This window comes from Hippopotamus amphibius, chromosome 11, assembly GCF_030028045.1.
Source record: "Hippopotamus amphibius kiboko isolate mHipAmp2 chromosome 11, mHipAmp2.hap2, whole genome shotgun sequence".
Taxonomy (NCBI): Eukaryota; Metazoa; Chordata; class Mammalia; order Artiodactyla; family Hippopotamidae; genus Hippopotamus; species Hippopotamus amphibius.
Genome location: NC_080196.1, coordinates 100,191,645 through 100,335,823, shown reverse-complemented (window position 1 = coordinate 100,335,823; position 144,179 = coordinate 100,191,645). Strand labels below are relative to the sequence as shown.

At 35.6% G+C, this 144,179-nt stretch overlaps 2 pseudogenes; both read right to left on the bottom strand.

Moving 5' to 3' along the window:
* Positions 1 to 5,337: 5,337 nt before the first annotated feature.
* Positions 5,338 to 9,796, bottom strand: LOC130830939 (dolichol-phosphate mannosyltransferase subunit 3-like; annotated as a pseudogene).
* A 67,574-nt stretch (positions 9,797 to 77,370) lies between these two features.
* LOC130830938 (glutamate decarboxylase 1-like) lies at positions 77,371 to 105,511 on the bottom strand (annotated as a pseudogene).
* Positions 105,512 to 144,179: the final 38,668 nt, after the last annotated feature.

Sequence of the window (144,179 nt, the reverse complement as noted above, 5' to 3'; positions counted from 1 at the left end):
AGACAATGCTGTGATTAGAATGATATTCAAGTCCCAGTTTTCCCAGTTTCTGTGTAATAGCAAATCATTTATTTCACTTCCTCAAACTTTGGTCTCCTCCTCTATCTAGAAAAAAAAAAAGAATGAAAGCGCTGCACGTAAATAAGGGTGTTATAATAGCACGTAAATAATACATGCTTCTGACCACAGTACCTACTCAATATTAGTCCTTTCCTGCTATTCTTATATGCTGCCCAGAATCCCTCTGATTTCCACTTTCTGGCTTCTAGCAAATACCATCAAGAATTTTAAATAAGCCAGGATTAATTATTTTTGTTTTCTGTTTATCCTAAGAGTCAGGAAACACATTTTTCTGGAATATTATTGGATATTTTTGCTTAAAATAGAAGTTAAATTTGATGACTTACCATATTTTTGTTGGGTGACTATAAAGAAAATGCCTCCAAGCATAAGTTAGGTCGTGGGCAGAACTCACTGTCTAGTAGTCCTGAGAGCTTCTTGATGTCAAGAAGACTGGTCAAAAGGAGATATCCCAACAGGATGGCCATCAGTTTAAAGATATGGTTACCAGTTTAGTAAGGTCCTTTTCAATTTATGCATTTTTTCAAATGTGACGAAGATATTAAGTAAATACCACTAGAAGACATGACAATATACTGTATATCTGATTTTTCAAAAGTAACTAAAAAGCTGTGGCTATTATAAAGTTTATTTTGTTTCTTTTATTAAAGACTCAATTATATGGCATGTTAATAGCAAATAATTATACCATCTATCTTTTAAAAAACCAAATAACTTTTAAAATACAGTCTTTAAAAAAAAATCGTGTCATTCAATTCCATGAGAAAAGCAATTCCCAGTTTCACATGAATATTTTTTCTCATATGTGTACTTTCATGCGTCTCTACTCACCATTATAAATCACTAGCTCCACTGCATTAAAATATGGGAAATATCAGTGTTTTCAGTGGACAATGATACATATTTCCCTTTGTCATGTTTCTGCTTTGCAAACCGTTTACATTTATAGATTGCAATCTTTGACATTTTAATTAAAAAATGACATGACGTCTCTATAAAACAGCATAATGTAGATGTTTAGAATTCAGTATACTGACACTACTGTTAAAATGGCTTATGTTTTAATGAATTTAAATTCAATAGAATTATGCAACATGATAGCTACGTAATGTTTTTTCACCATCTGCTAGTCTATTCAATTATACTCTTTATAAATGTGTAATGGAATAAGGAAATTCACAAAACATTTGTAAAGTTGTTTTTGTGTCAAATTAACTTAAATTTAAAAAGCTACGATTTTCATGTATATTCACGATCTGAGATAAATAAAATAATCTGACATGATAAAAGCCAAAATATTTTAAGATGCCATGTGTGTTAATGTTTATGTGCACTTGGAATGTTTAAATGAACATGAGTGACACTGTATCATCATGTCCCTAAACAAAGGTACAAATATATTGTTTGACTCTCTCACTGTCTAGCACTTTAAAATATTCTCCAACACTTAATTTCTTTTAATATTATAAAAATTGATAAAGACTCATTTTAGGGGAAAAGGGAGTGGCAATAACTATTTAAGATACTAAATAACCTTAGGAAAGTGAAAGTAAACATAATCAAAAGAAACTTGGTAATTTGATATTTTGCAATATATATCCTATTTTCATAAAGGTCATTAAGTTACAACTGAAGCTTTCAAAGCATAAGAGAGGGGCTTTCATGTTATTCACATGTCATTTCACATGTTGTTCATGTGATATTGGGACATATCTTTCAGGTCAAATGTCAGGATATTAGACTTAGCTGGGCTCTTTAGGGGCCAAGTGATGTAATTATTTGCTATTAAAAATAGGGTGAGTTAACTATAAAAGAAACAAAACAGAAAAAAATACTCACTTTATCGTTCTCTTGATGTTCAGTTCAGGAATACAAATGGACAAAAGTCAGAGGAAACAGGACAACACAAAGACTGACTGTATTAGATTCACAGCCAAGTATGTGTCCATATTAACTGAAGATTCATTAAAAACTTTATACCATATGCCAGTTGGAAAACAGAATTTGGAGTTTCACCTAGCATCTTATGAATCTATCAGTACCTACCAAGGAAATGCATGGTATCTGAATAGTGGCTTTTATTGAGATTGTTTTTGAGAATACTTCATAAACGTAGATAGGCTACATTCACTAAAGATCTCTGGAGTAGTGATACTTGGCTTTCAGTCCTATTTGCAAATGACTGTGAAGCAAAAACTGATAGAACTGAAAAGAGAAATAGACTAATATACAATAATAATTGAAGATTTCAACACCCATCTCTCAGAAATTGACAGAATATATAGCCATAAAATCAGTAAGAATACAGAAAACCTAAAAACTTGAGCTGTCAAAAATTCATATGTTGAAGTTCTAACCCCTTGTACCTCAGAATATTACCAAATTTGAAGATAGGGTCTCTAGAGCTCTGCATTCACAGTCTTTCTCACTGAAGTTCAAATGAAGTAATCAGGGTAGAGCCTAGTCTAATATGACTGATGTCCTTATAAGGAGAGGCGATTTGAACAAAGACGTGTACAGAGGAAAGATGATTAGAAGACATAGAGAAGAGATGGCCATCTTTAATCCAGGAAGAGAGGCCTGGACATATCCTTCCTCCGCAGCCCTCAGAAGGAACCAATGCTGCTGACACCTTGATCTTGAACTTCTATCCTCCAGAACTCTGAGAAAATAAATTTTTATTGTTTTATTTATTTATTTATTTATTTATGCCACATTGCACAGCTTGAGGGATATTAGTTCCCCAACCAGGGGTTGAACCCGGGCCACGGCAGTGAAAGCACCGAGTCCTAACTACTGGACCACCAGGAAATCCCCTAAATTTTTATTGTTTAAGCTACCCAGTCTGTGGTACTTTGTTACAATAGTCTTAGAAAACTAATACTGTGTCAAAACCATTAGGTGCATCTATTGTGTCTTTCTGTTCTCAATTATGCAGTTAACAGGCTGTCATGGAGTTGCTTATTCAAATTGTCCATATCTTCTATTAGGCTAAGTTCCATTAAGACAGGAAACACATTTTTTTTGTTTATAGTTGTATCCTCAGGCTCTAACTCAGCACCTGCTATCAATAGGTTTTTTAAAAAATGTACTTATAGAATAAGTGGCATAATTACATAATATTTAGTAATCGATGAGGCAAAATCTGAATAGTGCCAAATAAGCAGAAAAAAAAATCCACGGAGAATGTATAAGCAAATACTCCCTTAAGAATAATTTGAATGCCTAATATGCACCAGGAACTTTATAAACATTAGGTCATTTAATTCCCATTTTGTTCATTAGAAAAATGAAACTAATAGAAGTTAATAAACTATTCAAGAACATACAGTATATCACAGAATGGAGTCTGAATTCATCTAAAGCAGGAGTCAGCAAAATTTTCCTATAAAAGACCAGGTTGTAATTACTTTAGGCTTTCCAGTGCATATAATCTCTGTCACAACTACTCAACTCTGGCCTTAGAGTGTAAAAGCAGCCACAGACTGAGCAAAGAGATGGGTGTGGAAGTGTTCCAATAAAACTTTATTTACAAAAACAGGTTGTGGCCTGGATATGGTGGTGGTTTGTCCAACCCTGACTGAAAGTGTTTGTCCAACCCTGATTGAAAGACAACACTTTCTAACTTTCTAACACTGAACTATTAGAACACATGCCTTGACAAAACAATTTAAAATTAAAATGCAATCTTCGTTCCCCTTTTTAAAGCCTGTATAAAAATTCCAATTAAGAACTGTGTATTTTTAACACATGATGATGTGTCCCTCACTGTGCTGGTTTAATTAAGTATACAATCCATGCCTAGTTAAATGTAAATGAAGTGCTTACTTCATTATCATTTAAAACACTGTTGTATCATGAGCAGTTATTAAAAGCCTCATTGACATGATTGCTTATTTTGTTCTAAAATTTATTGTCAAGATGCAGTTTGGCAGGTTTTATCATTTCTTTTCTAGATACTAAACAATTCTATGGCATGGAATAAAAATGTCAACTAGAATATTTTCTTTGGAGCTTATAAAAATGGGCACAATATTATTAAAACAATAGATTATGTATCCATTCAACAATACATAGTTGACCCTTGAACAAGAAGGTTTGAACCCCAAGGGTCCACTTATATATGGATTTTTTTCAATAGTAAATACTATGGAACTACGCAATCCGAGGTTGGTTGAATCCGAGGATAAAGAGAAACTGCAGATACTGAGGAACCAAATATAAGAAAGACCAACTATTAGTTACAAGTAGATTTTCTACTGCAAGGAGAGTTGGCAGTCCTGCCGCCCATGCTGTTCTAAGGTCAAGTGTACCTGATATACTAGAAACCCAGAAAACTGCTACACAATCCCAGCCCTATGGTTACTTAATATTTACAGTAGGGTTAAGAGCACACTCAATATTTCTATTATATCATTTTCACCTTGCATGGTAATTTTGTTGTTTTTGAAGATCATGATGGAGAAAGTGATGGTCTTTGTATGGGCAAGAGGATTCTAGAATTTTCAGAACAATTTCTTTCATTGAATAATTTTGGCAAATACACATAGATGGGCTTTATTAGACAAGACTTCTATTATAAAAACATCCCATCTGAAAAAATGCTTTCAACCTGTCTTGTACTCAAGAGTAATGTGGAATTTATTTTTAGAGGCGGATTCCTTGTGGCCATACATGGATATGGTGATTTAGTAGGTTTGAGGTAAGGCCAGGGATCTGCAATGATCTGAATCTGCATTTTGAATTCAAATGAGTTATTTGAGGATCACAATGTAGGAAAAATCACCTAACTTATTAGATCTGTTTCCAGGTAACTGGGTTTACACATGATGTAAAAGTCAACAGAAATAGGATATAACAACATCATACAATAGTTTCCTAGAGCCCTGAAGGAATTTCTGTGGTTTATAGCACAGAAGAAAATAGATTGGGAGGCTCTAAGTGGAGTTCATGCATGTTGACCTCTTACAATAGAGCAGCGGGAACCGATGGAAGCAGCGCGAAAAGAGGACTTATTCCCACAAAAGATAGGAAGTTTTACTAACACCTCATAGTATAGGAAAATTATATTCTAGGGAAGTCTGGGTCATCTCCCATTTCTAACCTTTCTATTTTCCAGCTGTTTCCTCTCTTAAGCATATTAGAAATAAGTGGGCAGTTTCTTCCTTTCTTTTTCTTTTTTTTTTTGGAAAATAAACTGGCGCTTTAACGGAGGATGAGAGAACAGGCTATCCGGGCGAGACTGGGGTTAGGGTGTCAGAAGTCCATCCCCCTTCAGGCCAAGTCGGTTCTGGCCTCCTGTATCTGGCTCTGCAGCTCGTGGGCGGTGTCCTCGCAGTCGTGAAAAGTGGCCACGCAATAGCCCACAGAGCCCAGGGCATAGCAGCTGGCAGACACCAGCAAGTAAGCAGGCAGTGGCCACAGGACCTCCTGGCAAGATGAGGGCAGCTGCAGCCCCAGGGCTCCTGTGGTCAGGGCCACCCAGGTGGAGCCCAGGAGCGCCAGGCCCCACAGGCACTGCGTTAATTTCGTCACGGTCACTCCCTGAAGTGGGCAGTTTCTTAACGTGGCAAACAATATAAACCAAAAGCCCACATCATGCTTAATAAGAAGGCTAGATATACTCCCATTAAAATCAGGAACGAGACAAGGGCTTTATTCTCACCCTAACACCACTTTTTCTGTTTTGTTTTGTTTGTTTTAACATTGCTCTGTGAATACGAGCCAATGACATAGCTGAAGATCATACAATTGTTGGCTTGCAACCTCCTCTGGGGCTTCCTGGTTGTAATCTGAAGCCAACCAATAACCCCACCACCCACTCAGAGGGCAGGGAGAGACTGAAGAAAGAGGCACCGCTCCAGATTGGTAGGTGGCAGGTTTAATAAGCACAGGAACTTACGTACAGGGTTTGTGTTGGATAGCCCTGAGTAGATCTCCATACCCACCTGCTAGAATCTTAAAAGTTTATATAATCCTTAATCGGGCTCAGTAACATGAATAGTCCAGATGGTCTCAACATATTAGTATCTCAAGGATGTGTCTGGCATGGGGAAAACAAGGGAGGGATGCACATTTCAAGCACAGAGAAGGGGGTGAGGCCCCTCTGATTGCCAAGGTCCTGTTCACAGGTCAGCCAGCAGTCTTGTCCTCTCCATGATCTTTCCTAAGAATAATGTGTTTATAATTCTGGAAACCCAGGGGAGGTCCTTATTTGTGTGGAGAGGGAATTTAGAATCAACAGGACCATCACGGGGCAGGGAATTGTAACCCAGGGGCTGAGTTTGAGGGTGTATGACTAAGCCAGTCAAGACAAAGTAGGGTTCAGAGGTCTACAGCCTGTGGAAGAATTTAGTAATGGAGGGCAAAGACACACTTCTTAAGTCCCAAGGAAACTGACCCCCAGTTATTCCAGCTTGAGGAATAAATGCTGGTAGCACAGTAGAAATTAGGTGGACTGGAAATATTTCTCAGCAGCCATGATGGGTACTGGGTTTTCTTTTGGGGTGATGAAACTGTTTTAGAAATAGAGATACCACCAAATTGTTCACTTTGAAATGATTAATTTTATGTTATGTAAATTCCATCTAAAAGAATTCAGCTACTCAGGCAAATAGTACAATGAATTATAATTTTAATTATAACATTTAGGAGAAAATTAAAATAGCCCCAATATCACAGAGTTATGTGGAAAAAATGTTCTTTCAGAAATTGAAATTAGATCTACTACTCTCTCATTCATGGGGCTAAAACACTCTCAGTACAGTAGAGACATGTGTGGGTGCCAGGATTTTTTTTAGCCCAAAATGCAAATATTGAAAAAGGGAAATTATCTATGTACTCTGATTTCAGAAATACCAGAGTTATTCCGTTTTTGTTTCTTTTTATCAAACGATTTCTCTCACAGATAAAAGTTTAAGATTGCTCCACCCACCAAAGGCTTTCAGGAATCAGAAATAAAAGAATGTATAATGCAAATATCCATGACCAAATGTCCTAATTTCACATCAAATGAAATGACAAACACAAATAGTTATTTTTCTAAAAATAAGACAAACAAATACTAGAGGGAACAAATCATGTCTGTAATAAGGTTGGGAGAAAGGCACAAACTTGATGACAAAGTAATCTAAAGGAAGTCGGGATTTTTGTGGATATACCTAGCACTTGCTGGCCTAAAGGTACCTCTGCAAAACACTTTTAAGAAAGGGCTATGAAAAGGGAGGCACTGACAGACTGAACAAGATAAGCAATTAACAGAAATAAAGTAGGAACCACATTCTTGGATGGTCACACATACATTCAGTTGTTCATCTAAATGAAAGATTAGTGAAGGAAGGTATGTCCAGGAGTCTTCTGGGAACATTCATCTTGGTGATTTATATAATTAATTATCTAATGTGAGAGTTTGAATCCACTTTTGCATACATACTATGGATTTCCTTTTTGCCCTGAGATTAGTAAAAACAATATTTATGAATCTCTAATTACATGGAGAATTTTTTTTTAAGAACCAACAGGAAAAAAATCAAAGAAATTGTTTCCTCTCAAAAAACATTTTCCATGCTTCCACTCAAATATTTAGAAATAAATGTTAGAAAATAATGGACTGGATAGTTTAGTAAATTTTAGGAAGTCAATTCACTTTAAACATTAAATAATAATCATGTACAATATTTTTCTTGAATAGATCTGTATTTTTTAAATGGTGAATAAAGATGAAAAACTGAATACATTTAAAATGTGTATATATATTACAGTTTTAAAATATACTGTAAATAAAATTTTTATTTAAAATTCAAAATGGCTTTTTTGGAGATATTTTATTAAAGTGATTAATTTGGTTATTTTACTTGTGCATTGAGTGTTTTGCAATTAAGTAGTTACTATAATTATGTCATTACAATAATTATGTAATTACTCTCTAATTATATCATTTAATTATATAAGTATGCTTACAGGAATTAGTTGTATAATTAGAACATGTAATTACATAGTAAAATAGAAAACTGTATTTTAAAACACACTAACATGGATATATTGGCCTATTTCAAATTACAATATTCAACATATTGGTTGTTTTATCCTGTACGAAATTTCTCAAAATTAAAAAAAAAAACTTTTTATTTTGAAAGAATCATAAGTTTTCAGAAAATCCAAATTCCCTCCATCCATATACCCCACTCAAACTTTGCCAAATGTCAATTATGTCCAGGATCATGCATTGCACTTAGTTGTCATGTCTATTTTGACTCTTTCAATACGTGTATAGGTATATATGCATGTATGTACTTGTGTCTGTTTATCTGTCATCTTTCTATTTCACTATTTATCCATTTAATCTATTAAAAAAAAAAGGCTTCACACTGACACCACCCATTCCAATAAAAAGCTCAAGGTTCATTCTAGCTTTCCTCATTTTCATATTTATAAATACCTTCCCTACTTGAGAGCTTGGCTTTCTCACTATCCTCAATATATTTACTTATTTACTCACCTTTGGAACAGTCCCTCAGTCCTGTCTGGGTCTCAGTGATCTTATTATTTTGAAGGTTACAGATCAGTTATTCTGTGGAATGACCCTCAGTTTGGGTTTGTCTGATGTTTCCTCAGGATTAGATTCAGGCTTTACACTTTTGGCAGGAATATCCTGGAGAGATTCTGTATATTCTTCTCATGCCCCTTTGGAGCTTTAGGATTTCATTGTGTTCCATTACTACTGATGTTAACTTTAATTAAATAAGGTGGTAGCTGTTTCTTTACTATAAAATTTCTCTTTTTACATATGTAATAAAAAGTATATGGAGATACTTTGGTACTATGTAAATATCTCACCCCATATTCTAATTTCACCTATTAGCTGATGAAAATTCACTTAGCAGTTCATAGGAGAATGTTGCCTTAAAATTGTATAATTATGACGGATACCAAATGGTGATTTTTATAATTATCTCTTTCTTTGTATATTTATTAGTATTTGTAGAAAGAGCTTTCTCTTATTCACCCATTCCATTATCTATTTATCAATATGATTTTATAGGTTACTAAGTATCACTAAACATTTATTGTGGTAAAGTTTATCATCATTATTGTTTAGTTTGATGCTCAAATTATGTCAGATGTTGGCAAGCGTGGGCCCATTCAAGCTGAGTTCCATCCTTTTTGTCAGTATTCCATCAGTTTTTGCATGTTTCCCTAGTTGCTTCCACAATAACATGTTACAGGCTCATCTTGTACTTTGCCTATCTGCCCCTAGACTTAGTCATTTCTCTAAAGGAGGCTTGTTCCTTTTCTTTGGAGAATAGAATTTAGAAATGGAGATGATCTTGGTGCTAAGTGTGCTCATTTTTACAAGAGTGTTGCTATTCTCAAACTTTCTCAATAAACAAAGCCAAGAAAAAATACACACACGTGCGCACACACGTATACACACACACAAACACACACAAATATATTTTACAATCGAGATAGATGATCATTAGTTTATCGATTCTTTTGATTCAAATCCAAACTTCAAAGTTTATTACACTTTCTTCAGCTTCAGAAACCTGGCTCTCACTGTCCTCAGTATGTTTACTAATTTACTCAACTGCCTGCATGTAACCAATCTCTGACGCCTCCTAGACACTGCCTGCTCAGCTGTCATTGACCGTTGTTTGACGGCCACCTGCTCAGATTCCCTGAATTCCTCTTGGAAGTTTCTCTCCTTAGCCATCTTTCTCCCTCAATTCTGACTGGTTATGTAATCTATCCAAAGTTGTACATTGCTCTCCTGAACCCCATAATATACAGCCCCATCGTGCCTTGAGTAGTGGTATAAATATCCATGTTATCCAAGGGTCATAAAGTCCCCCCTTCTTAGCAACTAGTAGCTGTATAATAAATTTTTATTGCATATAAATTTTTATTGCATATATTGTTCAATATGTTTTACCTAACAATGAATAAAAGGATTTGAAAAATTCCAAGAACTTTTATAATATTTTTATCTTTATTCTGATACACTGAGCAGAGTTAGCAGCAGTTTAAATTATTCTGATATGCCCAGAAGAATTAATAAAAAGGAAAATGAAAGATTTGGGGAGTGAAGGTATGGAAGAATATAAGAAATTAACGGTTGTGAGTTTATTTGTTTGGAGATATCACCAAAATATATGACTCTCAATTGTAAGTGGTATCATCAGTTAAATGATAAGGTATTGGAGAACTAGGAAGAAGTTGTGTATACCCGAATTTACATAATACACCTGTGCTATGAAAAGATATTCCATGTATGTAATTCATCCTATAAATGTGTCCCATAGATTAAAATAAAACTTTTTGACACTTTGGAATCATTATTTGATATCTAGTAAACTTTCTTTGTTATACAACTATATCTTATTCCAACAATCTACGTGTCATAAAAGTTTGTAAGTCTCTGATTTTCCCCTTTATTTTTAACTACGAAACACAAACACAAACATAACGAGTCTGTGCTCTTTTCCACCAGTTTATTCTGCCTTTTCCTGCTAAATAACTTTGAGACTTGCCTTTATTTAAAGACATTTAAATTGTTTTTAAGTCCTGTGTATATAGTTATTTATAAAATACAAAACATATTACATATGCTGACTTTACAAAGCCCTTGTGATATAGGTTAGAAAATTATTATGTCTCTTTTGCATAATAAGTATTTCCATTTATATGCTATTTGGTGCATGTATGCATCTGTTTAAAAATATATAGATTATGTTCTCTTAGACAAGCTTCTTTTTTTCACCAAAAAAAGAAAGGCAATATGGCATAAAGGAAAGAGCACAGGGCCCAGATTCAGACTGAACTAGATGCAATTTCTAGCTCTGACTCACATAGCTGTATGATATATAGAAAGTTTTTTAATTTTTTAGATAAAAAGGGGGTAATAACACCTAATTTGCTTAATTGTTATGAGGGCTTATGAAATTTTATGTGTAGTGACAAAAGAATAACATTTAACATTTATGTTAAAATGCTCAATAAATACTTCTTTTATAATTAACACATCTTATGACTGGTTGTAATCAGGGTTATGAAAACATGATTTTAGGTAAATAAAAGGTGAAAATGATTAAACAAGTGGAATTGAGATGTTGAAATTAGTGCCCACTTTATCAGGATTCAGAAGACATGTTATTGACACCAAATTGATTCCATAAAACAGCATCATCAGTAGTTAGAAATATCAAAAATATTTGTTTATCACCTTCAAATGGATAATTTAAATTAAAATGTTTGTTGTAATCTTGGGAAATAACTCATTAACATTTCATCATCTATTAGACTGTGAATGGGGAAAAATGGTAGTCGCTTGAGGAGAATGAAATAAGATGTAAGAAATCAAACGCTAAATAGGAAGCTATTTCTTATAGTGTTTTGTCAATGCTATCATTGAAATTTGTTCCAAATAGCTCTCTTTTAATGATTAGTGATAAAAGGATTTGGAATTGTTATAGATAATGACAGAAACCACGACAGTAAAATCACTAGTGACGTTTTATGTAATTATACATAAATTCTACCTACATAAATAAACTAATTCCTAACTTATTATTCTAGAGGTAATTTATCTGGTAGGGTAAAATCTTCAGAACACAAAAAGAGAAAACAAATTAAGTAAAATACATACCTGAGCAATACAGATAGAAGTGACAGAGTCCATCATAAAAAAAAGTCCTTTGCATTGTCATTAAGGGTGTATTAATAAGCCTAGTTAATTTTCCTCCAAATTGTAGTAATTAAATTTCCCTGCCTACAGAAGATTTACACTGAAGGTAACTAAGGGAGACGCTATAGAAGCAGACTTATCGACTGTAGCAAATATTGTAGATGACTATTCACCACTGATGGAATGAAAAGAAAATAACAAAAGTAGAACTGAGATCATTAAAATGCATATTAAGAAAGCAATCTGCGATGTATGATAAAATTATAAATTTAATAAGATGAGCACAGTTCTTGTTTTCAGATGTTCATTTTTGTTTTATTTCTTCATGTAATGTGGAAAAGCAGAGGTGAGCAAATGTGCCATTTTCTAATACATTAAAACTACTTCTCGGCCAGCTTAGGTAATACTTATTTGCTGTGCTTCTTTCCAATGAGTTTCTAAGTAGCTAGTATAGAAATAATTTTTAATTGAATAATTTCACCCACTTTGACTTTGCTTCAGAAGTACTTTATCACTATTGATAGGTAAGGGAAAATGACCATATGATCTCTTAGGGGCATCAATGACCACAGCAGAGAACTGACCACTAAAATAATAACACCGTCATTAAGCAAAGATTAGCTTTTATGAGTTTAATGGGGTAACCTCGATATATCTGGATTGGTTTCTTATGCGGAACATCTCCTTTTCTATGGCTCAGTTTAAACAAAGTCCTCTTACTATTTGCAGAGCTCTTGGTCATGTTGTTATAGAAAATATGCAGATTAGAACACATAAACCTTGTTTTCTCAAAGTGCTTAGGTTTCTGATACTTTCTTTGACATTTAAAATTTGAAAGTTTTTTGACAACTATAGGATAAAATAGAGGAAAATCAAATGTAAATGCTTATAAGGAAGATGTTGGGAATCCCCAGAGGTAGACATTATGGTGGATTTGTATGTGTCCAATTAGCTAAGTTAAAACTCCTTTTCATAGTATTCCCTTTCTTTTATGATTTTGGGTTAAGGTTGGCCACAAAGGGAATTTGTGCAGTAGCTGGAAGGCAGAGGTAAGAGAGCTCCGATGTGTACACGCTGAAGGCTGGTATAGGGCAGGTGCTGCTGCCTTTCTTCACATCATTTCTGATGCTCTGGTTCACCTTGTGGGTGTGGGGCAGCAGCCAGACCCTAAGTTCTTCCAGCTCCCACCTGATTTCTTCTTTTAGATTCAAGGAGTCCTGGGTCAGGTGCATGTACTGCTCTGTGGTGCAGGCTGCTAGATTATCCATCACCCACGGTATCAGGATTGAAATCAGCAAGTGATAGATGTGGGTTATGAGTAGACTTCATGATTCCAGTTTTTCTCTGTGGGTTTCAGTTTTGCCCTGTGTTACACCAGTTTGTAACCATCTTTCCTTCCTGACTGCCAGCTTTGCTGACTTCAGGCCAAACACTAGATTTAGAAACAACTAGCTCCCACCATCGTGTAAAGTCTCATCTTTATAATGAATGGCTTACTCTATACATTAATAGGGACTGTGCTTCTCTGACCATCAGTGATACAGAAGTAGTGATGTACCAGCAGAATATAATCATTATGATGGTAGAGAACTTTTTAGTATTATTTTTGTTTGTTTTTTTCTTCAGTAACTAGAACACTGTCTGGCATATAGTAGATGCTCAATAAATATTGTGGAGTGACTAATGACCTCAGTGGTCAGGACTGGAAAGAGAAAAGAGAAGAAATATGGGAATACCAGGAAGGATAGAAGTGGTCCTTAAGGACCACATTGGTACATTGCTCTTGCTATAGGACAAAGCAATACTAATGCTTCTCAATGTCTATGTCTGCACTTTCCATTATTAGCTACTAGTCACATATGGCTATTGAGAATATGAAACGTGGCCAATGTGAATTAAAATGTTAAGTAAGCATAAAATATACACCAGGTTTCAAAACTTAGTTTAAAAAAAACACTAGAATGTCAGTATCAAATTAATAACTTGAATGTTGATTCCAACTTGAACTGAAAATATTTTGGATATATTGAGCTAACTAAAATATACTGCTAAAATTAGTTTCTCCGTGTTCTTTTTTATTTTTTTTAATATGGCTACTAGAAAATTTAAATTAAATATTTGGCTGACATTATATGCTATCAGACAGTACCTGTCTAAGTGGTTCTTTTGCAGAGATTTTTAAAATCATTGTAAATCATAGCAGCCTCATTTTATTGATAAGTAAAATGACATCTCACAAACATGTTCCAATTTAATCTTCTCAAGGGTCTTTGGGTTTAGCTACTGTTTCCTGATGAGGAATTGTATCTATAATGGGTGAGGCACATTGGAAGGTACATACATGGTAACAGAAAAACTCTTTAAAAGTCCAGAGCCAGGTCATTTAACACCTTTTGTAGCTGATTTTGCCAATGAAAGTAGTATCCCTTTTGTATCAACCAAAAAGTAGACTTCATTTTATAATTTCAAAATATTCACACATTATTCTGAAGACTCTATGGGTGACTTTAGAATTATGTTTTGAATATAAGTTGATCATATGCACAAGAGTGAAATGAAAATTTTAAAAATTCTACTTTGCATGTTGGTCAGAAATTGTATCTAAAGGTAATCAATAATTTCTCCTAGATACAACTGCAACTTCCTCTGTATATGACTTTTCTTAGATCTTGTTTGATTCTACAAACAAGGTGAATATGTTCAATATGTTTTTTGAGAAAAATTCATAGATATTTGTATTACATTTGGAAGCTTGGTCCTCAGATCTAAATATGTCACTCTCTGAAGTAGTTATTGCAGTAGACATTTTTCTAAATCTAATCCGTCCGTGAAATATACAAATACATGAACTTAAATAATGGATTCTTCTTGAAATAACATTTTTATGTGCTTGCTAAACTACAGGTTAAAGGTGCATAAAATTAAACTCCTCTTTCAGATGTTCAGATCATCTGATGAGGTTATTCAAAAAAGTAGAATTTCCTAAATAAATGAAGGTTTGGAAAATATTTTACCCAAATAATACATAAATTATTTTATGTACATTATTACAATGTTAGAATGAAAATGAGTGCTCTTAATGATATGGCTTTTGCAAGTAAGGTTGCCCTTGGTGTGTTATTTTAGAGAATATTTATTAGCAGTTATTTTATGTTCCAGTACCTGATAGTATGAAAAAATGATTTGGAAAAAAAAGTACTACAAATTAAACAAATGAGTTTCTTTTCCTAACTTGTCTCATATTAGTCTGAATTTGAACATACTTTTTAAAATTACATAATCTAATAATTATAATAATCTCATTCTCCTGGCTCCTTCAATTCTTCTCCGTTAGATAAACCCCCAGATAAAATCCTGTATATAAGTCCTTGTATAGGTTGTATTGGCTCTCCAATAGGAGAACAAATAGCAGAACTACAAATTTCAAGTTTTCCCATGTTAAAAAAAAAAGGATTGAAATAAGATATATTCAAGAGGATGTCATAAGATTGGGGGTAGTTATCTTTTTTTTTTTTTAAGAACTTTTATTGAGATACAGTTAACAGACAATAAACTGCATATATTTAGAGTGTACAATTTGGTATCTCAATCTCCTAATTCATTCTCCCCCAATTCTCCTGGCTTTCCCCACTTGGTGTCCATAGGTTTGTTCTCTACATCTGTGTCTCTATTTCTGCCTTGCATTTCCTCTTTCATAGTTGTTAGCATTTGCCTTATGTATTGAGGTGCTCCTATATTGGGTGCATATATATGTATAATTGTTATCTCCTCTTCTTGGATTGATCCCTTGATCTTTATGTAATGTCCTTTCTTCTCTCTTGTAACATCTTTTATTTTAAAGTCTATTTTATCTGATATGAGTATTGCTACTCCAGCTTTCTTTTGATTTTCATTTGCATGGAATATCTCTTTCCATCCCCTCACTTTCAGTCTGTATGTGTCCCTAGGTCTGAAGTGGGTCTCTTGGAATAGAATATACACGGGTCTTGTTTTTGTATCCATTCAGCCAGTCTGTGTCTTTTGGTTGGGGCATTTCGTCCATTTACATTCAAAGTAATTATTGATATGTATGTTCCTATTACCATGTTCTTAATTGTTTTGGTTTTGTTTTGTTTTTGTAGGTTCTTTTCCTCTCTTATGTTTCCTGCTTAGAGAAGTTCCCTTAGCATTTGTTGTAGGGCTGGTTGGTGGTGCTGAATTATCTTAGCTGTTGCTTGTCTGTAAAGCTTTTGATTTCTCCGTCGAATCTGAATGGGATCCTTCCTGGGTAGAGTCTTCTTGGTTGTAGGTTCTTCCCTTTCATCACTTGAAATATATCATGCCTCTCCCTTCTGGCTTGCAGAGTTTCTGCTGATAAATCAGCTGCTAACCTTATGGGAGTTCCTTTATATGTTGTCATTTTTCTCTTGTTGCTTTTAATAACTTTTCTCTATCTTTCATTTTTGTCCATTTGACTACTATATGTCTTGGTGTGTTTCTCCTTGGGTTTATCCTGCCTGGGACTCTCTGTGCTTCCTGCACTTGGGTAGCTATTTCCTTTCCCATGTTAGGGAAGTTTTCAACTATAATCTCTTCCAATATTTTCTCTGGTCCTTTCTCTCTCTCTTCTCCTTCTGGGACCCCTATAATGCAAATGTTGGTGCATTTAACGTTGTTCCAGAGGTCTCTTAGGCTGTCTTCAGTTCTTTTCATTCTTTTCTTTTTTATTCTTTTCTGAATCAGTGATTATCACCATTTTGTCTTCCTGCTCACTTATTCACCCTTCTGCCTCAGTTAATCTGCTATTGGTTCCTTCTAGTGTATTTTTCATTTCAGTTATTGTGTTGCATATCTCTGTTTGTTTGCTCTTTAATTCTTCTAGGTGTTTGGTAAACTTTTCTTGAAACTTTTCAATCTTTGCATCCAGTCTTTTTTCAAAGTCCTGGATCATCTTCACCATCATTATCCTGAATTCTTTTTCTGTAAGGGTGCCTATCTCCTCTTCATTTAGTTGTTTTTCTGGGGTTTTATCTTGTCCCTTCATCTGGTACAAAGACCTCTGCACTTTCATTTTCTCTATGTTTGTGTGGCTGTGGTTTTCAGTTCCGTAAGATGAAATACTGCTGATAGTGCCTGATTCTGCTGTCTGCCCTCTTGTGGAGGAAGCTGTCTAGGAGGCTCATGTGTTCTTCCTGATTGGAGGGACCGATGGTGGCTAGCGCTGGGTGGGCGGAGCTCAGTAAGACTTTAATCTGATTTGGTGGGCAGAGCTCAGTAAAACTTTAATCTGCTTGTCTGCCAATGGGTGGGGCTGTGTTCCCACCTTGTTGGTTGTTTGGCCTGAGGCTACCCAGCACTGGTGACTACAGGCTCTTTGAAGGGCTAATGGTGGACTCTTGGAGGGCTCATGCCAATGAGCACTTCCCAGAACCCCTGCTGCCAGTGCCCCCATGTCCTTGGTGAGCCACAGCTGCCCCCCACCTCTGCAGGTAACCCTCCAACACCAGCAGACAGGTATGGTTCAGTCTCCTATGGGGTCACTGCTTCTTCCCCCTGGGTCCTGGTGAGCACACTTTTTTTTGTGCCCTCCAAGAGTGGAGTCTCCATTTTCCCCAGTCCTGTGGAGATCCTGCAATCAAATCCCACTGGGATTCAAAGTCTGATTCTCTGGGGATTCCTCCTCCCGTTGCTGGATTCCCAGGTTGGGAAGCCTGAATGTGGGGCTCAGAACCCTCACTTTAGTGGGTGGACTTCTGCAGTATAACTTGTTCTCCAGTTTGTGAGTCACACACCCAGCATTTATGGGATTTGATTTTAACGCGATTGTGCCCCTCCTACCATTTCATTGCAGCTTCTCCTTTGTCTCTGGATATGCGTGTCTTTTTTGGTGAGTTCCAGTGTCTTTCTGTTGATGATTGTTCAGCATTTAGTTGTAATTCTGGTGCTCCTGCAAGAGGGAGTGAGCGCACCTCCTCCTACTCCGCCATCTTGATCCTATCTCTGGGGGTAGTTATCTTAATGTTGAAGAAATCTGAGCATTTTCAGACCAAAGGAAAAAAAGAGTTACAATTTCTTATTTAAAAAATCTTGTGGATTAACTATTCTTAAGTGTATCACTTATGTAAATTAGTATATCTTAAATATTATGTTCCTTCATTGTTTAGTTTATAGCCTTAGTTGTGTGAAGAAAAAATGTATTCATCAAAAGTAAACATTAATGCGTTATATTCAGATATTGATAAATTCTAAACGGTATGACCAAGTTAACGAGGTTTTAGTGGTATTTTATGTTTGCTTATGTTCAGGTAATCTTTTCCACATCTGTTAATGTTAGAATTACTAATCTCAGACTACTACCTACCAGAAGACTCAGAGCTATTATGTCATCAAAAACATCACCCTCTGCATACAGGAACTTAACTAATGCAAATCAAAATCAATAGCGATAAGTATCATTACAATGAGAATTGTGCAACAGCAAAAACTCTTACAAATGCTAGATTATGGTTTCTTTTATTCAACCAGTAGTTAGGATATTCATGTTTTGATAAGGAAGATGTGTTGGTACTTCTTTTAAACAGAACTGGATTCTGTGTGATTAATCATGTGTACCAGATTTTGTGCCATGGATTTTGTGCCGTGGAGAGAGTCCCATAAACCCAATATATAAGGCTTTTACCCAACCAATCTTGCACTGATAATATGTCCATTTGTGTTGTTTAAAAATAAGAATTTTTAAATTTTGTAATATTTAGATAATAGAGTTTATTTTCCAAAACATTATTTCATTGGATTATTCATCCAAAGGGAATTAATTTCTGCTTCATTGCTAATACTTTTAAATACCTGCTAGTTCTGAGTTTATACCAGTGCACTTCAGGGGATGAAGGCTGTTCTTACAAGAAGGGGCTCAGTCTAGAGTATTTACAAATTAAATCATAAAAGTAGGTTGAAACAGCTCAGAATGCTTATCAAATTAACTTGCAAATTGGCTTCAGCCTCTAGTCCAGAAAAGCATTCTAAGAATAATCTTCTTCTCTATTTCCAGTTCTGGATCCATTAGGATGAGTTTCTCTTCCAAAATAATGATCTGCCTAAATGTACTTCTTGTCCTTTACTGACTTTCCCCCAGGTCCCCTAACCTTTTCAGCTGTTTGTAATTTGTTGTCCTTTAGATTAGGTTTACCATCCAGGGTAGGAAGAAGTATCTATTAAGCATCTCATAAACTGAAGAAACTCTTACTCTTAGAAGGCAAAGAATAACTCAACAATTCTTATGTAGTGAAACTATATGCTGAAAATCGTTCATTAATTCTGTGATACTATACCCAAATGAGACATTATACATTTATGCTCATAGAGTACATTAGTAAATTTGGAAGAAAACTAAACTGGAAATGTTTTGTCAGATATCCTAACAACGTGTCCTTATTTTTGATATAGACTTTTATCTGCTTATCTGGTTATTTCTCATTTCAAATTTCAAATTTCTTTTCACAAAGTATACAAAGTACAAAGCAAACAATACAAAAATGCTCACAGTTGAGAAAATGTGCTTCGTGACTAATAAATTAGATACCTAATTCCACAATAACTACTAATAACGTTGGCTATAACTGAATTAGGGGATATAAGTGATAATGACACCAATATAAAAGATTTTATTATATTTTCTACCATATATACACATTTAAAATGCATTATCTTCTAACTGCCATAAATAATAGTTCTAATGCAAATTGGAAAAGCGGTAAAAAATAATAGATTTCTTTTCTTGACTCTTCAGATAAAAGCCTATGTCCAGAGAAGTGGTGAAGTAGGAGGATGTGGAATGCATCCCTCTCCACAGATGCATCAGGAATACACCAAAAGATGCAATAATTCCCACAGAGAACCAGCTGAACACCAGCAAACGACCTCAGACACCAGAAAGGACTGCAAAGATCCTGACATAACTGGGTAGGACAGAGGGAAAAGAAAAAGGAGAAAGAGGAGGAGGAGAAAGAAAAGGGATGGGTCTCACACCCTGGGGCAGGGGGATCTGAAACAGAGGGGAGACTGCCGAATTCGAGGAAACACCCCTTATCTGGTGGGAAAACCCATTCTCCAATGGGAAATTTCCTTGGGTCAGAAGGGAGGTATTTGGGACTGTTCAAAGAGGGTGAAGGGGCTGAGCTGTGACAGATGGGAAAGAGTGAGAAACACATGGAGGGTCTGCACCACAGCTCAGCATGACCAGACTGAGACATCAGTTCACAGCTGAAAAGGGGGTCTGGGAGCTGGAGCGTGGGAACCGGAGAATTGGTTCAGGGTGAGAAACATTGTTGGCAGTGGGGAGATGGACTGAGAGGACAGGAGGGAAGAAATCCGCAGCAGAGAGAACCTACCATAGAAAGCTGCATGGCCATGGCGGAGGCTTGATACTGCTGACTCACAAGCAGGGGGGAGGAGCCACAGGTGTAGCCTCTCTCTCGGTGCCTGCAACGGACAAAGGAAGGACCCCTGTGGGCCTGGCTAACTCACTCAGGGATAACAAAGGCCCCCGGGCAGGGCTGGCCTAGAGTGCCTGCAGCCGAGAGCCAAAAGTTCTCAGAGTGGCCCAGCTCTGGAAACTTTCTGTTTACACCTGAGCCACCAGCATCCCTCTGCAACAAGCACCGCCACGGCCGACTGAGGCGCCATGACCCGGGGAAGGGTGCCTGGGTGCAGTTGTAGCAGGGGGGAGGAGATGTGGTAGTAGTCACTCTCTCGACCTGAGCCAACCAACCCACCATGACCCAGGCAGGATGCCACTGCTCACTCACTCCCAGAGGAAGGAGCCACTACTGTACCCTCTCTCTCCCCACACACCAGCACTTACAGACAAACAATAAAGGAAGCTCTGCTGGTCACAGAGTAAGACAAAAAGCTCAATGCCGGTAGAAGGACACTTAGAGCTGAGATCCCAAGGAAACAGAAATATTATTATTAATTCTATTGATCTGGTCCATTCTGGGGTCAGTTCTACTTTTGTTTTTGTTTTTGTTTTTTTTTGGTTTTGGTTTTTTAATTTTATTAATTACAGTCTTAGTCATAAGGGATCTGCAGGTTTTATAACATATTTTTTATTCTATTTTTATTTTTAGCCTTTTTACATATTTCTGTTTCTAGCTAAGTTTTTTGTAGTGCTGACTGTATCTCTCCTACCTTCTTTTCATCTCTATCTTTTATACATTTCTGTTTCTTTCTTTTTCTTTTCTTATTTCCAGTCACACTATGCTCTTCTGTTGCCCTGTATTCTGTTCTTTTTTAGTTTCTTTTATCTAAATATACTTATAACCAATATTATCACTCAGCTCTGTTTCCTTGTTTTATTCTGCAGATGACACACTGCTTTGGTTTTTATTATTAGGTTTGGTCTTTAACGTAGTTCAGATTATACTTATCTGATTTTGTTTTACAAATCTTCAGTCTGTCTGATTGTACTCTCACTCTTTATTATATTTGATCCTAGCTTTCAAAATCTCCCTGGATTTGTGTTTGTGTGTGTGTGTGGGGGGGGGGGTTGTTTGTTTGGTTTTTTTGGGGGGGTTTTGAATTTCTGTTGGTTTTCTCTTTGATTGTCTGATGGCATACTGGGATTCTTCTGTCAGGTCTTTCTAGTGCCTTATGTTCTATTGGATTCAGTATTTGTGTGTCTTATACATGTATGTGTTTCCTTGACTTAGTATTTGTTTGACTCAACACTCTGCCATTAGTTTGGGGTTTGGACAATCTTCTTTAAACCCCTTTATTGCCGGGGCAAGCAACCTTTGAAGTCTGGACTACACCATCAGAAGTCAAGTAGGTGGCTCTGGGGAGAGAGCGCTGAATCCAGGATGCTAGACTACTAGGCAGTCCTCAGACACAGGGAAGATTAACTGCAGAGAACTCTCACAGAGCCCTGTATCAGAGTCTAAGACTCAGTTTCATCTGACTGTCTGCAGCTGCCAGTGCTGGACACCTCACACCAAACTACAAACAAGACAGGAACACAAACCTACCCATCAGCACACAGACTACCTAAAGCCATATTAACCTCACAGATACCCTAAAACACACCACCTGACATGGCCCAGCTCATCAGAGAGAAAAGACACAGAGCCACACACTGGAAAGCAGACACCAGACCCCCATACCAGGAAGCCTACTCAAGACACTGGACAAACCCCATCACAGGGGGCAGAGGGCAGAAACAAGAGGAATTACTACTAGGCAGCACAGGGAAAGGGGACAGCAAATCCTATAAATGAGACAAAATGAGAAAACAAAGAAACACCATGCAGGTAAAGGAGCAGGAAAAAAACCCACAAGACCAAACAAATGAAGAGGAAATAGGAAAACTGCCTGAAAAAGAACTCAGAGTAATGATAGTAAAGATGATCCAAAATCTTGACAACAAAATGCAGAAAATATAAGAAACAGTTAATAAGGACTCAGAAGAACTAAAGAGCAAACAAACAGTAATGGACAACAAAATAACCAAAATTAAAAACACTCTAGATGCTATAAACAGCAGAATAACTGAGGCAGGAGAATGAATAAGTGAGTTGGAAGGTAGAATTGGGGAAATAACTGCCACAGAGCAGGAAAGAGCAAAAAGAATAAAAAGAATGGAAGACAGTCTCAGAGACCTTGGTGACAACATTAAGCACAGCAACATTCAAATCACAGGCATCCCAGAAGAAGAAGAAAAAAAGAAAGGGTCTGAGAAAATATTTCAAGAGATTACAGTAGAAAACTTCCCCAACATGGGAAAGGAAATAATTAACCAAGTCCAAGAAGCACAGAGAGTCCCATACAGAAGACACCCAAGGAGAAATACACTGAGGCACATATTAATCAAACTAACAACAATTAAACACAAAGAAAAAATATTAAAAACAGCAAGAGAAAAGCAACAAATAACATATAAGGGAAAACCTATAAGGATAACAGCTGATCTTTCTGCAGAAACTCTGCAGGCCAGAAAGGAATGGCAGGATATACTGAAAGTCCTGAAAGAGAAAAACCTACAGCCAAGAATACTCCACCCAGCAAGAATCTCATTCAGATTCAATGGAGAAATCAAAAGCTTTACAGACAAGCAAAAGTTAAGAGAATTCAGCACCACCAAACCAGCCTTACAACAATCGCTAAAGGAACTTTTCTAAGTAGGAAACACAAGAGAAGGAAAAGACATACATAAACAAACCCAAAACAATTAAGAAAATGGCAATAGGAACACACATGTGTTAATAAACATCTTAAATGTAAACAGATTGAATGCTCCAACCAAAAGACACAGACTGGCTGAATGGATACAAAAACAAGATCCTTCTGTATGCTGCCCACAAGAAACCCACTTCAGACCAAGGGACACATATAGACTAAAAGTAAGGGGATGAAAAAAGGTATTTGATGCAAATGGAAATCAAAAGAAAGCTGGAGTAGCAAAACTCATATCAGACAAATTAGACTTTAAAGACTATTACAAGAGACAAGGAAGAACACTACACAATGATCAAGGGATAATCCAAGAAGAAGATATGACAATTGTAAATATCTATGCACCCAACATAGGAGCACCTCAATACATAAGGCAACTGCTAACAGCCATAAAAGGGGAAACTGACAGCAACACAATAATAGTAGGAGACTTTAACATCCACTTGCATCAATGGACAGATCATCCAAACAGAAAATAAATACAGACACACAAGCTTTAAATGACACATTAGACCCTCCTGACTTAATTGATATTTATAGGACATTCCATCTAAAAACTACAGAATACACTTTCTTCTCAAGTGCACATGGAACATTTTCCAGGATAGATCACATCTTGGACCACAAATCAAGCCTCAGTAAATTCAAGAAAATTGAAATCATATCAAGCATCTTCTCTGACCACAACACCATAGACTAGATATCAATTACAGGAAAAAAAACTGTAAAAAATACAAACACATGGAGGCTAAACAATACACTAGTGATTTCACTAAAGAAATCAAAGAGGAAATCAAAAAATATCTAGAAGCAAATGACAATGAAAACCCAACAACCCAAAATCTATGGGATGCAGCAAAAGAAGTTCTAAGAGGGAATTTTATACCAATACAATCCTACCTCAAGAAACAAGAAAAATCTCAAATAAACAACCTAACTTTACACCTAAAACAATTAGAGAAAGAAGAACAAAGAAAACCCAAAGTGAGCAGAAGGAAAGAAATCATAAAGATAAGATCAGAAATAAATGAAAATAAAATGAAGGAAACAATAGCAAAGATCAATGAAACTAAAAGCTGGTTCGTTGAGAAGATAAATAAAATTGATAAACCATTTGCCAGACTCATCAGGAAAAAAAGGGAGAAGATGCAAATCGACAGAGTTAGAAATGAAAAAGGAGAAGTAACAACGGACACCACAGAAATACAAAAGATCATGAGAGACTACTACAAGCAACTATATGCCAATCAATTGGATAACCTGGAAGAAATGGATAAATTCTTAGAAAAATACAATCTTCCAAAACTGAACAAGGAAGAAATAGAAACTATGAACAGACCAATCACAAGTATGGAAATTGAGGCTGTAATTAAAAATCTCCCAACAAACAAAAGCCCAGGGCCAGATGGAAGCACAGGTGAATTCTATCAAACATTTAGAGAAGAGCTAACACCTATCCTTCTCAAACTCTTCCAAATTACAGCAGAAGGAGGAACACTCCCAAACCCATTCTACAAGGCCACCATCACCCTGATACCAAAACCAGGCAAAGATGTCACAAAAAAAGAACATCACGGGCCAATATCACTGAAGAATATAGATGCAAAAATCCTCAACAAAATACTAGCTAACAGAATCCAATAGCACATTAAAAAGATCATGCACCATGATCAAGTGGGGTTTATCTCTGGGATGCAAGCATTCTTCAATATATGCAAATCAATCAATGTGATACATCATATCAACAAATTGAAGGATAAAAACCATATGATCATCTCAATAGATGCAGAAAAAGCTTTTGACAAAATTCAACATCCATTTATGATAAAAATGCTCCAGAAAATGGTCACAGAAGGAAATTATCTCAACATAATAAAAGCCATATATGAGAAACCAAAAGTCAACATGGTTCTAAATGGTGAAAAACTGAACACATTCCCTCTAAGAAAAGGAACAAGACAAGAGTGCCCACTCTCACCATTATTATTCAACATAGTTTTGGAAGTTTTAGCCACAGTAATCAGAGAAGAAAAAGAAATAAAAGGAATCCAAATTGGAAAAGAGGAAGCAAAATTGTCACTCTTTACAAATGACATGATATTATACATAGAAAACCCTAAAGACTCTAGCAGAAAACTGCTAGCACTAATTGATGAATTTAGTAAAGTAGCAGGATATAAAATTAATGCACAGAAATCTCTTGCATTCCTATATACTAACAATGAAAGAGCAGAAATAGAAATTAAGGAAACTCTTCCATTTATCATTGCAACAAAAAGAATAAAATACCTAGGAATAAACCTGCCTAAGGAGGCAAAAGACCTGTATGCAGAAAACTATAAGACACTGATGAAAGAAATCAAAGATGATACAAACAGATGGAGGGACATACCATGTTCTTGGATTGGAAGAATCACCATTGTGAAAAATGACTGTACTACCCAAAGCAATTTACAGATTCAACGCAATCCCTATCAAATTACCAATGACATTTTTCACAGAACTAGAACAAGAAATCTTACGATTTGTATGGAAACGCAAAAGACCCTGAATAGCCAAAGCAATCTTGAGAAGGAAAAATGGAGTTGGTGAAATTAGACTTCCTAACTTCAAACTATACTACAAGGCCACAGTGATCAAGACAGTATGGTACCGGCACAAAAATAGAAAGGAAGATCAATGGAACAGAATAGAGAACTCAGAGGTAAACCCAAGCACATATGAGCACCTTATCTTTGACAAAGGAGGCAAGAATATACAATGGAAAAAAGCCTCTTCAATAAGTGATGCTGGGAAAATTGGACAGCAACATCTAAAAGAAACAAATTAAAACACTTCCTAACACCATACACAAAAGTAAACTCGAAATGGATTAAAGACCTAAATGTAAGGCCAGACACTATAAAACTCCTTGAGGAAAACATAGGCAGAACCCTCTATGATATACATCAAAGCAAGATCCTTTTTGACCCACCTCCTAGAGTAATGGAAATAAAATCAAGAATAAACAAATGGGACCTAATGAAACTTTAAAGCTTTTGCTCAGCAAAAAATACCATAATAAACAAGACAGGAAGGCAACCCTCGGAATGGGAGAAAATACTTGCCAACGAAGCAACGGACAAAGGATTAATCTCCAAAATATATAAACAGTTCATGCAGCTTAATACCAGAAAAGCAAATAACTCAATCCACAAATGGGCAGAAGACTTAAATAGACATTTCTCCAAAGAAGACATACAGAAGGCCAACAAACAGATGAAAAGATGCTCAACATTACTAATCATTAGAGAAATGCAAGTCAAAGCCACAATGAGGTGTCACCTCACACTGGTCAGAATGGCCATTATCAAAAAACTAGTTGGAAAGTGTGTGGAGAAAACGGGACTCTCCTGCACTGTTGCTGGGAATGTAAATTGGTACAGCCATGATGGAAAACAGAAGGAAGTTTCCTTAAAAAACTAAAAATAGAACTACCATATGATCCAGTAATTCACTACTGGGCATATACCCAGAGAAAACCATAATCCAAAAAGAAGCATGTACCATAATGTTCATTGCAGCACTATTTGCAATAGCTGGGACATGGAAGCAACCTAAATGCCCATCAACAGATGAATGGATAAAGAAGATGTGGCATATATATACAATGGAATATTACTCAGCTGTAAAAAGGAATGAGATGGAGCTATATGTAATGAGGTGGATAGACCTAGAGACTGTCATACAGAGTGAAGTAAGGCAGAGAGAGAAAAACAAATACTGTATGCTAACTCATATATATGGAATCTTAAAAATAAAAGGTACTGATGAACCCAGTGACAGGGCAAGAATAAGGATGCAGATGCAGAGAATGGACTGGAGGACACAGGGTTGGGGGCGCAGGGGGTGAAGGGGAATCTGGGATGAAGTGAGAGAGTAGCATAGACATACATACAGTACCAACTGTAAAAGAGATAGGTAGTGGGAAGTTGCTGTATAACAAAAGGAGATCAGCTCGATGATGGGCGATGCCTTAGAGGGCCAGGACAGGGAGAGCGGGAGGGAGTCATGGGAGGGAGGGGATATAGGGATATGTGTATAAGTACAGCTGATTCACTTTGGTGTACCTCAAAAGCTGGTATAAGAGTGTAAAGCAATTATATTCCAATAAAGAGCTAAAAAAAGAACCTATGTTCAAATGAATTCTAAGTATCATTTGTTAGTATTTTTTCTGCAAAATTTCCCTTAAATGTTGATTACTAATGTATTTTTCTTAAGTGACTTGAAGCTGTCAACTGATAAAATTACATTTTATTAAAATTAAAATTTTATTAAAATTACATTCTATTAATGTTGCATTTGATTATTTGAAAGCTTGTAACCATTGCAGAAAAATAAAAAGAATGAGGCAATGAAATGGTAAATTGTTCCAAAACTCAGGAAACTATTGTGTGAACTTGCCATATTTTTGTAGTGAATTTTTGTTGTTTTTTATTATAGATCACTGAATCATTATGCAAAAAATATCTATGTCTGTGATGCACTATTGGTATTACCCAATTGAATAAAAGTTGATACAGAACTGTGCATTAAAAAATTAACCTTGCCTAAAGCAAAGTTTGGCCCTTTGCCCCAAGCTCCTGGGAGGTAACCTGTAAATTTTTGGAATATCCTGAGAGAAGTGTTTTTGTTTACCTGGGTACTGTAGGCCACACCAGATTGTCTATGCTAACAATGTGGTTTATGGCAGGAAATTTTGGGCAACACGGTTTCACCTCGACTTCTGAAGGGGCTGGAACTAAGGTCCATCCCATGGGTAGTTAGCCATATCTATCTGCCTGACCTCTAGAAAATCTCTTGTAATTAAAAATCAGGTAAGCTTCCCAGGTTGGCAGACTCCAACATATGCGGTCGTCTGATTTTTGACAAAAATGACACTGCAGAGAAATAAGGAAATGCTACTCTATTCAATACATATTGTAGGATCAAATGGATATGCACAAAGAAAATAGTATTCTTGACACCTCCTTCACATTGTATATATAAATCAGTTTTAAGTGGTTGCAGATGTATATGAGAAAGATAAAACAATAAAGCTTTTAGAATAAACAGGGGAAAATTGTCATTCACTTGTTAGGTGAACATTTCTTAAAATAGAAAACAAATACAAAGACAACCATTGATAAATGTGACTACTTAAAATTAAAGCATCTGTTTATCAAAAGACAGCATTTAGGAGTGAAACGCAAGCCACAGATAAGACAAAGATACCTGTAATATATATTTTTACCAAAGCACAAATATGCAGAATTTATAAGAGCTATCAATAAGAGAAAAGCATAAAATCCAATATTAAAGTGGCAAAACACTTGAAGTAGCACTTCTAAAGAAAGACCCAAATGGCCAGTAAAATAAAAGATACTCATTATGGAGTAAATGGTGTCCCTCCCAAAATTCATATGTTGAAACTGTAACAGTCTAAATGCCTTCCCTCAGGTAGATTATATTCTGGGGGAGAAACTTAGATAATAAACAAGTAGGCAAACACATAAGTAACATGATTTCACAGAGTGAGAAGACTATAAAGAAAAACTATTTTTAAGCAGGGTAATGGAATATGACATGTAAGGAGTAGTAACTTCATGCAGTGGTAAAGGATGGGGAATAACTTAAGGGTCAAAATTTAATAATAACACTGATATTTTCTAGTAAATCCTTATAGATGAAAAAGATCTAGTGAAAAGAAGCTATTCAAAGTAAAACTGCTGGCGCAAGAGACAGAAGCAACAGTTTGCTGAGGCCTCAAAGAATCCTAACAGAACTAATTCCCAAAAGTGGCAAATCCTTTACGGGAGATATAAGACACACAGCTGGGCCTATCCTTGGCAAAAGAGCAGCCGGAACAGGAATCCATCACAGATGATGATAAGATAAAAATGGATAAACTTTTAACATCAACATGTGGGCTAAGTCATGACCAGGATCCCCTTGCCGAGCACACCTGCACTCAAACACCAACATTTTCCCACAAAGACTCACCAAATACTTGGGAGTAGTGTGTCAGCAGCTGGGACAAAGAAGGGGAGCTCAGAAAGAGTCTCCCTAGGGCACCTATGGCCTCCTTCCCACTGCAGAGCAATCACCTATAGAAAGCGAGGGCTGGGCAGGCGATCAGGTAGACATCTCAAAGATGCTCTGGGTTTTTTGCCATGAAAAGAATGAGAAAGGGATGTTCAGAAAACATCCACCCAAGCCGCCCAGATTTTCAACTGCCAAAAACTGAGAGTTGAACATGTAGACTGAGGGGGTCACCTAAAGGAATCAGGGCTTTTAATCACCGAAGTCTGAAGGCCAGGTGAGAGAACTGTCAGAAATCCCAGATACTGCCCAGTATTTCAGAAACCAAAGCCTGGAGGCACAGAAGGAGAACTGAGAGAAGTTCGGAGACATTCGCAGCAATCACAGAGTGCAGGGAGGCTGCCTTCTGAAGGAAGGGACAGCAGGATGATGGAGAACTCTTGTAGGCACAGAAGTCAAGGAGCAGGATGGGGAGCAAAGGGGACACTCCAGAGACCCAGAAACCTACCAGCCAGCTGTGAAGTAGGGAGAGATCTCTCAGGTGGCTCAGCTGTGAAGCACAGGCAAGATTGCTGAGTGCCATCAGTTCTTAGCCCCAAGCCCTCCAGATAGGAAAGTCTCCATTCAGCTCTCAAAATATTTGAAATCAGTGGTGAACAAACTCAAATTCAATAAGCAACAAACCCAGACTCAGGTAAACTATAAATCAGATAAAGATGGTTGTGCAGAAAATAAGTATCATTTGATTTATTGTCTATGTTTTTATATGCAAATGCTAGCATGTAATCACAAATTACATAATATACACGAACAAAAATAGAAAATGTGACCTGTAGACAAGATAAGGAATAGTCTACAGAAAGAGACCTGGAGATGGCTCAGTTGTTGAAATTATGACAGCGATTTTAAACAACTATGAAAAAAATGCCAAAGGATCTATTGGAAGGAATGGACAACATTCACAAAGAGATGGTAATTGCAGAAGTATGGCAATTCTAGAAAAGAACCATGTAGAAATGCTAGAAATTTAAAAAAATAATATCAAATATGAGAATTTATCTGGTAGATTAAATAGAAGACTGTTTTTTTTAATTGGAATATAATTTCATTACACTCTTGTACCAGTTTTTGAGGTACACCAAATTCAATTATCTGTATTTATACACATATCCCCGTATTCCCTCCCTCTTGCGACTCCCTCCCACCCTCCCTGTCCTGGCCCTCTAAGGCATCACCCATCATCAAGTTGATCTCCCTTTGTTATACAGCAACTTCCCACTAGCAATCTATTTTACAGTTGGTAGTGTGTATATGTCTATGCTACTCTCTCACTTCGTCTCAGCTTCCCCTTCACCCCCCACCCCCCCCAAACCTCATGTTCTCCAGTCCATTCTCTGCATCTGCGTCCTTGTTCTTGTCTTGTCACTGAGTTCATCAGTACCATTTTTAGATTCTGTATATATGAGTTAGCATACAATATCTGTCTTTCTCTTTCTGCCTTACTTCACTCTGTATGACAGACTCTAGGTCTATCCACCTTGTTACATACGGCTCCATCTCATTCCTTTTTATAGCTGAGTAATATTCCATTGTATATATATGCCACATCTTCTTTATCCATTCATTTGCTGGTGGGCATTTAGGTTGCTTCCATATCCTGGCTATTGTAAATAGTGCTGCAGTAAACATTATGGTACATGTTTCTTTTGGGATTATGGTTTTCTCTGGATATATGCCCAGTAGTGGGATTACTGGATCATATGGTAGTTCTATCTGTAGTTTTTTAAGGAACCTCCAAATTGTTTTCCATAGTGGCTGTACCAACTTACATTCCCACCAACAGTGCAGGAGAGTTCCCTTTTCTCCACACCCTCTCCAACATTTGTTGTTTCCAGATTTTGTGATGATGGCCATTCTGATTGGTGTGAGGTGATACCTCATTGTGGCTTTGACTTGCATTTCTCTGATGATTAGTGATGTTGAGCATCTTTTCATGTGTTTGTTGGCCATCTGTATGTCTTCTTTGGAGAAATGTCTATTTAGGTCTTCCGTCCATTTGTGGATTGGGTTATTCGCTTTTTTGGTATTAGGGCACTTGAAGATGGATCAATCCAAACTAAAACACAGAGTGATTTTTTTTTTAAAAAGAGTTTAAAAACACAGAAAAAAACCATCTGATATCTGTTGTCAGTACTTTCAGTCTAACATTCTTATAACTGGATTCCCAGAAGGAAAAGGGAGAAAATAAGATATACAGAAAATAATATATGTTTGAAAAGAAAATGGTTGAGGGCTTTCTGAAATAGAGAAAATATACTGATCCACAGATCTAAGAATCTCAGCAAATTCTAATCAGAATTCAAAACAAAAACAAAGAAATATCAAAACACCTTGACACATAGTCAGCCATCAGATTTCAATCTGCGGTTGGTTGAATCCACAGATGTGGAGTCCACGGATACAGAGAGCTGACTCTACTACACAATTTGAGATTAGGCCCTTGAGCATCTGCAGATTTTGGTATCCACCAGGGGTCCTGGAACTAATCCCCCTGCAGATACCAAGACATGGCTATATAGTCAAACTCTGGAAAACCAAATATAAATATTAAAATCAACTAGAAATGTATTACATACAGAGATCCAATTCCAAAAAATCAGGAGTTGATGTGGGTTTGGGTTTCATTGTTGCTGTTGTTCTGTTCAGTGCACCAGAGACTTCCAATTCTGCTCTTACCTGTGTTTAGAGCAGGGCTTGGTGTAGAGGGTTTTTCTCAGTTTTCCTGCTCCATCCTCAGCTTTCAGCAGTCCCTGTACCCCTGCCGCAGACGGGTTCTCTCTGCTTGCTCTGCTCGCTCCCCAGTGGGAGCACTTTCACTCAGATCTATTTTTGTTGCCTATTCAGTTTCTACTTTAGGCAGCCTCTGTTTATCTGGCCCTTGGGTATGAAGTTTTGTCAGTGAGCTCAGACATGTATCTGTGATTTGTCCTTCTTAGGTTCCTGCTCTTCCTCCAGGGTTAGCAGGAAAAGCCCAGCTCCTTCTAGGAGATATTTTCAAGTACTGTACTCTGCGTATAGTAAATTACCTATAAATTTTTGCTTGAAATGGGTGCAGAATCCTGAAACCACCATGGTGTCCTGTCCCCCTCCCAGGTGCAGAAGGTTTTTTATCCAAGCAATTGATCTTTGCCTGTATCCTGAGTGAGAGCTCTTTCTATCCACATCTAAAGACAGAGGGGTTTTGCTTCTATTTCTTTCTCAGAATTAAATTTTAATCAGCCCTGGGAATTGAGCGATTGCTACTGATATCCTGGGGTTTAAAGTTTATGTTTCATAGCAGAGAATGATCAAGGAAATGTGACAGGGTTTTGCGTCTGTGCCCCAGGAGCACTCAGTCACCTCTCAGACCTGCACCACCACACAGGGCTCCTCTTGTCTCCCAGCATACCCCTAGCCTTTCTCATGAGCACCTATTGGAGAACTTCTCAAAAGAGATTTTAAGGGAACATAAACTCCCCTTGGGTCTGGGAAATTAAGCTATTCCAATCTGATGCTAGCTCACATTTGTTCTTTCACAATGTGTTACAACTCTAGCCAATTTTTTTTCTTACTTGTTTGTATGGCATTCACATCTTTCTTCTGTTCTCTAAGATAAAAAGAGTTCCTGTGCCCCATCTCTCACTGAAAAGGATTGCCTCTCACGGGAATGTAGTTTACTTGACTTGTGACTTCAACTCTCTGATGAGCTCAATAAAAAGTAATGGTTTTGTAGATTACCTGGCTTTTTTCTTTTAGTTTGAAAATGATACGCTCTTGAAGCTTTCTGCATCTTAAGCAGAAGCAGAATTCAAGGGTGTTTTTATATGTTTACTTACCTCTAGAGTAAGAAGCAATCTGTTAAGATGTGTTACATTCAAGATATATAAATTCCCCTGGTCCCTGCTCATACACACTTAGGTGTTACTAGAATTGGGCAAGCATTTTGTAATGGAAGGAGAGATGTTTCTGAACCTGGTCTAATTTTTATTTGTAATGGCAGAGCTGGACTATAGGGCATTTCCACATACGTGACCTAAATAAGATGAGTGAGCATATGACATGTTAAACATTGCTGGACATAAATATTATCTCATATTATTATTAAGCACTTATATTAGTGCTTGTTTTTAAGATGATATGAAATAGCAGAGAACAAAAACAAACCAAAGAATACCGCATTATTTTTTCTGCTTCCACCCACTTTATTTCTGGTGTTACAACCTCCATGTCAGGATTAGTGCCCACTTGCCCTGCAATGCAATTGACACCCATTCATACTCTTTGCCCTTCTGCTCTTGGGCTGTGGCAAGCTCTCCAAAGTTGAAAATGACTATTCGTACTGAGCATTTCAGGAAGAAGGACTAGCAGTCCAGTTTTCCGCTCAGCATAGATGTTGGCTTTTTTTTTTTTTTTTTAAACCAGATCCAGAAGAGTAGAGGGAAAAAACTAAGTCATATCACTACCTCTCTTTCAAGAAAGAACAAAATGTCTGGCTCCCAGTACACCTTTAATAATGGACGAGTGATAACTTCTGATCATGATTGTTAATTGGGATCCACACATCTTATAATTAATGAAATTTCTCCTCCAGCCCCAGATGTTGGCAGGAGCTAATTGCCACTCAATGTTCATCTCTTTTCAATTTCTTTTTTTTTTTTTAATTGTTTTTATAATGGGGAATTGGGAGAAGCTACATGAGGGGGCATTATCTAGATAAAAATTTTAACTACAAATCCTAGATTTTATTCTGATTTGGGGGCCTAATTCAAATGGTTTTTATTTAGCTCTGTGAGTCCCTCTAATCTATGGCCGAATAAGCCACTAGCATAATTTACAAAATGCATGGTAATAGGGAAGTCATGTAAGCTTCCCTTTTAAAATTAATGTGATTAAAAATATCTCTCTTGTTTACCTTATTTTTCTTTCAGGATCAAATGAGATTACAAATACCAGTGTTTTTGGTCATTCCTGAACCACATGTATAATCACTATGTGTCTGACTCTTTTGAGCTATTTGTGGACTGTGTTTAGGGTTTAGATTCTTCGTATATCAAGGCCTATCACAAAGTAGGAACAATAGAATTATTGATAAAATGAATTAACCTAATTGTAATATAAGGATAATCATAAGTAGAATATATATACAATGGATTTGTAACTTATTTTTAATTTCTTATAAAACAATATAGAACCATGCATGTAGGGAAAATTCCACATATATGATGTCATTGACTTCTTAATTGGAAATGGAAAATTGGTCCTCATTTCCTTGAGCTTGTTTATTCCAATTCCCATCGATTTGATCTATGAAAACTTCCCGTAAAATAGAAATAGTATTTGTGTTTATTATATTACACATGTATAACATATAATTTATAATCCACATAATTTATATATAAATGTGTGATATGTATATTTACAAAAATAATAACACTTGTGATTGTGCCATTTTATCTTGATGATATAATTCCTAGGAAAGACTTACTGTAGAATCATTACTTCTTAAATGATTTGGTTCCCTTTCCTTTTTCTTCAGGTACTTGCAAGGTGTGAGAACATTGTGCTATACACATTCTGTTTAGAAAGACTGATGCATTCTCCAAACTTCACATAATAAATACATTTTTTCATATGTAATTAGTGAATTCAAATAATCCAAAAGTATTATTAAGCTATTAATATTATTGAGAAGTCTAAATAGTAATTTAAACTAAACATAAAATACTGCAACATTTACTATAAAACATTTTTAAAAATCAATGAAACCAAGCAAAAGCAAGAGTAAAATAAGTATCTTTCTTATAAACTCCTACTATTCCTTCAGGTTTTGGCTTATGTTTAATATCCTCAGAGAAAATTTAAAGGGCCTCTGGAAAAGCCCAGCTCCTTCTACTAGATATTTTCAAGTACTGTACTGCCCTGTAGTAAATTATTTATAAATTTTTGCTCTTCTCTTTTCCTTGTTAAAATATAGGCTCAACAGATAGGATTAAGATGGTGAAGTAGGAGGACGTGTGCTCACTCCCTCTTGCAAAAGCACTGGAATTACAACTAAATGCTGAACAATCATTGGCAGAAAGACACTGGAACTCACCAAAAAAGACACCCCACATCTGGAGACAAAGGAGAAGCCTCAATGAAATGGTAGGAGGGGAGCAACCGCGTTAAAATCAAATTCTGTAAATGCTGGATGGGTGACTCACAAACTGAAGAACAGTTATACAGCAGAAGTCCACCCACTAAAGGAAAGGTTCTGAGCCCCATGTCAGGCTTCCAAACCTGGGAGTCCAGCAACGAGAGGAGGAATCCCCAGAGAATCAGACTTTGAAAGGCAGCAGGATTTGATTGCAGGACCTTCATAGGACTGGGGGAAACAGAGACTCCACTCTTGGAGGGCACACAAAAAAGTGTGCTCACCAGGACCCAGGGGGAAGAAGCAGTGACCCCATAGGAGACTGAACCAGACCTGTCTGCTGGTGTTGGAGGGTTACCTGCAAAGGTGGGGGGCAGCTGTGGCTCACCGAGGAGACAGGGGCACAGGTAGCAGGGGTTCTGGGAAGTGCTCATTGGCATGAACCCTCCCAGAGTCCACCATTAGCCCCACCAAAGAGCCTGTAAGCTCCAGTGCTAGGTAGCCTCAGGCCAAACAACCAACAAGGTGGGAACACAGCCCCACCCATTAGCAGACAAGCAGATTAAAGTTTTATGAGCTCTGCCCACCAAATCAGATTAAAGTCTTACTGAGCTCTAAATGAAGAGGAGATAGTCACCCTTCCAGAAAAAGATTTCAAAATAATGATGGTGAAGATGATCCAGAACTTTGAAAAAAGACTGGATGCAAAGATTGAAAAGTTTACCAAAGATCTAGAAGAATTATAGAGCAAACAAACGGAGATAGGCAACACAATAACTGAAATGAAAAATACACTAGAAGAAACCAGTAGCAGATTAATTGAGGCAGAAGGACAAATAAGTGACCTGGAAGACCAAATGGTGAAAATTACTGATGTGGAAAAGAATAAAGCAAAAAGAATGAAAATAACTGAAGACAGCCTAAGAGACCTCTGGGACAATGTTAAATGCACCAACATTCGCATTATAGGGGTCCCAGAAGGAAAAGAGAGAGCGAAAGGACCCGAGAAAATACTGGAAGAGATTATAGTTGAAAATTTCCCTAACATGAGAAAGGAAATAGCTACCCAAGTGCAGGAAGCGCAGAGAGTCCCAGGCAGGATAAACCCAAGGAGAAACACACCAAGACATATAGTAGTCAAATGGACAAAAATGAAAGACAGAGAAAAGTTATTAAAAACAACAAGAGAAAAACAACAAATAACATACAAGAGAACTCCCATAAGGTTAGCAGCTGATTTATCAGCAGAAACTCTGCAAGCCAGAAGGGAGAGGCATGATATATTTCAAGTGATGAAAGGGAAGAACTTTCAACCAAGAAGACTCAACCCAGCAAGGATCTCATTCAGATTCGATGGAGAAATCAAAAGCTTTATAGACAAGCAACAGCTAAAAGAATTCAGCACCACCAAACCAGCCCTACAACAAATGCTAAAGGAACTTCTCTAAGTAGGAAACATAAGAGAAGAAAAGGACCTACAAAAACAAAAACAAAAAAATTTAAAAAATGGTAATAGGAACATACATATCAATAATTATCTTGAATGTAAATGGACTAAATGCCCCAACCAAAAGACACAGATTGGCTGAATGGATACAGAAACAAGACCCATATATGTGCTGTCTCCAAGAGACCCACTTCAGACCTAGGGACACATACAGACTGAAAGTGAGGGGATAGAAAGAGATATTCCATGCAAATGAAAATCAAAAGAAAGCTGGAGTAGTGATACTCATATCAGATAAAATGGACTTTAAAATAAAAAATGTTGCAAGAGACAAGAAAGGACATTACATAAAGATCAAGGGATCCATCCAAGAAGAGGAGATAACAATTATACATATATATGCACCCAATATAGGAGTACCTCAATACATAAGGCAAATGCTAACAACTAAGAAAGAGGAAATGCAAGGCAGAAATAGAGACACAGATGTAGAGAACAAACCTATGGACACCAAGTGGGGAAAGCAGGGAGGGTCGGGGGGGATGAATTGGGAGACTGGGAAACCAAATTGTACACTCTAAATATATGCAGTTTGTTGTCTGTTAACTGGATCTCAATAAAAGTTCTTTTAAAAAAAAATGTAGGCTCTGTAAGGGAAGTGACCATGTAGGTCTTACTCATCTCTGGCTTTTCAGCCCTTAGAATAGTGTCTGGAGCACAGGAGGGCAGCTCACTGTATCTATTCAACAAGTATTTATTGATCTTAAATGTAACTAAATTCATATTTTCCATTATAAATAGCACCATATCATGATGCTATTTTATCCTGATGTCAAAAAATTGTCATCCTTGATTCTAAGGTCACGTAACTAAAGCCAGTTTCATGTAATGAATTTCTTCCCAGATATATCTATCAACCAGGAAAGAATGCATTGGTGTCAGTGATTTCAAATATTCCAGTTCCTTAACAAATATATTTATTACTCAAAAAAAATCAAAGACATGCAACATTTTTGATTTTGGGAATCAGATGATTGAGGAAGAATCACTATAAAAGACTTGAGGGAATGGAACATGATGATTGAGAACTAAACAGATTAATGTTACTTTGTTTCTTAGGGGAATAAAAAAATGCCATAGAAACTTTGTTTTAAAATGAAGAAAAAAAAAAAAAAAGTAACCAACATCCAAAGATGAATGTAGAAATACAGAAGAAACAGAAGTTCATCCCTTTCTTTAAATTTTTCATATTTTCTCATAATTTTGGTAGGTTTTTGCTCTTGGCCGTCAAAAGATTTTAATAATGGTACAATTCTAAAAGAAGTAAAATTCTTTAAATTACCATTGTTTCATTCACTTTAAAAAAAATGGCTAAGGATTTTTCATTGGCAATAGTTATGTTAAAAAATAACATTTATTGGGCTTCCTAGGTGGTGCAGTGGTTGAGACTCCACCTGCCAGTGCAGGGGACACGGGTTCAAGCCCTGCTGCAGGAAGATCCCACATGCCATGAAGCAATTAAGCCCATGCGCCACAACTACTGAGCCTGCCCTTTAAAGCCAGTGAGCCACAACTATTGAGCCCATGTGCTGTAACTACTGAAGCCCATGCACCTAGAGCCCGTGCTCCACAACAAGAGAAGCCACGGCAATGAGGAGCCCACGCACCACAATGAAGAGTAGCCCCCACTCACCGCAACTAAAAAGAAAGCCTGCGCACAGCAAAAAAAAAGACCCAACACAGCCAATAAAATAAATTAATTAATTAATTGATTAAAAAAGTAACATTGTTGCACATTATTTTTGTCCTTTATTATACAAAAAAGGAAAGCATTTTTAAATATATACATTTGTATACATAATATTTATTTTAATTTCCAAAATTTGTGTTGAATTAATCACAAGATATTACATGTGAAATCCATTTTCAATTTATTCATATTTTATTAATTTAACTCACAGGCATAAATATCATAATAGTTATGAATAAAGGAGCTCGATAAGATAATGGCATATTCGCTCTGAAAGCAGATTGTATTTTGCTATGAAAACATGACAACAGTATGGTTCTAATTACCTCCTATATTTTAGAGAGTGGCAGCTGGCCAATGAACTGTATTTTTTTCTCCTAAAAGGATGTAATCAAATAAATGGTAGATGAAGCTTTTGTTGACTCTTGGATATGTAAATTAAGCACGCTATTTAACAAGTTATTTTGTCATCCTGATGACTGGAAACATTGATTTTCAAGACTAATTATACTCACTATTTTTAGAATAAGCAAGGGGCTTTGCATTATGTAGTTTTTCAGTGGCAGCATTACACAGGCAGGTTCCCTGCAGGTCATACCTCCTCAGAAGATGTCCAGGATGTTTACATAAAAGTCATCTTGGTGGAGGAGGTGAGGTTTATAATTCAGCAGTTCACCATGGGGCCATTTTGCATTTTGAAGTCAATTGGAACTGTCTGCTTAGACACGCCTTCCCAAATGTCAGTGAAGGGCTGCTTCTGTAAATAGCCACTAATTACCTAATACACATTCAGCGGTAAAGTCTAGACCCATTGCTGAAAAGTACTGTTCCTCCAGCAAAAAAATATTTTTTTGTTGCCCGAGTAAAATGTCTTGTGAGTCTATTGAGATTCATTGAACAAATCTGTTTTATTTCAAATGGTTTCAAAGAGAGTCCCAAGGGAGGAGTTAGCACTTAGGTTTTGGAGTTATCGAAAGAAATATAGAACTAATAGTCCTTTCCAAGGAAAGAAGTATATAACTAGATACTATAAAACAAAATTATATTTTATACTTCTGATTTTCAGCTACAAGGAAATTCAGGTTTTTCATGGAATGCAGGAATATATCACCTATACTAAAATTTCTGAACTGTTTTCTTTTAAGCACATTTAGGGTGTAAATCTGTGAACTGGAATTTAGGGTCAAGAATAAGTGGAACATATACATAAGCTGGAAATTTGTGTTCAAGTCTCAAGTTGGGTTTCACGGCATACTTCGAGCATTAAATTTATTAGGTAACAGAAAACACTCTCCTTTGTGTTCCTTACTCAGAATTTTGCTCAAGATATATCTTTCTGATTTAAAAAGACTGTCCTCCTATGGTTGATTCTGGGCAGTAGCTACCACAATGCTGTTTACCTGAACTCTTCCTGAGAAGTCAGTTTGCCTCCACTGAAGTTGATATATTCCTGCTGGAGAAGAAGCCAAATGGAGGAAGGATTTTTGTATCCACATCAGCACATGCACAAGTCTTCAAAAAGACTCAGTGACAAGCACACTCTGGAGTTGACAGTGGCATTATTGCTAGTGGCAGTGAATTTGCTTGCAAGATTCAAATCTGTACTCTATATTAAGCTATAACTGTAAATCTTTATTCTCTATCTCCTTGTTTCCCCAATCTTAGGATATAGCTGGATAGTTTATGATAAATTAAAAGTCACAATTGGAGAAGTAAAACTCTAGTTTAACATGTTTTTATCATTTTTATTAAATTTTTAAAATTTATTTATTGTTTGACTGCATTGGGTCTTAGTTGCTGTGCATGGTCTTTCTTTAGCTGTGGTAAGTGGGGGCTACTCTTAGTTATGGTGCGCAGGCTTCTCAGGGCAGTGGCTTCTCTTGTGGCGGAGCACTGGCTCTAGGCAAGAGGGCTTCAGTAGTTGTGGCACATGGGCTCAGTAGTTGTGGCTCGTGGACTCTAGAGCTCAAACTCAGTAGTTGTAGCCCATGGGCTTTGTTGCTCTGTGGCATGTGGGATCTTTCTGGACCAGGGATTAAACCCAGTCCCCTGCATTGTCAGGCAGATTCTTAACCACTGTGCCACCAAGGAAGTCCCATTTTTTATTTTTCAGTCCTTGATACTAAAGAGGTGAAAAGGTGAATTAAACATGACTCAGTTACGTGTTACGTAACTACATAGAGTGGTGACATAACATTTGTAAAAAAACAGTTTCACGAACCAGGAGCTGCATTAGGGACTTCATACGTGTTATTTTTCTTTAATCCTCACAGCAGTCCTATGAGCCTGGAATTACTGACCTTGCTTAACCAAAGAAGCTGAGGGTTACAGATGTTAGTAACTCATCTATAGGTGTGACACTCAGCCACTAAGCTGGAAAGCTGGAATTCAAACCCCATTTGTCTGATTTAAAGTCCGTGCCTGTTTTGTAATCTAAGCAAAAGAATTTCAGGATTTTAACTATGAAACAGAACTCAGTGGCCCAGTACAATTATTCATTTGATGCTTAAATTGCCTCTAAAATAACTCTTCTAATTAGTCATCAGCAGAGGTTTAAAGATTGTTAATAATGATGAGGACTTTTAAGATCTATCTTAGCAACTTTCAAATGTGCAATGTTATTAACTACCGTCATGTGCGGTGCATTATATCCTCGTGACTTATTTAGTGTTTTATATTGTGGTGATCATTTTGCAATATATACAAATGTTGAATCATTATGTTGTACACCAGAAACCACTATAATGTTATATGTCAATCATATCGTAATAAATAAATACTATAAGCATAAATGCGTAGTAAATTGGGGCCTTGAAAACTTAAACTTGAAAGTAAAAAGATTGCTAATAAGAAACTGAGACCAGTTTATTTAGCTCAAAAAATTCTATAGTTGTCCTGTCCAACATCTTAGAAACTAGCCAGAGATGGCTGTTTAAATTAAAATTAAATTAAATAAAAATTTCAGTTCCTCAGCCTCCCTGGCCACATTTTAAGAGCTCAATAGCCTCATGAGGCTAGTGGCTACCATAGTGGACAGCTGTAGACACACACATGCACACATACATATATATTCTCTCTCCCTATTCTTTAAATGAACTCATCCACAACTGCATAATATGTTAAACTAGTTCAAGAGGAACTGCTCTGCTTAGGATCTGAGCAATCTTAAACCCAGTTCATTGATTAACAACCTCATGATATCTCTTAAGCACCTTCTAATATCCCTATGGCTTGAAGAGCACAGGGTGAAGATGGCTGTTCTAGAGAAATTATCAACATCATTCTAATTGTTACACATCATAATAGAATGTCAGAGGTGGAACGGAGTCCAAGATCATCTCATTCGATCACCTTGTTTTGCCAAAAAGGAGACTGAGGTGCAGGCAGGTGAGGCCATCATCACGCTTCAGAATTCACAGCTCACTGTGTCTTTTCCTTTTTGCATATTGTAAAGTCCCATTCACTACACATGGGAAAAAAATAACTGAGGTCCCTTAACTGCAGTCTATGAATTCAGTTAGAAGGACACAGATCCCCTGAAATTGCATATAATACTCTTGTCATTCATTGTTTGTTATCAAAGGGAAAGATCCATAGATCCACATAGATATCATCAGAATCTCAAAGCATTTTTTGTAATACAAAAAACAATAAGACTACTGTGACCCAAATAGTATGTGCAACATACATTTGCTATAGAATCATGGCACTTCAGGCTTTAAAGGACACAGTGAGACAAGAAATGGTAAGAAATGGGCAAGCATCAGAATTGATTCGTAAAACAGTTCACCCTTGCAGGAAACTTGTAACGGAGTTGGAAACACCATATTAAATTAAAATAAACATTTGCATATTTGATAAAGAAACTAGGCTTTTTGTCATAAACACTGTAGAACAGATGTGGTTGAGAGTACTTTCAGCATTTAAGAAATGGCACAGATTCTTTTTACTTGCTTAAAATAAAAGCAGTTAAGAGAACTGGAAATTCTAATTCATTGCAACTTTTGGCAATGACCAGAAATGTTCTTGACTTTTTATTCTGAATTTGATGATGTATAAAGCCCAGAGAACAAAGAAAGTTGTGTAAAAAATGTGTAAAATGACCTTCATTTTAATCCTTATTATTGTAGATATGGAATCATTCTTTTCACAATTTTCAAGCTTAATTGGTCATAATTTGTTATTTTGATTTTTGTAATCTTTTGTAAGTTTGGAATATTGATACAACAAAAACTGTTATGCCAACCACGAATTTTTCATTCTTTCTAATGCCATTTAGATCCTGTCCCTCTATTTAATATCAAAAGATTGAAACCTGTTCAATGATTGCTGAATTGTTTCAGTGTTTCAATGATAATTACCATTTCTGAGTGATTATTCTCCTGCAGGAAAATAAATGCTATTTACAATGCATTTAGGGTTTTTTTTCCTTTTAAAATGTGACTTTGAAATAACTTCTCATCATTTAAATGGCCTTGAAAAAATAGAACTGCTGAAGCACAGAAAGACATCTGACTTAACATCCTCTCTGAAACGTTGTGTCTAGGAATGTAACGCAATCGGCAAACCCATAATAAGCACACTGGTCCTCCAGGATACTTGCCTCATAGCCCAAGAGAAAAGTGCTGCCAAGTGATCAGCCTCCAAAAGTGTTAACGCACTGCTTCCCTTCTCACGGTGCTGTGAAATGGCTTTCTCTCCCCCCAAGAAAGTAACACAATTATCAAATTTCATTGAGATCCAGATGGGAGAAGATGAGTCTACACGGGGTGATTATCACATACTGAGTTCAGCAGGGAACTAGCTTGATGGAATTGGGGACTCTCTGTGTCTGGAGAGACGGACAACTGAGAGAGTGCGGAAGTCAGCAACCCAGTAATAACAAGACATCTATCCTTGGATAAAACCTGGGACTTGGACATTTTCTCTATCCGTCTAATTAACAATTTATATAATCCGATCATCCAGTAGAAATATAATACGTGTGTGCATGTATGTGAATATGTGCATGTGTATGTTTATGCAACCTAAAGTTTGCTTATATATCACAAACAAAATTGCCTTAGTAAATGACCAAGCAAACCGTGGAGTATTTTTTCTAAAAGGTTAAAAAGATTCATTGTTTCTAGGTAGGTTTAAATACAATCTCTTAGGGCCTATTGTTGGATTAAAAACCACTTTGCTCTTCTGTACATCTTACTTACTCTCTCACTTTGGCACTTACAGGGCAATGTTAATAAGGACTTCAGAACATACAACCAAATAGCTCCAAGGAACATAGGTGTCCACCAACAGGTGGGCACTGTTTGTGTCTAATATTCCACAGGGTCTTATAACAGCTGTTGTCTTCACTTATATCTAGGTACATGAAATAGTCAAAAAAGCTACTATGCACAGTGGAAATTTCCCTTTTCTGGCATCCAGTTATTTTTTATTTTGTTTTTATTAACAAATATTAAAACTTTTTTTCACTTTTTAATTTTTTTATAAATGTGTTTATTTATTTATTGGCTGCATGCACAAGGGCTTTCTCTAGTTGCAGTGAGGAGGGGCCACTCTTCATTGTGGTGTGCAGGCTTCTCATTGTGGTGGCATTTCTTGTTGCGGAGAACAGGCTCTAGGCACGGGGGCTTCAGTAGTTGTGGCATTCAGGCTCAGTAGTTGTGGCTAGAGGGCTTTAGAGCACAGGCTCAGTAGTTGTGGCTCACAGGCTTAGTTGTTCCGTAGCACGTGGGATCTTCCTGGACCAGGGATCGAACCTGTGTCCCCTTCATTGGCAGACAGATTCTTAACCACTGCACCACCAGCGAAGTCCCTAAAACATTTTAAATGTCATGAAGACTGCAAGAAATATCTTGAAGTAATAAATATTCAGTCAACAAATATATTTTGTAAGGGTTTGTAAGCTTGATTTATAACTTTTTAATTATTTTTGTGGTTAGAATACTCAACATGAGATCTACCCTCTTAACAAATTTTAAGTACAATTAGCTAATGACACTAAGCTATTTAGTGGATGTCAGAATGTATCTTACATAACTGAAACTTCGTACCCTTGACCATCATCTTCCCACTTCCCCCTACCCCCAGCCCCTGGAAATCACCATTCTATTCCCTGTTTCTATGAGTTTGAGATCATACAGTATTTGTCTTTCTATGCCTGGCTTATTTTGCTTAGCATAATATCCTCAGGCTCATCCATGTATAGCAAATGGAAGGATTTCCTTTCTTTAGAGCTGAATAATGTTCTATGGTATGTATATACCACATTTCCTTTATCCATTAATCTGCCAATGGCTATTTAGGTTGTTTTCATATCTTGGCTATTGTGAATAATGATGCAATGAACACGGTGTGCAGTTGTCTCTTTGAGATACTAATTTCAGATCTTTGCATAAATACCCAGAAGTGGGATTGCTGGATCATATGGTAGTTATATTTTTAATGTTTTGAGAAAACTCCATACTGTTTTTCATAATGGATGAACCAGTTTACATTCCCATCATTAGTGTATCAGGGTTCCCTTTGCTCCACATCCTCTCCAACACATTATCACTTGCTTTTTAAATAATAGCTGTTCTAACAGATGTGAGACAGTATCTTACTGTGGTCTTGATTTGCATCCCCTGATGGCACTGAGGAAATATCCTTAGAAAAACTGAGTCACTTGCCAAAGTTCAGAGTCACTAAGTGGTGGAATCAGCCATTAAAGCAAGCTTGCTTAACTCCAAACATTAGTTTTGGATTAATATTCCCATTTTTTTGTTATTTTGTTAAAAGGAAGCATCATTGTTAAAAGAGTAAAACCAGGGATGTATTACTTTGGGGATGTATGGAGTGAAATTCATCCAAGAACAACCAAATTCAATATTCTTAAATATTTGAGAATATGATATAAGATTCAAGCCAAACTCAAATATTTATCAACCAGTTACCTAAGTGCTTCACAGATACCAAACTGTCTATAACTATAGGCCTGAAAATCCTACTTCATAATGAAATTTGATTGAGCTACTAGCATAGTTAAATAGAGATTTTGTAGATTAGTATAACTTAGAGAATTTAAATCAAGATCATCTTTATACCAATTAGTGACATGAATCCTAGGAGACAAGGTGACATGCTAAAAATTAATTTTTCTCCCTGATTACACTTCTCTGAAGAAACAAAAAAAAATCACAGGAGCTCAGGAAATGAAGTTATGGTATTTGAAATTTGCTCACTGCTCTGGAATCACCTTTAGGTGCTTTACTTGAAGATGGAAAGTATGTTTTCCTCTCTTCACTGTGCAAAATCATGGGAAGTTGTAAAATCAGGTTCATGTGGGCATCAGACAGACCATAACAAAGAGAAGCTATGTAAAATCGGCAGGGTTCACAACAGAAGATAGGGACAAGCCAAGAATATTAGTTAGTTCCAAGGCCATAGAATGCAATGCAATAGTGAGATACAAGACAAAAGGCTAAATCTAAAAGTCTCAAGTCACGTCAGTATTAAATGAATATATAGATCTAACTAGAACAGAGATAACTCTAAGTGAGTAGTTTCTGAAAGTTCTTAAGGTATGGTCTCTCTGCTTTCGAGATCTGAATTCATCTGAACATGGGGTAATTTCAGAATAATTGATACAATCTAATACTTGTTGGAAAATAGGAAATAGATTATATCACACCACAGGTTTTAAGATCCATGTCTGCTGAATTATCAAATTTAGCCATATCCTACCTAATTGTCATTAGTTCTATGGTTGTCCATGGGAATCCAGAAATTCCTTTATATGAAATGCTCTTAGTGTCTTGGGAATTTTCTTACAGATTCCAAACATTTCCATGATAATATTTCAGATACCATAGCCTCTGCTACACATAGTCTGCAAGACGCCCACACAACTGCGAACAATTTCCCTCCAGTGCCCCTGGAAATCCATCAGAAAACAACCTACAAAGACAGGTGGTCTATAAACCACTTCTAATATACGCATCCACTGTATCTTTTTGCATGCTTTGTACTTTGTGGGGTATGCATAAAGTACAGTATTATGAATGTCTGTTCAATAGGTCAGGTATTGACTATAAGTCATAGCAAGCAAGTGCTAAATCCATCCCAATAATTTTTCTGCGTAAATCAATGGGCATTGGTTATTTTAAAACAGGGATCAATAAGAGAGACAGATTTCAATGCTATTGCTAAGAATATATATTAATACAAACAGCATCCACGTTATACTTGACCCTGTGGCATAGAAGGCAGAAAATCAATACTCATATTCCTACTTGGATTATATTCTCTTCTTGGAATATGCTAATAGAAAGTCAACCAGAATGCTAACATTTTCCGCATAATTAAGAAAATTTTATAAAAGACAAACTAAATTATAATGTAACAAGCACTTTTGTTGCAAAAGTAGTACCAAATTACATCCCTGATCACGAGAATTATTTCTTGTAATCCAAGAAGCCAAAACTATAAATCAGATTGTTCTCTTCTTTGTGTTACTATTACTTACTAATTATAAATGGTATAAGTGTTATGTGTGTGTGTGTGTGTGTGTGTGTATTTAAAACACACAAGCTCAAAATGTGGAAGACTGTGAGGTGCTTTTGTCCCTGGATAATGTGTAGGTAGAAAAGCAATTTAAAGCAATAGAATGCATTCTTTAATGTCAGTGCAGCTTTCAATGTGACTCATACTTAATGATTTTTGAGGGGAGAAATAAATGGGTTGAGCTCCATCAGATGTCTACTCAATTACACACTGTAGACAGTGTTTTAAGAGAAAATTTACTATGGAAGTTAGCAAAGTAATTACTCTGCAACTACAGAACGATTGTCTTTTTAAAGATGCATATATAATTTGGCCTTGGCCTCAGAGAAAAGCTGTCACAATAATGGGAGAAAGATCCACTAGTACAGAAATGCCCAGATCTAGAAGAAATGAGAAAAAAAGATATACTAAATGAAATATAAAATATTGTCATAGGGAATTTTTAAAGCCCAAGGAATTTATGACATAAATTAGAAATCCAATCAATCCATCCTAGTCTTTCTTAGCTATCCCCAATTGATCAATACCCTTGATGGACTTTTTATTATTTAAAAAATATGTTCATTGATCAGCCTTTCACCTCCATTTCATTATTGGCCTCATTTTCTTGCTACTTTGCCAGTGAGTTCCAAACTATGAACTCAGTTATTTGTTTTTAGAATACTGTTTTCTGTCCTTCCTTAGTATAAGCTTTAGAGGGGAAAGACCATCTATTTGCCTCTCAAGCATCCATCCTTAATCTCCTTGGAGTCACTTATCTGTGACTATACACATACCACATGATCTGCACTGGTTGAGGCACTAGGGAAACAAAAAAGAAACAAATGGTCAAGTGCCTTTTCTAAAGGAACTTATGTTCAACTCTTTTAGCAAAACTGTCCTTACCAAATTCTGTACCAGTTCAGTTATCTTTACCCTTTCTTTTTTTTAATACAAAATCAGCCTTATTTATTTATTTTGTCCGCACCACTCGGCTTATGGGATCTTAGTTCCTAGCCAGGTATCGAACCCAGGCCCTCCGTGGTGAAAGCGCCAAGTCCTAACCACTGGACCGCCAGGGAACTCCTGCACTTATCTTTATTCTTTATTAGAGTTGACTGAGAATCATTCTTCTTTTACACTGCAGCTTCCAAAGACCATAGCTTTCACTCTCTAAACACTATTTTTGTATGTAATTTGAAGCTGCATACATTTTCCTCTTGAGAATTGCCTGTGACTCAACCTTGATTTTTTTTTCCTTCCTTCAAAACAGCAATTTATAGACAAATGAAATTGGTTCTAATGCATTCAATGAAATAAATGTATTAAAGATCTAATAGTACCATGCTCAATTCTGAGCAGTAAACGCAAGAAATGAACAAAATAGACAAACATCCTTCCCTTCAAAAAGCTTAGATATAGTTATATATATATATATGTGTGTGTGTGTATATATATATACACACACACACAATTTCCTTTGCCATTTGGGGGACTACAGCTGGAGTAGGATGATGTGTCTTTGTCTAGAAAATCCACCCTACTCATTAAGAAAGCATTGTCAGTGTAGATTTGACCATGCCTAGAAAATACATTCTATGTGATTTCAAATCACAAGATAACAAAATAGAAAAGGCAAAATAAAAACCCTAACCAGAACCCAAACCTGCAATCATAATGAACTATTTAAATGACTTTAAAATTTATATATTTAACTGCAAATTGTGGGACAAAATGGAAAAGTGAATGTGTGAAAATCCTAGAAGTAAGGTAAAAATCTACACCTTAGATTAAACATTGTATATCTCTCACTACAATACTATCTCTAAAATGCTGTGTCTATTCTTCCTTTGCAACTCACATTGAATTGGCCCGTCACTGATTGCTATGCTTCAGGCTGGAGAAGGGCTTCTCCGGTCACACACGGAGAGAGCGAGTCACAGGTGGGCGTAAATTTGAATGCTACCCCTCATCACCTCTTTACCATAACAGTGATGGCCAGAATGGAGAGCCTTCAGAAGGGGTCCTCTTGCCAGGCAATTATTTAATTTCACGTGGGGATAGGGGCCTTTTCTGATTTGGGGGATGATGAGGAAGGGCTGGGGATATCAATATAGACTTGAACTTGTGCTTCTGGGCTTTTGATTTTCAAATTTTAATATATGTGCCACCCTTTGCCTGAATGTATCCCTTCCATTTGAATTTTGCCCTTCCCCCTTTCTTAATCATTTTGCTCTCAGGATCCACCATTTTTACTTTCTATTTTGTAATACATGAATATTTAATTGATTTCCACTAACTTGGACTTGTATAGATTCCCCACCATTCTTTCAGACTCTTCTTTAAAGCTCTGTGCATCAAACATCCTGACTTAAAGAAGGAAGAAATCTTTGTTATCTACCTTTTAATTTTATACACAGGGGAAAATAGACACAGAGGTAAATACCTACACAAAACGGGAACAAAGGCTACCCCAAGGAAAGGAAACTCCTGGGCCTGCTCCTCCCATCTCCACTGTACTGCTTCACAGAGGAGGCCACACAGTGGGACTTCCACCTGTGTAAATATAAAGAGACTTGCCACAAAATTTAAAGGATACTTATGTACTGTAGTTGTGTGTGTGTGTCGGGGCAGGGGGGGATCTTGACCCATTTTTGAGATCAGCTCTCCTTCCCAAGCAGCATATTAAGTCCACATCCCAAAGGACCTCTTTCATTGCCCCAGGGCCGGGTATCACACAACCAGAGACAGCTCTGTGCCCCCCGGAGCCTGCTGAAATTATGCAAAGTAGCCAATCCTAAACCTGCTTTCCTGCTCCCCCACCTTTTTTTTTCCACAGAAACTATAGTAGAGGTGCCTGTCCAGAGCTCAGTTCCCTCCCTCTGCCTGGCAGTCCACCCTGCTGTTTCCCTGAGGTGCCCTGCGTGGTATGCCCTGTTCTCCCAGGCAGCTGGGAGTAACCAAGCCATAACCGTTCCTGTCTCTGGTGAGTCTCTCTTGAATTCTGCCGGGCCTCCCCATACCCTACTCAGGGTAATGTGATGTGGTCAAATAAGATACATGTTGGATTTTTCAGTACTGCTTCCCTTGAGAATGGTAAAAAGGAATTATCAATATAAATGGGGAAAAAATGTGGCCAAATATATGTTTACTTAACTCTGCACAAATAAAGGATGTCAAAGTTTTACGAGAACTTTTTCTAGACTATTTGAGGGCCTGTGTGTGGTCTCATCATGCCATCTGGTGGACCAAGTAAATCCATGCAAGGCAGGTTTCTTGGTGTGTGTGTGTGTGTGTGTGTGTCTTCTATCAGGAAAGTAGTAAAGGGATTGCAGTAAATTCTAGACAAGATATTCAACTGAACCTATAAAGAGATCAGTTTCTAAGAGTCATGGCATCCAAACTCACACCAAAAATATCTAACAAGTTCTACTAATTAGTACCAGACCCCTCATCCGTCACGTATTCAGGGTAAATGTAAGCAAATTACTTAATTTCTCTGAGTCTCAGGTAATTTACATTCATAATATCAGTTAATTCCCACAAGAAAACACTACAAAGGAGTATATTAATATTCTCATTTTTTAAAAATGAGAAATCAAATTCTATGGCTTGAAACAAAGCAGGCATTTTAGAGCAGTTAATTCTTCCAGCTTATCAAGCCTTTGAATATTATTTCACCTATTAGAATTTTGGTTAAATGGCACTTCCTTTGAAATTCTTATAAATGGAAAACGATCTCTATTTCATTCTATTTTAAATACACAGAACTTCCGTAAACAAAGATCTCACCCAATCAAATATGTACCTCCATTTGGACATAAAACGACAACATGGAGCCAATATAAAGGTCTCGAAGGAAAAGATGACATCTTGTGAAAAAGTAAGATAAAGGGAAGAATGGGGAACTGCTATTTGCTTTGGCCTGAGCAGGGCTTTTGAGACCACTGGAGTAGGAAGACTTTTATTGTGGACCCTTTCCTCTCCATCCCTCAGGGTGTGGGTCTTGGTAAATTTTGGCTGACAGTCTTCTATCAGATATGTCTTTTCCAAATATATTTTTTACAGTCTGTGGCTTGTTGTCTCATTCTTTTGTGCTGCAGAGTTTTTGTAAAAGTTCTTTATCAAGTTGAGGAAGTTCCCCTCTATTCGTAGTTTGCCGAGTGTTTCTATCATGAATAAATGTTGACTTTGGTCAAATGCTTTTTCTGCATCTATTGATGCGGTCATATGATTTTTTTCTTTAGCCTGGTGATATGATGGATTACATTAATTGGTTTTCCAATGTCGTATCAACCAAATGCTCTAGAGCTTCAAAAATAAATCTATTTTGTGCTTCTGTAGATGAAAGAGCATATTTAATCAGTAAGATGGAAAAATTAAATTTAAGAACATTTTGAATGCTGCTAATTAGATTGTATGTAGTTAGAGTAATTAAATCCAAGGTTAAAAGAATTTTGAGATGAAATACCATAAATACATAAATTTAAATACTGCTGAATTTCACCTTGACTTGGCACTCCCATTTTGCTTAATTATTTATACTTGAAAGTTAAAAAATAAAAGTGATTTAATTAACATACATTGCATTTCCAAAAAACCAAAGATCGATTTCATTCATACATTTCCTTTTACGTTTAAAGTGTTTTCTTTTTGTATTTTATACATGCAGAAATATACTCTGTATTTTCAACATGAAAACACATGCCTTTTCCCAACCTGCTCTTGAGATAAGAAATTTATATTAACTATCTCTTTCCTTGAAACAAAATATTTTGTTTATATTTAGGAATCAACCTAAGGAAAAATTTGATTAGAATTATAATACTTTGTTTCAAAATCTAGATAGACAAGGATGGGACAAATGATATTTTCGACCAATCAAAGAATATCCTTTGTATTTCATATTTTTCCATATCTTTTTTCCCCAAAATTTCCAATTGTATTTATTCAAGAATTTTTCCTGAATTTCTACAAAATACAATGCCTTTGTCACATAATTCGTTCCCAAGTGGGCTCCTTTCTCAGATAGCCCTTGGCAGTGACTGCAATAGTCACAGTAACAGAAATATGGCAATTCTGAAATTCCTTCATTCATGGAATTGCATATCTACAGTGTACTTCTTCTTTTTTGTCATCACTGAAAACTGTTCCACCTCCAAAATCACTAATTCAAGAAACTGAGAACCACTAATTCCTTTCATTCATCCAGTCCATAGATACCTCTACTTCATCCTGTATCCTTTAGACTCCTCTTTTGCACACATCACGGCCTATTCAGCTGGGATCCAGTACCCCTGATTTAAGAAAATCTTGACAATAGCCCTCGTGCCCTTTTGTCTTTCTTTTGTGTTCATAGCACAGCTTTAACCACGGGTGAGAATAGCTGTCCATTTTTTCTTTGAATGTAACTAGGAGTCTACATTTCAGCAGAATTTTTTAGTTCCTCCTATTTGGGCATTTTCAATTCTGTATGGACACCAGTTTTCCTGATCTTGAGTCATCTTTTTAATCTCTTTTCCATATTCCATCATGGTGCTATTTACGTTTTTTAATTAATTCATGGTAAATACCTCACTCTTTTCTTTTAAACTATAAATTCAATTTTGAGCCCTATGTTATGAGCAGTGACCACCGTGTTAATCCAGTGACTATTCCTTAGCCTACATCTTATATGATCTCTTAGGAGTTTTGAACACTTCCACTGCTCCCTTGTTCTAGATATACTTTTCTCTCTCAGCTTCAATGACACAACACTCTCTGCTTTCCACTGTACCTCTCTAGCTAGTTCTCATCCTCTGCTAGATCAGACTTCATCTGTTCTTCGATGTTGGAAGTCATTGAGAATCAGTTCAAGACTCTCAGTTTTTTCTGTACTCATTTTTATTTTGAAATTTTTCAAAACTACAGTAAAGAAAAAAGTATAATACTATGAACACATGACACCCTTACCTAGAATGACCAATTGTTATAATTTTGCCAAGTTCCCTTGATCTTTCTATGTTTATACAGGTACTTATTTTCCAGTAAAATTTTTGAAAATAAAGTCATTACAACAGTTACTCTTAAATATTTCTGCATGCACATCTCAGTGATGAGAAAATAACTATTTAGAGTTGCTGTCTAGGCATTTTACTATCTGACAACCCTGCTCACACTCAAAGTGTGAGCAGGTCCTTTAAATAAGGACCTGAGTTTGACCTACCCGCCCCAAGTTCCCACTTTGCTCTTCCGAAGGCAACTTTTAAAATAACTACTTAGATTTAGTGACCTCTGCCCCAACCCCTTAAAAATGATGGTACTTGCTACCCTGCCCTCTATTTCCTACTTGCTCATGACCTCAGACAGAGCATTGCCCTTCCACTGGCTCATTGCACATCATCGCCCCACCCCAGCCCAAAACCATTTCTGGGATCTGTAACTAGGGAATCTTGTGGCTCTAATTCCTTCGTATGAATGTATTGAAGCTGCAACTTCAATCAAAATGATCCCAAGGTTTTCAACTTGACTTCCCCAAAGTGAGAGCTCATGTCCTGAGGGGGCTACCTGCTGACCCCTTGTGGGTGGCTTGTGTCTTCACATTTAGCAAATCATAATCTGCATATTCTTAATTTAATACATCAGCTACTGGGCCCCCCAATACATCTCTCAAAAATAAAACACGTTCTTGCTTACTATAATACTGTTATCACACCTAGGAAAATTGATGTTAGTTCAATGATGTCATGTAATATAGAGGTCATATTTACATTGCTCTACTCAATGTTCATTGCAGCACTATTTACAATAGCCAGGACATGGAAGCAACCTAAATGTCCATCAACAGATGAATGGATAAAAAAGATGTGGTACATATATGCAATGGAATATTACTCAGCTGTAAAAAGCAATGAAACTGGGACATTTGTAGAGACATGGATGGACCTAGCGGCTGTCATACAGAGTGAAGTGAGTCAGAAAGAGAAAAACAAATATCATATATTAACACATATATGCGGAATATAGAAAAATGGTACAAATCAACTGGTTTGTAAGGCAGAAATAGAGACACAGATGTAGAGAACAAACATATGGACACCAAATGGGGAAAGCGGGGAGGGTTGGGAGGGAATGAACTGGGAGATTGGGATACCAAATAGTACACTCTAAATATGTGCAGTTTATTGTATGTATCTCAATAAAAGTTCTTAAAAAATAAATAAATAAATAAATAAATAAATTGCCCTACTTGCCCTCAAAATGCCTATTTTAGTTGGTTTCTTTTATTTTTTTAAAGATCCAATTAAGATTTTGCACATTGCATTGGATATTATGTTTCTAAATCTAGATTGGAGAGTTTACCCACATTTACTTTATTTATTTAGTCTTCCATGCCATTGAAAGACTGGATATTCCTGAATTATCCTGAATTCCTCTGATAGAACAGAATTTTACCTAGATACTTTGGGAAATTCTTTTGGTCCTAAATTAATGCTGAGTCACTCACATCTTTCTCAGGGAAACGACTTGGATCTTTTTTTATTGTTCATGTTAACCAGATATCTTGTTTTGAATACACACAGGCCAGAGAGCTTGGAACTTTGCTAGTTGACCTGGGGAGTCCTTCCCAAAGAGAAAGTCCTTTCCCAACTAAGCCAAGATATAATGAAGCTTTGGAGATGAGCTGCAAGTGGTGAAGCAACATCAAGTCAAATGGAAAATACATCTCTTTGCTCCTATGTGATCAGCTTTTTCAGTCATTAATTTACATGAACTTAAAAAAATAAGAAAATAAAAAGATTCCATTAAACCAACTTACTCTTGACTCTGTCCAAAAGAAAAATAGCATTGAAAATTTTCTAAGCATCAAACACTGGTATAAGCTCATGAGTTGGATACACTTGCCAATGCCCCACCTAAACCCCCTCAGACATTCCAGTTCAGCATGCCTTGGCCTGACTCCTTGTTGTCAGCGCCTACATCTCTGCTGTTGGAGCCTAACTTGCTATGCATACAAGCCAGAGGTGCTGGGGAATTAATATTCTCCAGAACAGCCCTCAATCAATGATTGTTGACTTTGATAGTATCCCACTGGGGTTAAGCTCTGTCTGCACACAGTGGCAGGTGGCTCCCTAAGGGCTGCCTCCCCCACACCCCTGTAGGTGTTTCCTTTACTTCCCATATAAACTCAAATACTGTTCTCAGGGTCTATTTCTGGACACATATGTGTATATAAATTATATGTTCTATAGTATTGCCTGCATGGCTTTAAAAATATTTATGCTCATTTAGAACAATCATGGGTCTTCTCACATTTGTAGATCATTCTTTAAATCTGTTAAAATATAAATTAAATGTCCTTATTATAGTCTCCTTAGGCACCCTAAGTAAATTCTCTCCTGTAAATAACTGATATACTTTTAACTTTCATTCTCTTGAAAGGAAAAGCAACATAAACTAAATTAAATTATAGTTTTCTAAGGATAAAAACCAAAGTCCAATTTATGTCTTCTGCTATAATTTAATATTACTACAGAAGAACCTAAGGGATTACAATATTAAGCAGTGCAATTTAAATAAGGTAAATATGGTATAAAATAGCAGAATATAAAGTAGGTAAGTAGCAGTTGGAAAACCAATTGAAAACAAGAGAACTCGTTACTTACCCATATTAAGGAACATATTAAATTTCTTCTTTGTTTTAAAATTTAAAATATATCGTTGTAGCTCTCTGTTATTAATAGGCATCTTCAAGTTTAGGCGAAGAAATCTCCATATGACATTGAGATGATTTGGATAAACTGTTACTCAAATGTCACGTCTGATTTTAGTCTAGAAAAGAAGTTGGCAAACTATGGCCCCTGGCCCAAATCCAGCTTATTACGTATTTTTGTCAATAAAGTTTTATTGGAACACAGCTATGCCTGTTTGTTTACGCGTCTGTGATGTTTTCACATTATAACAGGACAGTGGAGTATTGTGACAGAGACCATATGGTCCTCAAAGTCTAACAGATTACTTTCAGAGTGTTATATGAAAATCTAGCAAACCAAGGCAGAAATAGAGACACAGATGTAGAGAACAAACATATGGACACCAAGTGGGGAAAGTGTGGGGGGCCGGGGGATGAATTGGGAAATTGGGATTGCCATGTATACATTACTAACAAGAAAAAATCATCTAATTAACACTTTAAAAATATGCAGTTTATTGTATGTCAATTGTATCTCAATAAAAGTTCTTCAAGAAAAAGAATAAATAAAAGAAAAAAGAAAAAAAAAGAAAATCTAGCAAACTAATAGTAGAAATATCTATGCATCCAAACCTACTTAGCATTCTTTAATTCTTTTTCTTCTTCTTAACATAAAGAACAAGCTTACTTTTATATTTAATATTGTACTAATTTCATATTTTTTGAGCTCTTTATTGGAGTATAATTACTTTACACATTGTGCCAGTTTCTGCTGTACAACAAAGTGAATCAGCTGTATTTATACATATATCCTCCATCCCCTCCCTCCCACCCTCCGTATCCCACCCATCTAAGTCATCACCAATCATCAAGTTGATCTCCCTGTGCTATGCAGCAGCTTCCCACTAGCTATCTATTTTACAGTTGGTAGTGTATATACATCAATGTTACTCTCTCACTTCGCCCCAGTTTCCCCTTCGCCCTCCACCTCGTGCCCTCTAGTCCATTCTCTGCATCTGCATCTTTATTCTTGCCCTGTCTCTGGGTTCATCAGTACCATTTTTTTAGATTCTATATATATGAGTTAGCATATGGTATTTGTTTTTCTCTTTCTGGCTTACTTTGCTCTGTATGACATACTCTAGGTCCACCCACTTCACTACAAATAACTCAATTTCATTCCCCTTTATGGCTGAATAATATTCCATTGTATATATGTGACACATCTTCTTTATCCATTCATCTGTTGATGGGCATTTAGGTTGCTTCCATGTCCTGGCTATTGTAAATAGTGCTGCAATAAACATTATGGTACATGTTTCTTTTGGGATTATGGTTTTCTCTGGGTATATGCCCAGTAGTGGGATTGCTGGGTCATATGGTAGTTCCATTTTTAGTTTTTTAAGGAACCTCCAAACTGTTTTCCATAGTGGCTGTACCAGCTTACATTCCCACCAACAGTGCTGGAGTGTTCCCTTTTCTCTGCACCCTCTCCAGCATTTATTGTTTCTAGATTTTTTTGATGATGGCTATTTTGACCAGTGTGAGGTGATACCTCACTGTGGCTTTGATTTGCATTTCTCTAATGATTAGTGATGTTGAGCATCTTTTCATGTGTCTGTTAGCCATCTGCATGTCTTCTTTGGAGAAATGTCTATTTAGGTCTTCGACCCATTTTTGGATTGGGTTATTTGTTTTTTTGATATTGAGCTGCCTGAGCTACTTGTATATTTTGGAGATTAATCCTTTGTTGGTTCATTGGCAAATATTTTCTCCCATTCTGAGGTTTGTCTTCTTGTCTTCTTTATGGTTTCTTTTGCTGTTTTAATACAAAGGGTAAAATTACTTTTGGAAGTCAATTAAACCTGCATTTGCAATGTTTATGAGGGAGTTGGACACTTTCCATTTATTTAAGGATAGTTACCTACCACTGCTCTTAAAATTTCAACCATCTGGTACAATATCAGCAAATTTAAAAAGCGTTTTTTCTCTAATACAATGTCTAACCTCAATCAAATGCACTTTTAAAATGTTTTATAGCAGTTGAAAATTTAAGTGAACAAAGTTTTTAATAGCTGGTTATTTTGAATTGACTATTAGAAATTTAAATAATAGCCCATATCAAGTTATACTTGCTATTTTTATTCGCACAAGAATTATTTTGCTATTTGTACAAAATGGCTGGTTTTATGCTAATGGAATGTTATTTTCATCCACATAGAATTAAATGCCGTTTTTTAGTTGTAATTATCTGCTAACCTGGTTGTCACAGTTTTCAAGCACATCTATCTTGTCAATTTCATGGCCCTTAGAGTAGAACTCAACATTGGTAAAAAGCGAATATTTTGGTTTTATTTATTTAAATAGGTTATTAAATAAATTTTAACTGATTTAAGGAAGTATTGTGTTTCCAATCAAAATCTTATACCAGCTGAACTTTCTTAGTTACCTTATTAAGGAAGTCTTTTTTGCTATTATCTGGTACAATTTTACACACTGCTTACACACTTATAGAGACAAATTAGAAACAAAGTCTTAGGTCTTGTATTTCATATAGGAGTATCCTTTGTATGGAAGAGTGACTTTGTACTGAGAGTTTTTTTTTATATAAATGGTGTATAACCTTTATTTTTATTTATTTATTTTTGGCTGCACTGGGTCTTTGTTGCTGTGCTCAGGCTTTCTCTAGTTGTGGTAAGTGGGGGTACTCTTCATTGCTGTGCGTGAGCTTCTCGTTGTGGTGGCTTCTCTGGTTGTGGAGCATGGGCTCTAGGGGCTCAGGCTTTAGTAGTTGCGGCACACAAACTTGGTAGTTATGGTTCATGGGCTTAGTTGCTCCTCTACATGTGGGATCTTCCCGGACCGGAGATTGAACCCATGTCCCCTGCATTGGCAGGCGGATTCTTAATCACTGTGCCACCAGGAAAGTCCAAGAGTCTTTATACTTCAGCATTCTGTAATAAAACATTATTTTAATAATTATTTTTCAAAAGTTTTAAATAAAAATTTCCTGAAGAATAATGTAACCATTCCTTATTTACCATGATCATATAACAGACTAATTAGTCTACAAAAACTTTTCACATAAAGATATTTACAATTTAGAGTGTATGTGTGGGTATGAGAAAGATCACAAGAAAGCTGTTTTCACAGTTATAGAAATAAGGATACTAATTCCTTCAGATTCACTTTACAGTATAATATGATTTAAAGTGCTTAAAGATTTTAGAATACTATTAAGCTCAAAGTAAAATATAAAATCACACAAATACTGTCTTTTGCTCTGTGCAGGGTCTAGTGAAGAAATTAATATGTTACCAATCATTAAAACTTTGATTTCAAAGTGAAAATTTAAGAGAACAACTTTCTTTATGACATATTTGCATGGGTTACTCTGCAAAACTTTTGCTTTTTTTCCAGTATGCTTTGTGCAAATATATTACAACAAAGGAGCTATATTTTGGCTTTATCCTACATGGAAGAGTCCTATTTTATCATTAATTATATAAAGGCTTGGTTATATAATAAGCTGATTTCTACCACAAGACTCACAGTGTACATTAACACTGCTTTTCTGCATGGAGTCAACAAAATTCACTTAGCTAAATTTTAGAAAATATACTTTTTAAAGTTACATACATCTAACAATTATTAATAAGGGGAGCATAGTTTTTGCTCAGGTAGATCAGTGGTTCTTGGAAGTTCAAGGACCCTTTTGAAAAGCTGCTAAAGTTATGATTTTTTCATAGTTTTAAATAATACAACATACTTTAAATAAATGTTTAATGAGGAAAACATAGGCAGAACACTCTATGACATACATCAAAGCAAGATCCTTTTTGACCCACCTCCTAGAATCAGGGAAATAAAATCAAGAATAAACAAATGGGACCTCATGAAACTTAAAAGCTTTTGCACAGCGAAAGAAACCATAAACAAGACTAAAAGGCAACCCTCAGAATGGGAAAAAATAGTTGCCTATGAAACAACAAAGGATTAACCTCCAAAATATACAAGCAGCTCATGCAGCTTAATACCAAAAAAGCAAATAACCCAATCCACAAATGGACGGAAGACCTAAATAGACACTTCTCCAAAGAAGACATACAGATGGCCAACAAACACATGAAAAGATGCTCAACATCACTAATCATCAGAGAAATGCAAGTCAAAGCCACAATGAGGTATCACCTCACACCGATCAGAATGGCCATCATCACAAAATCTGGAAACAATAAATGTTGGAGAGGGTGTGGAGAAAAGGGAACTCTCCTGCACTGTTGGTGGGACTGTAAGTTGGTACAGCCACTATGGAAAACAGTTTGGAGGTTCCTTAAAAAACTACAGATAGAACTACCATATGATCCAGTAATCCCACTCCTGGGCATATACCCAAAGAAAACCATAATCCCAAAAGAAACGTGTACCATAATGTTTATTGCAGCACTATTTACAATAGCCAGGATATGGAAGCAACCTAAATGCCCATCAACAGATGAATGGATAAAGAAGATGTGGCATATATATACAATGGAATATTACTCAGCTATAAAAAGGGATGAGATGGAGCTATATGTAATGAGGTGGATAGACCTAGAGTCTGTCATACAGAGTGAAGTAAGGCAGAAAGAGAAAGACAGATATTGTATGCTAACTCACATATACGGAATCTAAAAATGGTACTGATGAACTCAGTGACAAGAACAAGGACGCAGGTGCAGAGAATGGACTGGAGAACTCGAGGTTTGGGAGCGGGCGGGGGGTGAAGGGGAAGCTGAGATGAAGCAAGAGAGTAGCACAGACATATATATACTACCAACTGTAAAGTAGATAGCCGGAGGGAAGTTGTTGTATAACAAAGGGAGTTCAACTCGAGGATGGAAGACACCTTAGAGGACTGGGACGGGGAGGGTGGGGGGGACTCGAGGGAGGGTGGGGGGGAGTCAAGGGAGGGAGGGAATACCGGGATGTGTGTATAAAAACAGATGATTGAACTTGGTGTACCCCCCCAAAAATAATAAATAAATAAAATTAAAAAAAAAAAAAAGAAATGTTTAATGAGCGTACTTGCTTAGCATGCATAATTAACTCATTCAATTTCAGTTACTCTTAAATTTCACAATAATCATTTTTATGAGTTGTGTAATTTTCTCAACACTGTTTTTAAGGCATTTGAAACATCCAAAAGACAAAGAATTCTTTAAAGTGTGAAATCGCAACACAAACTATGGGCTTAACATGAGAAGGATCCTTATCTTGCCTTTTTTAGGCTTCTGTTTTAGCTGGCAAGCACTATAATCCCTTGATACTCCCCACAAACTGAGGGAAACTTCAGGCCAGCTTGGTCAGGTACACAGTATAATGGGTACTGGCCCCTTCCAGGTGTGAGATTTCTTTGTGAATAATCTCTCAGTTTGAGTTCTCAGGGCCTGATGAAAGGCCAGAACAACCGAGTGACTTGCAGTTCTACTGCTGCTCTGGAAGATGAAATTCCTCTTCTTGCTATCCACTCTGCCCCCACAAAAAAGGGAATTATAGGTAGAGTCATTACATTTAAAAACTTAAGGAGCTTCCCTGGTCATTCAGTTGTTAAGACTACGTGCTTCCACTGCGGGGGGCGCGGGTTCAACTCCTGCTTGGGGAACCAAGATCCCACGTGCCTCACTGCGTGGCCAAAAAAATTTTTTAAATATAAATAAAAAATTAAAACTTGATATGCTTGCTAAGCACTGACTTTGATCATTTGATATTTGACATCCCAATACAAAATTCATGTGTGATTTCCTTGCCTTTTGCTGACATCTGCTGGCACTTTCATGAAAATATACTTATTTGGCTATTTTTTTGTTTTTAAACACCCTGCAAAAAAAAGACAGCCACGTATCCACTGGCAGGCCTGACACAGTAACTGGTACTGTGCTTGCCCTTCGGTCATTGGTAACTATACAACTGGACAACACCATCTGAAGCAACAGTTTCCTGACATCGAACAAAGGCAGTGCACGGCAGTGATCCTTGAAAGAAGAGAGCCAGGAACCACGTGGGTCACCCCTTCTGCCCGGAGTACTTGCTGCTGCGGTGCCAGGAGGCGGAGCCCAGGTGGGACGGTCTTGCTGGGCTGAAAAGGCACGGCTGAAGTTTTCCAGTGCTGAAGCCGCTGGAACTCATTCATCAGGCAATGTGAGAGAAGAGGTTGCTGTGCAGAGAAAGGTTTGGGAAGCCTGAATGTGAGGTCACCATGGGTCTCTTGGGCTGGGTTATGCGTGAACAGCTGGAGATTCTGTGAAGCTTAGCAGAGAGCAGCTGCCCTAGGACTAACTTGTGATGGGAGTGCTAGTCCAGGCAGAGTGAAGAAGCTTTTCTGAGTGCCCTCGGCATTCAGTGGAGACTCTAGAAAGACAAAGATTTCAGACTAAAGATGAAGCTCCAAAATGGACCGATGCCCTAGGACTAAGCTAAAAACTGAAATAGATCTGCCATGGTAAAAGATAAAACAAGCCTAACAAGATCAAGTGTACTCCAGTAGCCCAAGTGCCTGTGCAAACAAAACTCAGCACTCTTTCAACGAAGATGACAGTATCTAGTCTCCTTACACCTCCAAGGACTTGAGGAATTTAAATTCACCTATGAGGATTTCAGTTTGGAATGAAAAATATTTGAACCAGAGCTGAGTTCACTGTCTCAAAGTGATAGAATCTGAAAAAAAAATAGAGAGCCCATGATCTGCTCACCCAATCATCCTACCCCTGGTGGGGGATCTTAGGTCTTAGGTAACCATCCGAGTGAAGCAGCCAGGGAGCAGTACATGCAGAATGCTCTGGCTTTGCCAGGTGAGGGACAGTGATGATGTGCTGAGAGGCCAGAGATGAGAGGGGGAGGGAGCGCATGGAGATTCTGTGTTGGAGAGGATAGAAAGGTGTGATTTGGGTTACAAAGTGAAAACTGTATCTGGAAAGATTATTTTGAAGTCTCATTGCTTTTTCCCAAAGGCAAAAATGGGGTGGATATACTGAGTGAATGGTTGTGCTGTCCTCACCCTTTTCCTATTGTCTGGTTCTGCCTGTGTCCCGTGGTCACTGACCAGGCTTAAGGACAACTTTGATAATTGCCTGGAGGGTGGCAAGGGATCACTAGTCTTGTTAAGAAAATGATTGAAGCAGGAGTATTGTCTCTTACCTAATCCCCTCTTAACAGGCCTGTCTGGTTAGTATGTAAAGCAGACACTCTGGAGGTTAAGAGTACAGAGAATTCTGTAAGGTGGTGTCTTTGATTGGTCCAGCTGTATGGAATGTGGGAAAGACTAAACAGGTGAGAGCCCAGCAGGGACTGTATACTTTCACAGACCTTGGCTAAGGCCCTCTTTTCAATGCAAAATTGGAACCCAGCCAGGCTCACTTTGCATTCTTTTGGATGGAACCCAGTATACATTTACTGTTTTCCCACTGGGATATTTGAATTCACAGGCATTTGTCATAATTAGATGAGGAAAGACTTGGAAATGATAAACATTAAGAGGCAGTTAGTGCATCACATTGATGAGAGTCTCATAATTGCCTCTTCGGAGGATTAAGCAGGAAGAGTTAAGACCTGCAGTCACCTACTTGACAAATACAGGCTGGTTGATAAATTCAACTGAAATTCAAAGCACATTGAAATTCCTGGGAATTACATGGGTTAGAACAGTCAGGGACATAACCATTTGGTGATTAAAGGCACAGATCTATTCTAGTGGCTCTATTTTACAAATAAGAACACCGATCCTTAGAGAGTTAAGTTATAAAGATAATTAAAGGCTGAAAAGGGACGAAAATTGCAGTTTCCTGATTTTCACTTTACGTTTCTCAGCTATACCAAAAATGAGTTTTGGGCACTTCCCTGGTGTCCCGGTGGCTAAAACTCCACCTTCCAATGCAGGGGACACAGTTTCGATCCCTGGTCCGGGAAGATCCCACATGTCGCACAGCAACGAAGCCTGTGCGCCACAACTACTGAGCCCACCTGCCACAACTACTGAAGGCCGAGTGCTTAGAACCCATGCTCCACAACCAGAGAAGCCACTGCAATGAGAAGCCTGTGCACTGCAACAAAGAGTAGCCCCTGCTCATCGCAACTAGAGAAAGCCTGAGTGCAGCAATGAAGACCCAAAGCAGCGAAAAAGAAATTAAATAAATAAACATTTTTTTAAAAGGAGTTTTTAATTTGTTTAAATATGAAATATTTCAATCATATAGAAGATGATTTAACAAATATCCATTCACCCATCATTCACATAAACAAACCTTAATATTATTTTCTGCATTTGCCTAAGTTTAAAGACTTGCCATCTTTTCTGTGACTGTGAAGCAGTGTTAATTACAGTCATCCTGTTGTACATTACATCCCCAGAGCTTATAGCTGAAAATTTGTACATTTTTACCACCTTCCTCCAATAGTTAACACTGGCGCATGATATATAGGAAAGTTATTAAAAGAGTAAATCCTAAGAGTTCTTATCAAAAGGAGAAATATTTTTTTCTTTTCTTCTTTATTTTCTTTTTATTGTATCTATATGAGATGACGGATGTTAGCAGAACCTTCTGTAGTAATCATTTCACAATGTATCTAAATCAAACCACGATGCTGTACACCTTAAAGAGGGATGTATGCCAACTATTTCTCAATAAAACTAGGAAAAAAAGAAATATAACCTTCCATGTTTTGTTGAAATGCTATTCCAACTATTGCCTCTCTCAAGAAGGAAGTTATTAATCCTGAAATTGGTGTGTATCCTGTTCACCCACATTTTTACTTTTCTATTACATATATATGTATTCTCACTTTCAGCTCCAGTCATACAGTAAGTTATCAATCTACTTCCCTACCAGTACCCGTGTCTGAATTACTTGAGTTTTGCAGAAAGTTTTGATATTCTATAAGGCAAGTTCTTCTTCCCAAGACTTATGCTTCAAAATGACTTGGGTATTTGTGGTTCTTTATTCCGTTATAAGAAGTGTGAGATCAGGCTGTGAAGTTTTGAAAAATAAACACAAAACACCTGCTGAGAATTTGATCAAAATTGCTTTGAATGTAAAGATTAACTAAGAGAGCATTCTAAGACACTGAGTCTTCTTTTAGAATGGGCATACACTGCTAAATATGAGGTTGATGGAATTATATTTAGAATATACACCTCAGTGTTCACAAGGCTGTTTGGTTTAAAATGTAATTTTATTATAGTATTCTATTTTGGTCTTATTAAAACAGTTAGAAACCATATATATATAACGGGTTGGGCGTCTCTCTCTTATTCTGTGATAAAGTTGGTATTATCTGTTCCTTGAGGATGTATAAAACCCATCTATAAAACTATCAAGATCTGATGTATGTCTCTATTATGGGGCAGCAAAGTTACTGAGTCAATTCACTTAATGTTTTCACTTTCTTCTATTTTTCTACTTCTTGAGAAAATTATGGTAACATGTCCTTCAAAATTACTAGTATTAGTTTTTGCTCTGAATTTTATTATGATTTTTAAAATCTCTATAGAATCTGTATTTGAGGCCCTGTTTCATCTTAAGTGTTAACTTGTACGTCTATCTTTTTATTATCTTTTTATTGATCATTTTGTCAGAGCTTTGTTTTACTTATTTAGAATATCTGGAGGATACGTCATTCAGCAAGAGAATATCTTTTTTTTTTTCTTTCTTTTTTTTTTTTTTAGTATTATATCAGCAATATAGGAGTCAAGAATTTTTGGAAGTCAAAACTTTTATATAAATATATCTTTGATCAAAGCCTGATATACTAGAGTTTTAACCTTTAGATACAGATGACATACATTCTTCTCCAATTTAGATTTATTCTTTATACCTCGAAAATAGAAGGGTACTTTCCAAAAAGCTCCCCTAACTGTATTCAGTTGAAATTAAAGATTAGATTAACTCTTCTTTTGTTGCATGCCTTGTCTACCCAGAGTGAGAGAAAAACCAATCCTGGGACAACCTTACCTGGTGAATAAATTATAGAGAAGAGGACAAGTTGTTGCTACCTTCTTATTCTTTCCCTGAATTTAAGTAAATCAATCTCTTTTGTTTTAAGTAGTTTGTCTTAAGTTGTCTCAGTTTAGTTGATACATGTTAGATTATGGAGAAATAAACTAGGTCATCTATAATCTCTGTAACTGAATTAGAAATCATTTACATCAGACCTTGAAATATCCTTAAAATAATTTTTTACTTATATTCGACAGTTTTACAAATTGCACGATTCCTTTTTATTTGGGGAGAGATGTGATTAAAATAGATTCAGCTACTTCCATTCCAGAATGCATAATTGCTTCTCTCAATACCATGAGGCCTTGTTCAACAATCTCATATTTTTCTACTTAGAACATCTATCCAAATAATGTTGATCATACTATTAAACACTCAGATAATGAGCCCTTTTGGTCAATTGGATACTGTATCTAGGCTCAAAGTAAATATATGGTCTTTCACCAAATGTTGTGGTGGGAGCAAAACATTGTGTACAATAAATGTGTACACTTATTCTTTCAAAGAAGTAGCCAATTTATTGATGGCTGTTCAGAGGCTAGAACTCAGTGAAGTCAACCTTTTCTATTTAACTTTATTGGCTGATAACCCAGTGATTCAACTGTGTTTTTTAGAATCACTTGGGATGCTTTATTTTTTTATAAATTTATTTATTTATTTATTGGCTGTGTTGAGTCTTCATTGCTGCTCACAGGTTTTGTCTAGTTGCAGCGAGACGGGGCTACTCTTCGTTGTGGTGCACCATGGCTTCTTTTGTTGAGGAGCACCGGCTCTAGGCACGTGGGCTTCAGTAGTTGCAGCACAGGAGCTCAATAGTTGTGGCCCACGGGCTTAGTTGCCCCATGACATGTGGGATCTTCCTGGAGCAGGGATCGAACCTGTGTCCCCTGCATTGGCGGGTGGATTCTTAGCTACTGGGCCACCTAGGAAGTCCCACTAGGGATGCTTTAAAAAAAATATTCTGATCACAATCTCAGAAATTCTGATTTAATTTGTCTGGGTGGGTCCATGCATTTGTATTTTTTAAAAAGCTTCCTTGGAGAACCACTGAATTGGGCCAACATACAGGGTCATGACCCAGAATTTAAGAACTACCAGAGACAAAACAAGGTTCAAACACCCAAAGCACTGAATTCCAGCCAAGTAATCTTTCTCTAACAGAACATTGTAGAAAACTGCTTAATGACTGAGAAGAATGCCACCAAGACCTTGGCAAGAAAACGTGTGAACAGTAATCAAATAATGTCACTATATTTTTAAAATCCTGCTTTTGCTTCCTCATGACACCCACCTAAAACCTTGGAATTCAGCATACTAATGACCTACTTAGGGCTGTATACAATAACGAAAGAATTAACTTTTGTTTTACGTAATTGCTCCTGATTTTATATGTTTTATGTGTGTGTGGTTTATGTAGTGTATGCTCTTTGTATTATTCAGTACCATTTCCCTTTTTACCATTTCTCTGCTGAGAACAGGGAATGAGAAATGACCCATGTTATGACACAGAGTTCAACGGTTCTAAATTCCCTCATCCTATAGTTATCAAAACCTTGAAGCATTACCTTTGTATCACTAAGTGCATGACACTTATTGATATACTAGGCATCACTGCATACCCATTATTTGCCAAGAGTAGAATCATCCTTGGCCCAGAAGAGGTTACTGTCCAGTGAGAGAGCCAGTTTGCCAAGCATGTCAGTGCAATGTAATGTAGTCACAATTAATAGATGTCAGTAAACATCTATTAATTGTATTCTTGACACTCATGTCATTGGTCCTGGTTACAAAGTGGTTGTCCCATAGCTAGTCCCTATCCTTACAGAGATAATTGTCTAACTGAATATATGAAGTATCTATTGTTGAAGGAGGACTATTATTTCAGAAAAAATTTCTTATGAGTGGGATATATATGTAAAGACAGGGTTAAGATTTATAGCTCAGTTGACTGTGTCCACAGGCCAGTTGAACAAGAACTTTCTCTCCTACTGCAGATGAACAAGCATCAAGAAAACCATCAAACTGGTAATAATTGTATACTGGGCATAACAGTAGTGTCATCAGTGGAGAATATTGTAGAAATGAATGTAGCTGGAAGAAGTAATAGCCTATGAGGATCGCTGGATCAAGAGGAAACAGTTTACCAGGGCTTAATATAAAAATTGACGGAAGATAATTTCAGAAGACAGCTTGCACAAAAAGGAAACTCAGATTGAGGCTATGGAGCAGCGTGTTGCACTTTCATTTTTTATCAGCCACATCATCCTATCGAACATATAATTGAGTTTCTAAAGAGCCATAGTTAATAGTTTCTCTATTTCCACATCTCCGTTGTCATGGCAACAAATGCAGACGACCCACAGAGTGATCAGTCACCTGAAATGAAGGAAAGAAACTCTGATATGAACTTCTCTATTTTCCTTTGCTTGAGAAGAAGCAGTCAGAAGCCCATTAAATGGGATCCTATTAAATACTGATTTCTCCCAATTTTTTGCGACTCACTCTTGTGTTCAGACTTCAGATCCTCTGTCAAAGTAGATACTCAGGTTTTCTGCCCAAGTAGAAATATAGGCTCTTTTAATTATATTTGTAAAATCTTTCCTTGATTTATGTCTAATGAACATATTCAATTATTTGTCTCCAGATAGCTTATCATTAGTGATTATACTATGAAGGAATACCTATCAATAGATCATTGTAAATTTCATTTTTTAGCAATAGAAGCATTTACAGACATCTTTGCCCCAAAAACAACGGAAATGGCATCCAAAATCGACATTACTTCTTGGATGAATTCATCATGAACTTTTAGATTCTAACATTTTTTTTGCCTCTGGAAGTTTCTGCCTAGAGAACAAAGTAAATACAACATCCATCCACGTTATAAGCTACTGCAATTAATACATCTGGTAAAACAACTGTAACAAACATGGTGAACCCCTAAGTTTTAGTAGTATAGTAACAGGATAATATTTTTGAAATATTTACTGGCGCATGGTATTTTATAACTCCTATTTGTCTCAAATTGACTCTTGGACCTTTGAATCAGTATTACTTCAGAGGAAGTGCAAACGAGAACAAAGTAATCATTACTTTGCTTTAATTTTCCAAATTATTCTTTTTTATTTTAGAAATTACAAACAGTAAAAGTTACTTTCTGTAGTGTACAGTTCTGTGGGTTTTGACAAAGGCATAGAGTAATGTATCCATCACTACAGTCATGACACAAGATAGTTTCATCACCTCACAAATCCCCTTCCCTTTTAGAGATAACCCCTCTGCCTGACTTGCAGCCCCTTGGAATCACTCATCGGATCTCTGTCTCTGAAAATTTTGCCTTTTCCTACAATCTGTAATTTCTTTCACTTATCAAAATGCACTTGAGTGTCATCTTTGTTGTTATGGGAATCAAAAATTTTGTCTTTCTTACTGAGAGTATACAACAGAATATGTACCACAGTTGGTTTATGCATTTACTGGTTGAAGGATATTTGAGTTGTTTCTTGTCTTGGGTGATTAGAAATAAAGCTGCTATTTAAAAAAATTCCATGCAGGATTTAAACACATGAAAACATAAGTTTTCATTCCTCTTAGGCAAATCACTAAGTGGAATTTGCTGGGTTTTATAGGAAGTCTATGTCTAACTTTGTAAGAAAAGGTCAAATTGTTTTCTTCTGTGGCTGCACTATTTTGCATTCCCACCACCCATGCAGGAGAGTTAGAACTGGTCTACATTCTTGCCAGCAATTGGTATTGCCATTTTTTTTTTCATTCTAGTAAGTATGCAGTGATATCTCATTGTGGTTTTAACGGGCATTTTACTAACAAATAATTATGTTGAGAATATTTTCGTGTGCCATCCACATATCTTCTTTGATGAAGTGTCTGTTCAGATCTTTTATCTATTCTTTAACATCAGGTTCCTTCTTTTCTTATTGTGGAATTTTGAAAGTTCTTATATAACCTGAAAACAAGTCCTTTTTCAGAAGTATAATTTTCTCCCAATCCATGGCTTTTCTTCTCTTTCTTTTAACAGTGTTTTCACAGACCTAAAGTTTTAAATTTTGATAAAGCTCCAATTTTTCTTTTATGAATTTCACCAAAAACTTTTTGACTGACCCAGCAAGTTTTTTCTTCTATATTTTCTATATATAAGTTCGAGCTATGGCTCAAGATTTGTGTGTGGTGGGGGGAGGGGAGGATCACTTACTTAAAAGATACCATTTCTCCATCAATTTGTCTGTGAATCTCTGTCAAAAATCAATTTATTATATTTATGTGGGTTTATTTCCGTACTGTCATTCTGTTTCAATAATCTATGTGTCTCTCCTTTCACCAATACCACACTGTCTTGATTACTGCAGCTTTATACTAGGCCTTGTAATTGGGCCGCATGAGATCAGTCAGAATACTTTTGATTTGCAATAATTATGCACTTCAGAGAAGCCTGGGAGACTCAGGGTATAGAACTTACAGTATTAACCTAAAACTCTGCAGTAAGGTGTTAAATTTCTGTGATTTTTCATACCAAGTTCTAAATGTCACAAGTAGTAACATTTAGCCAGGTCCCACAAAACCAACTTTACTTGCACGTGATCTCATTTGGTGTGTGCCTCACTGTGAGGACTTGTGAATGTATAAAACAAATAATCCAGCTTCTCTTGGTTCCTGACAAATACCAGGTCCTAGACTGACCCCTACCTCACAATGTTCAATTAGGAAAGTCTCTACCTTTAATGGCCTTGGAGTTAGGGGGTGAAAGGTAAGCAAAACATTTAAAGCAACGTGACGCAGAACTGTTCTTATTTAATGGGAAAAAAAATCCTCAGAAATGTTATTTGCTTTAGAAGTCAAGGAAAACGTAGAAATCAAATTTAATAAAACTATAAAACAACGCTTTTATTTTCACATTTTTGTCATCTTACTTCCTGGAGGCATTTAACTTTTCAATACTGAGTTATTGTAACAGAAATCCAGCACTGTTGAATGATCATAATAAATCATCTGTTCTAGGAAATTTTTATTTATAACAGTTACTGAATGCATTTGCTGTAATTAGACAAGGATCAATCCACAGCATGTGAGAGGAGCTGAGTAATGTTGATTTTCAAAGTTATGCATAAATCACTGAAATAAACTACATGTACTAAAGTTAAATTGTTGAACGAAGTTGTACTTTTAATGATGCCAATTATTCCCTGAACTATGTGATATGGGCAAAGGGAATTAACGTAAAGTATGAATTATGTCATACCTCTATCTCTTGACTAAATCAAAGATAATGTGGGCATGTATGGCTTTACTTCTATTTCTATTTATGTTTAAGTGATTTGACAAATGGAAATAGGGGAGCTGATACTTAGAAATACTGTGTTTACTACCTGTGGAAAATTATATGTGCTGTAAAATATTCCCAAGGGACCACAATGGTAAAATACTCTCAGACGGGACTGCAGAGTTGCCAAGAGAAAATTTGAAATCATGGGTCAGTTCCAAGTACAAGTCCCAAATGCATGCGAGGTCTCTGCAGCCAAGATTATTTGGTCTGCCTGGGAATACAGAACCAAGCTCAGCGAACATAACATTCATTGTCTTGATCCAAATGTGTTGCTTGCTGTCTCAAAAATTTCCGACTCTCATAAATGTCTCTATAAATCTCTTTATATTGGTAAACATGGGGATCAGGATCCAATATTCTTGCTGTATTTCAGCCTGGTAGACACTGAGCTCAAGGGGCGTGTGCTATACACAAGAGACAGACAGGGAAACTGACCGTGGATCAGGTGAATTCACAGGTAAAATTTATATAAAACTTTTCCTGGTAAAGTTATGTCTCTTCCTTCTAGATTAATGTTACGTTTTCTGATAAAGTCTGGTCATTTTATCAGAAAGATGGTGTTCTTTGCACTTAAGATAAAATTATGAAACCAGAGTAAAATTGAAAGATGTTTTAATTTTTTTGGTTTTGTCAAATTACTTGAAATATTTTTTACTTAAGTTATATGCTCATAATCTTTATATTATTATTCTTGAAATAGTTTCAGATCATACCTTTCTTGATACTGCCCCCGCCAGATGTGTACACACACTTCTAGGCCCAACTATCGTCTATTTGTTCTACATTGTGCCTCTAACACAAGTCTTTGCACGTGGGAAGGCAGAATGACAAACTAGAAAGAATATGAGTTTTGAACACTGAGTTCAAAAACTTATCTCAAAAAAACACTTTTAACGCTTGTGTTTGTAGTGTTTAATACTAACATGTATCTAGGGTCTATATCAACACTTCAGGCACTGTTTAAAGAATATATACAAACTAATTCATTTATCTGTGAGGAATTCTTATTATTTATTATAGAGATGGGGAAAGTAAATACAGGGAGAGCAGGGAACTTACTAGTAAGGGGCAGCTGGCCTGGTTCCAGCATCTGTACTCTTTATTTGTCATGCTTTTTATTTTCACAAAGTTTGTGACTATGCCTTCTTTGGAAAACAGAATCAGCTAAAATAAAATAAGCTATGCCAAAGTGATTTTAAGCTAGAAAGTGGATATCAAAAATTAGGTATTATTACTAGCTATTATCTCATTTTCAACAAATGCTTTCATAGGTTTTTCATAGTACAGTTTACCAGTGATTTAAACTTGGGAGTTTGTAGAATCCAATTAGACTATTGGTTTTAATCAAAGTAAAAATAGAAAAAATATTCATAGCCTTTCAAGGACCCGTAACCTCATAAAGTACTGCTAGAATTTATTGACCAAAGCTAATTTAATTACTTTATATTTAAAAAACATGGTAAGGTTTGCAACTAGATGTAACAAGGCTGCTTCTTTAAGGAATTTTAAAGTTACTCTTAACAGGATATTTCTGAAAACTGAGAGGAAGTTGGGAGAAGGTAAGGCTGTTTAAATAGCCGAAGAACTGTAGAATTTAAGGCACAATAGTGTTCTTTATAAATGGCTCGTTAGTTTGAGAGTATACAGGTAAGGCTTAATGGGGTATCTATTATTCCTGTATATAGTTTAAATAACATATCAGCATAGCTACTATCATCACTTTATCAAGGAAGTGTCTTACAAAGTTGCTTTTTTTTTCCCTAGGTGAAAAGACATTCTGTGGAGTGAAGATCAGAAAGATTTAATGTCCATTCATTCTTGTATTTGTGAAAGGAAACTATAATGGGGCCTAGACATAAGAAATCTCATATGAGATTGGAAAAATTCCAATATTTTTGTAAAAATATTTATTGAATTTGTACCCACATTCCATAGTGGGGAGTTAGATTAGGAAAAAACAGGTACATTTAGATGGACGTTTTAGATGGAAAGGGTTGGAAACCATTTGAATTATAGCAAACAAAAGTGACAGTGAGGCATAGTTTCTGGCTGGAGTCACTACTGCTAATCTCTTGATGCAGGCTGGGCAAGCAGCCCAGGGGAATAGCAAGGGGCTGGTTCGGCAGAATAAACACTAAAAGTTGTGTCATAGATGGAAGACTAATGTGAAAGCCAGACATTAGAGGGAAAACAAACAAGCAAAAAAAAAAAAAAAAAAAAAAGCCTGACTCTTCAATCAAAAGAAATTAAGGGACCAACTGAGCTGAAACAAAAGCCAAACAAAAAACTGAAGAACCCAAGAATATAGACCTATTAAAATTCAGCAAAAGAGGGATTGTTTAGAGTCAATCCTATGCCATGGTGACTTTTCTCCATTCCAGAAGGCTTTTCTCCACTCTAGAGGACTTTTCTCCACTTCTGTAGGGCTGCACTGGAAACAGTGAAGGAATTAATTTAGACTAGAGTCTTCAAACATTTATTCTCCATCTTCTGGGCCAGATAATCATTGAGATAATACAAGTATCCGATTGTCAAATCAGACTCCAATGAACCAGCGATTTTGTTCAGTATGAAGATTAACTAAGACTTTCTAGGATACAAGTAAAGTAAAGCATAAAGTGGAGAGAGGTATGGGGTTGCCAAACAGGTCCCCAGGTCTTCTAGCTTGCTCAGACTACATTAACATATAAAGTCTCTAATGTATGATGCTACGTTAATTGCACGGAAGGGAGCTTTTTCAATCATGAATCATCTCTATTTTATACTCAGATATCTACATAACTTGTGTGACATTTTCCAGAGAGCTAAGTCCTGTAAATCCATACATTTCATCTTATTTTCTATACGCAAGCTAAATAAAACAATGACATTGTGCTAATACGGCTCTCCCTTTTGGATTTCTGAGCTACTGAGGTCGAAGCTGTCTCTCAAGCTAGAAACTTCAGGCTCTCTGAACTTTTCTTTATATTCCCAATGCACTTTGGCCATTTTACTTCCTAAATAGTTTTTGATTCTCTATTGCCTTGCACTGCTAAGTTCTTATCCTTTCTTAGATTACTGCAATAGCCTCCAAGACCTGCTCCTCCTCTAATCAGTCCTTAAAACTGCCATTGAAATCGATGTCTTTTTCCCACCTCATCAATACAAGTTTTACTTTATTACCCCTATTTCACTCACTTTAGTTGTTCTCACATTGTCCAAATGCTAAATTTAAGGACCTATAATTCTCTAGCTACTTGAAGCAGAACTCCGTAATTTTATACTCCACTCCAGCAGTATCGAACTGTTTATTTAAAGTATTTTTGATTTTTCCATGCAACTCTGATTATTATTGCACCACACTATCTGCCTGATAAAAATCTAAATATTTCAGAACCCCTTTTGGATGTTGACTGTTATGTGTTTTAAGTTTCCTCTACGTGTTGTGCACAATTCTATACTAGCACTTTGAAATGAAAATAAAATTTTAAAAACACAGTATTTTCACTTTTTGGTCTACCCTCCCGTACCCTAAGTTCAGGAGACACTGTCTCTGGAAGTCATCTCTGTTGGTTAAAGCAATGCTATTCATTATATGTCATATATTTGGAAAAAATTCAAAGGAAAAAGATAAAGTTAGTAATATCCCTTTAAGAATTTTATTCTAAACCAAGTCTCTTAACAGCAAGGAAGGAGCCCATTTTATACAATTCCTATAAGTTATGGAAGGTAAACTCACACATTATTTCATGTAATACAAGTTTTGTGTCAGAACCTTGGTTGAGAGAACACAGCAAAGGGAACAGTGTTCTGTGGCTAAAATATTTTTGACTGGCCATAAAATAATAAATAATCCAAGTTCAAGGGTGGGAGGGTGACACAGGTTAATGAGCATCAGCCTTTCTTTAATATAAATGTTACAATTTTTCAACAACATGTAAAATAAGTATCCAAATAACTGAAAATACTGCATATCTCAAAATCAAGAGATCAATTCTTATTAGGTTCCTTGTTATTTAACAAGACACTACTGAATAAAGCAGATTGTAGATTTTTTGAAACTCTACAAAATATACTTGCTTAATTCATAGAATTGATGTTGGAAGAAAGCACTGTTTTAACTAATTTATACGCCTATATATCTGTATTATATTATTCTTATGACTTATTACATTCTTATTTCAAAGTGTTTATTAAGAAATAAAACCAATACCAAAAATTGTGCTTATAGGGACAAAGAAACTTGAGACATACTTTTTGAAAAGGAAACGTTTAATCTGTGTTTGATAAACTTTATGTAATGATAAGCAGTCATACATAATGCATAAGGAAGAAACAGATTTATGTTTCTAAGTCTGACAAACCAGATCACATTTGGAACAAACTCTCCTGTCTAGAGCAGTAATTCTTATCAAGGGATATACTGCACTTAGATCATTAAACTGCTCTTCCCTTGTATTTCACAAAGACACAAGCTATCAAAGTCTGTAGCATAATCAATTTTATGCTTCCTCTGAGAAAAACTGTGGACATGAAACATTTATTTGGTAGAAGAACAACTGAAAAGAATCTCTATCCCAATTCACGTGGTTTTGTTTCTAAAATACAAAAGTTTTCAGACATTTAACCTGAATGAAGCAGCATAACTTGGAAAACAAGTTATGGTACTTGGAAACAAGAAGGGTACAATGTCCTCTGTACTGAAGAACCATGACAATATTTGGTTGTACTCTGAATGATTAATAAAGATAAAATCAATGTTATGGAACTTTATTTTTATATAGTATATCTATTTTAAATTTCTGGCTCTGTTTGACATAATACAAAATTAAACATGCAAAAGTAACATTAATTATACACTGAGCCTATATACAGCCAAGACTACGGATGCCTTATTGGGTTCCCCTTCCTCTTTGTCTATTGGTGGGAATTAATTTTAATGGGCTATAAAGGAGGAGTTATATATATATATATATACTATATTAAATCCTTTGCCTCTTTATATTTTTCTCTAAATTCAGTTCTATATTTCCCTTTATTTTCCTCATCATGCAATACTAATTTTTAAGATCTCAGCTCCCTTTGAAGTTACAGAATTATTTGATTTTTCCCTATATTGAAAAAATATCTTGTAATTTTTTTCAGCTTTACTGAGTCTAATTGAAAAACGAAAATTGTAAGATATTTAAAGCATGCATCATGATGATTTGATATACATACACATCGTGAAAGAAAAAAAACACACCCAGAGTGATTCAAATTTTTAAAAAATATTTAATACACTATTGTATTTTATTCTAACAACTTCTCTGCAGTATAGGCACCATTATTATTCCTGTTTCAGAGAAGAGGAAAGAGATCTCCGTAAGTAAAGTGATTTGACAAATGGCTCGACTGGTAGGTGGTGTATGTGAATTGCAGCATTTGGCAGGTTCTTTGTCATGTGTACACTTGACAAAAACCTGGCTAGCTTCAAACTTGGGTTTTATTACTTCGCAGCAGCATGATGTTAGACACATTATTTAAACTCTCTAAATTTTAGTCTTCTTATTCATGAAACTGGGATAATAAATCACTTTAAATGATAATATTAAGACAGAAATAAATGAGACCATGCAAGTTAAGATGCTTAGCATACCAAAAGTGCTCAATTAATGTTAACCCTATTATTTCAAAAAAGAAGCTGAAAAATACTAATTTTATGATCAATATGCAGCTACCTGATTCCATTTTGTGAACTACGGCTGATATACTTTTGGAGGATTTTGGAAGGATGTCTCTGTTGTTGATCTTCAGAGACACTAAAAATGGCACTGCAGAAAAAATGGATTAAATCATTGCATAGAACCTTGGTAGATGCCACAGTTCCTTCCAAATAAAAATGCAAGGATCAAAAGGCAAATATGTCAGCCCCTGTCATTCTCTTCTCTGACTCTCCGCTCCAAAATACAGAACATTGTGTTCATTTGATTTATTGAAATAAACATCGTGTGTATTCTTTTATTTTTTACAGAGACAGAATACTACCATATGATGTTGCAAGTGATTTCAACTCAGGGAGTCTTTATGCAATTAATTCAAGCATGTAAATATATATTAACTTACCAAATTTCACAATGGAAATTCTTTCTTTACAAGAGGAGTTTTGTCTTTCTTATTTACTGCTGTATTCTAACACACAGTTAATGGATTTTCAATAATCTTTTATAAATTTAATGAAAACAACAAATACATAAACAAACTTGAATTTATTATCTATCTATCTACCTTCAATGAATCCACTCCCCTTTTATCATCTTATGTAACATAGTATAAAAGAGAATCAAATGTTCTAAAGAGAGGATATCATTTATAATTTCTTATTATCTTCAGTAGTAGATTTTTTAAGTTGGTGTTTACATTTGATATTCAAATTCATATTGCAGTATCATAAATCTTTCCCAAGTCTTTGAATTTCATCAATAAGATAGTCAACATCTGTTTGTCTTGTGGCAGGATTAGAAAAGACCATTTGAAAAAAATTTACTTTGTCCCCACAGGGCTGGTAGCTTAGCATGGCTGTACCTTCCTCTATCATCTGTGCTTTAATCTTTGGAGCAAGCTGTGTATAAATGCAGATATCATTAAAAAGAAATTTTACAAGTAAATACTGTTTCACATCCTAGATGGCTACACAGCTATCTTTAGCTCGAAGTAAATTGCAAGCAATTTAAAACTGTCAGGGATAATTTTTAAGAAGCTGCTTAGCACAGAAAAAAAAGCAGCATGTTCTATATTCATCTGTAGCTCTTCTTACTCCATGATTCACAATTACGAAACACAAAATAACGCACTTGTGCTAGAATACATTAAAGAAGGTTGTGTGACATTTTGTTTATATGGCAATTCACGTAGAAGTATCTGGGAGAGGGGTAAAATGAAATAGAGAATGGAAAAGTAGTAGTATCTTTTGGTGTTCTAACTTTCACTCTTTGAATTATTATAATACATCTTGAGTTTCTCTACAAGGTAACTGTTTTGCAGCAAAAGGTCATTTCTTTGTAGATTTTACAGAGACAATTTCTACCTGTTTAATTGTCTTGTGTAGCTCCTAAAACAATACTATGCACATGACATTAGATCACATTACACTCTTGGGTTATCATTAGTATAGGACAAAGTGGTACTGAGTCTCAGGAAAGGAAGATGAGGGCATTCCTTAAGTATTGAAGGTGTTCCTCTTCTCGAAATTCTACTACTTCAGACAGTTTACCTTTAAAATGAAGATGGCATCCATTACCTAACTCTTAACTTTCCCATGAGTCTTTATATATGGCAGGGCAGATATATATGTATGTGTGTGTGTGTGTATTTCCTTTTATAGTCATTATATAGTCAGACATTTCATTTAATGTCCTTCTTTAATATATTAATTAATCAACATGATCATAAAATAAAAGGTGTTAGTCATTGCCTGCAATATTGCTAAAAATTGTCTATATTTCTCTTTGCCTTCCATCCAGGAGCATGGGCAGAGCTCTGAGAGGAACGGCTCTGGAGAGTGACTGTACCTCCAGGAAACAGCACACAGCTCGCTCTCTGTAAACATGTACTCCACTAACTCTCAGCTGCTAGTAATTACCCTAGTATAAGATAATACTTACATGTTAAGAAAAAAAAATTAAGAGCTTCACTTAATACTTGCCTCAAACCATAAAATATTTAATCAAGGGGTATTATCAAACAGCAAAACAAAACAAAAAAATTATCTATTTTCTCTTAGGACTTACAAGCCCAGTGAAACTTTCTGATGATATAAAAAGCTGATGCCCTTAAACAGTAACATCAGATACTTTGCATTCAGCTTCTCCTAGGGCACCTCACATTACCTAAGATAAGTGGTTGTGATGTTGGTCAACTCAAAAGTGGTGATGAGGGGCTTCCGTGGTGGCGCAGTGGTTAAGAATCCACTTGCCAATGCAGGGCACACGGGTTTGAACCCAGGTCCGGGAAGATCCCACATGCCGCGGAGCAACTAGGTCCATGCGCCATAGCTACTGAGCCTGCGCTCTAGAGCCCATGAGAAAACTGCTGAGCCTGAGTGCCACAACTATTGAAGCCTGCGAGCCTAGAGCCCGTGCTCTGCAACAAGAGAAGCCACCACAACGAGAAGCCCAAGCACTGCAACAAAGAGTAGCCCCCACTTGCTGCAACTTGAGAAAGCCCACGCACAGCATCAAAGACCCAATGCAGCCAATAAATAAATAAATAAAAATAATAAATAAATAATAAATTTATATATTAAAAAAGTTGTGATTCTATTATAAAATATATGTATATGATGCACGCTTAAGATAGGTTAAAAACTTACAATAAATGTATATGCTAAATAACAATGGTGGCAATTCTATTTACTTTGATATATCTTTTCAGGATAAAGATTAAGCCTCCGCATTGTTATGATATTTATTTGGGTTTTTTTTCAGTATTGATCACTGATCTGTAATAAAATCTCTCCCAGATTCTAGCTCAGATGACCTAACGATAAGTATTTCAAATGTGATAATGCTTCTCCAAGCATCTCTTCTATTGCTCTTAAGAGCTGTAATTATTTATATTCTTGTCTTCTCCCCACCAAGCCTTCTAGCCAACTTGGGACTCAGATTCTGTTTTATTCATTTTATACCTCTAAATCCTCTGGAACATATGACAAGCATTAATTGATGAATGAATTATCCAAAGGGTAAAAAACTCAGCTGATTGAATATTAAGCACTCAATAAATATTTTTCAATTATATAAATGATGACTGGATTAATTTGCAAAATGACTGGTAGGTTGAGATTTCACTTGGTTCCATACAAATATTAAAAAAATAACTGAGGACCACATGACCGCCATCCACTAACCAATCAAACTAACCCAGACACATTATTTAAAAGGGAATATTAAAATTATAGGGTTTCCCTGGTGGTGCAGTGGATTTGATCCCTGCTCCAGGAAGATCCCACATGCCACAGAGCAACTAACGCTGTGTGCCGCAACTACTGAGCCTGCGCTCTAGAGCCTATGAGCCACAACTACTGAGCCCATTTGCTACAACTACTGAAGCCCACGTGCCTAGAGCCCGTGCTCACAACAAGAGAACAACAAGAGAAGCCACCTCATGAGAAACTGGCACACCTCAATGAAGAGTAGCCCCCACTCTCCACAATTAGAGAAAGCCCATGCACAGCAACGGATATCCAACACAACCAAAAATAAAAATAAATAAGTAAATTATAAAAAATAAATCTTTTATTATAAATAAACAATAAAACTATAAACACCACACCATACACACACAAACTTACCTTTTGCAGTTCTTTATCTCTTTCAAAACCTTTGGGATATGTTTAAGTCTTGGTGGGAAGTACCAGAAGCAGACATTGGTCAACTCAAGCTAAATCAAAAATTAAAATTTAATAAGTATTCTTAAAGTTTTACCTAATTCTTTAGTAATTTTATAAGTATCCTTAAAGCCTTAATTCCTTGATTATCCCCTAAGTATTTCAATTAACCTAATTTAATTTTTAGTACATTTTAAAATAGTTTTTGAGGATCTAATACTCATCAGGCACCAAATACAAAGATAAAAGAAATACTGTTCTCACAGAGTGCCCAGTCTTCAGCCATCCATCCCATGCCCATTCCTCAAAATATATTAAATATTTTAACAACAATGCAATTTTATATTTAAGTAAGTTCATTCAAGTTGTAGTATGGACAAGCGATTAGGCGAGAGAACAACTGAAGAGAAGAGAACATTAGTAAATAGAATGTTATAGTAATTCAGGGAAGAATGAAGAGGACTTCACTAAAGCAATGCCAGCGGGTACAGATAGGAGGGTTTACATTTCCCAAATCTTCAAAAGATAGAATTGATCTTTGCTGGGCTTTCAAGATGAATTCAAGGTTCTGGCTTCAGTGACTAGATGTCTTTTATATAGATAAAATGATATAAGAGAACTTTACTTAAATCAATTTATGAAAGCTCATTTCAGAGAGGAAGCTAAATGATCAGAGAATGTACAGTATTAAAAACAAACAAATAAAATTACCTCTAGTTTCCACTTAAGACTGAGCGAGACTAACTAGAGATAATACAATCAGAGAGAGACAGTGTAGAAAAAGACCAAGCACCTTTGTTTCCTAATAGGTACTCTCGCTGGCATGACTTAATGCATGCCATTGGGTGGCCGACTGGGCCTTGAAGAGGAAGATGTATAGAAAAGTAGCAAAACTCTCCATTCTTTCATTAATATCTACTTAGTACTTTAATAATGATTAACCAAGGATTATCATATAATTTAAAGCCCACCTTTTCTTATATCATCTACTATCCAGAAACCCAACTGCATACCCTAACATATAAGAAAAAAACTAGGAACAATTAAATTACTCTTGATTCAATGCGATCAAAATCAGAAAAGCAATTATAACCAAATTTCATCTTAAAAATTAAATATTGAGTATAATCATCAAATTAATGTTTTGGACCCTTCACATATAAGAAAGAGAACTTAAATGGAAAAGTTTTTAAAACCTAAAAACATTTTGCATTTAGATGAAATAAAATATTTATGATAATTATCACATATAACTTTTAAATTATCTCAAAAGTATTGGATAGGTAACATATTCAAGTAAAAAAGTACTCAGCAAAGAAAGTATAGATCCTTTAAACTCTCTCTCTAAAAAGAAATAAAAAAGCCCACTAGTAGAGTCCTTACCTCTGCATCAAATACAAGCTTAAAGTTATCTTTTTTCTTTAAAACTTTATAAAAGTATTTTGCAAGTTCCATATATCTGTTGATCTGTGCTTCAAAGCCATATGTTCCCTGTAGTTAAAAAAAAAATCAAACGCTTAATTCAAGTAATACCTTTAAATAACACTGAAGTTCCTGAAATGTATTAAATTTATTTAAATTTACTTATTTAAATAAATGTGATTATTATCTTACTAACAGTAGGTATTATCTTTTCTCACTACATTCTTATTTATGTCTCCTCAACCTGCTTTTATTCCCTAATATATGTGGAACTTGAGGCAAGGTACTTAACCTTTCTAAGCTTCAGTTGCCTAGATCTACAGTGTTTGATAAATATTTTGACATGAATTTTTTATCTGTCTAGTATATAGAGCAAAATTTTTATAATTATATATAATGTTGTGAGGAATAAGAGAAATAACAACAAATAGAGTCCTTGGCACACTGGCTGGCATAGTGCATCTTAAAACTAACACTTGTTGAGCTGCAGTTATATCCTAGGTATGTAGTATTCTGCTTTGTACTTTTGGTTTAATTTACTTTTAGAAGAATCCTATAAAGTGGATAACGAAGGCACAGAAAAATCGACCAATCTCTGTCTCCACTCACTTTCTTTCCCTTGGTAATTTCCACTTGTCCCGTGGCTCTAAGCAGTATATACAGGTTGACAACTCTCCCGCTTGTATTTCCATCTGAGACCTCATCTCTGAATCTCAGATTCATATATTCAACTCCCTATTCAGATAACTAATAACCATCTCAAAATGAATGTCCAAAATCAAACTCCCAGTTTCCCCACAAACTTGTTTCTCCCAGTCTTCCCAATCTCAATAATACATCAATTTTATCCCTTAGTTGCTAAGGCCCCAAACATTGAAGTTTTCTTATCCTTGACCTTCTTCTTTTTCTCATACCCCACATCTAATATTTTGGAAAATTCCATTGGATTTACCTTCAAAGTGTAATTAGGATCTAATATATTGTAACCTACTCACTGCCACTATGCCGGCTCAATCACTCCTGCATTGCTTCCTAATTGATCTCTTTTCTTCTCTCCATACATCCCATGTATGTCCATGCTGAGGGTACACATTCATAGTTACTCTAGACTTGTGTAGTGCAGAGCCTTTACGACCATATGAGGTGGTACTTCAGTATCTTCTCAATACTTAAGCCCTTGTGATCAGAGTTAGCTTCATGAGCTTACAACCTGTGCAGTCACACAGGGCCCATATTCAGACAGGTTTCATGCTTAACTTAATGTTCTGCTGTCGCTGTCCTGAAATTCTTTAAAATTTTATTTTGAACCTGTGTTTTGAAAGTGAGTCCAGTAGGACAATGGATCATGCCTGTGAACTAAGGAGACGCAGGCAACATACGTCTGCCACTCCTTGCTTCCCCATGCATACCTAGCCTTTGCAATGCACAATGAGCATGGGATTCCACTGGTCCTATGATACGTGGGAACTCAGTGACAATGCACATGGCACAAGGTAAGGATGCTGCATCTACAACTGAGTAAGCAGGGATACTAGGAGCCCCCAGGAAGCCACACTTTCTGTTTAAATCAGAACTTATTTTCAACAGACACCAAAGGCAATGGAGTTCTAAGAAAGAGTAATAACCAAAGAACCCTTTCATATTCTTTCTTACATTATTTATGTAAGATACAGCTCACTCCACGTCAGCCAAATGATCCCCTTATCGTGTCTTAGACACAACAGGCGTGCTTCAGTCTCAAAGATTTTAAATTGAGATTCTCTCTAGTTACACTTCTAAATATCAGCATGATCTCTCCATCACTTTCTTCAGATTTTTGTTCAAACATAACCTTCTTATTGACAAGTATAACAGTTTTTAAATTTTTAAATACTTACCCCCAGAACTCCTTAACTTTTTATCCTTTTCTAAAGCCTTATTTTTCTCCGTGAGAAATATAAATGAATCAAAATGTATAAAAAGCTTTGATCATATGCACATGTGGTCAGATGCTCCCAACTCTCACAATTTTGAACAATTACTGGTTTGGAAAAGACATTGTTAGTCTTTGAAATGCTTAAGAATTGACATGATTAAATATTAATGGATTAATTTCTTGAGCTAACCACTTTATCATTTGATATTGTGTGATATTTTTCTTTGAGGGCAATCTGGTTCAGGGGGAGCTGTAAGTAGTTAAAAGGAGAAAAAATTGCCAAAAAGTTAATAGAAATTACTGATGAAGAATACTCCTACTCTGAATTCTGAACAAATGGGGCTAAAGATAGAGTTTATTACTGTCCAGGAATTTTCTGTATAGAACCTTTGGCGGCATTCAACGCATATTAAATTGGCAATGAAAAATATCAGGATGTGCATCCTCCTTGTGAGTGTATCTTTAAGTTTCTTGAAAAAAATCTACAAAGATTGAATAGTAAAGACAATGGCACTTCTACTCTGAACTTAACTGAACTCTGTTAGCCCAGGTCCTCCAAAGAGCAGATGCCAAGATGGGATTAGAGGTGCAAGGATTTTATTGTGGAAGTACCTGTGTGAAAGACAGTGAGAAAGAGCCAGTCAGACTGGGAAAGCTTTCAGACTGTGAATAAGCTTGATTCTAAGTGAAGGAAAAAGGTGGAGAAAGGTGGGGAAGAAGCATCCTGGACTACGATGAAATCTAAGAAAGACTTAGAAAGGCCCTTGGGAACTCTTCACATCAACTCAACTATAAGAAGAGTCTCCTATCTCTCAGGAATGGAAATGCCTTAGAATCCCTGCCATGCTCAATCAGTCACTGACTGGGAGAAAACTTCGGGAAGCACAGCCTCAGGACAAATGCAATTATGAATTTAAGAGAAGCAGATGGGGCTCTTGGACAATTAAGCTCCCTATAGCATTCTCCTGGGCAAACACAGTCATTTCATGAATATAAAACAAGTCCAACTCACATAGAAAATCCATCCAAAAAGAAACTTTTGCATTCGATTTGATTTTGCATAATAATAAATGTTTGTGGAATCTTATATTACTATATGATTTTCTTCTTAGCTTTATAACCTATCACAGTATTTTATGGAATTAATTTTATTTTTAAGAATATGAATTTCATTAAAGATGGCTCCTCTTTCTACAGTATTCATTCTGTAATTCTAGCAAATGAGAAAAAGTATAAATTTTTTCCTTTATATCTGTAGACTTTCTTCTTAATGCCCATTATTTTGTCAAGAATACTGATGGATGGAGAGGGTGTGGAGAAAAGGGAACTCTCCTGCACTGTTGGTGGGAATGTAAGTTGGTACAGCCACTATGGAAAACAGTTTGGAGGTTCCTCAAAAAACTAAAAATAGAACTACCATATGATCCAGTAATCCCACTACTGGACATATACCCAGAGAAAACCATAATCCCAAAAGAAACATGTACCATAAAGTTTATTGCAGCACTATTTACAATAGCTAGGACATGGAAGCAATCTAAATGTCCATGAACAGATGAATGGATAGAGAAGATGTGGCACATATATACAATGGAATATTACTCAGCCATAAAAAAGTAATGAAATGGAGCTATATGTAATGAGGTGGATAGACCTAGAGTCTGCCATACAGAGTGAAGTAAGGCAGAAAGAGAAAAACAAATACTGTATGCTAACTCATATATATGAAATCTAAAAAAATGGTACTGATGAACCCAGTGACAGGGCAAGAATAAGGATGCAGATGCAGAGAATGGACTGGAGGACACGGGGTTGGGGAGGGGGAGGGGGCGAAGAAGAAGCTGGGATGAAGTGAGACAGTAGCATAGACATATTTACACTACCAACTGTAAAATAGATAGCTTGTGGGAAGTTGCTGTATAACAAAAGGAGATCAACTCGATGATGGGTGATGCCTTAGAGGGCCAGGACAGGAAGGGTGGGAGGGAGTCGCAGGACGGAGAGGATATGGGGATATATGTATAAATACAGCTGATTCACTTTGGTGTATTTGAAAATCTGGTACAAGAGTGTAAAGCAATTATATTCCAATAAAGAGCTTAAAAAAAAAAAGAATACTGATGGAGACGCACATAACAGATGTTTAAATATTTAAAGTTATAAATCATATGACAAATTTGCAAGTTAACTCCTCCCTTTCAAGGCCATGGTGGATTTTACCTGAACCTGATTTCTAGTATATATTAATGTTCTTTAATATGAAAAGAATTTGCATTCCATGGTATACTGAGATTTTGTTTTCTACTCCCAGGAATAGCCCTGCTTATATAACATCTGAAATGCACCATTTTTATAAAGTAGTCTCCATATGCAAAGGATGATGAGCCTGCTTCCTCATCATTACCCTACATGGGTTTTGGCATTCCCATGGTGCTATGAAGTATAATAAGAAAGACAATACAGCTTTGTGGGAAAAAAACAGATTTTAGATTTAAGCAAGTTGCCAGCTTTGCTCCTTCAACTTAGTTCTCTTCATCCACCAGTAAGTAAATTTCTTTACCTATTTAACAGACATAACCAGCACAACTGTTGGGAAACATAAGCTAAATAACATACGTAAAGCTTTCTAGCCTAATACATGTTCAACGAATGGTAGATCCATTACAATTGAATGGATGTATTCATTATTTCAATGCCTCATTATTGAAATAAGTTAAGGTGAGTTACCAATGTATATACACTATTCAAAGTGGGTTTTTTTAATGCTTATTTTGAACATAGTGATTATAAAGTTAGGAAAAAGCAGATGATGAAAAGAATATATTTAGAAGAGAAAATGTTGCCAATATATTATAGACTAACCCAAAAAGGATCATGAATTTGCCTCTGTGATTCATGTTGCAGATGTATTTTTCTATTTGTGCTCTGTAGTAGGAATTCCATATCCACCAAATAAAAATCTAACCAATTCTTCTGGAGAGGTATAACTACCTCTGATACTGGCACCTGAGAAGAGCCCCTTAGGATGCACAGGATGGGCAGTGTGTGGTAGGGGATCAGGTCCCTAATATATTAAAGATGCTGCTGTTTGTTCATGTCACAGCTTTCATCTGCACAGAACTTAATGCCCATCTTCCTATAGAGTATTGGGAAGGGGGTGATGGAAATAACATCCTAAAAGCATGTCAATTATTTAAATTAAAAATTATAAATAAGGGGCAGAAGGAGGATGTAGAACATGTCCTGCTGTTGTCATAATATTTGGAGAGACTATATCTGCTGCTTTTGCCTCTAAGGTAGATTGAACATTCAGGCAATTAATAAGTGTTCACATCTGGGAATCTATATTGACTTCAGTAGCTTGACCTATTTCCAATTGCAAGTTAAAAAAAAAAAAAAGCAGTTTTTTTTTTTAAAAGCTGCAAACAAGTTTATATCCCTAACAGATTTTATTCCTACCACTTGATAGTAACAGTAAAACGAGCTAAAAAATTTTCCACCTCAGTAGAATTTTGAGCTCAGAAACCAAGCTTGCCATTTGCCATTAGAAATAGAGCAGTTTCCTTAAGAGATGTTTAAGAAAATAAAACGACTATCGTTTGGGAAAAGACACCCAAAGAAAACTCTAAAAAATGGAATTGGTTATACTGGGTATACAAATAAATAGGACCTAATGAAAGAGATGGCAAGTTCCTACCTTTGCCTTCCACATTAACCAGAGCTTAAAGATATCAACGTGTCTGCCACACTGAATAGTTTTATCCCCAGTGTCGAAGTCAACATTGTAGAGTTTATCAGGCTGGAAAAGGTATCCAGCACGCATCTGGTTGCATGCTCCCAGAAGACCCTGAAAAAGAACAATGTATCTACACTGTAAGTCATACACATTTCAATAAGAAACCATAATTCTGTATTTCAACTCACTTAGCATTTCTAGTCTACATGAATATTTAAATAGAATTTTTGTTTATTTTATATAAAAATAATGTTACTTAGGATTTTAGTGGATTCAGTTGTTCTTTGGATTTATCTGGAATGGTAGATGGTGTAATTGGATTACTACTTGTCTACTTTTCTTTAACTTTTCTTAAAAGCCTTGAAGTTTTTCTGCTCTTTTGAAGTTGTGTGGCTATCATGTATTGACATTAATAAGAACTGAGTACCTTGTTCACGTTAACTAAACTCTCTCATGAATCAACCGTGCAGGTGCAGTCAAGTAAACTGCTCTGATAGCCACAGGAGGTAGAGAATAAAATAATCCATTTATTTAATTGTGTGCTTTCCTGGTCATTTCCTCTCATGTGAAGGATGTTGAAAACATTCCTCCTCAGTGTTGAAGGATGGAGAAATATTCCTGTTGAACGATTAAAAAATAATCACTAGAGAAAAGAAATGTTCTTCATCACTCAGTTGAAGAGAGGCATTTCTCAAAAGGTGTGTGTTGCCACAGCATAACAAAGGCTAAACCTGTGTGCATTGACCAGGTATAGTTTAAATATATACCTACTGTAACTTTCTGAATAAGAAGCAAATAACAATGTATTTAATATGTGCCTATTCAATACTGGGCATGTCACAAATATTATATCTTTTGATCCTCATGGAAGACTTATGGCATATATACTACTATTATATCATTTTTATAGATTGAAGAAATGGAAACTTTACCATGGTGAGTAATTTTCAAGATCATATATCTATACAGTGATAAGTTTGGGAGCTAACAAAAGAGGCAGTTTGTCTGGGAGTCTGTGGAAATCCAATTTCTAAGGGAAGAAAACTCACACTCTCTTTTAGGGGTGGCTTATGGATCTAGGGAGAAGACCACAATGTGGTGGTAAGATATGAAGTACGGGGGGAAATGGAATAGAAATGATACCTTGCAAAGGAGAGTACTTTATGTGTGTGTGTGTGTGTCTATTCAATATATATACAGAGTCCTATTTACACATGAAAAATATTTTCTCTTTAGTTTACTTCAAACTTCCACTTTAATTTTGTGTTAGATAGGAATGGGAGACGAAAATATTTTAAAACCGTGTAATCAATGTGTCTTAACTGTCAGTTCTGAGGTAAAGATTAAGCTACAAATATTTACAGCACCTAAAATCTACCATATTCTGTGCTGGGACAGCGGATTTGTTATAAGGAAAAGGGTGGAGAAAACTCTGTCTCAGTGAGTTTACAATCTGGGTTGCAGGAGGCTGGGTGGGTAAGGGCGGGGCTACTTCAACATACTCATTATGAGTAAAGAAATCAAGAAAGACTGCAGAACATTTGCTTTTGAGCCCTAAACATGAAAGTATCAGAAATCTGAAAGTTGAATATAGACCTGTTAGCAAAGGGGAGGGGCAGCAAATTCAAAAGCTTTTTAAAGAAAAAAAAAAATGCAGCTGCTTTGTAATTTCTGGGTACTGGACACACACCAGTCGACAGAAAGAATTCGACTATTAACCTGCAGATTTCCAGAACAAAGCAGCTGCCATTTTACTGATGGGATATTGAAGGGATATTCTTGCCATGCGGCCAACTGAGCAGAATCTGAAGCAGAGCTAACGGTTCCAGCCTAAGTTGCTGAGACTGACTTAGGCTAGGAGAGAACAAAGATTCTCTCAAGAGCTGGAGGAGGTGAAGCGGGTATTTAATACTCAAGAGTAAGTGGGGAGGGACTTCCCCGGTAGCGCAGTGGTTAAGAATCTGCCTGCCAATGCAGGGGATACGGGTTCGAGCCCTGGTCCAAGAAGATCCCACATGCCAAGGAACAACTAAGCCTGTGCACAACTACTGAGCCTGCACTCTAAGCCCTCGAGCCACAACTATTGAGCCCACATGCCACAACTACTGAAGCCCATGCACCTAGAGCCCATGCTCCACAACAAGAGAAGCCATCACAATGAGAAGTCAGCACACCGCATTACCCAACTAGACAAAGCCTGCGGGCAGCAACAAAGACCCAACACAGCCAATAAATAAATAAATATATTTATTTATTTATTTATTTATTAAAAAAAAAAAGAATAAGTGGGAAGCACCAGCTCAGGCAGTTTGTAATGAGAAGACAAACACTTTATTTTTACATCCAAACCCACTGGATTGTTTGTGAATAAGAGAGAAAGAAAACAAATCTATAAATGATAGCAACATAAAGTGTGTCTGCATTTCTGACAAATAAGTAGAGATAAGAATACTCAAGTTGAACTTTATAATCTCTCCTTGGAGGAGATCATGGGCTTATTTCCTTGTACAGTGTTACATTTACTGTTGATGGAGATAAAATACACAAACTTATGAGAAGAAAATAATTTCATCCCACCCATAAATTTGTGCTTTTTGTGCTAAAAATATATCACCATTACTGATACTCATCCACGCTTACAAGTGAGTCTTATTTTGCCACACACTCTGAGACAACAAATTAGCCAGTGGGCCAAATTTGACCCTAAAGAGACCTTTTGTTTTCACGGTGTTTTTAAAAGGTAGGTCACAAATGACCAGGTTCTCTATAGTCCTTTTCACTGTTTATTGTCTCATCCCACATTTTAGCCACACATTGACTTACTATCTGTTGCCCTATAATCATTTGATTTTGCGGCACTTCAATTACCCAGTGGTTGTTAATTAAAGATCAAAGGGGGGACTTCCCTAGTGGCGCAGTGGTTGAGAATCCATCTGCCAATCCAGGGGACATAGGTTCAAGTCCTTGTCCAGGAGGATCCCACATGCCGTGTAGCAACTAAGCCCACGAGCCACAACTACTGAGCCTATGTGCCACAACTACTGAATTCTGTGCGCCTAGAACCTATGCTGCACAATAAGAGAAGCCACCGCAATAAGAAGCCTGTGCACCACAACGAAGAGTAGCCCCTGCTCTCTGCAACTAGAGAAAGCCCACACAGCAACGAAGACCCAATGCAGCCAATAAATAAGTAAATAAATAAATATTTTTTTTAATAAATAAATAAAGATCAAAGGAGAAGGATCAGTTTTCCTTAATAGGGCAAATGGTGCTGCACTGCGTTCATTCAACGAGGCCATACTTATTTTGGTTTTGAAGTTTCACAGTGAAGCTAATCATTACCAAGATATGCATTATGTCACTACTTGAAAACAGAAATCATTTACTTTTTCCCGGATCAGGATAGCAGAGCACTGAAGGGGGACACCCATGAGTTTATGTGGATTCCAGGTCACAGAGTTGGCCCTAAGTGACAAAACACTTCCAGGTAGTACTCACAGTCTAATGAAAGAAAATAGAAGTCTAAATAGCATTTACTTGCACAAGCGTTGTTCCAGGTCTCACCTTTCAATGCCACTGAGTTTAGAGGAGTGGTTTCTGGACAGCAACAATCCACCTCCCCAAGCTGCCTACAACAGATACAAAGGATTTGTGTCCTTACATTAATTATTTCTTCTTATATAGCACTGACTGCTTTTTCCTACATTAAATGTAATTCAAAAGTTGATGAAGATTTCATTGCTATGCTAGGTAATTATAAACTTGGCTATAATCATCCTACTTAGAAGAACAATGTATTTAAAATTTCCCTCCTATGAATTCTCATTGTCTATTCATGACATAGTAAAGTTTTAGGTTTCTAATTAATTCAAAGAGACACCTTCTGTATAATTACCAGAGACAGAATTTTTTAAAAGTTGGCATCAGATTTGGCAATGCTACCGAAAAATTAAAATATCTACCATATTATATAACTTTAAATTTGTCCAACTCTAATCAAAGCCGAAGACATTTGCCAAAGTCACTGTACTAAACTAATGACATCAAAAGTTTTGATTTCCACAATAACTACTAATTAAGAAATGTATGTTAGAGTAATGGGCTGAGTCCTTTAGATTTAAAATCGGGTTTAACTTTCTTTAAATTGATTTTCTAATATTGCTAGAGGTTTAGACTTTTTTTAAACATGATACATTTGTAGCTTTTTCCATGATAGTGTATTAAGTTTATTTTAGGATAATTTATGCAAATAAGACTATTCTTTCTTGATATTAATTCATTATAAAAATTAGGGTGACAGAGAAATTTTCGTCTTTCCTGCAATGTCAATTAAGAAATTTTAAGGACTGTTCACAAGATACATTTTTTTTAAAAGGTGAATCATGATGCAGACTCAAGGATGTGACTTACATCCACATGCATCCAGAGTTTGTGCATCTCACAAATATCTGCCATGTTGTGGAGAGGGTCGAAGGCGCCGAACACGGTGCTGCCAGCTGTGGCAGTGACACAGAAAGGAGTTTGGCCCTGGTGATGACAAAACCTGCATCATTCTTGCAATCTCATGAAGTCCACTCCTATGCTAATATTGTTACTTAACCATTACACTTCTGGACATCAGGAAGCTGGATAACTTTGACTAAGGGCATTAAGTACCTAATAATTTCAAATATTCAGAGGTAACTACAGTAATGGAAAAAGTAGGTTAACCATAAGATGAACTAATATCACTGCTTTTGAGTCTCATTTATTGTTATTTCTCTCTGAATTTATTTTCAGAAAATCATACCACAGCAATAGAGACGACCAAACTCCTTTATTAGTAAATATCCTGTTAACTTTTCTTTTGATAGCTAACAGAAACAAAATTATCAGGAAATACTACAATGTTAATTATTTCACTTCAATTTTAGGAGGAATTGCCTACATTTAGGGATTATTTTATTCCTTTATCAATTATCATATCAATTGTTTTCCACTAATGAAAACGGGTAAAGAAAATTAGAATGCATTTGCATGTTAAATATGGAACTTCTGAACATACCTTTCTTTTAGCTTGTAATATATTTTTCTCTAACTCAGCTGGAATCATCTTTCCCCTTAAAAATGCAAATACACGTTGATTTCTTATGAGTGAATAAACATATCAATTCTACCAATTAGAAGAATACATAATAGTCAAGATTAAAAAATTAGTTTTTAGTGTCCCCCAAAGGTATTTATATGTAAAAACAGATATTAAGTAATGTCTAGTTCCCTAAAACCAATGTTAAATATCATGTTATTTAAGTTAAAGAATGCTTAGTTTACTATTCAATCATCTTAAAATCTGCATTATTTATAGACCAGAAGATTCTTATTTTTCTAAGAAAGATACAGAATGATTTTCCCTTTCTTTCTTTTTCCTTTTTCTTTCTTTCTTTCTTCCTTTCTTTCTTTCTTTCTTTCTTTCTTTCTTTCTTTCTTTCTTTCTTTCTTTCTTTTTCTTTCTTTCTTTTTCTTTCTTTCTTTCTTCTTTCTTTCTCTTTCTTTTTATCTATCTAATTATTAACTTTTAATTATAAAGACTTCTTGGCATCAAGGTAGAAAAATCAAGCATCCAAATGCGGGGAGGGGGAGTAGAGCATGGCACAAATTCAGGTGGCCTCATGCTTCTTCACAGCAAATTTCTGGGGAAAAAAAAAAAAACAATATTTTCCTACTACATCCAGTTATCAGACTAAAACCCTGTCTTTTGATGATTCACTTGAAACATTCCTCTTAAAGTCAGAAATAAAATAAGGTTGCTCACTACCATCAACATTATAGCATTTTTTTTCTGAAGAAATAATTACTAGCTGGCTATGTGATTATGATGATGATAGATAGATAGATAGATAGATAGATAGATAGATAGATAGATGATAGATAGATAGTTAAGAAAAATAAGAAAAATCCCTAATGTGAGTACTTATGGTTGTATACCTGGAATACCTAACATTGTTTATTGAAACACTTTTGAAATGATAAGAATGTTGAGTAATTATAACCAATTGTTCTGAATAAACATAGAACATACCCTATTCATAGTAGTAAAAAACATATAAAATATTTGGGGGAGGGACTCTCAGGAAATGTGCAGAGGTTATATAAAGAAAATCAAACAACTTGAGGTAAGTACTGAATAATAAACTTATAAAACATATTTGCAAAATATTTTATAATCATGTATTTTATATTTCAAAATTTCAATATATATTTTTACAAGCCAATAAATAATAAGCTACCAATAAAAAATGCGCAAAGAACATGAACAGACAGATCATGGTAATATACAATTGGCTAGTCAATATATTAGACGTACATTGTTCCAAACAGCTAAATGTCCTCTTTGTCTATCAGAATTTTCAAATATAGAAGTATTGATAATATTCAGGCTTCACACAGTAGATAATAGTGTCCGCTAACTCCAAAATGTTTGAAGGGCAAATAAAAATCTTTATGAAATTGTAATTGCAGACAATCTTTGAATCAATAATTCAAATTCTAGGGATTCATGAAATATTCAAACACAGACATGCAAATATATTTGTATAGTTACACTCATTTAAGCATTGTTCTTAAATATTAAGATCTAAATAAAAACTCTCGTAAATAAGATTTGTGAAATTGCATTACATTTATAAAATGGAAAACTCCAAAGTAATTAAAAAAGAAGAAGGAAGGTCTGTATAAATTCATTGGCTAAGATTTCTAAGACATATTCTAAAGCCAAAAACTTTGAAAGAATAAGTTGCAGATTATAACATGAATTTGATATGTATAAATGTATAAATACATTTAATATGCATCAAAATGATCTTCCAGAATATATGTATTGGTAATACAGTTTATTTTTGAAAAGTAGGATTCAAGACAAATGGAAATATATTTTCACTCTGTAGATTTCTAATGCATTTGAATTTTTCATCTCCAAACATCACCATATCACTAATTCAATATGCTTAAAACCAGGAATAGATATGTGACAATCTCACTTGTATAGCACTATACTATGTAAAGAAATCTTAATAATAGGATAGGATAACTTTGGTGCTTCTTTCATAATTACTTCTAGTTAAAATTATTGAAACTAATGTGGGAGAATATTCTTGCTAAAAATTGGGATAATAGAAAAATGGGATTTTAATCTTCATACGAAGCATAATGATAATAAAAATTTTGAGAATGCGTTAAGAAACATACCTTTCTATATGCGGAATATAGAAAAATGGTACAAATCAACCAGTTTGCAAGGCAGAAATAGAGACACAGATGTAGAGAACAAACATATGGACACCAAGTGGGGAAAGCAGGGAGGGTTAGGGGGGAATGAACTGGGAGATTGGGATACCAAATTGTACACTCTAAATATATGCAGTTTATTGTATGTTAGCTGTATCTCAATAAAAGTTCTTAAAAAAAAAAAAGAAACATACCTTTCATCACATTTTACTTCAATTACATTATCAGTTCCAATAACAAGGATTGCTGCAGCTTTTTTTACTGACTAATGACCCTTGGGCAAAAATGGAAAAAGGAAAGGCATTAATTCTCCCGCCTTAAATCATCACTTATACTAGGGCATTTACACATAGCTTTGCATGGGTTTATGCATGGATATAGATTATATTTGTCTATATATACACGCAAGTACAGTTCTCAAGGCATAGTTTCAGATCCTTATCATGACATTTCTTGAGATGAAAAAGGTTTCAGTACCTCTATCTAGGAGGCACTATCACAGAACATAATTCTTTAAATGCAGGAGTTTGAATATTCTAGTTCTCTGTATACACATGAATCATGTCATTTATAAATTTAGTGACAATATCCTCCAGGTAAATCCTGACATGTTAAGGACAGCTTTAAGTCTTGAATTCCCAATTTTCTTAAGAAATAAGTCCTGAAGAAATGAATCAATTCTTCTTCTGCTGGCAGTTTTTTATGCTGACTTTGACATCAACTTTGATTTCTTGCCTTTTTAAGTGACTACTATCCTCTTGTATTATTTGCATAATGTAAACAGTTTTAATAGGATGGAGGTGAAAGCTCAAAGGTAAACTTGGTCTGGGTTATTTTTAGCTGTCTGGAAAAGACCAGATATATGAGAGAAAAAAATAGAGAAATTTAAAACCCTAACCATGTTTTCATTTCAATGTAGAATACATAGATTAAATAGGAAATGATTTTTTTAAAAAAATCTACATTATGGAATTTCAGCTTATTTACTCATTATATTTTAAAAGTATACGTCAAACGATGAAAATGACAGTTGTAAACAAACATCTTTAATTGTACTGTTTTATAGTAAATTACATTAAGCATGCAGCAGTGGTCCCACTTTAATAATATGCATTTACATAATGCCAATTTGAGTTTGGTAAAGGAAGGACATTGCAAACATAGGGACATTTAAAGAAAACCCTGTGTTTCTGAGTACTTTTAGGTAGAATTCTCAAGCTGGGACTACAATTACACTTTAAGATTATAAATGTTTCCATGGTGGAAAAGAAAAAAGTGATCAGATTTATTAGAGGGATGAATTGATTTTTTAAAGAAGTTTTGATACTATGCACAAAGTTGGAACATTAAAACTATAGGAGACCTCACGGATATATTGTCAATATCAGAAACATTTAGCTGAGGACCTATAAAAATAAACCTTTCTTTTCAACCGACTCCTTCGGTCCTAACTGGAAAAAGAAAACATTAATCACTTGCTTGTTCTCTTCATGCAATGTTAAAGAGGAGTATTAAATCTTTGAAATTTTTATGGCTTGATTTTTTTTTTTTTTTTTTTGGTAAAGATAGCAGAATGTTTTACATCTATAATCACATTTTTTTCTGTTATTTTCTCCTATGTTGAAACAAAATTTTAATCCTGAATTATTTGTATTGCTAATCTACTGAGTCTATACAGACTGGAAATTTGGAAAGTTGTTTTTCCCCTTTCCAAAACCAATATATAGAGATTACTGAATATATTTAATGTAAAAATGAAGCTAATATTCTCAGTCTTTCAATTATTTTATCAGTGTCTCTTAGAAGATTCTTAAAAGTTGGAAAAATCTAGATGACACTTGTTCAGAAACAAATAATACAATGCATGGGAGTGCTGTCATGCCTTTCGTTTTTATCTCTGGATATTGCTTATAAACGAGCTACTAAGATACCATAGAGGTTTGATATACTCCCACCTACGGAAGAGAAATCATGACTGTTAATCTAATTTCAAAAAGCAGAAATGTTGATCGAAATCATGACAATTTGAGAGTTTTCTGAAACTAAATTGGTGCCAAATTACTGGTGTCATTTTTAAAGCAGCCTTCCTTGAAAGTGTTGAGAGAAAGCTCAAACAATACAATTCACGACTTGTAGATTTCTAAAAACTTTGTTTGTAATTATAGCCAACACAATGGCTTATGAACATTTATCTCTTAAAAACCAGTCATATTAGTTGAAATATATTTTGAGTGTCTCCTCTTGTTTCTCTTTGCTTATAAACCTTTTTCTTACCAGGTGAAAATATTCCATCTGCTTCTGTTTCTCTCCAGCCAATAATTTCACACATTTTCTTAAGAATTGTTTCCATGACAGTAAATACTGGAGCTATTTCATAGGTCAACCTATAATACACGTATAGAAATTCTACTGTCAATTATATTGCGTGGAAGAGGATAAATAAAACCATGTGCTAGATAAGATTATACACATTTTTGTATTCTATAATAGGCTGGGCAAGAAATGGTTAAATTTTATATGTCCTGAACAGTCCCTTCCAGACAAAGAGTATGTTAATTCTACAAGAAAGTGTCATGGCTTCCATTGTTTTGTGCAGTAGCTGGGGATTTCATTTTTCACCAAAAAGAATCTGAAAGTAGCCCCATCCCCTGAGCACACAACACTGTTAGGGACAGAAAACGCCCAGTTATCAAGAAAATATTTACATATTTCCTAGGGGGCAAGTTAGAAAGACAGAAATCTAGAGCTACAGACAATATTTTGCAGAACATGAACGAGCCTTTTCTAAAAACTAATTGACAAACTTTTTTCACCTAAAGATTATACTGTGAGTAAGCACACCCAAAAATAGGCTAAAAACTACTTTGTTTTCAATAATAGCTTGAAGCAAGTAGATGTTACAAGACAAGAACAACATGGGCCCCGTGGAAAAGAATTCAGAGAGGATCATTGTGGGGACTCTCCTCTGAGTCACCCTGTGAACTTAGCTCCAGAGAAAGAAGGTGAGATTTAAAAGAAGGCTCTAAGCTTTTTTCTATACATTCCCTATGCAATAAACAACGACATATGTACAATGGGCTCTGAAATCAAAGAGTGGGTTCAATTATTCTCAAGAAATCCTTTTATTTGTCTTCAAAACAATTTTAAAGACCCCTCTAAGTGTATTTATATATGGATACCGGTATCAGGCACCACTTAGGTGTCACTTCAGATGTCCTCAGCTTTCTCCGTCTCTAAGGCCTTTGGACCTTATTCAGGTCCAGCCACCACTGTGACCACTTTCACTCAGACACACCCACAACCCAACAGAGAATTGTCTCCCAGCCACACTTCGGGTCTCTGACCTTCAGCCCCAGGGGCTTCCTTTTGCCCTTAGTATCACAAGTCATGGAATCAGTGGGGAGTTCTAAGAATGCCTAATTATTACGTGTTGGGAACTTAATATTCCACTGTGAAGTCCTTTGGCCATAAGAGACCTGGTTGAGAATAAATCTGTTTCCCTTGCTCCCTACAGAGGGACTGATTTTTAGAAGAGTCTTTACAGGGGGGCACACATTCCAGCACCCACTTCTGCTCATATCAATACTAAGAGATAGCCGGATCTAAAATGCCCCCCATGGTTGCGCTCTGCCCTGTCCTGACTCCCTTCATTTCCCCTCAATCCTGCTCCTCTGGGTGGCATGCCCTAATAAAACGATAATGTATAAGCTCTGGCCCAGGGCCCTGCACAAAACCCAGACTAAGAAAATACATTGCCAATTACAATTAAGCTTCTTTCTAATTCTAAGAGGAACAAAGTTTACAAAGCAAGCTTCACAGATGTCCATTTCAGTGAGGCTCATCTCTGCCAGTGTTGTGTCAATTTCAGCTTCTACACACATTACCTTTTTGATCCTATTTCAATTCCATGGAGTAGACATTATTATTTGCAGACAACAGATACCCATTAAATGGCAGAAGTAGGATTTAAATTGGGTTCTCTTTAATTCCATCTCACATGCTTTTCTATTATTTCAAATCATGGTAAGTGATATCCATTCATTAAAATGAGAAAAATTCAAAGGTAAAGAACTTTCTCTTAAATCCTTTCTCTTTGCATCTTCCATGTGTTCTTCCCACTATTTATGTTTAAACCAAGAATCTATATTTTCCTCACACAGAGAATGATTAAGTTTCTTAACAATGGGATTCCAAATAATGGAGTAAGATTTATAAAATCATTTTTATGTAATAATTTATATAACATAAAATGCATCATATAATCTCAAAAGACATAGGTTTTTTAAAGTATTACTCTATGCATGTTTCAATAAAAGGCCATAATCAAGCAATAAAAATTAAAACTAGCAGTAAACCGTGCAGGTTATTTTTATATGCATTTCAGATCTATAAAACCCTGTGCATCATTAAAATCCCAATGACAACTAAACAGTTAAACCACAGTTTTCCCCACATAGCAAAGCAGTCACTTATAAATGTTTAGTTCTTGGTTTTAAAGTTTAAATGTCTACCAGCTATCTCTTTTGATTGCTAGTTAAATTACATTAACATCTGACACAGACTACTTCTTTCGATTTCATATCCAATCACTTCCCTATCTCTTTAACCTTGAAATATATTGCTCTAAAATTAATTTTACTTCAAAACATTGCAGCAGTGTATCTAATTTTTGTATAACTGAAAGTTTTGCTGTGGCAAAGGTCAAAATTTGTAAAGAATCACATTGGAGTTTAACTTTCCTTTAATAGTTTACTGTCTTCACCTTCAAGCAGACTGAAGTTCTAATTTATATTCAGGCAACTTTTCATATGCTTGTGTGTGTCGTTTTTCACCTATGTGCTCTGGGCTGTTTTGGGTAGTGTGGAAATGATTCCAATCCTGGAATTGGACTCTCGGTCTGCACACTAATAACTCAGACTAAACAGCTAAACTTTACTACTTACCAGGAAATTCAGATCCTGAGAGTTTTTAGAGAGAAACTGTCCAGAGGATCAGTGACAATGTCACCCAGGGAACAGGACCAGTATCCTTGCATTTCTCTTGGGGTATCAACAATTTGTTTCTGATACAGCAAACATCCTACCCTGCAAAATGTAACTTCCACGATTGACATCTTCACTCTTGCTTGTGTGTCTAATAGTCTCACATTCCTTGATGCAGAAGGATACTCACATGTTGGTATTTGCCGTGGCTGTCAACCATTCCTCTGCAAGTCCAATCACATCTAGCCACTGGAGAGCTGGTTAAAATAGCGTGGATGTCCTAGAAAAAGAGACAACATTGCAAATGGGCCACAGTAAAAACACAGGGCTAAAAAGTGGTTAAATTTTATAGCTGTTTCTCAGTGAACAGCTATTATGGATTAAGCACACTTCAATCATTTCATTCAGTAAACATTCCTGAGTGACTATCACATGCAGGGACAGTGCTGGGTATTGGGGTCCAGTGGGAATACAAGGCAGACATAGCTGCTACCACGGGGATCTCACTGACTGGTGGAAGAAAAAGATAATGATCCAGTGCTGACACAATTGTGTTTAATTGCAGTAAAAAGCACTACAAAGAAAAGGATCGGGATGTTAGAATACCACTGCTAGGGGATCGAAGAAGCCTTCTTGGAGGAAGTGATCTTTCAGGGACAACCTGGTTTCTTTCCAAACAGTGGAGCAGGATTATTCTGAGCACAAGGGGCAGCTCTGAGAAGGCACTGAATTGAGAAAAGGCTCGAATACCAGAGTGAGGAACCCATCTAAAGTTGACCAAGGATGGGGTGTGTAAAGTTACCTCAGTGAATGGGGAAGGGACCACCTAAAAGATTAAACAATTTCCCTTCCAAAGTTGCTTATACATTTTTTGGATAAAAGACCAAGTCCCTAGAGATTATCATGCTAAGCGAAGTAACTCAGAGGAAGAAAGGCAAATACCATATGACATCACTTATATGTGGAATCTAAACTATGACACAATGGACTTATCTAAGAAACAGAAACAGACCCACAGACATAGAAAATAGACTTCTGGTTGCCAAAGGGGAGGTGGGTGGGGGCAGGATGGATTGGGAGTTTGCGATTAGTAGATGCAAACTATTATCTATAGAATGGATAAGCAATAATGACCTACTGTGTGGCACAGAAAACTATATTCAATATTCTGTAATAAGCCATACTGGAAAATAATAAAGAAAAAACAAGCACCAAAAAAAGATAAATAATTTCAACTATGAAAAAAATCAGGTCCTGCATAATGATTTTTTGAAATTTTATATTAAGAAAGAATCACTGAACATCACTTGTCAAATTGAACAATCTACATTCAAGTCAGTTTAAGTTAATCTTCCCCTCCTTTGCTCCAAAATGGATTGTTCTTTGCACTGGTTTTATACTATATCTTAAAGATGATGTGCAAGATATCTCTTTATGAATCTCTTTTTTGCCTCTAGAGCCTGTTCAAATATCATTTGCTCTAGGAAGTATTGTTGCTTTAAGAGATTAAGAATCAAGTTACAATAATGTTAATTTAATCAGAAGACACTTTCTAAAATGTAGGCTGTATAAATCAATTATACATATATCTAATTTTAATCACTATATTTTATTGATGAATAGAGATAATAAATTAAACATCAATAATGAATATGATCAAATAAAACAAAAAAATGAAAAGCGTAAATAAAAATTTTATGTTAATTGCCATTGGGATATAACTCCCCAAACCAAAATCATTTTGTTTACTTGTCTCTATTAATTATTAAGCAATTCATATATGACAACATCAATTTAAAATAAACTAGAAAAATGTTTTAAATAAAAACAAAATTGGAGTATTTTTCAACACAAATGTAAACTCAAAGCTATTCATTCAGTTTCCAGTTCAGGAGCACAAATCTGAAAATCACCTGTTTTAACACCATATTTTAAGGTATCTGTGCAATCAACAAGCAACTGCTCCAGAGGCTCAGGATGGTCGGACAGTTATAAGTGAAACCCATCCAAACCTTCAAGAAGTCGATGAGGATGATGAAAGTCCAATATTTTACTCTTGACATCAAAAGTTTTCTCAATGTAGTGCAGAAGAATATTTACCACTTGTAGCAGAAAACATTTTGTTAAATCTTTACCATCCTTGGATGGCAAAAAATCTAGAGGAAAAAAAGAGAGAGAGAGAGAAACAGCAGGGTCAGAAACTAAAGAGCCAAAGAAAATCACTATGAGATTGAGTTTTGATCATTAACAATTAAAGATATGAAAAGGCCATGTCAAATAGCAAATGAAGTAGCAATTGTCCAAATCCAACAAATAATCTTCATTCAAAGTGCCACTGGATAACAGTGTTCAGCAAAAATAGCCCATTTTAGATTAACGCCATTGGACAGAAAAATTGTCCCTTCAGGTTCTCCTGGACAAGACCCTATTTGTCTTGTCAAAAACTGAGCTGGAAAGTGTACTTTTAAAAGTAAGTTAAAAAATCAGACCTTAAGGAAATCATAATTGCTTCAATAAATATAGAGATGACGACTTTTGTAAAAAGAATAAAACAAATAACGTTCGTTAATGGCATCCATACCAGAAGAATAAGCATTTGATAAATTAGTCATTAAATTCTCAGTGTGAGCTTCATTTTTGGCATCTTTGTCAGTTGATTGAGAAGAATGAACAGATATTTCTCTCATCTGTTTCCTATCTAAGTTGAGAAAGAAAATATTTGTGATTATTAAAACATGCTGATATTATATATTTACTGCTTTTAACTGTAATCACATGTATGCCTCCAAAAAATTCATACCATTTGATATTTTTATTTCCACATGATCTCTGGTGGATAGATGTAAACTGGAGAGAAGCCTTAGTTCTACTGAAGTTATGGAAGGCTCTTTTATAACCACATAGAGGGCAAAGGAAATTCTTACTTGTGAGTTTCATGTCAGTTTAGTGTAGAGGATTAGTAATTCAGAAATTAAGACCTATCATCTTTAACTACAAATAACAATGCCTACTATGTGATAAGATCCTGAAGTCTTTTGCATACATATTAACATTTAACTATATATAACAAGTCTACTACATATTAAGAGTCCTAAGTGCTGTGCACACATTTTAATCCTTATAAGGACATTTTCCCCAGGATGCAGATAAACAGATTTAAAGAAGTTATGGAATAATAATAATTAACACTTGTTGAGCACACACTATGGCCCAGGAACTGTTCTAAGTATCTTGCATGTATTATTCTATTCAATCTTTATAGTATAGTCTTATAATGTAGATTATTATTATTAACAAAAATAGCTTTATATATGGTGGGACTAGAATTTATAGACAGGTATTTGAATCAAAAGACCATTAAGGTATCTATCCTCTTTAAAAATTAATATTTGCAAATAGTAAGTCTTGAGGTCTTCTTCAATAAAAGTATTAAACTAAATATCCAATCAAACAAATAAGTCATTGTTAAGCATCATTTTATGTTCTGGGCAACGTATGGGAAAAAAGAAAGTACAAACTATAATTTATAAAATCAACTTGCTTACCTAGAGCTATAGAAAAATCATGAAGTAATCAGAAAATGATATATGGCTAGTTTTGCAGTTTTGATTTTATAAGCTTAGTTGTATTGTTTCCAGCTCTAATGGATTTTTCTGAAAATAAAATAAGCTATTTCCCTATATAATCCAGACTACATTTGTTAAAACTGTAGCAAGGTTAATTTGGTTTAATTTTTAAGCATTGCTACATTATCAATTAATAACACATAAACATTTTAAATGTTTATGTATGACAGATACAAGTGTTCTATGACAGCTTTTTCCATAAATAAAAACCTGATACATGAAAAAACCGCATAAGAAAAGGCAGTATAAATTATAGAAATGTGAGATGATTTGCAAAGAATGCAGTGTACTTGAAAACAAATTTCCAGATTACATGTTGATCCAGTAGATTATTAGGTTAATACCTTGTACAATTTTTTTCTAGAGGAAAATGGCTTTTTTCAAAAAACAAAAATTGCTTTTTTCAAGTTTCACTGCTATAGACAATGAATAATAATTGATAATAAGTAAAGTTTAAAATACTAAAGCTTTAAAAGCATTGCTTCTTTTAAATAATTAGTGGAAACAAAAGTCACAAGAAAAAGGGAAAGTAAAAACTCCTATACATGAAACAGTATTACAGAACGTTTATAAAGAAACTATGTAGAAACCAAAAAATTTGCTATATTGGCATAAGAATTATACTCCATTAATAGCTCAACTACACATTGGATCTACAACCTAAAACTAAATTAAATTAATATTTAATAACAAAATGCCTGTTTTAAATGCATAAGTAAGATGATTGCTAATATGCTGTCAAAATATGTTAATAATTAATAATCATACAAAATAAGCAAGACTTGTTTGACAGTCTGCACTTTTAATTTTCATTTCTTCCCACAAAATTTCAACTTACTTGCCAGGCTATATCCACACTCCTCGAAATCCATGTATAGTGAAAAACTAGTATCTACTTGAGAATACTGGGAGCCAGAGTGTGCTTTTATGAATGAAAAAGAACTCGACCATTAAAGATGTGTAACTGCTATAATTTATAACTCTCTCAAGGCCCTTATTTTGATGGCACAGAAATTTGGAGCAATTCCATTATTTGTAAAAAAGGCAGGGAGACAATGCTTTTATTTGTTTAGAGAATTCACTGAGAGAGAATTGTAATGTATTTGTGTTTAACCATCACTTGCTTTTTAAAAGTACGATTTAAAAAAATGAGTGAATTTCAACTTCCCTTTAACAATTACAGCTTTTATCTACAGATCTGGTGAAATGTTAGATACATTACCAATTACAGCTTCTATCTACAGATCTAGTGAAATGTTAGATACATTACCAGTCTAGGGTAAAAATGAAAACAATGTATGGGCATATTAACAGTACAATTCACGTGCTTGTAGCACAGGAATTATTTTTGGATTGAAAAACTCTACAATTTAAAATAATCCAAAAATACATAATGATCATTATCTCTGAGTCCCATTTTCAGGTGCACATTATCTCAAGAATTTTATCAAATGTCAGCTTGTCCCTTGGGATTTACAACTATTGAATAATGTGCCAGTCAATATTCTATTTTTTTAATTAAACATCTTTTGAGCATGTTAATAAAAGAACATGAAAAGTTTGGTGATTCACAAAAGAAAAGCACCTGGGACTATATTAGCCTCTATCCTATGCATTTGGGTGCAATTTATAAAAAGATTAAGTAACCCTTAATTCACTCTAATAATGACAGAAAAAATATTTTGGATTATCAAACATTGACAAATTCCAGCCTAATCTGGGCCAGTCATTACGATCTTTTCCTCATCAAGGAGTTCACTAGAGCCTCTAACAAACAAAAAATGTATTAGATAATTTGAAAACCATTTTCTCCTTTTCTTTCTTTCTCCTTTCACTGCTTTCCAGTGGAGTTGACTGATGATTGGGAAGTGACATAGAAGTGGGAAAAACAGAAAAAATAAGCTGGACGTCTACAGCTGCTTTTCCATTTCCTTCAGTGATCTGCAGATCTTCCTTATTCTAACAGTATCACTATATCCACCAGGGAAGATTGTCTCATTCTCTTCACTGAGAAAAGATCCACTCTTCTCATGACTCCAGGACGCCTGCTCATCTCTGTTAATAAACCCATCTACGTTCTTACACAGTTGCACTGTGAGAACCCCTCCCATACAAAGGTCATCCCACAAAGTTCCCTACCTTCCCCTTCCTCAACCTCAGCCTTATGCATTCCCTCCTCACACGCTGTAACCACAGGCATCCTGTGCTCACAAGGACTCACACAATCCAAGTTCTGAGGAAATGGGTCTCCAGCCATAACGTATTCTCTATCATTCTATTTCTTTCCCTTCATGTCCTGATAATTAGACAGTTAGACCTTTATTTATAAACACACTGACCATGAAGCTGACTCTCCCCAGCCTAAGGGGAAATATAATGTTGATTTTTTCCACTTTAGCCTAATTTTATACATTTGTAAAACACACATAAATTGAAATTGAAACAATAATTTTTCTCTGCTAAGCATGTGAAAGCTTTCTTGTATTACACTATATTAGGTAGGACTCCAAAGGGAAAAGGGGATAATACTCTTTTCTTAGGATTCTTAGTAACATATTAAAACCTATAGCTTTGTTTCATTGGACCCTTACTGTAGGCATACAGTGTTAAATATTTTTCATATGTTGACTCCTCATAGACATTCTATGAAATAGGTATTATTATTATCGTGTTCTGCTTCACAGCTCCCTTTACTTCAGTTCCCCCATCAATCACGTGGGCATTGTAATAACACCTACTCACGGGCTTGCGGTGTCAAAAGAGAAGATGCTTCTGAAGTGCTTATAGCAATCTGTTCATTCTTTATACCATTCTTTTCTCTGACAGTCTTGACAGACAGGACAAAAACAAACAAAAAACGCTTTTAATAATGCCACTGCCTTGACCAAAAGCTTTTAATACTTATCCACTACATTATTAAGTTCTTAAGCTGACCCTTTTCTTACCTACCTCCTACCCCTCATCTACAGCAACCTCCTGCATCTCAAAAATAGTTCATGCACTCTTATCTGTAAACTTTATTTTTTCTTACTTCCCTGCATTATATTTTGTGCAATTTCATCTGTTTTAAATGCCTCCTCTCCTCCTTTCTTCTAATTCAAAATTCACATATAACACATGTTTACTAACTACTTATGTGCCAAGCACTCTTCTAAGATAGATTCATATTAATTCATTTAATTCTCCTTGCAAGTTTATAACACTACTTTTACCTTCTTCATCTTACAGATAAAGATCCTAAAACACAGAGAAGTCAACTTATTTGCCAAGGATCACACAGCTAATAAGTGGCAGATCCAGGATTCAATCTAAGTCATTCTGGTTGTAGGGTCCACTCTCTTAACCCCTACCCTGTCTTCTAACTTAGAAAAATTAAGTCATACCTTAGTATCTCCATAAATCTTTCCATAGTAGCTCCACAGATATTTCTTTATTTCTACCATTGAGCTTAAGTGATCTTTATTTTCCTCTGAATTATTACACAACTTTTCAATTTTTGTACAGTTTATTTGGCAGTTTAATGCATTTATTAGAAGTCCTATCTTGATGTTGGAGGGAAGGTACAAAAAGTACATTCAGTACTGCTCTCAAGGAAGTTACAATTTAGCAGAAAGGAGAGCAACAGAAAAAAAAAATCCTACATATTTTAATGATATGAAACATGCTACATTTATAATGCTTGTAACCATAGATTATGGTAGCGACATGGGATAGGCTGGTACAGGGGTGTGCTAGCAAGTTGCTCAGAGAGTATTCAGCAGAAGACTAACACAGTCTGAAAGGCCATCTAAAGCTCTCTAAAGAGGGTGATACGCGAGCTGAAACCTGAACTATAAATAGCATTTAACTATGTGATGTGAGAGGAGAAGCATATTAAAAAAAAATTTTTAAATGCACAAGATCTTGAGATACCAATTGAGGAAATAAGGAAAAGTAAGTATATGTGACAGTCCAGAAAATCAACAGGAAGAAATTATCCTGGGGAAGTGGGAAGGGCACATAAACGTATTTGGTGTTTAGAGCGTTACAAAGCCAGACAAGGGTTTCAGCATGGAATGACACGATTGTGGTTTCCTTTTGGCTGTAGAAACAATGGTGGAGGGATGGTGGTTGAAAATGTTGTGTCTTGGTAAACTTAGAGCAAGAGTGTTTTTTGGTTTTTTTTTTAATCATCTATGAGATTAGCAAACATGCTAGCGACAGGAACGTATGCCTTCTGACAAACTCTTCAAAGGGAATTCCAATTAAATGCATGAAATTGAATGATGGTAATACTATGTAATACAAATATATAAAATGCCATAGAATTATGGAGGGAGAAAATTTCATTTCAATTTGGAGCTGTGTTAAGAACGATAATTTTTGTAAGCTTTGAGCCTTTAGTATGGCAGGCTGTATTCTAAACCCTTCAGGAGCATTAATTCATTCAATCCTCTCAACAAATCTATGAAGTAGTTTATCAGTTAAAACAATGTATGGCTGCTTTAACAGAAACTGAAATAATAGTGACTTAAACCAGTAGATTTATTTCTCTTCTACTTAGAAATCTGAACTGGAATGTGTCTCAGGGCTGTCACATTGTTCTGCTCCATGAGTTCTCCAAAGATCTGGGTTCATCAAAGATCTGGGTTCCTTCCATCTCATAGCCCTGCCATTCCCCAGATCTGTGCTATCTGTTTTTATATCACATTTAAAAGTAAAAGAAATTGCATATAAAAAACCAAATTTTTAAAAGTAAAAAGAAACAGATAAAATTAATAATACAGTTAATTTAATATCCTAAATATTACCATTCCAAACACGCACTGCCTCTCGATTAGGATGTTAAATTTCATTGGAAATACTTGGTCTGTGTTTAGATTTCATAAAATTTTCAGTTGAAAAACACAGATTAACACATATAAGTTGCTTAAAAGGGAAGTTTTGTTTTATTTCAGATAAGGAAAGGGAAACAGAAAATGATTATGTACCTTGCACACACTTCTAGTTTTTAACTAATAGAGTTGAAAAAGGTGATATTTGGACCATGATAAAAAGAAAGCCTGTAATTTCAATGTTGTTAAACATATAAGATCATGAACATTGTCATCTAATGTTCTATTATTTTTTAATTTTACCTGTGTTGATACTCTAGCTCTTAAATTGTATAAACTTTGAAGACAGAAAAAAATTATTTAATTCTTTACATAGTCCCAGAGTATCATTCAATCCTTTACACATCTATATGGTGTTTAGTCACACAACAAAGTCCAAAGAAGAACTGTCACCCCTTTCACCTAGGTTATATTCATTTGCCTTTCTTTCCACATAATTTCTGATTATCTGAGTTCAAATAAAAAGATAGATTTGAAGACAGAGTTAATAACTAAAACTGTGGAAAAGAAAGATATAACTCTATAAACACTCAGAAGACATATTGATATGTGTTTACTTTGTAAGGTTTAACTTCATTTGTTTTCATAAGTCACTGATTTCTTCTGGGAGAAATTCTTTTCATCTCTGAGAAATTATTTTAACAATACCATGAAGCACAATATGTTAAATACACAAAGTACAGAGAAAATAGCTCTTGCTTTGTGGAAGTATCTGGTCTTTACATTTATGTGATTCTTTCATCTTACATTTCACTTTAATTTTCCCATAAGCACTTGCAAATGTATTGTTTACACATATTGTAAGAAGAAAAGATCACACTCACACAACACACTTGAACCTATATTGTTCTTTTTACTTTTTTGTGTCTAGACTCAGGACATCTTTCTTTTATTAGCTTGCCTTTTAAAGATGAAAAAAAGAACTTTGTTTTGCTTTGCTTTATGTAACAAAGCAAAACAAACATTATTCACATCATTCAGATATGTAATCCTAGCAAAATATCTACAGTGTAGAAACTGCTTTACAGAAAACCTAGGGAGTTTGCCCCTATAAAGTATAACTAGCAACTGTCATCACAGAGATTTGACCCCAGACCAAAGCCCAGATCTTCCAACCTTAATCTCTTCATTTTGCTGAAACAACATAGCATATCATTTCTTCCCACCTACTGACTTTCTAAATACAGCCTGCCATATTGTCAATACTTTATATCGTGTTCGGGCAATATATGTTTTTACTTCAACATAAAATATTAATATATAAAGCAAAACTAATTCTTTGCTTTCAAAATTAATGATTTCAATGATCTGGGTTATTTGAGGTATTTCTAAATAAATGTCTCTATATTGAGGGAATCGAATTCTTTGAGGTTTTCAATAATTTTTAAGAATGTAAAAGGATCTTGAGACCAAAGCATTTTTGAATTCTTGCATTATAAAATGCTGCCTTCATAAACATTGATATAGATACAAAATTATTCTGAGGTAGAAAATAGGATTTCCAATGGTATAGTCTTAGTTAAAAGAAAGCAAAAAGTTAAATTTTTTTTTCCTCATGAAGACTTATTCTTCATTCTTTAATGATGGACAGGTATGACAACTACACCTAGTGTTTGCATTTGAATCTCAAATGATCATTACTGAATACAAAGAGAAAAAAAATCTGGATATCATAAAATAAACCAATAACACAAATTGGCTCATGAATATTTATTTGCACATTACTTCATCTGTAGATAAAACAAATGAATAAACTCATAAATATTCCCTGGATTATTTATCTATTGGATCTTTTGTATTATGCAAAAATTTTGCCCCTTACATAAATGACATTTGAAAAGTTTTAAAAAAATGCTCTCCCATTATAATCACTGGACACTACTATGCTAATAAAAGCAAAGATGAAAGATGGAGATTTACATAATTAAACACCATTTGAAAATGAGATATTAGCTTGATTCTTGTTTACACACTGGAAAGCTTTAAAACTGTCAGAGATGGTGATGAAAGGAGCAGAGAGCAGTACATTTATCTGTCATCTCTCTAGTTTGTGATGGGAATGAGGTTGGAGTTCTATTCATCTATTAATTCTCTTTCACTTAGTCTCCGGTGTGATCTATATATACAAGACGGTAGGACTTTATGTATATGTCCAAAATATATTTATTTCCTTGTGAGAGTTTACCTGAGTTAATTAATGGTTAGCTTTATTTTGCTGTTAACTCGGTTTTGCATACCTTTCCCAAATTGCCTTTGTTATTTGAAGTCCTACTTATTCCTATAGGACTCCCCTTAGTCTTTCTCAATACCATAAGATGAAATAATTTTCTGTTTCCTTATTATTGATATAGACTATTTTAAGTTGTGTTCTGAGTTTTTACATTAGAGTATTTATTATATATCTTACAATGTAATTATTTTTATACATTCTACCTCATTGACTATGTTATCAGTTCCTTGAAGTAACTAGCATTGTCTTTCTCGCCTTTGTCTATATTAATCTGGTGCAAAACTGAGAACTTCGTAGATGGTTATTTTGTGTTAATGAAGTGAATTAACCTCAGAAAATTCTATCAGCTTAGTCCAAATCTCCTGGTGTGAGGACCAAAAAATAAATTTTACCCAAGAAAATAATGCATCAAGAATACCATTTTTATATTTTGTATTCTTATTGCATAAGAATTTAAGAATAGCTATTTCTTATTGTGAAAGAAAAAAAATAAAATTTATGTTCTTAAGTCTTGGGATAAATGCTAAATATAGTCTTTTTTTTCCTCTAAATTATATCAAAGTCCTAATTACTAAATATTAGGTTATACGGAGAGATAAACTGTTAGAGATGTAACTTAGAATTGAGACATCTACAGTATCTATGAAACCAAAGTTCCACTTTTGGGGGTCAATTTTTAATCACATCTTTGCCTCATTTATCTTTTAAGTTGCCGACAAGATCTTAAAAGCTTCCTAACTGAATTTACTCTCTGTAATTATATTTTCTTCTAATCCTACAAACCACAGCTAAGTGAGTGTTACATTCATTCATTGATTTATTCAAAGGACATTTATTGACTACAATGTGTCTGTAAGGGAAGAAAAATAATTTTCTTTCCACCCTTCTAGGTTATTGCTGAGACCTGCCTGTAATAAAGACATATTAACAGAGAAAGACAAAAATATTTTTAATTACGTCTACCTCCTGTGTGCATGAGAGTTACCCAAGAAAAACTTTGTAACTCCCTAAAATGGCCTAAGCCATCACCTTAACTACCATCTTTAGCTAAAGACAAAAGAAGATGCTGAGAGTTTGGGGGGAGACTAGTTATGGGAGGTTATCAGGAATAACAAGGGTATAGCTGTTATGCAGATTTACATCATTGCCTTCTCCACTGATGAGAGTATCTAGAGATTCAGTCATCTTCCTTTTCCACTTACAGAGAGGAAGGCCTTGGGAGAGATCTGATCATGAAATTGCTTTGAACTACCATGATTATTGCTATGACTATTCCTTTGCAACCAAAAAAATGTTTCTGTTTTTGTTTTTGCCATTTCTCATTCTGCTATCATTCTTCTGCCTCATCATTCACATCTTCTCATTGGAAATATTTCCTACTCTGATACTATCCTGTTGACAAACTTCCTATGCAAATCTCACTTTCACTGAAAGCAGCAAATAGTGTCTCAAAAGAGAAACAACCTTGGATTTTATTCAAAGTGGAACAGTTATTTTCTTCCTGATGAGCTATAGATTTGCAAAAACAGAGTGATTTTCCTTTTGATTTTTCAAAATCTTGAAGTAAATAACATAAAATGTGTTGGATTCCTTGCTGCTACTATAAACTAGAAACAACTTTAATCAATGAAATGGTGAAATTTACATTTACACTGATTTTCCCTTGATTACCCTACCTCATGCAATCGTTTAATCTAGACTTTCCATGTATTGCTTTAAAATTAATTATAGTTTTTGGTTGCTAGCCAAATTTAATTATGGAACATACAGAAATAATTGTAATAAATATGATTTAAGGGATTGTGCTGTAAATAAATTAGTGACTGTTTCTTTCTTGTAATTAGGAGAGAGATTTCCATACATAGGATAGTATTTTATGTACACACAGGATAAAATTGTAATTTATTCTACTAGGAAGCTCATCAGTTTGATTTTATCTTAGAGTAATTCCCACCTTTTCTACTATATTTAATTCTTCAAAACTGAATTATCTTAAGGATTTTTTTTTAACCTTAATCGGCCACATAAGGATTAATTGTTTCTGGAGAAAAATCATAGGGAAAAAAACCTTCCCTATTCAGAGCAGATGTAAATTATGTCTAAACAGTTAAACATTTCCCTGTGTGTCTTTGTTCATATCATTCCATTTGCCTGGAATCCTTTCCCTTTTTTCAATTTATACTTGAAAATCAGTTCTAATTGTATCATTTATGAAGATTCCCGACTTCTAGAGTTGCTTACACCTTCCCACTTCTTCCAAGAGACATTTGAACCACTACAACCAAATAATTGATAGAGTCATGGCAACCAATAAGTACAAACCAAGTACAAACCAATATCTTCAACAAGGATGTGATCTTTTCAGGGTTAGGAATGGTGCTTGCTTTATTCTGCATTTCTGGCCTCTAGTATATGCCTAGGACATAATACACATTCAATTAAGACTTTTCAAATGAACAAAAATGTTATTTCAGCCTTTGAACTGAATCTCTGAGAGTAAGAATCACTTCCCTTCAAATATGCTGTGAGGAGGGTTGCTCCATCATCCTGTCTTACTGAGATGAGCTTTACCTGGCTTTCTCCATCTATCCCCAAACTTCCCTTCTGCCCGAACTGGTCACCATGATGCAAATGTAGATGAGGTCAGGGGTCTGGATCCAAATCCTAAATTCACTTTTAACACTGGCCCTCAAAATTTACTTAACTCTGTCTCGATTCCACCTATGTGCATCTCAGCAGTCAAGTTTGCATCCAGGGAAGGCTGATGAAGGGTGATCGAGAAAGGAATTTGAAAGAAGGTGGAAAATGTAACAGTGAAGCTTGAGATAAAGATTCTGGATAAGCATAAGCATGCACAATTTAATTCCATTTTCTAAATCATCAAAAAGTTTTTTTTCATCATGGGACAGATGGAGCAGGAGTGGAGCTGCAAACTCAGGAAGTTGAAGGAGGACCCACATTTCATGACAGACTTTTGTGAATTTACATCTCATGAGCAGTAGCAGTGAGCAAGCAGTAAAGGTGGTTCAAAGTGATGAAACGTCAGTGTGATTTCTGTATCACATGATGCCCTAGTTGTAGTTTTGGAAAAAAAAAATTTTTGGAAGAATGTATCACTTTACACTTAAATATTTAATATATTCATCAGTTAATTTTCTTGCTTTAAAGATATGATTTTTAACAGACTTTGATAATTGTGCAATACTTACTATATAGGGAGATGAAAAACATTTTAAACTACATGAAGCAGCCTTAAAATAGACATTTATAGCTCAGTCATAATTATGGTCACTCTGCTTAGTTCTCATTTTATTTATTTTGGTGCCCTTGTAGGTAAGACTTACTCCCGCACCCCAAACCCACCATTGTTTTCTTTTCCGGACATTTCTCCGAAAATCATTTTCCTGCCCTCCACTTCTAGGTGCCCTCTGCAATCTCTTCATGCTTCACAATCCTCATTATTAGTCATGAACATTTTAACCCTCAATTCTATTCCTTCAAAATAAATATTATATCCTTAAACCCAAGGGCAATGTCTTTCAAAACATCATAAGATAGTGAGTAAATATGCTTTATACTGTAAATAAATGATACCTGGTATAAAAGGTTGTACTGGGTGATTGTATTAACCTCTATGAAAGAACAAACAACTTTCTTATATAGAGAGTTTAATGATGTTTGAAGAAGATAAAACACTGATAGATTTAACTAATAATAAAAGTTAGAAAAAGCAAGATCCCTGAGGGTTTTTTTTGGGGGGGGGGGGGCGGGGGGGTGAGGTTTTTTTTTTTTTCCCAAATTAATCAATACCAAATCCTGAGATCTCCAGGGCCTCAGCACATGCTTTAATACCTTTCCATTAACTCTTTCCTATCTTTAGTCTCTTCCCCAGTCAGCAGAGGCCCTATGGTTCATTATTTTACCCTCCCGCCAATATTTTCAACATCATGTTTTATTGCTTTCCGGCCTCCTTCCCACTCAGAAAATCTTCCTCAAAATTTAAGCCCAACTATTACTATACTTCCTCTTCCTGCAAAGGTAAACGTCATCAAACTCTAATTTCTCTATAAACTCATGGGCATTTGCATCTATCTGGTTTTCAATCCCTATTATCTAAAGTGATATCCCTCCTCTATGGCTGATGCTTGCCTGCATCTTGTTCTATCCTATCTCCCTTAGGGATCTCACTCCCTCCTGAATCCCTTCTTTCTCCTGTGACTTCTACTTCTTCCCCTTTACTGGAAACAGAGCTCCACTAGAGTGTGTTGTGGGTTGGATAGTGTCCCCACAAAATTCACATGTGGAAGTCCTAAACCCCAGTACCTTAGAATGTTTCTGTATTTGGAAATGGGGTCTTTAAAAAGTTGACAAAGTTAAACGGGGTTACTAGGATGGGTCCTAATCCAATATAACTCATGTCGTTATAGGAAAAAGAGATTAGGACACAGAAACACATAGAGGAAAGAACAAGTAAAGACACAGAGAAAGACGGACATCCACAAAGCCAAAAAGATAGACTTCAGAAGAAACCAATCTTACAGACACCTTAATCTCAAGACTTCTAGCCTCTAGAAGTGAGAGAAAATAAATTCCTATTGTTTAAGCTCCTCAGTCTATGGTAATTTGTTATGGAAGCCCTAACAAACTAATACAGATTTCATTGGCCCTTATAGAAATTCAAAGCTTTGCCAACTTCAAAAATTCCTCTAATTTTCAACACACATGACCCTCTTTTTATCACAATTTCTTTCCTCCTTTTAAGAGTCAGGCTTCTTAACATGTACATCATTCTACCTATGTTTCCTCCACTTTTAACCAATTATTCAATTCATTTCAATTTGGATTCTACCTAAAAGGTATTGAAACTTTTTCCTTTCCTTTCTTGTCTCCAAATTTTAATACTTTTCACCACTCCCTCCTTCCTCAAATACTTCCTTAACTTGATTTTATAATATCATATTATATTGATTTTCTTCCTACCTCTTAGAGATGATCACACCATCTCCAGCTCTGTTGGGCTCCTGTTTCTCTTCTATATTTGTTTATTTAAGATTCAACCCCTGACTCTTCAATTCTTATTTTACTTTCCACACTCATGATTTCAAAGTTATATTACTAGTTCAAGTTGCTTGACTTTAAACTCATTTGAAGCTAATATTTAAACTAATATGCTAAATTCACATATTTCAATCAGGACTCATTTTCTATCCTTCCTGCTCTTTCTCCTATTCCTGTGAATGACATCGCTGTATATTCATTTTCCAAATGAGAAATGTGTCAACCCTTACTCTCCCTTTTCCCCAATATCTTCCATTAATAAATTAGTTATTTTTGACTTATCTTCTTCAATATTTCTGTGTTTTTACACTTCTCTTAATTACATCTCTAATATCTTGGTTCCCTAAGCAACATTCTTCACAGACAGACACTGCGTTCATAGTAATCAGTTTGAAGCATTAATATGACTTTAAAATTATCCTGCCAAAAATTCTTCAGTGGTTCAAAGGCCCAAACTATTGGGCCAATATTTAGTATGGTATATAAAACCTTTTCTGGTTTTGTCTATGCCACCATGTTAAACACTTTTCTTTCCCCAGCATTCATAGTCTATGTTAAAATGAATCCATTTCACTCAATATCAAGCTGAAGTCATGTTCTCCAATTTGGTCCATTTAAAATGTGATCCCTTTAGTTTCAACCTCCTCCCTAACCCTTTGCTTAGCTAATTGGTACTCATCCTTCAGGTCATAAATTATACATTTTCATTTTCGGAACTTTCTATAGCCATGCAAGACTGAATTAAGTTCCCTTCCTATGAAATTCCTTGGAATTTTATGCTAACATATTTAAGTATTTAGACAGGTAAGTAGTCACTTTTGTTATGATGTGATCATTTATCAGTTGTCTATCAATTTCCATCAGTTTCTGGACTTCTTAAGGGACTTAATAAATATCTGTTAAATGAAATAATAAATAAATTAGTGTTTAAGTTTTGCATTAGAGGATATTTTTAAAATAAAACTGGTACAGCTTTTTAAAAAATCTATTTTCAACATCTCCTTACTGTGTCCCACACAGCATACAGCTTAGCATATTATAAATTTTCAAGGACAATATGAACTTCATAAAAACAAAGGAGCCCTAACAAATATAGCTAGTTTAATATTAGTTCCTCTGTTTCTATATTATTTTAATAATGATATATGTTGTTAGGGAATAATTGACAAAATAGCCTATGAGAAAATTATAAAAGACTTTGTTACCAAGTCCAAGCTCACTCTGCTCACCACACGACAGGCCAGCGAATCAAAGATGAGGTGTTGAGGCAAGTAATATGACTTTATTTAGAAAGCCAGCAAACTGAGAAGATGGCAGACTAATGTCTCCTAACAAACCACCTTCTTGGGCTCTGGATGCAAGTTTGTTTTATTAAATCAGAGGGAGGGGCTGGGAAATAAAGTAAAAAGAGTTATCAGTCTTGCAAAACTTCTCCTGGAATGACTAGCCTCAGGGAAGGGATGTGTTAATTTCACAGGTGGGTAGGGTTCCCTGAGTCAGGCCATTGTGTACGATTAAAGCAATGAAAAGCAAAGGTTAAAGTCAAAGAAACAGATCCAACATGGAGTCCGATTTAGCTCCACACGGTAACAATTCCCCACTGTCAATGTCCACTCCACAATCTCGTGGGAAAAGGGTGGCAATGTTCTAACCACTCCATCAGATGGATCTTTCTGGGAGTGTCCACCATCGGTGTCAGTGTTCCAAATGTTGAGATTTGTTTTTTGTTCCACTTTGGAAGTGTAAACCTGTAAACTTAAAAATATTCACAACCTAAAAGTTGAGAGTTAGGAATTTTGAGGGCTCAAACCCACGTGCTGGGACTTGAACCCAGCTAAACTCAGATTGGGACTCAAACCCATGTGGCTGGGACTCAAACCTGGCTAAAACCCAGATTGGGACTTGAACCCAAGCGGCCACATCTCAAGTTAAAGAATCTAGCATTTTTCTATATATGTGAAGATGCAAGCGGCTGTGCTCATTGAAATCATCTTTCATATGTACGACAGCTGTCTAGGGCCTGTATCCTGTATTTTCACATCCTGAGTTTCCTCAGGGCTCACCATACAAAGTGGCTGCAGTCTGATGGCTGCTAGATGGCAGGTCTTCTTCTCTTTCCTGAGTTTTCTCAGGGTTCACCAGCTCACACTGGAGGCCTGCAGCCGCCAATGACTGATCCTCTCCTCTTCCTTAGGAATTTGACCAGTATTTGGGAGACGTTTCATGATGAAATTTTGTCCCACAGTGCTGGGAGGCTCATCCCAGGTCAAGGGGAAATTCTTGATATGCCACTCCAGGTGCTAATTTCAGATTAGGCCCTATTGATAAAAATTCTCTGGCCCCTCTGTCTAGTTATGATTCAGGAGACATTTACCCTTGTTGCTTCTTCCCATACCTAGAATCACATTATTACACTCTTAGCCAGAGAAGTTTTGTTGGAGGCCTGGTTACACATTGGGTACTGCAAGAGACAAGCAGCTAGTAACACTGACAAAGACATACTGCAGCAGGGAGACACAAAGCACAAACACTTTGTAAACAAAGAACAAATTAAAACAATGATTAGTATAACTAGCTGTAATCCAGCTGCAATAAGATATCAAGTCCACAGGAGAGACAGCTGGAGACACCAAATTCTGGCAGGATCAGGTAGAGAGAAAAAAGATAAAATGTTTTGTCTTTGTTTACAAAGGCATACTTTATCACCTTGTTGTAGGTCAAAACATAAAAGTTTTTTTTCCAAAAAACAAGGATTAAAGCCAGTATATTTCCCAAAGCCATAAAGTTATAAATCATATTTACTAGTCCACTCAGTCTCATGTAATTAATCCCCATTGATCTGGATGAAATAATCAAGCTTCTCATGTTTTTGTGATTTGTTACCAGTCCAGTGATACCATCTAAAGGAAACTTACATTTGCTAAAAAAAATTTTTTAAAGCATCAGGACATATCAGAAGTTAGGCATTCCATATAAATTTTGGAGTATCCATATAAATGACATTTATCGATACACTATAACCTAAGGTTCGTCTCCAATCACTTGACAGTGTTCTTGAAATAATTTAACACACCAAATAAACTTAGCTTGACATCTCTCTCTGAGATGTCTCAGAGATGTTCTTTCCAAGTATCCCAGAGTCAGCTGGAGGCTAAAAAGCTTTAGTGAGATTTTTATATTTGGGAAGTTTGTTAAAAACATCAAAAGGTTTTAAAACATAATAGGATCATAGGTTACTGTGAAACAATAATCATTTAACCCAAAGTCACAAAACGATTTAAAGAAAATAAATACAGATCACCTAAGGGCGCAGAAACTCATACAATCTGTTATCAAAGAAAGAGCATTCTTAACAGATCAAATTCCAGTCTTGTATTAGGTTACTTAACAAAGTCCATTTACTTAGTTAACTTCAGTCTAACTTTAGTTAATCCTGACCATATACAAAACTTTCTCAGTAAAATGTAATTCCATTTCTCATAACTTCTTAACTGAAAACACACATTATACTATCAAGTTATTTTTCTTGCTGACAAATTTGCAACAGGTAACACTATCTCATTTAACTTCTATTAAACCTAGGTGCAGTGAGAGTACCATACTTAATGTTGATGGCTCTAATGACATGTCTATATTAATTAGATCAACAAACTTAAACACTTATACTAGGTATTACTTTAATACTGAATATTTCCCAGTTCACGTGAACCTGAAACTCATTTAGCTTAATTTCTCTGGTATTTAGAATTATTTGGTTTGTAAGTGCTTACTTTTCTTTAAGCCAATTAAATAGAGCTCATTTACAGATAATAATGTTATCTAAAGACAAAATTACATACAAACACACAGAGAGACCTCTTAGTTCTCATTTCAAAATTTCAGTCCAGAGTCAGGTACAGCAATGTAAAACCCATCAGTTTACAAAAAGTTGGACTAAGATTGTGTTTCTGGCAGATGGAACAAATCAAGCTCACTTGTCTAGATGGCTAAACCCTTTTTACTAATATTTATGGAAAACAAGTTCTAAATTACTGTCTCCTAGGATGACTTTGTTTCCCCTTTGTTGGTCTTTGAAAGCCATTGCAATCAAGTGGGCCCTTTGCTTATTTCTCTGGGTGTGTTCAGCCTTTTCAGCCATATCCCTATTATTGAAAACTGAATAAGCCAATTGGACACTGGAGTGTGACGACCAGCAGTTGCTTTCTGAATTCTGCACCTGATGTCTGGGGCAGACTGGACCATGAAATGTCTAGCCAAAAGGGCCTGCACCTTGGGGCAGGAGGGATCCATGTTTGTTTGGGATCCATGGCCCTGCAGGGTGAGGTCCCCTAGTTGGCCTTCTAGAGGTTGTATGAACAAACAGTGTTATACTTCTCCAGAAACTCCCATGACCAGGATAGACTGAGATGTTTTCCGTGCCTCTTTGGTGTTTACCACAGAATATGTGGCATCTGTATCTATTAGAAAGTCAGTCAACTTGTTCTCCACTGTCAGTGTTACCTGGGGTTCCTGTGGGGAAATCAGAATTGGCCTCAGGTCCAAGGGAGTCTCCTGGTCTCATACTGGGTAGCAGGCACGGGAAATTGCCCTGTTGCAGAAGTGGCTCCTGGTCCAAATTGGGTGCCCTGCCAAGTCCCTGTGCTCCAGGGGTTAATATTATGTCCCCACTCTCATTTTCTCTCTCTTCCCTTGTAGAACAGGTTTCCCCTTGTTTCCTTTCAGACCACTGCACCATAAGGTGGCAGTCCTCTGACTCCTTTTCTTCCTGATGCAATAGGATAAATGCTTCTACATATGGAATCCCATCTCTTTTTCCTGCTCTTTTGCAAAACACTTCTAACTGCTATATGGTATAATAATTGAGTGAGCTATTCATGGGCCATTGATCTTCTGATCCTAGCATATATTGGGTCCACATCTGATTACAATAGTATACCATGCCTTTCTTAGTCATAAGCTCATGGCTATGTTTTGCCCATTTATTTAATATTTGCCCCAAAGGGCTCTCCTTCGGGATTGACGGAGTGTTTCCCATTTTTATAAGTTTGATAACACCAGAACACAAAAGACGCAAACAAATTCCAACACAAAAGGCCCAGATAAATTCTAGTATTGATGCACACAGAACCAAGATAGAACCAAGACAAAAACCAGCAAACTAATTCCCAGCAAACCAGCTCCCAGAATCAGGTAGAGTCCAACAACAATTCACCCCTCCAGCAGGGTACCCCAACCAGATTTTCTTGTCCCATAAAGGAAAAGTACAGACTGAGGGGGAATATGTTCCCAGTGTGCACACCAGAGCAACTTACCCTCAGAATTGGATCGAGTCCATCAACTCATATCCCCAGATGGGACTGAAGTCCCCCAGATGGGACTGAAGTTCCCCAGATGGGACCAAAGTCCCCCTGATGGGACCAAATTGCCCCAGATGGGACTGAAGTCCTGGAATCGAATCAAGTCTGTTGATTCATAACACAGAAGGATATACAAAACCAAACCAAGGCAACACCAAAACAAACAAACCGGTTACCGAATTGGGTAGACTTACCCTACAAAATCGAGTCCATGAACTCGCAGAAGTTGGTCAGTTCCTTGCTTCAACTGCCAAACGCTGGGGTAGCCGGTGCCACTTCAGGGAACTTTGAAGGGAAAAGCCTCAGGACAAATGGTCCTGGCAGCTGCTAGGGCCTTGCCCCAATATTGCCTGACCAGGGCCTGCTAGCCACAAGCAGAAAGGCTCCTGGCTAGCTCACCAAATTTGTTACCAGGTCCAAGCTCTCTCTCCTCGCTGCACGACAGGCCAATGAATCAAAGATGAGGTGTTGAGGCAAGGAATACGACTTTATTCAGAAAGCCAGCAAACTGAGAAGATGGCAGGCTAATGTCTCTTAAAAAACCACCTTCTTGGGCTCTAGATGCCAGTTTGTTTTATGGAATCAGAGAGGGAGGGGCTGGGAAGTAAAGTAAAAAGGGTTATCAGTCTTGCAAAACATCTGCTGGGTAGGGTTCCCTGAGTCAGGCCATTGTGTATGATTAAAGCAGTGAAAAGCAAAGGTTAAAGTCAAAGAAACAGATCCAACATGGAGTCCAATTTAGCTCTATATGGTAATAACTTGAGAATCAGCGGTAACATTTCTTAAACACTACACTTTGGCATTTGATTAATAATGCTCTAGAAACATTCATATTGTGTTCTTTTCCTATGTTTTGATTTTGTCAGTCTTGCATTTGTTTCTCCTAACATGTCATTGTGGATAAAATAAATAGCACCAAATGGACCAAAGATCCATTTTTCTTAAATGGAGGCATATTCCTAACAAAACTAGGCTCTTTATGATGGGCAAAGAAAACAGTAAACTTTAATAGCTTAAAGGAATTAAAAGAGCTAGGGCATATCTGTGCTATCCATGAGAAAATGTTTTACTAAACAATGTAAGTCTTCTAAAAAAAGAAAAAGAAATGTTCTACCAAACAATGTAAGTCTTCCCCCCAAAAAAGAGAAAAAGAAGTGTTTTACTGAAAAATGTAAGTCTTCCAAAAAAAGAAAAGGAAATGCATTTAGCTAAAAGCATTTTATGAAAACAAAATACACACCAAAGATAAATACTATAAGGTGTGGCAGCAATAGATTCAGACTTTGAGAATGGATGAGAATAGAATGATAATCAGAGCCCAAAGCAGTCAACAAGGAAATGACAAGAAATGCTAAATAATTGCAAAGCCGTTTGCATACATGAACAATTGAAACCACAGAGACTGATGGGTTTTTGCAAAATCTTTTGGATTTAGTCTAAAAATTACACGTTAAATTTGATTTTTCTATTTTTCTTTGGAAAGCTCTCAATGTGAAGTACTTTATAAATAACTTCTAATAGCAACTTAAATTGCCACTATGAGAATGAAAAAATAAAACTTCCCTTCCAAACAGTTTTGAAGTAAGTTGTATATTGTCAAAACAAAAATTGCACTGGACAAATTTAACAGGTAAGAAAGATGGTATTAAAGGCTGTTGCATTAGAGGAAAGAGACCAGAACTCAGTTTGAGCTCAACTCTAGGGGCTTGAGAGTTTTAAGAGCTGGGGTTGGGAAAGAGGGGACCCATAGCCCTTCTGTGTATGCTAATTGGCTTTATCCAAAGGAAAAGTCAAGTTTCTCATATCCTTGCAACAGGAGGAAGTTTACAGCTTGGAGAGAGGAGCCTACCTTATCTAGGCTACCGTCTTTCCATCAAAACTCAATATGGGGATGCTATCTTCCTTGAAAGCAGTGGCTCCTAGGTCCTTGAGACATTCCTGGGTTGTGAAACTGACGAGAGACTTTTTAAAAGACATCTCAAAGGGGCAGACAAAAAATTTCTCTAAGGGTAAAGCTCAAAAGGACTCAAATCAGGAAGACGTCTGCCTAAAGGTTAATCAAGCTCAGGGGAACTTTAATATTATCTTAGTCAGTATCAATGATTAAGAAAATAAAAACAGAAAAAATGTAATTCCAAAAGTTGGCTTTCACACATCCATCAGCCTTTCAATATCTATTTTAAAAAATATAGTCATGCTCAAAAACAAGTTAACTCTCTCTGTGGGTAAGGACAGAACCAAAAATACACAGATTGAGACTGAAGCCCAGGGCTTATTTAACTTCATATTGTAGAGCAGGCAGAGGTGGCTAGAAGTTCAACTCCTGCAAAGTACTAAGAACACATATAGTAAAAATAAAATAACACAAATGGGAGGAACATATAACAACTTTAGGTTACTTGTTATTTATAGAAAGGGAGTGAAGAAAGAGAATGTTTGGGGAGAGGCTCAAAAGAGGAGCTAACTATCATGATAAGCCTTAATGCAAAAAACTCAATAAGTCACTGGTGACCTTGTGCAAATTGCAATAAAACAGGAGAGAAGGGGGGCAAGAAACAACGTTAGACACAATGATGTAGCTCGAGGATATGACATAAACTGATTAGAACCAAATGAGTCCAAGATAGCAGACAAGTCAACTTCCAGGCATCATGACAGTTCCAAGGCTGACCTTAAAGATCAAAAACTGGGTGGTGGCCCAATTCCTGGAAATCCCCACTCCTTCCTGAAATAGCTGGAATACTCTGCCCACTCAGTAGTTTATGAAATTATCCACCCTTACAAAAACTGACAACCCCCATACCCTGGGGCCTTTCTTACCTTCTGAGATAGCCCACACTCTGTCTGAAGAGTGTGTTTCTCTCTAAATAAATCTCTAAATAAACTTCTTGCCTATCACTTTGTCTCTCACTGAATTCTTTCTATGATGAGACATCAAGAATCTGAGCTTCAGTAAGTCCTGAAATCAGGTGTGTGATCTCAGTTGGAAGATCTTGGGATTTGGCTAGGTTTGAGTCTCAGCCTCGGGGGTTCAAGTCCCAACCAGAATTTTGGCCAGATTTCAGTCCTGGCCACGTGATGTCAAGTCCCTATCAGGGTTTTGTCTGGGTTCGAGTCCTGGCTGAGTGGATTCAAGTCCCAGTCTGAGGTGCACGGTTTCAGCAATCCTTTTATAAGCCAAGTTTCTTGTTAGCAAGATTGGCTTAGTAATAATTGCTCAGAAAATCACACAGAATTTTGAATGTCAAACTAAATAATATGTGAAGGCTCTTTTTTAAAAAACTGAGTGCAAGAAACAAACACTGTCTACTATGGGTCAGGAAAAAAGGCAGTTACAGGAGTAAGGATGAAAAACATCTTCTAGACATCTCTAAAAGTGCGCATGTATTCTAACAAGGTCTATAATCAAATAATTTGAATGCAACATTCAGAGTAGACTAGATAGTAGGTGCAAACTATTATATATACAATAGATGGACAACAAGGTCCTACTGTATAGCACAGGGAACTATACTCTATGTCCTGGGATAAACCATAATGGAAAAGAATGTAAAAAGGAATGTATGCATATGTGTAGCTGAGTCACTTTGCTGTACAGCAGAAATTAATACAACATTGTACATCAACTATGCTTCAATAAAAAAAAAAAAGTAGAAGAGATAGAAAAGAGATATATATATGAAACATGGGAGCATGGAGAGAGAATGGCCAATGCTGCTTGAGAGAATTCGGGAAGTTTTGGAAGTAAAGGTAGCATTTAACTAGAATTTGAAGTTAAATTGTAAAGGGTAGACGAGCATCTCAAGCAAAAGGTACTGTGGGTCTAAACATATAGAGGTTTGAAGGTCCTAGTTATGACTACACACTACAGTGTGTTGAGTGCATTGAGTTAAAACTGGGGAAGTGGGAATGCGGATTGAAGCTATCTGCATCCACCGGGCTCTAAGACAAATCTTGTCCGTGTCTTGTGAGTACTCAGTTATAGAAATGTGTCCATGTGGGAAAGGAGCATTTGTATTCCCCCCTTGAGCACTGTCATTTAAACTACTCCATCTCTCTGCAGGGATCCAGCCTGTTAATCCCTGATTCTTGAACCTTCACCCCACTCTGAACTTGAATTGCTGCTTCCTTGCCCTATAGTGGGAGGTCCAGTAGGTTGCTTTGTCAGGGCCAAGGTAATAATTTTCTTATCAAAAGAACCAAGAATATGACTAAAGGGGAATTGACCTCTAACATATACACATGCACACACAACCTGGAAGTTCAGAGGGTTGTTAAAGCCTAACTATTTTACCTCTAATTTACTAATAATGCTGAAAATTACAGGTATGTATCTTAAGCTTTTCAGAGTTGTGTGTAGGAAAGATGAAAGTTAGGGTGGAGTTTAATTCTGCCAGCAGCTATTGTGGGATGAACTGTCAGAAGGCTTGTTTATTTTCAAAGTTATTTGTCCTTATTCAACTTCTCAAAGCTCAGAAGGTCAGCAGCTCTAAAGGATATTGTTCTATGTTGGATATGATGAAACCCATGCTTTGTGCTCTGAGACAATAGTTGGGAACATCCTTAAATTTGGCTGATGGGGCATGAAATTCAATTACTATTCATTCAAGTACTGTTTGAACTATTCATTTGTTCTTTTGTAAAATTTAACAAATGGAAAGGAAGTAGAATGTCTTCCAGTTGAAAGATATAATTGATGTTATTATCCTGTAATTATAATTAGTTTTATATTCTATTACTTTTTGAAGCCTGGTATCCAGAAACAGAGAGAGAGAGAATAATAGATCAGAATAAACTTGAATAGTTTGACTAGATCACTTACATCAACTCAGCAAGTTTTTCAACTTTATTTTTTATAGCAATCATCTATAGTATGTTAGCAATACATTTTGTCATGACATAAAGTCTCATTTAATTATTCTATCAAAGATAGAGCATCTCCTCTAAAAAATCTGTCAAATGATACACGATACTCTCTTAAACATGAATCTGACTTGCTTATTTCTCTGGGATCCAAATAACTGCATCCTCTCTGCAAAGGTGAAAATAGTGGATCAATCTTGCTTTGAAACTTTCAATTTCCACATGAATGTATTAGAATTATTTTGAAGACTAGCTACAATTTTCTTATTAGCCTAGAAAAATGTAGAATAAATTATTGGTTTTCATGAAAGGATTGTAGCATGATTTTTATAAACCTTCAATTTCAACATGTATTAACAATGCTGGGGCTTAATTTAGGCTTCTCTTGACTTAGAATGCAAACCATGGATCTTGCAGATTTGCATTTATAAACAGTCATGGATATCTTTGTTGATATCAAACTTTGCTGATGTCAATCACAATGTCTACAGATAAACAATAGAACCTTCCTTACAGCCTTCCCAAAGAGTAGGGTTGGTCAATAGTAGATAACTTCAGTTTGTTTTTTACACTCAAACACTACTTTTTTTTAAGATCAAAAACTATTTTGAAGGAAAGCATAATATTAGATAAAGCAAGAAGAGTAAATATTACATGTTTGAACTTTTACATAGATAATCTAAATTTACCTAGCTTTACATATGTTATGGTGTCAGACTTTAGTTAAAACACACAAATTCAATACAAACCAAAGACCTCAGACAAACTATTTACATGTGATACACATGATTTAAATAATCTAATTAAGAATTGTTTCACACCGCCAAAAAGGGTAATTGAAAGTTTACTAAAATATTCTAATTCCAAACTTTTACAAAATCTGTGGTGATTGTTTGGATGGGAAATACTTAAATCCTTTGTGTACTGTCTCCTCCTACCCTCACTTAAGCCTTTCAGATTAAATCACAATTAGGAATTTTAACACCTAGGAACTAGTTATGATTTAAATAAAATTTAAACAAATGGCATATTAGTAGTTTCAGAGCCTACAATATTGAGATCCAACTGTTTTGGTTATCACATGATAAGCCTCAAACAAAATACCTTGCTGAATCAAACCAGTGTCCTTGCTACTCTCAGTCAAAATAAAGTTGTTACAATTGGAAAATAGCCTTAGAAAAGTATTTGCATCCCCTACATCCTCTTTTACCTCCTCCCCAATGAACAGCTTGTATACTTGTCAACTGAAAGGCTGATGACAGGGGTTTTTTTTTTAGTGAGCAAACTACTAGATCAAAAATTAAAATCACTTTTCTCCAATCCACCAGAAGTAAGAAGTAAATATTAACTTGAAATACCACATCCAGGAAAAGAGTCTGAGTTTGACAATTTTGTATTTTACATTCTAATAGCAACTTGACAATATGTAGTTTACATCATAAAATGCACCCCTTTTTAGTGTATATTTTCATGAGTTTAACAAATTATATATTGTATTTCACCAACAATTAAAATACAAACCATTTCCAGTCTCTTCATGCCCATTCCTCTGTGTCCAGCCCCAGGCAATTATCCCTTGATTCCAGCCCCAGGAAATAACTAACCTGTTTTCTATCACTGCAGTTTATGTTGTATTTGCCAGAATCTTGTATAAATGGAGTCATGAGATATATGCTCTTTTGTGTATGGCTTTTTTCATTTAGCATTATGTTTTTGAGATTCATCCATTTTGCTTTGTCTAGACAAAACATCCAGAACATCCTTGAATGTTTGACAGAGTTCATGCATGAAGCCATCTGAGCTTGGAATTTTCTTACAATTTCAACTTCTTTAAATAGGTATAGGACTATTCAGATATTCTATTCTTTCGGGAGTAAGTTTTGAGAACTTGATACTTTTCATTTTTCAAGGAATTTTTCCATTTATCTAAGTTGTAAAATTTACTATCATAATATCTTATAATATTTTCTTACCATCCCTTAGATATTTGTAGAACCTATAGTAATTTCTTCAATTTTTTATCTTGATCAGTCTAGCCAAAGTATGTCATTTTATTGAGCTTGTCAAGTAATCAGCTCTTCATTTCACTGATTTTTCTCTCTTTTCTGTTTTCTATTTCATTGATTTCTTTTATCCTTATTATTTCATTCCTTCTACTTTCTTTGAGTTTAATTTGCTCTTTATTTATCTTCTTAAGATACAAACTAGATCATTTGCTTTATGTCTTTCTTCTTTTCTACTATAAAATTTTACAACCATATATACCCTTTTAGGTGCCACTTAGCTGCATTTCACAAATTTCGATGTAACATGTTTTCATTTGCATTTGGTTCAAATTTTTCTTATGATTTCTCCATTGCCCAGTAGGAGCTGTGCTGCTTAATTTATAAATTTTGGGGGAACTTCCAGATTTTTTAAAAATTTAAGTACACTGTGGTCAGAATCATACTCTGTATGATTTTAATATTTTTTTTGTTTTTAATTTTGAGACATTTTATGGCCCAGTGTAATGCTTATCGTGGTGAATGTCCCATGAGCGCTTGAAATGAAGTTGTATTGTTCTTTGCTCAGTGGAGTATTTTTTAAAAATCAATTAGTTCAAATGCATTGACAGTGTTATGTCTTCTGTATGTCTTCTTTTACTGCCTACTTTTTTCTAATACTGAAAAATAAAAGTTAAATTCTCTAATTATAATTGTGGATTTATGTATTCTTTCAGTTCCATAACTTTTTGCTTCATGTACATCACAGCTCTGTTGTTAAATGAGTACACACTCAAGATTTTTGCAACTTCTTGGTGAGTTGCTACTGTATCATTATGAAATCTTCCTCTTTATCCCTGATGATCTACATTGTTTGTGGAATCTTCTTTGTCTAATATTAACGTAGCTACTTCAGCTTTCTCTTGATTAGGGTGTGCAAGATATATCTTTTCATTGCATTTACTTTTAACCTACATTACCACTTTGCTTTGTTATCCATTCTGCCTTTTCCATATTGCTTAAACAGGTTACATTTAATACAATTTCTCATGCATGTGGCTCAAAATCTACCATCTTGCTATTTAATTTATATTTGTCTTATCTGCTCTTTGTTTCTGGTTTTTTGGGGTTTTTCGTTTTTCACTTTTCCTGCCTCCTTTTGGATTACTTTTGGCTCATTACCTATACCTCTTTGTTTTATTTTTTAATAGTTGCTCTAAGGTTTACCAAATACATTTTAAACTTATCCCTGTCTATCTTCAAATCATACAGCACACTTCTGTTTCTCTCATGTGCTATTGTTGTCAAACACTGTAGTTCTATTTAGGTTAAAAATCTTAAAGTACTGTTTTGTTTTTACTTTGTCAATTGTCTTTAAAGAAATTGAAAAATGAGAAAAATTCTTTTATTTTTACCCAATATTTACAATTCTTAGTGCTCCTCATTCCATGTGTAGATCTAAGCTTTCATCTGACATTATTTTCCTTCTGCCTGAAAACACTTCCTTCAACATTTCTTATAGTGAAGTTCAGCTTTTATTTGTCTAAAAGCTTTTGTTTGTCTATTTTACTTTCCCTTCATTTTAAAGGATATTTTTTGAAATATAGAATTGTAAGTTGACAGCATTTTTTCAACACTTAAAAGATGGTATCTTCTGGCAGTCGTGCAGATGAAGCTTCTGGGCAATTTTTAAGTATTCTCTTTCTGTGCCTGAAATTCAGGTTGCCTCAAAGCTGGAAACCAAAGAAATCTTGGCTAGTTTCCTTTTCTCAAGGGTAACACTCTTGGTCTTCCTTTTGTTAAAAATGTACTGTTGTTTCAAATACTGTGTCTTGACTTTTATTACTTTATGGGTGAAGGACAAGTCAAATCCTTGATAATCTTTCATTGTCAGCATTGTATTTGCATTTAACAAAATTAAAAGTTATATGTATGTTGCATATATTCCGTATATGCTATATATGTTATATGTACATATTAACATATGTAGCATTTATAACATATATACACCCAATATAATTATATTATGATTCTGATGTGAGAAATCTGGTTATCATTTACTTTCAGAGAACTTAATTAGATTAACCCTTCAAAGAGAGGTAAATGATAACTTGGTCTCTCTGTCTCTCTTTTTAAAATCTATTATATCTCCAAAGAGGTGTCAAATGTTAAACCCAATGGTACAACATGAAAAATAGCACTCAGTTATAATCCCAAGTTTTCCTTGTCAGTCCCCACTTTTTCCTTGCCTCATCCTATGGAGCAAAGAATAAGAATTTCCCTCTGAGTTCTCACACTAACGATGTTAGTTATATGAGCTTTGATATAATCCTGAGTATTTATACTGCCTCATCTTTTCAGACAAGTCTTCTGAGACTGCCCAATGTAAATTATCCACTCCTCAGCATTCTGACCCATAACTCTCACGTCACTGTGCTGTAATTCCTCAGAGCACTCAAAACTATCTGAAAGTATAAAATTAATTTGATTCTTGTTTTATTGTCTGGACACTCTCCTCTAATCTCTCTGTGAGAGTGATGTTCTCAATTTATTCACCTCTCTATCTCTGGTTCCCAGGATGTGGTGGTATATATTAAGTAGCTAATAATGATCTGGAATAAATCAATCATTTGTTTGTTTTTCCTGAAAAACATTTAAGTTCCTGAACTTCTTCTTCAGGACTCAAAATGTTTACCTATGAAATAGTACCTTTAATCACAAAGTGAAGTTCTACATCTTATGGAAACTCTTGATGCATATAAATCAGGCCACGGTGACAGGCACCAAGTTCAGAAGTAACTGAATGGGTCCTACTTAACAAACCTCTTCATCATATGTTAAAATCTTTAGAAATCAAATTGAATCAGAACATGTGTTAATAAAAATCAACTCCATCAACTGAAATTGCTATGTTACTTTTATTAGGAGACATCATTTAGAAAAGGGTGCTGTTTCTAAATATATCAAGATATAAAGTAAAGATTACTAATGACAAGTCACAGCTGGCAACTCAAGAGTTATTTGATTTCAGACAAGTATTTTAGTATAGGAGCAAGTTTTCTGGAAATCTAGTTCTAAGCAGTGACAACCTTTAGAGAGCACATTAAAAAGAAAAAAGAAATTCCAAAATTACTTGTAATTCAAATATGGCTTTGAAAATATCATAAGCAATATGTAAATATTTATAAGATTTAATTTTTTCAGCAACCTATACCTGACATCTATCTTCTTAGAAGACCAAAAGATATTGCTGGTGTAGAAGCAGAAAATATTGAGAAGTATGCATTTTAGATTAAAGATTATGTGACTAAGCTTTTCTTGTTATACTTGCTTTATTTTGAGGACACAAATCCTAAATCTGAGGACAGAGTATTGCCTTCTTGATCATTCTGTGCTGTTTTCCAAACACTGGAATTCTGTACAGAGAATGGGATGTAGAGGGCACTGTTGGACTTACAATCAGATGTGGGAAGCCTGAAGGATGAAATTCAAGGAATTAACTGAACAGGATCCATTTCCCTTACTTTGTTTATCAGACTAGATAACAAAAGTATTTTTTTTAACTATTTGATAGTCCAAAATACTACTTTTTTCCTCTTATAGTGTATTAAGAAAATCAGACTACTGTATTATTCATACAGGAGTTTTCTTACAGTATAGCAAAATCAGCAATAAAATTATTTTAAAAATCAGGTGGATTTATAATGTCAGGTGGTACATGTTTTTCAATTCTGGGGAAGATCTATATTGGCTTGGAGAGGTCAAATTTAGGGAAAAACAATATGATTTAGATGTGCTTCAATGCAGGATTCCCACAATAAGAGCAATGATTTCTTTATCCACACTCAGTAATCCTCAGTTTGTTCATAATACTCATTTTTTTTTTGATGCAGGTGTTAGGAATCCAATTTCCCCCTTTGACTGAGATGAGTGTATTTTTTTTAATTCCCATTTCTTCTCCTTACATCAAAATCCTGCCAAATCATTAACAGTCATGAAAAACTCCACATTAATCCCTGTCTTTTGGTACCTATGACCTACAGATTCTTTCCTGAAAGGAAATCGAATTATCTTTTCTTTATTTCTCTCACAGGAACATTTTATCATCTATCACAGTTATTTGTGAGCATGTGTCATCCTCTTACTAGACTCCTGAGAGTCACAGTCATGAAGCCTCAGTCTAGAGAACCCAGAACCAAGGTCGGCAACCTGTCTTTCTCGGGCTTAGGTGAGAGGCCTCCCAACCAAAAGCCCAGGCAAGGCCCTCCTTGGTGAAGAGGAACAGAATTTGTACAACTTCCATTTTCAGCACCCTTTACCCTCCACCTGTGATCACATCCTCATCCTTCTCCCACCAGGTGAGCCGCCTCTATCTCGCTCTGTATTTCACCTGGGCTGGTCCTCGCTAGTTAAGGTAATTATATAATTTTCTACTTAAGGACTTTGAGAATAGAAAGGATACTACTAAAAGACGCATGCCCAGGGACTTCCCTGGTGGTCCAGTAGCTAAGACTCTGCACTCCCAATGCAGGGGGCCCTGGTTTGATCCCTGGTCAGGGAACTCGATCCCAATGCATGCTGCAAATAAAGATTCTGCGTGCTGCAACTAAGACCTGACGCACCCTAAATAAATAAATATTTTTTAAAAATAAACAAATGAAAAATAAAATATACATGCCTGAAAGTTGCATTAATAAGTTGAATGTCAATTAGCAGAGTAATACTTACCCTGAGATTCACACATGAGCTGTGGACAAGTTATCGGCGGCCTGTATCACAGTTGCCCCCATGCACATACATACTGAGCTCCTGAGAGAGATACATTTCTATGAAATGATAGCAGATACAAGCAAATTAACTTTGGTTTCATTTTCTGTTAACTGAGAAGAAAAACAGAATACAGAAATGAGTGCAGACTCTCTCTCCAAAGAGAAAATCCTCACATTCTCCCACCAATTCGTAGGAAAGAGGGAGGAGAACCCATTTCTGGTAACCTTTGGAAGCATAGTGTCTCTACCTGCTAGAAAACAGTCCAATCGGAGATTTTACTGCCAATACAACCATAGCAACCTTGTTCGGTAAGGATGGGAACCCTTGTTCTCAACTTGGAGGAGGGTTCAAGAGGGAAGAAACAGTGCTTTATGGTGTGAATTTGGGTAGGTTAGAAAACCTCATTAACCTTGTAGAGATTAATACCTTTCTTAAAGATCATTCTGAAGATCAAATGAAATAATATTTCCACATTCATTCATTCTCTCATTCATTCGATACAAAGATTAATGAGTAATAAATTACTAAGTGCTATTCACCATTCTAAGTGCTAAGGATATTGTCATTTTTTTAAAATCCCTTGGTATTAGTATATCAGCTATTGAATTACTAATGAATAGTATTCATTCTGTAAATAGCAATAACTGTATTTATAGTTTGAGGATAGTGAGTCAAAAATTATCCGCACTCTGGTTATATTAAAACTTCTCTTGGCCTCAATGTTTTATCAGCGCTTTCCATTCATGGCTACTGTCTCCCCAGTCACTGCTGTGCAGGTGTGAATGTGCTACATCAGTTCATTTGTAACTGTGGTGCCAGCAAAAATGGATGCCCCACTTGTGATCTGCGCAAAAGAAGAGTAGCATGCAGTGATTTGTTTTTTGTGGTCTGAGGGTGTACCTGGTGCCGTTATTTATAGAAGACTTTGTGCGCAGTATGGAGAAAGTGTTTTGTCACGAAGAAGTGTGTATGAATGGATAGAGAACTTCAGGGAAGGTCGCACAAGTGTTAACCATCAGGAAGGAGCTGGATTCACTTCTGATGAAGAAGTGAAGAGAGCAGTGCGTTCATGGCTCGCAGCTCAGCATAAAACATTTTTTAATGAGGGAATACGAAAGCTTGTTGACAGATGGACAAAGTGGATTGAAAAGCAAAGAGATTATGTTGAAAAAATGATGTATTTGTCTTTTCTAAAAGTTAATTAAATTCTACAGCCAGAGTGTGGGTAATTTTTGACTCACCCTCGTAGTTGCAAATTTATTTCCCTATAATGCTTACACTTTTTCTACTATACAAAGTATAAACTGATAATGTTGTGTTCATAAACCCAGGGCCACAGATTTAGTAAAGGGGTAAATTCAAAATTAAATCTCACATATATGAAAAAAAAAGATAAACGTTATTTTAGACATGGCCATTTTAAAGATATTTGGCTTTCCAGTATTCTAGGAGCATCTTAAGATAAGAACAAATCAATTCATTTAGTTTTTAACTGCTTCCTCAGAGCCGAAAATAAAAAAAGCCCTTCCTTGAATTACATACATATGCCAAACTAACCAAAATATGCCCTGTGCTTACTCACTTCTTGATAGTTACAGAAGCATGTAATATTTTTTACTTTCAGAAGAAATTTCATATATTTATTTTTAATTATGAAATTCAAAGACAGTAAAAGTACAGAAGACAATAAAACCATATACTTATGACCCAAATTTCAAAATTGTTTTGTCATGTTTGCTTCAGAATTTTATGTACACATTTGCTATATTTTATAGGATATGTGTATATATATAAATAATATATTTTATTATATACAGATTTTAAAATATATAAAAATAAAATTTATATAAAAAGCTACAGAAAGGATTAAAAGTCTCTCCCCAACTCACTTCACATCTCTGCCCTAGTAAGGAAATCATGCACATCCTTCTCTCTATGATTTATAACTTCAAAACATATTTACCTTTCCTAAATAACATACATAATTCCTCTATGTATACCTAAAATTCACTCCATAGTATAATTATCCTTTACCTTCTTTTGTAACTTTTGTAATTTTAGGTTTTAAGATTTATCAATTCTGATTGAAATGAATTAAATTCATTTCTATTGTATAATTGCACCATAGTAAGGTGTTCCTTGTACCTAGTGACATTTGTTTGTTCATCTGTTTTTGCTTTTTTCAAACAAGGCTATAATGACTATACTAGTATGCTTGCCTGCGCATATGTGCAGATCTTTAACTTAGTTTTAATTCTGTCAGTAGAACGGCAGGATCAAAACACAGGCACAGCTCAGCTTTACTAGAAATTGCCAGTTGCTTCCCCAAAGAGTGCAAACATTTATATTCCTACAAGCTTTGTATGAGAGATTGTGTTTCCCTTTATTCTAGCTAAGATTTGATATTATCAGAGTTTTAAGTTCTGCCAATCGTAAAAATGGCATTTCTTTGTTATCATAATTTACATTTTCTTGATAAATTGTGAGATTGAGCACTTTTCATGTCTATTGGCTCTTGGGATTCCCCTTCAGTGAATTGCCTATCTGTGTCTTTTATCCATTTCATAACTGACTTGCCTTTCTCTTGCTAGTTTATCTATACTTCTCTAAGTTTTAAACTTTTGCTTTTTACATTTCAGATTTTAATGTGCTCTACATTGTGAGCGGGGATCTAATTTAAGTTTTTAACCATATGTATAGCTGAGTAGTGAACACCACCTTTTTTAAACAATCCATCCTTTCACTTTTCCATTATTTTTTATAGTGCTATCTCTATTATGTTAAAAATTCCTATATATTTATATTCAAAGGTATTTTTTCAGCCTTAATTCTTGTTAATGTAAAGTTTACTCTTAGTCTTTGTTCCCCTTCAAGATTGTTTTGGCTCTTTGATAGCCCTTGCCTTTTCATATGAATCTTAGGATCTGAATGTTAATTTCCACAACCATAAAAAAATCAAACTGGTGTTTTTATAGAGATTTCACTAAATGTGTTGGTGCATTTGGGAGTATTGCCTTATTAATAATGTCTTTCAATTCATGAACATGCAATATCTTTCCATTTATTTGAGTCTATTTCAATTTCTTTCAACAGGGTTTTATAGTTTTCAATGTGAAATCTTGCACCTACTCCGTTAAATTTATTTCCAAGTATTTTATTTCTTTTGATACAAATGTAAATTTAATCATTTTCTTAATTTTATTTTTGGATTGTTCATTGCTACTTTATAAAAATATGATCTATTTTTTAATATTGATCTTGTATCATGCTACTTTGTTGAACTCTTTTATTAGTTCCAACAGACTTTGGGGGGTAGATACATTGGTATTTTCTATACACAAGGTCATGACATGTCATCTACAAGTAGAGATAATCTAACTTTCTTCTTTCCAGTCTGTGAGCTTTTTTTTTTCTTGCCCTGATTAGACCTTTCCAGTATATTGTTGAATAGAAGTAGGACAGTGAGCATCCTCATCTTATTTCTGATTCGGTGGGAAAGCACCCAGTGTATTTAACATCACCATTAAGTATGATATTAGCTGTGGGGTTTGTGGGTTGTTTTTTCTTTCATCTATGACATTCATCAGTTTGAGGAAGGTCTCTTCTATACCTAGTTTGCTGAGTGTTTTTATTATGCAAGGGTGTTGGCTTTTATCAAAAGCTTTTCTGCAGCTTTTGAGATGATCGTGTGTTTTCTCTCATTTGTTCTATTGATAAAATGTACAACATTGATTGATAGTGTGAATTTGAAAGTCACTCATGGGCCACATTATTTTGAGTTTTCAATTTTAAAAGGCATCCCCTCCCCAACGCCAGCCTGTGCCTGGGACAAATTACAAGCTTCTTGCAACTTTTCCGGTGAGAAGATTTTTTCCAGTTTCATTTCCACAGAAGAGGCAGCACCTCAAGATCCTAGCCTTATGGTTTTATTTGGGGTTTTCAAATCTATTTCTAAGACTTAACAAGTCCAAGATGGCAAGTGGAGTCAGAACCTCTGCACCAAATTTCCAGGCTTTATACCTGCTCCTATTGCCTCCTCTTCCCACTTTCAGGGTTTGCAAAATCATCGGCTCTAGTCTCTTGACCGAGCATTGAGGGTCTTATCTATTTCTAGCACTCAGTGTTTTTTCTTTGTAACTCAGCTATATATTTTAAGTGTTTTTAATATTTTATTCATCATTTTATTATCTGTAATGGACAGGATCCAATTTGGCTCTGTCCTATGTTTTGCTGGAGACATTGATATTTATCCTTTCACATTCTAGTGAATATATGCAAGAGTAATAAAAACTAAATGATTAATTATTTAAATAACAATATTTATTATTAATAAGGAACAATTAGTGGGACTTCCCTGGTGGCACAGTGGTTAAGAACCCACCTGCCAATGCAGCGGACACAGGTTCCATCCCTAGTCGAAGATCCCACATGCCTTGGAGCAAGTAAGCCCATGCCCCACAACTGCTGAGCCCACATGCTGCAACTACTGAAGGCTGTGCACCTAGAGCCCATGTTCTACAACAAAAGAAGCCACTGCAGTGAGAAGCCTGCACACCACCACTAAGAGTAGCCCCTGCTTGCCACAACTAGAGAAAGCCTGTATGCAGCAACAGACTCAACGTAGCCAAAACAACAACAACATCAGCAGCAAAAAAAACCTAGTCTGCTTGACTCCAAAGCACTATAATGCCCACATTCTTAAAGGGGAACATATTTCTAATATCCTTGTCCAGCAATGATGTCATGGGAGAGAAATGGTTGTATGCATAAGAGTGGGTGGTCAGGGTTCTGACATGCATGAAGCCACCCATTCATTCTTTTAAGCCATTGTGAATGCCTGTGCTGTTTACCTTTAAGGGAAGTGCACCCTGCTCAAGTTTAATGAAATCAACAACTCTGAGGGAGTGTCAGTAATAACAAAAATGCTTTGCCTCTCTAAACTTTACAATTAATTTTACAAGGAAAACAGTTTGATGTTTATAGGGCCTAAAAACCCATGAAGTTAGTGAATAGGACTATGCTAAAATTCTAATCATTTTATCTCTCTGGCTAATGGCTTATACGAGTGGATATATTCATAAATGGGGCATATCACCCTTTGGTGATGCACTTGAGTAAAGCAGTAGGATGAGAAGTAGCAGAAACTATTTTGTCACTCTAATGTGGTAAAACTGATGGTGCTGAGATTGAATTTCAGGGAACACCATGTGATGACAACTCACAAAACCACATTCAAAGGCAATAAATATATAGCATTTACACGATTCCAGGAAATGGGGTGTATGAGTTTATAGTGCAGAACATGAGGGTGATGGTCTATCCAGAAAACATGCCCATTGCTGACTGCCTGCTGACATTTCCATCTGCTGCTAAGAATCTTGGTTTCTGAAACAATGTGTAACAGATAACATTTTTTGAAATGTACTCTTTATTTCTGGGTGCATGATTTATCGCTTGCTTTATGTCAGTGACAAACTGGCCTTTAGTTCATTTCAATTAAAGGACATAGTGGGAAACTCATGAATAGAATCAGTTTGCTTATTTTCTGTTAACTTACAAGAATCTTCAGTTCGATCAAAGGGTAATATCTGAATAGTGAAAAAGGGGAGACATGTCTTCCTTCATTAGAGACGTTTGTGTCATTTGTGGGTTTCGCCCTATGAAGTAGCTTTCTGACTCTCAGTAATCTGATCTGAAGATGTAAAAATATGCAGTTGTGAGTCTTATTCTTGATGATATAATCAATTATTTCCTACTTTCCGATTTTAGACAAAGAAATTTCTGAATTCATAATGGCAAATCACCAACCACTTTTCTCTTACAAGCACCATTTTCTTCTACTAGGCAACACAGCTTTTCCTTCTTTTAGTTGCCTGAATTCTACATGCTAAGCACTTGATGTTTTGGGATTCCAGAAGGATAAATAAAACAGCATGTTTGTATAGGTCAAGATTTTCTCTGTTCTTGTGAGTTAGTTAAAAATCTTCTACTGAAAAACATGTGTTGGCTTCTCAGAAAATTTATAAAGACTAAAGTTTAGAAAACATAAAAATGGCTTATTACCAATAAGAAAAAAATATCAAATTGTACACTTTAAATATATGCAATTTATTGTATGTCAATTGTATCTCAATAAAAGTTCTTAAAGAAAAAGAAAGAAAATATAAATATAGCTTATAATTTCAAAACAGGAATGAGAAAAGATTTTGTTCATCAGGACAGATATTTTATTTTCCTCCATTTACTGCTCACTAGGCTTTCTTATGTATATTTGACGTTTATTTAAACAAATTTAAACTTCAGTGTCTTTCTTGCTGCTTGTTCCACATTCACAATTTTCCTACAAAGACAATATCGATGATAATCATGGCTCATATTCAGCCAGCTCTGAGATATCATACAGGTTATGAAAACAGTGAAATAATATTAGAAGCTTTTTCTACCCCCATAAGATTGTCCACTCTACAGCCCCACCCTTCTGCCAGGCACTTTGAACGTATTTGGGGCTGGAAACACTGGGAGGTTGCAACTGAGATTCCTGCCAACTGAAATAATATGAAATTGAAGCTGATTGAAATTTGGAGCATAATAGAGCGTAAACAAAGAGTCAGTTAATTCAAAATATATTTTGTGGTAATTTATGGTCGGTACCTAACTTTAAAAGGACAAATACTGAAGATCTCACTTTAGATATGGAATCTAAAATAGTCTCCCCTTATCCACAGAGGATACTTTCCAAGACCCCCAGTGGATGCCCAAAACTGTGAATAGTACTGAACCCTGTACATATTATGTTGTTCCCTATACATACGTACCTATGATAAAGTTCAATTTATAAATTAGGCACAATAAGAGAATATCCAAACTGCCAGCATCACTACTCTTGCGTCTGGGGGCCAATATTAAGTAAAATAAGGGTTACTTGAACAAAAGAACTGTGATATCACAGCAGTCAATTTGATAATGAAACGGCTACTAAGTGACTATCGGGGGTGGGGGTGTAGCATACACAGCCTGCACACACTGGGCAAAGAGAAGATTCACACCACAGGACAAAGCAGGTTGACACAAGATTTCATCACGCTACTCAGAATGGCATGCAGTAAAAAACTTATGAATCGTTTATTCCTGGAATCTTCCATTTAATATCTTCAGATCAAAAAAAAATAATATCTTCAGATCATAGTTCATTGACAGTAACTGAAACTGCAGATAGAGAGACGACTGATGTAGTCAAACTCATACAAGCAGAGCATAGAATAGTGGTTGCCAGGGACTGGGAGGAAGGGGAAATAGGGTGATGCTGGTGAAAGGGCAGAAAGTTTCAGTTATGGAGGTTAAGTTTTGAGATCTAATGTACAGCCTGGTGACTATCATTAATGATACTATACTGCATACTTGAAATTTGCTAAGAGGGTAACTATTAAGTCTTCAATCACACACAAAAAGGAAATGGTAACTATATTGAAGTGATGGATACAATAAGTAGCCTGATTGTGGTGATCATGTCACAATGTATACATATCAAAACATCAAGCCGTACACCTGAAACATATGCACTGTTTGTATGTCAGTTATAACCTCAATAAAGCTGTCTTTTAAGAAAAAGCCTGTGATTAAAGTAATGCTGCCCAATGGTTATCACAGAGCCCATTGAGTACTATCCGAAAATCAGGGTAGCCACAGGTATCGGTATGGGTCCAATCAGGAGACAGAAGCCACACAGTGATTTAAATATCACAGGGAAGGTTAAATATAAAGAATTTTTAAACTATGAAATGTACGAGAATTCTGTATAGTACGCAAGGACTAAGGGAGCACACCCTAGGAAGGAAAATCTTGAAAGGAGACCCCCTTCCCAGTGTTAGGTAGGGATCAGACTTCATCAGAAAAAGTGTGGTCACAGCCCACTGGATGACACAGAATTTTAGTGGCTGGCCTGTCCCTAAGCTGGTTTGCAGTAGCTGGCCAAGCAGAGAGCACGGTTTGGGGATGTATGTGAGCCTCAGCTCATGGCTGGGTACATGATTGTGTGAAGAAAACCAGGTGCCAGATAACTATGTCTTTTTTAGTTTGGAAATAGGTGTTATATTACTTCAATGGGAAAAACTGGGAAGCATTATTTCTTTATGATCTAAAATAGTAAATGTAGTATAGAAAAGACAGAGTCTTACAACAAGGTCCTACTGTACAGCACAGGGAACTATAGTCAATATCCTGTGATAAACCATAATGGAAAAGAATATGAAAAAGAATGTGTGTGTGTGTGTGTGTGTATATATATATATATATATGTATAACTGAATCACTTTGCTGTACAGCAGAAATTAACACAACATTGTAAATCAATTATACTTCAATAAAGTAAATTTAAAAAATAAAAAAAGACAGAGTCTTATAGTCTGTATAAACTCACATACAAAATTATGTAAGTCCAGATATTTAGAGAAAGCTGTTTAAAATAGAAAAAGTAGCCTACTCAATTTTTTACTCTTGAGTCTATTTTGCTAAATTAAGCTATATTTGAAGAGTGCAAAATAGTAATTCCATCAAGATATTGTCATTGATATTAATTAATATGTTAGATACTCCATCTTCTGGTAAATATATTTTTTAAACTAAAGCTTGAATTTAGATTTGCTGTCTTTTTCTCTTAATTACCCTCATCAAAGGATGTGTATTGTAATGGTGTTTTCAAAGACCAGCAATTTCATTTACTTACTGTACAGGATTTTTATTATTAGGTATTACTGATTCTTTTGATGTGATTTTCTTAGATTTATTTTACTTTTTCTTAATTTTTAATTGGATATTAATTTTATGTTTATTCTGATTTAATAACAGCATTTAAATCTATGAATTATGTATAGGATATTAAAACAGCTGAGTGTGAAAAGAATGAACAAATGCCATTTGCAGCCACATGGATGGACCTAGAGATTATCATACTAAGCAAAGCAAGTCAGAAAGAGAAAGACAAATAATAGATGATATCACTTATATGTGGAATCTAAAATACGACACAAATGAACATATCTTTGAAACAGAAACAGATTCACAGACATAGAGAACAGACTTGTGGTTGCCAAGGGTGAGCAGGGAAGGAGAGAAGGACTGGGAATTTGCGATGTAAACTGGTATATATGGAATGGATAAACAACAAGGTCCTACTGTATACCACAGGGAACTATATTCAATACCATGTAAAAAACTACAATGGAAAAGAATATGAAAAAGATATATATGTACAACTGAATCACTTTGTTATACAGAAGAAATTAACACAACATTGTAAATCAACTATGTTTCAATAATTTTTTTAAATTAAAAAACAGCTGAGTGTGCTGCTATTGATGTTTCTATAAGTGTGTGGTGTTCGTGATTTCATCTCTTCAAGATTTCATAAATGTCTTATATATGTGGCTTAATATAGCACCAAATTTAATGAATATTCTTAGGACTTCAAAGCAGGCTTTCAGTATATATTTGTTAATTATATGAAATTAATTATATGAATTGTTTATATATTTATATTAAATTAATAATATGAAATTACATAAAATACATTTTTCATCTTCTCCACATGGTTATTATTTTCCTGCTTACACTATGTAGAAACACACAGAGTTAAATTAGAAAACCAATAGTGATGGCCAAGTTTAGATCATCTTCTAGTAGAATTTGTTTAATACATTTGATGCAATATTATAGACTAAGGAATTTGTCTATATTTATTATACAATGCATTTCATTTCATAAACAAAATAACTCTTATTTATAGGTGGCTGCAAGAAAAAAATTTATCATGGATTCTTTTGGCTATAAAAGTAATACATCCTAAAAGTACAAAGAATTGAGAAACTACATAAAATTATGAACATAAAAATAAGCATTACTTTTACCTTTCCATCCATCAATAACTGCCTCTGACATCTTAATGTATATCCTTCCAAACATCCAGAGCAGAAAATGCTTGTGCAAGATATTTCACCACAACATTGCTTCACATAAATAAAATTCAGGAAGGAATTTTTTAAATAAATGTTATTGCATCGTGTAACAGATTACTCTGCAAGGATTACAAATAATACTGTAATTCTATAAGCGTTAACCTTGGAAATCATTCTACAGCATATTGTTATACAAAACAATAGCAAGTTGCAAACCAGTGTACAGAGTAGTATTCTATTTTTCTAAATAAACTTTTAATTTTAGACCAATTTTGGATTTACAGAAAAATAACAAGCATAGTACAAAGAGCTCCCATATATCCCAATCCAGTATCTTCTCTTATTAACCTCTTACATTGCAACTATGCTTCATGACAACTTTCTGTAACATTTTATTTGAGGATTGTTTTTTGGTAAACATTCAAATATCTGGACTTTGTTGCTTGACACTAATCACATTTATCTTTTAACAGGCATGTTTTATTTTTTACACTTAATTTTTAAAAGAATATATTTGGTCTTATTTCTCGTTTCATTGTTTTATGCTATTTTTACATGTCATGGTACCTTATTTTCTATCCTTTCTGTCTTTTACTGTATGAACTGTTTGAAAAAAAAAAAACTATTGGATACCATTAAGCTTTCATCTCCCCAGCAGCTATTGTAATATCTTTATCTGTACCTATATCTGTATCTATCTCTAAATCTACCTCTCTGTCTCTGTCTATATTTGCATTTAGTCTATCTCTATCTTTATTTAATCTCTGAGTGTTGTATTTGCTGTTGCGGTGGTTGTTTTCATGAAGATAATAGAAGTAATACATTATTTAAGTTTCTGAATAACAGAAAATGTCTTTGTACTACATCACATAATAATCCCAACTTGATGAGCTAGAGATATTTGTCACAGTATGTCCTGTGAAAACTATCTGTTGCATCTTTATGTTTGCCTGTTAGTTGTGTCATTTAATAGTTTAAGAAAGCCTGACATTTCTTCCTTTGCAACTAGTCTATGTTTGCATGTGCCTGTGTGTGCATATATGTTTTCTCTCTAGCAGTTGCTTTTTTATCCTCAAGATTTAAAAATTTCTCCTAGATACATTTAAGAGCCAGTCTTTGACTATTCCGAATGACAAAATATATACATTTAAAAATTTTTTGCTTCTGTTTTATATGCTGTTTGCTGTTAAATTGTTGTCTTCCACAAGGCAACCATCTTCATTAGCTTCATAAGCTAAACAGTCTGTTCTAGGCCTTTCAGAGAAACTGCTTGTGGCTGTCTCAGAAAGGCCCAGCCTTGGGGTAAGTGGCTAGGAAGACAGCTCACTACTCATGATCAAGACCCTGCAGAAAGCTGTGATGTATCTGTCCTCGGAGGTGAACCACTTGGAGCTCAATATGTAAAATACAAAAGTGAAGCTCAGAGACATCTTAAATTTCCCACTGAAGTGGATGAATAAGACACTAATGAAATTCATCTTACTGGTGAAGAAAGAAGGACTAGTGCCACAGAGAGCAAAGAGGATAAATCTTCAGATCTCAGGTCAGCACCCCTGCTTTTGCTATAAAGTGAACAGGAATAGAGCTGATCTCCGAGTCTATGCGGAGGTGGCGGGGTCTGACAAATGGTGGCTCCAAGCTTGCTTTATCTATAACACCTGCTGAGAACTCTTCATTGTTACGATTTAGTTCCGAAATAATGAAAATATAATGCTTAGGAGAATATACTGACAACCCCCCAAAAAAACGTTGTTAGTCGTCTGTTTCTCCAGAAATGAAGGAACCAGCCACTGCTGTCACTGACCTTTATCACACCCTGAAAGGAGTTCAGGGTGGCGATC